Source organism: Puma concolor, chromosome A3 (assembly GCF_028749965.1).
Source record: "Puma concolor isolate L17-30 chromosome A3, mPumCon1.1.hap2, whole genome shotgun sequence".
NCBI classification, from domain to species: Eukaryota; Metazoa; Chordata; class Mammalia; order Carnivora; family Felidae; genus Puma; species Puma concolor.
Window position 1 is genome coordinate 35,603,164 of NC_141669.1, and position 116,954 is coordinate 35,720,117.

General features: G+C 47.3%; 5 protein-coding genes and 2 long non-coding RNA genes across 18 annotated transcripts; 4 read left to right on the forward strand and 3 right to left on the reverse strand.

The window, feature by feature from the left end:
- Window positions 1-14,362: 14,362 nt before the first annotated feature.
- Window positions 14,363-19,268, forward strand: ITPRIPL1 (ITPRIP like 1). Of its 8 annotated transcripts, none has more exons than XM_086700483.1 (3): window positions 14,363-14,379; window positions 15,054-15,166; window positions 15,727-19,268. In XM_086700483.1, the coding sequence occupies exon 3, from the start codon at window positions 16,020-16,022 to the stop codon at window positions 17,661-17,663; it is 1,644 nt and encodes a 547-aa protein (XP_086556609.1). In that variant the 5' UTR covers window positions 14,363-14,379; window positions 15,054-15,166; window positions 15,727-16,019; the 3' UTR covers window positions 17,664-19,268. The 8 variants fall into 8 exon arrangements, 7 of the variants coding, with proteins under 7 accessions (XP_086556609.1, XP_086556607.1, XP_086556608.1 ...); XR_015249022.1 differs by lacking the exon at window positions 14,363-14,379 and adding an exon at window positions 14,621-14,897 and having other exon boundaries at window positions 18,646-19,268; XM_086700481.1 differs by lacking the exon at window positions 14,363-14,379 and adding an exon at window positions 14,636-14,897.
- A 1,692-nt stretch (window positions 19,269-20,960) lies between these two features.
- Window positions 20,961-23,249, reverse strand: LOC147582362 (uncharacterized). Its single transcript, XR_015249023.1, has 2 exons — window positions 22,520-23,249; window positions 20,961-21,143 (listed from the first exon to the last, which is right to left on the reverse strand). It is a non-coding gene; the product is annotated as an uncharacterized LOC147582362 (long non-coding RNA).
- NCAPH (non-SMC condensin I complex subunit H) lies at window positions 22,936-57,194 on the forward strand. 4 transcript variants are annotated; one of them, XR_015249020.1, is made up of 19 exons: window positions 23,425-23,447; window positions 27,397-27,616; window positions 27,777-27,867; window positions 28,775-28,867; window positions 29,192-29,327; window positions 29,997-30,121; window positions 37,186-37,375; window positions 39,008-39,099; window positions 39,812-40,017; window positions 43,722-43,870; window positions 44,222-44,328; window positions 45,188-45,310; window positions 47,906-48,016; window positions 49,211-49,393; window positions 50,043-50,156; window positions 52,340-52,431; window positions 52,769-52,844; window positions 55,861-56,011; window positions 56,668-57,194. XR_015249020.1 is itself a non-coding variant. In XM_086700479.1 (18 exons), the coding sequence occupies exons 1-18, from the start codon at window positions 23,034-23,036 to the stop codon at window positions 56,725-56,727; spliced, it is 2,187 nt and encodes a 728-aa protein (XP_086556605.1). In that variant the 5' UTR covers window positions 22,936-23,033; the 3' UTR covers window positions 56,728-57,194. The 4 variants fall into 4 exon arrangements, 3 of the variants coding, with proteins under 3 accessions (XP_086556605.1, XP_025783064.1, XP_086556604.1); XM_086700479.1 differs by lacking the exons at window positions 23,425-23,447; window positions 55,861-56,011 and adding an exon at window positions 22,936-23,052; XM_025927279.2 differs by lacking the exons at window positions 23,425-23,447; window positions 55,861-56,011 and adding an exon at window positions 22,936-23,052 and having other exon boundaries at window positions 49,211-49,387.
- A 5,263-nt stretch (window positions 57,195-62,457) lies between these two features.
- Window positions 62,458-64,982, reverse strand: LOC147582363 (uncharacterized). Its single transcript, XR_015248700.1, has 2 exons — window positions 64,784-64,982; window positions 62,458-63,458 (listed from the first exon to the last, which is right to left on the reverse strand). It is a non-coding gene; the product is annotated as an uncharacterized LOC147582363 (long non-coding RNA).
- Window positions 64,983-67,664: 2,682 nt separating this feature from the next.
- SNRNP200 (small nuclear ribonucleoprotein U5 subunit 200) lies at window positions 67,665-96,754 on the forward strand. Its single transcript, XM_025927314.2, has 45 exons — window positions 67,665-67,841; window positions 68,357-68,520; window positions 70,407-70,578; window positions 71,298-71,490; window positions 71,883-71,938; window positions 73,545-73,643; window positions 74,014-74,166; window positions 74,276-74,375; window positions 74,561-74,697; window positions 75,284-75,367; window positions 75,471-75,644; window positions 75,943-76,080; window positions 76,289-76,444; window positions 76,978-77,148; window positions 78,887-79,080; window positions 79,283-79,406; window positions 80,635-80,784; window positions 81,027-81,137; window positions 81,683-81,814; window positions 81,996-82,184; window positions 82,983-83,180; window positions 83,584-83,736; window positions 83,850-83,930; window positions 84,203-84,286; window positions 85,157-85,263; window positions 85,600-85,718; window positions 86,011-86,165; window positions 86,278-86,467; window positions 86,675-86,848; window positions 88,492-88,652; window positions 88,966-89,193; window positions 89,548-89,739; window positions 89,829-90,007; window positions 90,194-90,345; window positions 91,199-91,307; window positions 92,350-92,458; window positions 92,958-93,147; window positions 93,242-93,406; window positions 93,631-93,752; window positions 93,974-94,117; window positions 94,216-94,392; window positions 94,701-94,861; window positions 94,977-95,058; window positions 96,122-96,214; window positions 96,318-96,754. The coding sequence occupies exons 1-45, from the start codon at window positions 67,797-67,799 to the stop codon at window positions 96,459-96,461; spliced, it is 6,411 nt and encodes a 2,136-aa protein (XP_025783099.1). The 5' UTR covers window positions 67,665-67,796; the 3' UTR covers window positions 96,462-96,754.
- A 1,833-nt stretch (window positions 96,755-98,587) lies between these two features.
- Window positions 98,588-103,563, reverse strand: CIAO1 (cytosolic iron-sulfur assembly component 1). The gene is made up of 7 exons (XM_025927301.2): window positions 103,281-103,563; window positions 102,552-102,700; window positions 102,286-102,397; window positions 102,095-102,183; window positions 101,647-101,848; window positions 100,930-101,017; window positions 98,588-100,052 (listed from the first exon to the last, which is right to left on the reverse strand). The coding sequence occupies exons 1-7, from the start codon at window positions 103,417-103,419 to the stop codon at window positions 99,812-99,814; spliced, it is 1,020 nt and encodes a 339-aa protein (XP_025783086.1). The 5' UTR covers window positions 103,420-103,563; the 3' UTR covers window positions 98,588-99,811.
- A 185-nt stretch (window positions 103,564-103,748) lies between these two features.
- TMEM127 (transmembrane protein 127) lies at window positions 103,749-115,153 on the forward strand. Of its 2 annotated transcripts, XM_025927133.2 has the most exons (4): window positions 103,749-103,905; window positions 104,313-104,630; window positions 113,101-113,265; window positions 114,046-115,153. In XM_025927133.2, exons 2-4 carry the CDS (start codon window positions 104,387-104,389, stop codon window positions 114,351-114,353), a joined length of 717 nt encoding a protein of 238 aa, XP_025782918.1. In that variant the 5' UTR covers window positions 103,749-103,905; window positions 104,313-104,386; the 3' UTR covers window positions 114,354-115,153. The 2 variants fall into 2 exon arrangements, with proteins under 2 accessions (XP_025782918.1, XP_086556613.1); XM_086700487.1 differs by lacking the exon at window positions 104,313-104,630 and having other exon boundaries at window positions 103,756-103,905.
- The last annotated feature ends 1,801 nt before the right edge of the window (window positions 115,154-116,954 follow it).

The window sequence follows — 116,954 nt, forward strand, 5'->3', positions numbered from 1 at the left end:
TGATGGCTCAGAGCCTGGAGCCTGTTTCCGATTCTGTGTCTCCCTCTCTCTCTGCCCCTCTCCCGTTCATGCTCTGTCTCTCTGTCCCAAAAATAAATAAACGTTGAAAGAAAAAAAAAATTAAAAAAAAAAAAAAAAGAGCGGAAAGATACAGGAGATACAGGGAGCCCCCAGGATGGAGGTTGTGGCCCTGATGCATACCCCCCCAACTTGTCCCTCTGTCCTTTTGTCTGTCCATCCATCCTTTTCCCCACATGAGCCAAGAAGCAGCTCTGCATCTGACAGGCAGGAAGCAGAATGCACTGGCCCAGGAAGCCAAGCAGAGTGTGCTGGATGCAACATACACAGATCAGCTCCCGGACCCTGCCTAGCCCCTCCTGCTCATCAGGTAGACCTCACTGCACGCTACTGGGCATGAGAGACGACCAGGTGTGGGCTGCCCTGGGTGAGAGAGGCCCTGGCCACCCACCTGCCCACCATCCATTCATTCAGCTCTAATTGGTGCCTGTTTTGTTAGGCAGCAGAGATGGACAGAAAGAGCTTCTCTCAGGGGGCAAGGGAGGGATGGCACATGATGGGGGCACCTAACCCAGTCCTGGGAGAGTCACAGAAGGCCCCCAGAGGCCACGTCCTTCCAGCTGCACCTGGTGGGTAAGCAGGATTTCACCACAGGGAACAGCCTGGTGCTCTCAAGGAACCAAAAGGAACTCAGAGTGGCCCAGGGGTCAGGATGGACTAGGATACATCGCCGGGGCCTGAGTCAGGGTGGGCACCTGGACTTTAGCCAAGAAGCAGTGGGAGCCAAGGTATTAGGCAGGGCTCCTGCCCAAGGTGTGACTGGCGGGTGTTTGCAGGGACAGGAATGTGACTGCCACTTGCTGTGCCGTGTCCTCTGCCCAGGTGTCAGAGCGAAGGCAGGTGTCTACTTATCTCCCTGAGAGGTAGCTCCCATACCTCTTCCCAGTCAGAAGCCATGTACTTTTGTGAGAATTAAACCTCATTTAGCTTCAAATGCTTTAAATGGTGTACAGCAGGAATTCAGAGGTGCAAAAATAAAATCCACTTTAAAAAAATGTCTCCACTTGCATTGAATTCCTGGCTTAAGTTTCCATCCCATTGTGTGGCAGAAATTACCCTGGTCAATTCAGGACAAGCCCAGGCAAGTGTCGGTTGGCTCAGTCAGGACCCCATAAGGCCAGACACAAATTACAAATAAGAGGCTTAATTTTCCTTGTTGATGAGAGACTTCTCCCACTCCCTTTCTTTTCAGAATGTCTTTTTCTGTCCTCTTCAGTGTACATAAATCTTTTTTTTTTTTAATGTTTATTTTTGAGAGAGAGAGCATGAGCAGGGGAGGGGCAGAGAGCAGGGTTGGGGGGGGGCGGACAGAGGATCTGAAGCGGGCTCTGTGCTGACAGCAGAGAGCCTGATGCTGGGCTTGAACTCATGAACCACAAGATCATGACCTGAGCCAAAGGTGGACACTTAACTGAATGAGCCACCCAGGCACCCCTGTACGTAAATCTTTATAATGACCAAGCCACTAGCACTCTGGCCAGTCTCACAGCTCAGGAATGTTTCATCAGGGGCCTGGGAGCTATCTTTATGAAATGCAAACATTGGGACACCTGACTGGCATTCTTGATTGGGGGGTGGGGGTGCGGGTCAGTTGTCTAGTTGAAGCCCTACCCTGGGCATGGAGCCTACTTTATTTATTTATTTTTTAACATTTATTTATTTTTGAGACAGAGAGAGACAGAGCATGAACGGGGGAGGGTCAGAGAGAGAGGGAGACACAGAATCTGAAATAGGCTCCAGGCTCTGAGCGGTCAGCACAGAGCCCGACGCGGGGCTCGAACTCACATACCGCGAGATTGTGACCTGAGCTGAAGTCGGACGCTTAACCGACTGAGCCACCCACGCGCCCCTGGAGCCTACTTAAAAAAAAAAATTCAAACGTCAAGGGAGGTAGCACACATTCTGGGGTAGGGCAGGCAAAATTTTACTTCTACCCATCTTGGAGTTTTCAAATGGGACTCTAACAAAACAAAAAATTTCTTAATTTGTATAGTTGAAGAAACCTACACAAAGAGTAACTCAAAGTGGCGGCTTAGAACTCTAGCTTATGAAGCACCTTCAATAAAGAACAATCAATTTGTGGAGAAATGACAGGACAAAGGAAAGCAGGTTTTTGTTTTGTTTTCAGAGACAGAGAGAAGCAGAGAGAGAGAGAATACCCAGCAGGATCTCCACTGTCAGTGCAGAGCCTGACATGGGGGCTTGATTTCATGAACTGTGAGATCATGACTTGAGCTGAAATCAAGAGTCAGATGCTTAACCAGCTAAGCCACCCAATCGCCCCCAAAGGAAAGCATTTTTAAGCTTCCAAGGGCAGCAAACTGTAGGAAGGTAAATGTACAGGAGGAAACTCATGAAGTGAGGTGTGCTTGCAGGTTCCTCTGGTGCTGTCTCTGGGCTGATAAGTCTGTCCTCAGTAAGGGGGGAGTTTATGTCCTGCCTTTAGTCAGAAAGGGGGAAGTGTAGAGAGAGACTTTCCTGCATTTTTTGCTTCTTAATTGCCTTCAGCTCAACATAATTTTTATGTTAAAAGTATGTTTTGGGGTGACATTCTGATTTCCTTCACTGATTTAATGCTTATTTAATAACAAAACTGGTTTGTTTGTTTTTTGTTTGTTTGTTTTTTTGTCCTAATACCTTTGTGGAGAGGTGTTCTGGGTTGGAGGAAGATTTTGTTTTTTATTATACTTCCCACAACCCCTTTCTCCAAGGCTGCACCCAAGTTCTTGGAAGAAACTCACTCCTTGGCCCTCTGCTCCCATCTGCTGGCTCATGCAGGTCCCGAGTACAGCTCTGGGCTCCAGAGGTCTACCTTTTTGCATGCCCTCTGCCACTTCCACTCCTTTGAGGGCCCGTGGAAGCTTGCTGGAGCAGTCCCCAGGTCTCTTTACACACAGCAGAGATCTTGTGCAGCCCCTCTCCAGCTCTCTTATGTTCAAACTATCAGGATCCCCTTCACTCCATAGAAGACCAGAAAGTACCACCCAAAAATATACGTTAGGATATTTTTGGCATTAGGAAAATTTTGAGCTGATAATTTTGAGAAGTAGCAGGCAAAGGAGAAGCTCTGAAAATAGAGAAGTTTCCCTTTTGTAAGAGAAATCTATATTTATAAAAGAAAACTCCACTTATAAAGGCATCTCCCTCTCTGAACCAGGAGGAGAAGAATGACTTTAAAATATACTTTTGAGGAGGCTGGGTGGCTCAATCAGTTAAGTGTCCGACTTCAGCTCAGGTCATGATCTCACGGTTCATGGGTTTGAGCCCCACGTTGGCCTCTGTGCTGACAGCTTGGAGCCCAGAGCCTGCTTCAGATTCTGTGTCCCCCCCCCTTTCTCTGCCCCTCTCCCCTCTCAAAAATGAATAAAAATTTTAAAAATTGCTTTTAATTAAAATAAACTCTTACTAATGAAGAAGGCACTTAAATGCAGAACAAACCTCACTCTTGTTTTCTGTACTTTTCCTGGTCATCTCTCATAACTGGCCTCCCCCACACCCTTCTTTCTTTTGTCTGATAAGTGGTATTTAAGCCTGAGTTGTTGTTCTTTTTTTAATGTTTATTTTTAAGAGAGTGAGTGAGTGGGGGAGGAGCAGAGAGTGAGAGAGAGAGAGCTTGCAGAGCCTGATGTGGGGCTCGATCCCATGAACTATAAGATCATGACCCGAACTGAAATTAAGAGTTGGATGCTCAACTGACTGAGCCACCCAGGTGCCCCTAAGCCTGAGTTCTAAGCCATCTTGGAGAGTTACTCATTTTTCCCTAAGTGTCTCCTAATGCATACATGATGTATGCATGTGAATACAATTATGTAATTCTTTCTCTTGTTAATCTTATTACAAGGTCCCGCACAGAGAACTTAGGAGGGTAGGGGGGAAATTATTTTTTTTCCCTTTGGCCCCCTCTGGGGGTTTTAGGCAGAGCAATGATGGGCCCCTCCATCAGGACTCACCCTAGCCTCTAACCTTTCTATGTCCCTCTTCCCCCTCTCCTCCTTCTTTCCCAACTCAGATAATTTGTGTCTCCTTCATAGCAAGGAGTGCTATAACAATGCACTTTGAGGACAGAAGCCAAAGGCCTCGCTGGAGTGGAGTGTCTGATGGGGTAAAAATGACAAGAAAGGGACACTGACTGGATTGGGGAGAGTGGTTGTCCAAAGCCATCGATTCATTCCCTAAAACGTGACACCTGCTTGTTTCAAGGGCTGGGTGCTGGGAGACACTCACCGAGGAGACACTTAGACCCAGAAGACAGGAGAGGGAGTTTTTGGGAAGTAAGTGAATAGGGGATGGGGCAAAGTCCAGGGTTTGGGGATCAGCAAGGAATTCCACTGTTGAGATCATAGTCCCGTTGACCATTCACCTGGATTTGCCAGGACAGCCCAACCTTAGTATTCACTTCCTGTGGTCCCATAAAGATTCATATAATTACTATAACATGTGTGTTACAATTTTAGAGTCTGAGAAAATGTCACCAACCAGATATATATTTTTTTTTCAAGGAAATAACCCAAGATGGGAAAAAAATTTTTTTTGCAGATACCTTTTGTAGAGAGAAATTAGAATCTAGCTAGTGCCTAGGTGTAAGGGAATGTCCTTGCAAATGCCATGTGTTAACATTCAGGACCAAGTCAGGCATCAGTCCACAGTCCAGGGCAGAATGGCAGATTGGGAACCAGGGAGAGGAGGGCTCTGATAAGCGGGGCCATCCTTGAGAACAAGAGAAGACAGAGCAGGAGGAGGCCATACTCTGGAAGGCCAAATTGAGGCCAGTTCCAGCCTAGCTAGGAACCTCAGGGACTCTGGGTTGGCTGAGTGAGGAGGAACGCATGTGCTCTGGGAGGCAGATGGGGTGAGGGCAAGGCCTGCTTGGTGGGTGCCAGGCACAAGGTTGATTGCATCATATGTAGGAAAGCAGAGAAGGGACCCTCATCTCAGCCTCTGGTGTCTTTTCAGGCAACCATTTGGTTACAACTTGAGAGAGACTGGGGGCATGGGTCCTTTTAGCCAGTGTGTGGTGCTGACATCACAGATCTGACATCAGTGTCCCCGACCCACCCTGGGGGAACTGGCCCCCGCAGTTCTTGAGGCTGAATGAGTCTGAGGCACGAAAGGCATGCTCTTGCCTGGCTGGTACACTGGGGCCATTGTTTTCAATAGATGAAAACTATGCCAGCTGGAAGAGGTCCATTCAGGCCCAGTGTTTACACATCAGGAGCCCAGGACCAGAGTGACAGGAAGTGACTTGCCCACGTTACAGAACAAGCAGGTGGCAGAGCCAGGGCTTGCCCATGGATCTCTCAGCCCTCCACTCTGGGTCAAGATAATTTTGTATGACTGTTCCAAATGGACACATAGGTTGCTTCTGCCCTTTGGCTATTGAGAACAATGCTATAATGAACATGGATATACAAATATCCCTTCAAGACCTTGCTTTCACTTCTTTGGGGTACCGACCCGGAAGTGGAATTGCTGGATCATCTGGTTGTTCTATTTTTAATTTTTTTGAGGAACTTCCACTGTTTTCCACGGTGGTTGCACCCTTTTACATTCTTGCCAACAGTGTAGAGGGGTTCCAGTTTCTCTACATCCTCACCAACACTTGTAATTCTCTCTCTCTCTCTCTCTCTCTCTCTCTCTCTTGCTACTTATGGTAGCCATCCTAAGGGTGTGAGGTGGTTCCCTTTTTATAAAGACACCAGTCATACTGGATTAGGACCTACCCTGATGACCTCATCTTAACATGATCGTCGATCTGCAAAGATCCTATTTCCAAATAGAGTTGCATTCTGAGATACTGAGGGTTAGGTCTTCAACACAGAGTTTTAGGGGGACACAATTCAGCCTCTCATACCACCCCCATCCAGGGTCTGCCTTTTAATCCATCTATCTGTGTAGACCTATACAGATAGTACATGTCTGTACTGAGTTAAATGGTGTCCCCACCGCCCAGAAGATTCACGTCCACCCGGAACCTAGAAATGAGACCTTATTTGAAAATAGGGTCTTTGCAGGTGTGATTAAGGTAAAGACAAAAATGAGACCATACTGCATTAGGTTGGTGCCTATATCCAAAGACAGCCTCCTTGTAGGAGACAGAGAAGGGCACACAGAAGGAGATATGAAGATGGAGTTGCAGATCAGAATGATCCCACTACAAAGTAAGAAACCCCGAGGCAAGGAAGGCTTCTTCTCTAGACCCTTCAGAGGAAGCATGGCCCTGCCAGTGCCTTCAGTTTGAACTTCTGGCCTCCAGAACTGTGAGTGGATAATTTTTTTTTTTTTCCCGATGTTCATTTATGTTTGAAAAAGAGTGAGAGCAAGAGGGATGGGCAGGGAGAGAGGGAGGCAGAATCCCAAGCACGCTCGGCTGGCTGTCAGGGCTGAGCCCAGTGTGGGGCTCAGACTCAGGAACGGTGAGATCATGACCTGAGCCGAAGTTGTAACCGATTGAGCCACCCCGGTGCCCCAGAGTGGATCATTTTTTTTTATTGTATTATTGTATTAAGCCACCAAAAATGTGTGGCAGCCCCAGGAAACTAAAATACCTTCTTTCCATTTATGGCATCTACCCGCTTATCACCCATCTGCAAGTGACGTGGAGCGAAGTGCTGGCCCAGATCCTCGTTCGTAGGCTCTCCAGGGTCTGGCAACCATGCGCCCGCGTCATTGTGACCCCCAACGTCGCTCGCTCTAACCGATGTGTCGCGGGGGATTGGATGGGGCAGGGGGTGGGGCTGAGAGCCTGGAGAGGGCGGAAAGGCGGCGGGAGCATGGCTGCGCCTAGGCGGCTGCGGGGACAGTTACAGTGGCTGCGGCGCTGTCCCGGTTTGGTGGAGGGCGCTCGTGGCGCCCAGTGAATTGACCGCGCGGAGGAAGCCCCTTGCCGGGTCTCCGGTACCGCGAGGACGCCGCCCGAGCACAAATCGGATCCTGGGTTAAACAAGTCAGCGTGGGAACGCCTGCTTCTTTAGAAACTGCAAGTTGAGCTCTATTCAACTAAGACACGCTAGATCTTTGAGCACAGATCCCATTCATTCATTAACTGGGCACTGTCTGAACGGTATTTTTACAATGTGAAAATACCACCTGTTCGTTGTTATATAGTTCAAAAAAGGCATAGAGAGAGGTAAAAGTCACTTGTAATCAATTTCTCCATCCTCAGAGGATCACTGTAAGTTATTTTGGAATCCACCCTTTGAAACTTTTTCTTAGGCATGTAATACACACGCAAGGGATTAAACCATAGCATGCTTTTGTAACCTGCTTTTTTGTTCACTTACCAGACAATGGTCTATTTCCCACTTTATAAAAAAAATTTTTTTTAATGTTTATTTTTAAGAGAGAGACAGAGAATGAGTAGGGGAAGGGCAGAGAGAGAGGGAGACACAGAATCTGAAGCAGGCTCTAGGCTCTGAGCTGTCAGCACAGAGCACGTTGCTGGGCTCAGACCCATGAACGTGAGATCATGACCTGGGCCAAAGTCAGATGCTCAACTGACTGAGCCACCCAGGCGCCCCTTGTCTATTTCCCACTTTAATGTGGACTTACACATTCTATTTTTTATACATACAGCATATTCCTAAATTTTTATAGGTTTATTGTGTAATGACCAAAACATGAGTCTAAGACTTATATAGTGATTTAATTTTGGTAAAAATATTGAAAACACATGGGTGCATCACAACAATCTTTTCCAAAAACTTTATATCACTTAAAAAGTGTTTTCCCAGATCCATGGCTCAAGTTATGCCAATGATTAACATTTTTTCATGTGTCATCTGCCATTTATACTAGCAGTGGGAGTTCTCTCTGTGTGGCCTCTTCACACCTTTTCTAACATCACCTGAGACAGGTCTGAATGGGCTTCTCAGTTTCTTTTTTTTTTTAATATTTATTTATTTCTGAGACAGAGACAGAGCATGAGCAGGGGAGGGACAGAGAGAGAGGGAGACACAGAATCAGAAGCAGGTTCCAGGCTCTGAGCTGTCAGCACAGAGCCCGACGCGGGGCTCGAACTCACAAACCGTGAGATCATGACCTGAGCCAAAGTCAGATGCTTAATCGACTGAGCCACCCAGGCGCCCCTGGGCTTCTCATTTTCTAACCTCAGCAAGATGTTATAGGCTCACCTGACTTTTTGGATGTCTTGACATGTTGTGTCATTCCCCCTCCAAGGAATTCTGTTTCTTTTTAGAGAACAGCACAGTGGATCTAAATGTGGGATTCAAATGTGTTTGTATGTAACTAAGGCAGCTTCATCTCTGAGTTTGAGCTCACAGACTGGTGCTCATTGGGTTTGGGTACCTTTGACTGTGACATTGTGTATATTCTCTCTTTGCTCCTGCAGACCCCCCTCTTTCTCATTCCTGCTCTGTGCCCCAGGGCATGCACTGACCCAGAAGGATTGAATCAAAAGGCTCCCTTGTTCCCTTGTTCAATTGGTTTTGGCCAACGGGAGGCATCAGCAGGAAATGAGTTTTGAGAGAACTCAGCTCTCTTCCTGTGGTGCCCCACAGGGTTGACTTCGTCCTCTCAACTGAAGACCACATTTTCTTATCAGACATCCTCTCCACATAGTTACCCTCTTAAGTTTTGGTAACAAATCACTCCCCCTCCGCGTCACCCTTACCCAGAGAGAGGCTCCCTGTTTGACTGGCTCCAGGAACCATAATCATCCTTTGCAGTTTTCCCCAAACCCTGAAACTCTTGTTCCCTGATTAAACCCCCCTCAATTACCCAGCATAAGTATGCAATCAAATCCTGCTGGGGATCCTAACTGATACCAAAGGACGAAGGGTGATTAAAAAAAAATTTTTTTTTAACATTTATTCATTTTTGAGAGCCAGAGAGAGCGCACAAGCGGGGATGGGGCAGAGACAGAGGGAGACAAAGAATCCGAAGCAGGCTCCAGGCTCTGAGCTGTCAGCACAGAACCCGATGCAGGGCTGGAACTCACTGACCTTGAGATCGTGACCTGAGCCAAAGTCAGATGCTTAACCGACTGAGCCACCCAGGCTCAGGGTGATTTTACTTTAATGTTTTTTTTTTTTAACTTTTCTGTATTTTCCAAATTTTTCACAATTTTTTTTGTGTTTATGAGTTTTTAAAATGATACTAAGAAACATCATACAAATCTTTTTGATGAGGGTCAACTTGAGCCACTAGTGTTTCAAGGGGCAAATTTTTGGAAATACTGGCACAAATTGTGCCTAGAAGGTACTCCCCAAATCTGTAACACTTACCTCTGAGTAGTGTGGGATGAGAGTAGCTTCTTTTCCTATTCCTCCTATAGAATATGCATGTTTACAATGAACATGTGTCATTTTTACAAAAAGACAAAACTTTAAAAATGAGTTTTTGGGGAAATGTGCACGTTTTGCTACTTAAAAGCAAAGGACAGGGGTACCTGGGTGGCTCAGTCGGTAGAGCATACGACTCTTGGTTTCAGCTCAGGTTATGATCTCAAGGTAGTGGGTTTGAGCCCCATATTAGGCTCTGTGCTGACAGCATGGAGCCTGCTTGGGATTCTCTCTCTCCCTCTCTGCCCCTTCCCTGCTTGCACTCTGCTTGCGCGCTCTCTCTCAAAATGAATCAATAAACATTAAAAAAAAGAGTAAAGGACACTTGACTTTTTCTGTAAAGGGCCATCTAGATAGTAAATGTTTTAGTGTTTACCAGCCAAGAGGCAGAATCATGGATGTTATGCAGGCGTTTACATAACAAGAGAGAAAATACATTTCCACAAAATTCTATTGACAAAATTCAAAGTACAATAATAATTGTTAAGTGCATTTTTTTTTTTTTTGTAATATGGGGCTACTAATGAAAAGAATGGAATTCCTTTATTTTTTGGAAATAACATGTCACTTAATTAGGGCTCAAAGTGTATGTTTCCTATCATCCACATTGATTGCAAATGTTCATCTGTTAATGCTGACATGTAATGAGATATTACATATTGCCTCTTTGAAAATGTTTTTCAATAGTTACTAACAAAAATTGATATATTAATCCACAACATATTAAATATTAATTTGAACATATTCATATTAAACATATTCATATTATGAATTAATATGAATGTATTCATATTAAATTGAAAGCATTCTTATATTAGATTCTTACTTGCCTTTTTATTTATTTATTTATTTTTTTCAACGTTTATTTTTTTTGGGACAGAGAGAGACAGAGCATGAACGGGGGATGGGCAGAGAGAGAGGGAGACACAGAATCGGAAACAGGCTCCAGGCTCCGAGCCATCAGCCCAGAGCCTGACGCGGGGCTCGAACTCACGGACCGCGAGATCGTGACGCGGCTGAAGTCGGACGCTTAACCGACTGCGCCACCCAGGCGCCCCATTACTTGCCTTTTTAGTATGTCATTACACTACAGATTAATCAATTCTTTTTCTTAAATGTTATTTATTTTGAGAGAGAGAGAGAGAGAGAGCATGAGTGGGGTAGGGAAGAGAGAAAGAGGGAAGGTGGGAGAGTGAGAATCCCAAGCAGTCTCCACACTGTTAGTGCAAAGCTGGATCCGGGGCCCAGTCTCATGAACTGTGAGATCATGACCTGAGCCAAGATCAAGAATCAGACACTTAACCAACTGAGCCACCCAGGCACCCCCCCAGTTAATCACTTCTTTAAAAAAATTTTTTTTAATGTTTACTTATTTTTGAGAGAGAGAGACAGTGTGTGATGTGAGTGGGTGAAGAGCAGAGAGAGAGGGAGACATAGAATCTGAAGCAGGCTCCAGGCTCTGAGCTGTCAGCACAGAGCCGGAGGCGGGGTTGAACTCACGAATGGCGAGATCATGACCTGAGCTGAAGTTGGAAGCTTAACCGACTAAGCCACCCAGGTGCCCCCCAGATTAATGACTTCTAATTGAAGATTGTGTGGAAGATCCTCAATTGCAAAGTTAAATGGATTTTGAAATATAGAAGTATTCTTTCCACTTGCACTGATGTCTGACTAACTCTGCTGGAACTGTAGTTTGAGCTCAGAAAATATATCTGCTACAAATTTAGGTAGGAATGGACATCTTGCTTCTTGTTTAATCTTTTGACAGCGCTGGAAGTGTAAAAAGCAGCTTGGTATTACTTGTGACTGTTTGTTAAAATGATTTGGTCCGAGAATAAATTTCATATGTAAATGCCATTTTGACTTGTAAATTTATGTTGACTTCATTAAGAAACAGTCTCAAATCTACAACAAAAAGCTGATTTCCAAAGTCGTTCAGTGTTTGATAAGACTAGCTGAGGGCAGTTCTTGTTTAGAAAAAAATGTGTTTTACATTTTTTTAAGTTTATTTTGAGAGAGAGAGAAAAAAAAAAAAAAAAACATGAGCAGGGGAGGGGCAGAGAGAGAGGGAGAAAGAGAATCCTAAGCAGGCTCTGCACTGTCAGCAGGGAGCCTGATGCAGGGCTTGAACCCACCAACTGTGAGATCATGACCTGAGCCAAAGTTGGATGCTTAAGCCGACTGAGCCACCCAGGTGCCCCTTGTTTAGAAAAATTTTAATCTCATCCCCAAGCTCGAAAAGATTGTAAACTGATAATGATGGTAGGGCAAGTCAAGATACTCAGTATCTATTTCTGATGGAACTTCCCAGAACTGACGATTTTTAAGTCCATGAGAATGAACAAAGTTTACCATTGACACTAGTGGTTCACAAATACATGACAGAGTCAAATATTTTCCACAAAGTACCTGCCAATGAATAATATGACGAATAACCATAGGCTTCAAACACCTGACATTTTCGCAAGCTTTGTAAATTTGCCTATCTAAGCCTTTTTCTGTTCCGTGTTTTTTTATTACCATCGGTTGTAACATATATTAACAGATTCCACGTCAGGTTGTACTGAATTAGTGTTTTCTCAGCTTTGAAATATTCTTGGGGCACCTGGGTGGCTCAGTTGGTTAAGCGTCCAACTTCAGCTCAGGTCATGATCTCACAGTTCATGAGTTTGAGCCAGGCATCGGGCTCTGTGCTGACAGCTCAGAGCCTGGAGCCTGCTTCAGATCCTGTGTCTCCCTCTTTCTCCATTCCTCCCCCAGTCGCACTCTGTCTCTCCTCTCTCTCTCTCAAAAATAAATAGCGATTAAAAAAAATTTTTTTTAAGAAATATTCCTGGTTGTCCCATGCAGACAATTCATAAAGTCTAATTCTTCAGTAATTGCAAACTCTGCATTGGCTTCCTGAATAAACAGCAGCAACTCAGGCGCCTGGGTGCCTCAGCTGTTGAGCATCTGACTTCCGTTCAAGTCATGATCTCATGGTTTGTGAGTTCAAGCCCCGCATCTGGTGAACACGAGTCTGCCTTCAGGTAAAACATGAGCCCCGTTTCAGCTAAGCTCCACTTCTCTCTCTGCCCATCTTGGGACTGCCCCTGCTGGGATTCTCTCTCTCTCTCTCTCAAAAACAAACAAACAACAACAACAACAAAAAACAGCAATAACTGAGCAGTATTAGTAACATTTGCCGATTCATCAAGCCAAAGAAAAATCACTCAGAATCATGTGACCTGTTTTTAAATTGATTTCTTTTTTTTTTAAGTAGGCTTCATGCCCAGCACCATAAATCACTCGGAATCATGTGACCTGTCTTTTAAATTGATTTCTTTTTTTTTTTTTTTTTAAAGTAGGCTTCATGCCCAGCACAGAGCCCAACACGGGGCTCAAACTCATGACCCTGGGATCAAGACCTGAGCTGAGATCACGAGTTGGACGCTTAACTGACTGAACCACCCAGGAGCCCCTAAATTGATTATTGATGTTTCTACCCACATTCTCAATTCTTTGAGCAACTCTTCTCACCAAAACACTAATAGTCTTTATTTTTTACTTTTGTTTATTTAAGTTATCCCTGCACCCAATGTGGGGCTCGAACTCATGACCCTGAGATCAAGAGTCACATACTTCTCCAACTGAGCCAGCCAGGTGCCCCCAAAAACACTAATAGTCTCAAACACATTTTAGGTTTTGCAGGCCAAGAGGCAGAATCGTACATAGGTTATGAAGGTACTTATGTTCTAGGTCTTATTTTCCAATGATAAAAATAAAACTATTTGGGGGGGAAACTACCATGTTTCCTTCCTTGACAAGGGTCAATCCCACCACAGTGGAATTCAATTGTTAAAATGAGTGGCCACTGCCAGTTTCCTCATGTCATTTGTGTACAATCACCAATTAGCATCAATGCCAAGGTGTCCAAGTGACTCGATTTTCTTTTAATCCCACTAAGCTAGCAATCACTTCACATTATGCTGAAGAAGAAAAATCACCAAAAACAGGCCAAGAAATGTTCACTGCTAGAGGGCTTCTTGCTGCTTTAAGTGTGATATTTACATGGATGAATATTTCTCCAGCTTGGAGTTTATCTGCTATAGCAACCAACTTCATGAGCACGAACGAGCAAATGTCTTCTGACATGACAATCACTTTTGAAACAAACCCTTATTTGATCATGACACATTTTTATTAAACATGTGGCTTTAAACACCATTGTTTCGCACACCCTGAAATGTATTTTTTTCATCCCAACGTTGTCATAAAAAAATAATAGAAAATTTCATTGTCACTGCCTGATAGCACTAATGCTTACTGGTAGTAGCCCTCAAGTTCATAAAAATTAACTTTGGAACTTCAGCCATGGTCAGCCAGAAGACAGTCTTTCCTCCTCCACAGGGAAATAAGTGTTTTTGGAAGCACTGTCCAAGTTGTTTGGGGCCACTTCTACATTGCCACTGGATAAGGAGGCCTGAAACTTGACTGACTTCCGGAAGAAGGACTTTGGTTAATAAGCATGGAAAGATATCACTTCCTTTTCTCCTTGGTTAGCTGACGCAGGACAGGAAGGCTGGGGGTTCTTCAGCCTCTCTGGGAAATCCCTTCTGTTGGGATATCTTAGTGTATTATAAATCTTGTCCAGTTTCCACACTTCATGAAGTTTTCCTTTATACGCCATCTCATCAACAGAGCTACCCCGGAGGTTTAGGATTCTTACTCCTACGTAGTGAGTGACAAGTAAGGCCTCAAGCCAGGTCTTTGCGTTCTGTCTGGTCCTTTAATGACAACCACCTCCATAGGAGAAAGCAGGTGGGGAAAGACACCTGAGCCTGGGCGTGGGCTGGGGGTGAGAGGCACCTTATGGACCTTGTCGACACACCTCAGCTCTTGTGCCGTTTTGCGCAGGACGAGCCCGAAGAGGGAATGAGGCGCACTGTCCCCCCCACCCGTCAATTCCTAGTCATGCCACGATCCTCTTCGCTGTACATGTACGGTGCGTTCTAAATTCCCAGTAAGTATATCCTCGGCGAACCGAGCTGCGTGAAGCCGGCAACCGGCACTGCAGTTGCCCCTGGCACCACCCCCAGGGGCGTGTGCGCCCCTTGGCTGTGAGTCCGAGACCGCAACCCCTCCGCTCTGCACACGACCCCGCCGGAGTCGGAGCGGCGGACGGAAGGCGAGCGTACGCGATCAGGGCCACCGGGGCCCCAGGGCGGCGCTCCCGCTGCGCGCTGGGCAGTGGGGTTGGGGTAGGAGGAGCTTGGGAGGGGCGGAGCCTGGACGGCGGGATCCGCGGTGCGGGGCCCGCGCCCACAGAGCGGCGCCCGGCGCTGTGGGGTCTCCCAGGCGGGCCGCGCACTGGCAATCGGGCCCTCGGACAAGATGGTGCGTTCCCCGGGAGAGGAGAGTGGGGCTACTCCCCCGGGCAGCCCCGGCGAGGCACACGGAGCTCCCACCCCGCCGGGAAAAAGGCGGGGGCGGTCAGGCCGCACTGTCTCTTTTAAGACCGTGTTCCCGCTAACACCGACGGTGAGTAACCTAGCCCCAAGTCCTGGGAGAAACCCCCAGAAGGGTGGGCGGATGGGAATAGAGATCTCTGGGCGTGGAATTTGGGGAAGTTATGAATGGGAGGGGGCACCCTGCTTTGAACCACAGCGCAGCCCCGTACCTTGTAAATTTTAACAGAGCTCCTGGAGCGGGCAGTGAGACTAAGCAAGGCCAAGTTCCAAAGGGAGGAGAGTCCCTCCACCTGGCTTCAGCGCCCACACGGCATAGTCCTTCGTAATCTCGTAATCTCGGTAAGCCCAGTAATTTGTGGGGGTGAATGCAAGAAGCTTCCGGCCTCGTGGTGGGTGGGGAGGCAGAGGATCCGATGACTGCTGACTGTCAAGTGGCTTTGGGCAGCTGGTTCTTCATGAACTTTCCTGGGCTGAGAGGTGGAGCCTTCCCTGCCTCTGCGTCTGGCCCATCGAAGAAGGGGCATACAGCATAATAAGCCTTAGGACCTCAGAGAGAGAGCACAGCAGGAATCAGTGGAGAGGAGGATGGCAGGACTGTGCCTCCCTGGTGCCCACTGGCAGTTGCCCCACTGGGCACGAGGGAGGAGAGGCTGAGTGGTCTGATGACACAGGGTGAGCAGAATGAGGATTGTGAAGTCACAGAGGTGGGATGCTACAGCTGGGGGCCTGGGGTTGGCTGCCTGGCAAGAGGAAAGGTGTTGCCCAGGAAGATCAGTACTTTCTGCCAGTGGAAGGCCCTCTGGGATCAGCAGGGCACGGTGCATTCCTGGTGCCCACGGTGGACTGATGAGTCGGGTGAGGCCACCCTACCACAGGGTCCCCCTCCGTATTCTACACAGGAATGAAAACAGTCCTGGGTCCATACTCTGGAAGCCTAAATACCACCCACACCATGTGGAAGGAAAGCAGAAAGACTGAGTGGCACATCTTGCTGACCCCATTTCTCCCACACCACCTCCTGGGCAGACCCTTGCTCTGTCCATGCCCAGCTCTGTGAGCTTTCTGTTTGTCCTGAGTACCTTCCAGGATTTGGGGTTCCAGGGCTCTGGGGAGTACGCACCGGAGAGCAGATGAATCCCGAAGATCACCACTGACTCCCACCCTCCTAACTTCTCCAGATGCAGAGGCCTCCATGGCTGTGATAAGCCTTCTGTTCCTGGCAGTGATGTATGTTGTTCACCACCCCTTGATGGTCAGCGACCGGATGGACCTGGACACACTAGCCAGAAGTCGGCAGCTGGAGAAGCGGATGAGCGAGGAGATGCGCCAGTTGGAGCTAGAGTTTGAAGAGAGAAAGCGGGCAGCTGAGCAGAAGCAGAAGGCAGAGAACTTCTGGAGAGGAGACACATCCAGTGACCAGTTAGTGTTGGGGAAGCAAGACATGGGGTGGCCATTCCAGGCTGATGGCCAGGAGGGGCCACTGGGCTGGCTGCTGGGAAACCTGTGGAATGCTGGCCTCTTCTGCCTTTTTCTCGTCTTTGAGCTCCTGCGACAGAACATGCAGCATGAGCCGGCCTTTGATTCCAGCAGCGATGAGGAGGAGGAGGAAGTCCGTGTTGTGCCCGTCACCTCCTATAACTGGCTTACTGACTTCCCCTCGAGGGAGGCCCTGGAATCCTTTTACAAACACTACGTCCAGAATGTCACCCGTGATCTGTCCTGCACCTGCGAATTCGTAGAGAGCTTTGTGGATGACCTCATTGAGGCCTGTCGGGTGCTCAGCCGCCGGGAGGCTCACCCACAGCTGGAGGACTGCCTGGGCATCGGGGCTGCCTTTGAGAAATGGGGAACCCTTCACGAGACTCAGAAATTTGATATCCTGGTGCCCATTGTCCCTCCGCAGGGCACTATGTTTGTGCTGGAGATGAGGGATCCGACCCTAGGCCGCCGCTGTGGCTCTGTGCTGGTGGAGTCGGAATGTGTGTGCAAGCGTGAGAAGATTCTGGGGGACGTGCTGTGCCTGGTGCACCACCACAGGGATCACTCGGCTCTCCTAAGCAAGTGTAGCAGCACCATCAAGGTGGCTCTCTGCACTGGCTCCCACCTGGACGTGTGCAAGACAGTACAGTGGTTCCGGAACATGATGGGCAATGCCTGGGCCCTTGTGGCCCACAAGTATGACTTTAAGCTCAGCCTCCCACCGTCTACCACCTCCTGCAAGCTCAGGCTGGACTACCGCTCAGGCCGCTTTCTCTCGATCCACTTGGTTCTGGGGGTGCAAAGGGAAGACACGTTGGTCTACTTGGTGAGTCAGGCTCCTGACCAGGAACAGCTCACCAGTGTGGACTGGCCTGAGTCCTTTGCAGCCTGTGAACACTTGTTCCTGAAGCTGGTAGGGCGTTTTGCTCCGGAGAACACCTGCCACCTCAAGTGCCTCCAGATCATTTTAAGTCTCCGGGACCTTCAGAGCTTACCCCAGGGAGCATCTCGTCCTATCCTCACCTCTTACCACTTCAAAACGGCCCTCATGCACCTGTTGCTGCGGCTGCCCCTAACAGACTGGCAGCACAGCATGCTCTCCCAGCGGCTCCAGGACATCCTCTGGTTCTTGGGCCGTGGCCTCCAGCAACGGTCCCTCCATCATTTCCTCATTGGTAACACCTTCCTGCCCCTGACCATCCCGATCCCTAAGACATTTCGGAATGCCGAGCCTGTCAATCTCTTCCAACACCTAGTGCTAAACCCCATGGCACACTCACAGGCAGTGGAAGAATTCCACAACCTTCTGACCCAAGTGAAAACGCTGCCCTGTGCCCCATTGGCTGGGGCACATTAATGTAAAGGCCATTAAAAAAGGGGAGAAGGTATTTCTGATTCCTCAGGCTGCCAAAGAGTTTATTTTTCAGGACACGTCAGTGGTATGTGTGATGTTTACCTTGCCAGTGGGGGGGCTATGATAGGTGAAGACACTTTACGGGGTACCCGAAGTGCTCATAAGGATGGGGTCCAGCCTGTAGGGTCTGATCTACAGTGTGTCTTCTGAGGTTTTCTTCTGCCTTTTAGGATGACCCAAAGAGGGCCCAGGGAAACAGGTGTTATAGGAGGATCTTGCAGCTAGAGTTGAAATCCAGAGGCGGCCTGTGAAGTTGTGTTTTGTATCAACACTGGAAGTGAAAGAGAACCAGAGAATACCTCCGTCGCAGCTTATTCCTTTTTGTGAATGACTCCCAGCAACATTCCTTGCAACCTGGTTTCCTGGTTGAACTGTTAGTTTAATTCACATCCAAGCTGACAGCGCATCATTTTATCCTAAATACCTGTGAAGGCAATTGCTCGTATGTTAGGATCTAATTTTTCAGACCTTCTCTATTTGAAGATATAACCAAGATGTTTGTTTTCCTTTTTCTTAATTTAGCCCTATTTTCATATAATATATGAAGTAGAATATAATACAGCTGTTTTTATGAATCTGAAAGAAAACTCCCACTACTAGCCAAAGAATTCATTAGCACTGATTCACAAATATTAAGTCAATGGTGATCTATTTCATAATTGTGTAAATTTAGTAAATTTAGTGTATTTACTAAAATTAATGACATAGCCAGCATCTAACAAGCCTCTCAAGCCTGGAACCAATGTTATAAAACCCTTACAGAGGACAGTCTTTTTTTTGGCGGGGTGGGGGGCGGGTGGCTCTGAGATGAACAATTAGTGTTTCTAAAGGGAGCCATTTGTTTTGTCAAATGAAAAGGTTTAACCCCCATGTGTAGCCGTGCTTTTTCTCAGTCTGTTAATGCCTTTGTATTCTCTTTTCAAAGATGACAAAGGGAGTTTTTTGAACTATGTTTGCGGTTTTGCAAAGCAGGATCATCACAATCCAGGCCCGTTGCCAGGGTCGGACAGGAAGGGACTGTGGAGCAGTCCAGCTCCAACAAAGTCGTGATTCTGAAGATACGATTGGTGGATTTTTCCCTTCTTTCAAAAACCTGGGCATCCTGATGAGGAGGCTTAAGAAAAGTGACTGTAGTTGTGGGTGTGGTTGTTTTGGAAATAACAATGCTGTTCCTTCCCTGCATGCCAGGAAGATCTGGGGAGAAGAACCTGGCCGCACGTTTAACTCGATCACAGGGGGGTTTAGATGCTGGCCTTGTGGGCTTTTGCTGTATCCACACCCCTCCCATGGCAAAATTAAATTACAAATTTATGTCCCAGAACCTGATGCGAGTCAATATTTGAGGCTCCTACCACACATTAATGGCTGTGCTCCCGTGTTATCTGCTGACACCTGCCAGGTACTGCTTTCAAGCTAAGATGCAGTGATGGTTGGTTCCATGCTCGTTGGGATTTTGATGTTTTAGAAACATCCATATTCTTTTTGTTTAGAAAACAATTTGTTGATGTTTTAGTTCTGAATCAATAAAGGAAGTTATTTTGTGTGTCAGTTGGAATCTACATAATAACACACACAGAAGACCAGTATTCTCACATGCCTGTTCCCAAGATGTTCATGTTCTCCTGATAGCTTCATCCAGTACATCCTGCTATTTCTCAATGCACCTTGAACCAGTCTGCCCTGAGGTTTCCCAGTGGCATGGCCAGTAGCCAGGAAAGAATAATTCAGAATGTGATTCATTTTCATGGTGCCCAGACCAAAATATCAGCCAATTTAAAAGACTACAAACAACATTGAGAAGCTGTAGGAGGCACAAATCTGTCAAGTTGAAAGGTAGTATGATGTTCTAGAGCTCTGTGGTTTCCAGTCTAGTAAGAGGTAAGAAAACAGGAGCGAACAGAAGACAACAAAGGGAACAGTCAGCGAAGCTTGGGTGGGGCAGAGGGTGTTAAGAACAAGTATAGAAAAAACAAGTAGTAATGGAAAGAACAGAGCTGTTGTGCTCTGGGAATACTCTTACAATGAAAGGGGAAACTTCTCTAGATAATTGAGGAAGCTGAGCTTTATTCTAAAACAATTCCTGGCCGGCACCCAGGATACAACAGGAGTTCTAGTAATGGTTATACTTCACGTTCATTGAGCATTGCCAATGGTCCAGGCACTGTTCTTAATGCTAAGTTACCTCTAAGTGAGGTAACTCATTTAGTCCTCACACTATAACACCATGAAGTGAGGGCTTTATCCCTTCCATTTTACCTATGAGGAAACTGAGGCACAGAAATGGTACACACTGGGGCGCCTGGGTGGCTCAGTCGGTTAAGCGTCCGACTCTTGGTTTCGGTTCAGGTCATGATCTCACAGTTCCTGGGTTTGAACTCTGCATTGGGCTCTGTGCTGAGAGTGGGGAGCTTGCTTGGGATTCTCTCTCTGTCCCTCCCCAACTCGCGCTGTCTCTGTCTCTCTCAAAATAAATTTAAAAAAGAAAAAGAAATGGTACACAACTTCCCCAAGGTCACATAGCTAGTAAAAGGCAGAGCCTGGAGGAAAGTGCATGTCCTAGCAACCTTCCAGCATGGTCTTGGGAATATCAAGATGTAGGAGTTAACATGCTTTGAAAAGCTAAAAGCACTACATTAAGATAAAGGGTGGTATGTTGTTTAGAAATTCTAGAAGACAGAAATTGTTGGTCCTTAGCCCAGTCTTTAGGTCAGGAGTTTCGTATCACATACAAAAATTAAAGGCATTTGCTCAGAGGCCAAAATGAATGTAAAGCCATTTGCACTACATGCCTGTTGAGCCCCAGTGACTTGTTTATATCATGAACTACATTATGATACAAGCCAGCTGCAGGATGGAAGGTCAGGGCCAATTTGAAGCCGAAAGATTGTTCAGGTCGCCAACCGATAACAGTATCGTTCCTCACCTAAAGGTTTTTGCCATTCATTTTGGGGAAGTAGATCTTGGTAAGGAGTGAAATGGGGAAGGGGAATGGCCCCAGTACTGCTTTTCTGGCAGACCAGGAGTGGGGGCGGGAGGCACTACTTGGGGTGTGTGCAGAGCAATTGAGTTTTGCATACCACTCAAACCACTGATAAATCATTCAATCTTTTGGCACCCTCCACCCAACTAACCCCTCGAGAAACAAAGACGGCATTCAGATCTGGAGGTGAATGACCCTCCAGGGGGTGGAGCTGGCTCTCCCTCCCAGCACAGGGAGCCCCAAGCAGTCCAGTGAAGGGGTATTATCTTCAATGTTTTATAAACAGAAGAAAATGAGGCCCAGAGAGGTTCACATGCCCAACCGAGGATTTAAGCTTGTCTTCCCACTTCACACATTCAATACATATTCAAGCACTTGCTGTGTCCGGGGCTAGCACCGGGCCCTGGGAAAACAATGGCTTCCATCCTCATGGAACTGACAACCTGTGGAGGAGATAGACATGAAATAGTCACACCAGCGGATGTGAAATTTCAAAGGTGACAAGTTCCACTAAAACTTCCAGTAAGGACACTTGAGCGTATCAAGGAAGGCTTCCCTGAGGAAGTGATGTGAGCTGAAACTTGACAGGTGCCAACTGGGTGAAGATGGGGTTGAGATCCTATGTGGAGGACATGTGCACATGGCACGTGCAGAGGCCTTATGGGAATGGGCATGATGAGGGAAGAGTCTGATGGAAGGCCCAAGTGTCTGGAGGGCAGGAAGTAAGCGGAGGCAAGGTGCAAGATGAAGCTGGAGAGGCTGCAGGGACCAGACCCTGTAGGGCCTTCTAGACCACTTTAGAAGTTCCCAGAGCAATGGAACTTTTGAATGGTTTGAGACTTTGGGAAGTGACAGGTCGGTACTTAGCAACAGGTACTTAGCAACAACCACCCTGGGTGCAATGAGGAGGGTGTCCGAGCAGGTGTGGAGCTGCTGCAGACCAGCAAGAAGGTAATATGGATGAAAAAGAGACGCAGAGTTGAAGAGCTTTTTAGGAAGTAAAAAGAGTTCAACAATAGATTGTGTATAGAGAGTAAGGCATCCAGGATGGCTCCTGGGTGCTGATTTGGGTCCCTGGGTGGCTGGTAGAATCATTCGCTAAAAGACACTGTAAACCTGCGTTCTTCTCTCTATTCCACACTGCCTTGCGCTAAAGATTTGAAGGTGGTCACTATTTGTGCAAAAGCAAATAGGCTTATGAAGAGGTTTTCAACAAAGGGTAGTACTTTTAATGACTGAGGGGCACTGACGGCATTCAGCGGACAAATGGTGTGGAGGTTGCTGAACAGTCCTACAGAGTCCCACGTGTCAAGAATTGTTTCACCCTGAATACCAACAACACCCTTGAGGGGAAACACTGCATAAAATGCCAGATGTGTGTTGTAAGAAATAATGGGGGCAGGGTGGTGCCTGAGTGGCTCGGCCAGTTAGGCTCTTGATTTTGGCTCAGGTCATGACCTCAGAGCTCATGGGATTAAGCCCCAGGTCTGGCTCCGTGTTGACAGTGCAGATCCTGCTTGGGATTCTCTTTCTCTCTCTCAAAATAAATAAAAAACAAAAAAGAAATTATAGGATATTCTAGAGATATTTGGGGAAATTGCCCTGGCCTTTCCTCCCATAATACGATTCTTGGGATCAGATGAAGAATGGATAGGTGCCAATTATACCCATCTCATTTCTGACCTTAACCTTTTCTTTAGTGTGGCAGGGGTAGGAGTGGGGGGGGGGGGGGAAGGTGTAGATATCCATTAAGCTTTTCACAAGAATGTGAGTAAAAATGATGGCCTTCATTCAAAACTGTGTATACAACATTTCGCACCTGTCCTTCGCCTGCCCGATCCGTCCATTGTGTTGTTGGCTCCTTCTCACCTCTGTCCCATAACCCATCCATCGCTTTCTACCTCCTTAGTGTTTTGCTGCCCTCATAAAACAGGTCACTATGAGAAATTAACCTTGTTTCCTAGTAATCTGCCCCCATCGTTAGAAAGTGAATTGCGTGAAAGCAGTGTCTTCGCCCGTCCTGCTCTGCGCTGGAGCCCAGCTAGTGGGCTAGTGCCCAGTTGGGCGTCTAAGCTCGAAAAGAGGGAGTTTTCATGCTATTTCAGGGAGTCCATGGACCCTCTACAGTGCGCTCACAGGAACCGAGCAGGAAACCAGCCATTCCAAGCAGCACACTAGTGCACAGCCCGGCACACCCCCTTTACAGGCGGAGGATGCGGCGGCCTGCGCAGGCCCGCTTCTGGCCCCGCCCACGGCAAACGTCACCGCGGCCGTTACGCCGTTAAAGCGTCTCGGCGCGCGATTTAAAACCAGCTCCAGACAGGGAGAGCGAGATGGGGCCTCCCTGCCCAGGTGAGGTTGAGCGGGTGCGGGGTGCCGCTGGAAGGGGTCGGCGTGAAGCGGTGCTCCGGGCGGGCAGGGTCGGCGGGCGGACTGAGCGGGAGGTGCGGATATTCTCGGCCTAGTTGTTGGTCTTGGGCTCTGCTGGTGGAGGGAGAGGCAGGCGCCGAGAGGAAGAGGCGGGAAGGAAGAGTGGGGGAGGGGTGTGCCCCGCCAATCAGGACACGGCTTCAGTCGGCGTCCGGAGCGCGTGGGCCGATCCCCACTCCTCCGTACGGTCGCTGGGTGTGGGGCGACCTTTCCTGTAGGCTTCTATGCCGTGCGCGGTGTCTCTCCGTTGAAACGGTGGTTTCCCTGGGCCTGCCGTATGCTTCGCGTACGCGTGCATGTATTTTTGCATTCATTCAGTAAGCGCTGAGCGCTCCCTTTGGGCCAAACCCTCTGTCAGGTGCAGAGATACAGTAAAGAACAAAACAGATAAGATCCCAACCTCTTGGAGCTTGTATTCTAGTTGGGGAGCCAGTTAACAAACGAATGAATTGCGCATGAGGCTGAGTGCTGTGATTGAGAATAGCAGAGTAAGGGGAGGGGCCCCTTTCATTTGAGGATGCAAGGAAGGTCTTAGAGCAGAGACTGGGGAACGGGTTCTAGGTAGAAGAAGCAGGTGCGATAAAAGGGCCAGGAGAAAAGAGCCTGGCCTCCACTAGGACTAGCAACATTGTGCCTGAACAGTGAGTGAGGCCCTTGAGGTAGGCAGGGCCTTTGCAGGTCTCGGTAAAAGGTTTGGAAATTTAGAGTTACATTTTGGACGTGGTAAATGACTCATGTGAGAGACTGTTGAACGGGTCAGTAAACATTGGGATAAGAGTTGGACACTCCGGGGAGTGATATGGGCCACTCAGGGAAGTGGCCCGCAGAATCAGGAACAAATTCGGACATCATCATCATATAGATCATAAAACCATGGGAACAGGTGAGAACGCTAGGAAGACCCTGTAAGAAAAGACACTCAGGACCAGCATTTAGAAGCTAGATAGAGAAGGGGGAGCTTGAAAAACCGTCAGAAGAGAGCGGTGACATAGAAACCAGGAGTGTTTCAAGAAGCACTTGAAGGGTTTTCATCTGTTTCACATGCTGCTGAAACCCTACAGAGAGATGAAGCCTGAAAAGTAGCCAGAAGTTGTAGGTGATAGTAACAAGATAGTTTTCATAAAGTGGTGGGGGTGGTAGCCAGACATAGAGGTTTGAAAAACGAATGGGAGGTAAGGAAGTAGATGTAGAAAGTGTCTTTGAGCTCAGTAATCATCTGAATGAGAGAAATCTGAGGAGTATTCCAAGAATTGAAGCGTGCCTCTGATCCCCATCTTGAGTTTCCCTCTTAGGTTCCTCCTTCAGTGCTTCCCTATTTCTGTTAAAGTCTTTTGTCTCAAGGTCCAACTCCCCTTCTTCTCTGGAAGCGCCCTCATCCAGATAGTAACAAGTCCTCTTGATTCATTCTCTAAATATGTCTCTTGCCTCCTTCCTTTTCTATTTTTTCTTTCTGTTCCTTTTGTTTGTTTTGACCTCACCTCAGAGTTAATGTTAAACATACTCTTCAGCTTGTGGGAAGCTATCAGGGGAACATGTGAAGTTCTTCTTGTATTTTATTTATTCCCTTTTATCCCTATACACCACTTTTGAAAAAAATTAATGTTTTTTTTTGAGAGAGAGAGGATGTGAAGGGGGTCGGCACTGACAGCAGAGAGCCCCATGTGGGGCTTGAACTCACGAACAGTTGAGATCATGACCTGAGCTGAAGTCAGACGCTTTAACTAACTGAGCCTACCCAGGCGCCCCAATTAATGTTTTTATTTTTAAGTTTATTTCTTTTGGGAGAGACAGAGTGTGAGCCGGGGAAGGGCAGAGAGAGGAAGAATCCCAAGCAGTCTCTGTGTTGTCAGCGCAGAGCCTTACTCAGGGCTGTAACTCACAGAACTGTGAGATCATGACCTGAGCTGAAATCAAGAGTGGGACGCTTAACTGACTGAGCCACCCAGCGCCGCACCCCCCCCCCTTTGCCACTTATGTTCCCTTCCCCTTACATGGGCAACACTTAGTGTTAATTGTGTATCACTTTTTTTTTTTAATGTTTGTGGTTTTTTTTGTTTTTTTTTTGTTTTTTTTTTTGAGAGAGAGAGAGACAGAGCATGAGCAGGGGAGGGGCAGAGAGAGAGAGAGAGGGAGACACAGAATCCAAAGCAGGCTCTAGGCTCCGAGCTGGCAGCACGGAGTCCGATGCGGGGCTCGAACCCACGAACCATGAGATCATGACCTGAGCTGAAGTTGGACGCTTAACTGACTAAGTCACCCAGGAGCCCCTATATTCTTTACTTTTCACTGTCTGTCCCTCATGTCTCTCATGTCCTTGTTCCCCTCCTTACTTAGCTTACATTCCCTGGTCAATCACTCTGTTTCATACGCTTCTAACCCCTTCTAGCCTTTTGCCCTCTTCTGGCCTCTGTATACTTTCTTGATAAAATCACAATCCTGATTAATTCCAACTCTGCCTACTCTCCCCTTGCCCCTGCTCACTTGATGGTCTCAAGGGGACCCTAAAGCTGCCCAGCAGTCATGCTGTATTCCCTTGTTCATCCACTCTCCTTCTCCTAGATGGCTATTCCATACCTTCCTTTCTCTCCTGAAATCTCCAGTACCTCCTCCCTGGCCCTCACCCTTAGCTACTGCGTTTTGGTTTTTATGTGCTTCTTATTTTACTAAGAAAATTAAAACAGTCCAAAAGGAACATCCACAAATGCACCGTTGTGCTTGCTCCCTTACCTTGTATCTCTGTGTTGTCTGGCTTCCTTTCTCTTGCTGTGGATGGGCTTTCTGTAAGGAAAAGCAATGCTCTTACTTCCTTGAATGCATTGTTCCTTGAATGCATTGTTCAGTGACTTTTACCCTTTATTCTGCATGATCGCTGTGAATAGTGCCCCCCACCACCACCAAAGATACCCGGAACCTTTTTTTTTTTCCCCCCAACGTTTATTTATTTTTGGGACAGAGAGAGACAGAGCATGAATGGGGGAGGGGCAGAGAGAGAGGGAGACACAGAATCAGAAACAGGCTCCAGGCTCTGAGCCATCGGCCCAGAGCCCGACGCGGGGCTCGAACTCACAGACCGTGAGATCGTGACCTGGCTGAAGTAGGACGCTTAACCGACTGTGCCACCCAGGCGCCCCAATACCCGGAACCTTTGAATATGGTATCCTTATGTGGTAAAACGGACTTTGCTGGGGCACCTGCCTGGCTCAGTTGGAAGAGCGTGCAACTCTTGAATTTGGGGCTGTGAGTTGGAGCCCCATGTTGGTTGTAGAGGCTACTATATATATATATATATATATATACACACACACACACACACACACACACACACACTAATACAAGATTATAATTTGAAAAGGACTTTGCAGATATGATTAGGTTAGGGGTCTTGAGATGGGGAGATTATCCCAGATAGTCTGGATGGGCCCAGTGCACTCTCAGTGGTCCTCATAAGAGGGATGCAGGAGGTTCACAGTCAGAAGGCAATGTGATGACAGAAACAAGAGGTTGGAGTGATGGGACGAATGTAGGCAGGCTCTAAAAGTTGAAAAAGATAGGGAAGGAGATTCTTCTCTGAAGCCTCCAGAAAGAACACAGCCCTGCTAACACCTTGATTTTAGACTCTGACTCCAGGACTGCAAGAGAATACGTTTGTATTGGTTTAAACCACTAAGTTTGTAGTAATTTGTTAATAGCAGCAATAGGAAACTAATACAATTTCTTTGCTTCATTCTCTCTACTAAGCTGGAGTTTTCCCATCTTAAAATTAATTTCTCAACCTCACTTCCCTTTCAACTGCTTCCCTCCCATTTTAGTCCTTCCTTATTACAACATAAGTCCTTGAAAACCTTGTCTCCATTTACTGTCTCCCAGTTTCTCTTCTCCTATCTTCCCTGGAATCTATGCCTGTTTGACTTTCTCCTCCCGCTGCTACCCTAGGAAAATGGCTATTGTCGAGGTCACCAATAAACCTCCAGGTAGTTAAATCCACTGATTGATTCTCAGCCCTTCTCGAATTTGACCTCCTTTCAGACCTCATTAATTTGTCAAGGAAGCATCAGAAGGCCGTCATGCCAAGAAAAACGTAAACTATAGAGGTTCTAGCCATGGAATATTCGAGTTGGAAAAGATCTTGGTGGCAAATGTGCAGTGAACTTCCACCCCAGGAGAGTCCCCAAGCCCACTTTAGAATAGGAAATGTGCCGTGGAAGGTTTGTTGAGCAAGTGTTTTGCTCCATCATCGTCAGCCACAATGAATACCTTTTTCTTCAGAAATCCGTGGGCACCCCCACAGTACCTCCTCACCTTCAGAACGCGTGTTCTCGATGCCCCTGCCTCGGAAGGCCCCTCTCAATACTCCTGGCACCCCCGTCCTTGAAGACTTTCCCCAGAATGACGACGAAAAGGAGCGACTGCAGCGGAGGCGCTCCCGAGTCCTGGACCTGCAGTTCAGTGCAGACTCGCCTCATTTGCTAGCCTCCCCATCGAGCAGGTGAGTGCATTCGGGGCTGCCTCCATTGGGTGGCTGTTCTGACGTGGGTTACGTGGGTCTGGCATCTCCACAATACCATGTGGGATTCTGGATCCAGATTTTGAAAAGTTAGGGTATCATGGATCCTTGCCAGAGTTTTTTGTTTTTGTTTTTCGTGTAGGAATATTGACGTTTCAGCCACGATTCCTAAATTTACAAATACACAGATTACAGAACATTACTCCACCTGTATCAAACTATCCACTGAAAATGTGAGTATCTGGGGCGCCTGCGTGGCTTAGTTGGTTGAGTGTCCGGCTCTTGGTTTCGGCTCAGGTCATGATCTTGCTGGTTCATGAATTCGAGCCCCATGTCAGACTCTGCTCTGGCAGCACGGAGCCTGCTTGGGATTCTCTCTCTCTCTCTCTCTCTCTCTCTCTCTCTCTCTCTCTGCCCTTCCCCCCCTTGTGCTGTCTCTTTGTCAAAATAAATTTTTAAAAAAGTATTAAAAAAAAAGAAAAATGTGAGTATCTGCTGGATTATCAGTGAAGATACTGCAACTTGATCACAAGGGAAATCTATCCTTGATTCTGTGGAGAACACGCAATTGATGATAATTACGTGCTTTCATTGTCCAGCGACTCTTCTTAATGCTAATATTTTTCTGTATGCTTTTACTGTTTCTTATGGGCCTTTTATGCTCTTTTTGATAAGGTTGCCTGCCACCTGCAGCGTATCTAGAGAGGCAGCATTGCTTAGGGGTTAATAGTGTGAGTTCTAGAGCTAGCCTCTGTTGGAATCCAGCCCCTGCCATTCACAAACTGTATAGTATCGGCAAGTCGCCTAAGCACTCTGCTGCATTGTCCGCTGTAAAATGAGAATGTGACTAGTACCTGCCTCCTAGAGTTGTTCTGAGGGTGACCGAGTCCCTTCGTGTGCAGTGCTTAGAACAGGGTCTGCGTACAGTGAAAACTCAGGAAGTGTGCTGTCACCCTCTGGGCCTTGAGAATGGGGAGATACATGTATGGATTTAGCCCTGTCATCAAGTGTTTGTGGGAATTGATACCTGTGGTGAGATGTGGGCTGTTACTTTGTAAAAGCGTAGCTTCCTCTATTAGGGTAGCATTATTTACATGAGCCTAGGCTATAAATAACAAACCTACGTTTTTCTGTTTTCAGAAAATTACTACCAAGAATGCTTTTGGTTTGCACTTGATTGATTTCATGTCAGAGATTCTTAAACAGAAAGACACCGAACCGACCAACTTTAAAGTAAGAAGGATGTTCACCTTCTCTTGGATGTGAATTAATGATGATTATTTCTGATATTTAGCACAACCCTGTACTTGAATTCTGCAAATACATGAGAACCTTCCTTGTATAAGACATTTTATTAGCTTCTTTACTTTCTTTCCTAAACTGATGAAATAGAGATCTCTTTCTGTTATATTTTGTTTATTCCCTGTCAGTCTTAGGGGAATCTTTGTCATTTTTTCTTAAGAGCAAGTAAATATTTTACAAAGCTTGCTGTGTTTTTGCTTGTTCAGCAGTTCCTTTTTATGCCTCCAGTGAGTATAGCTCTGCTTGTTTGACTAGGTGGCCGCTGGCACTCTGGATGCCAGCACCAAGATCTACGCTGTGCGGGTGGACGCTGTCCATGCCGATGTATACAGAGTCCTCGGGGGGCTGGGCAAAGATGCGCCATCTCCAGAGGTAGAGAACCATGATGCAGGTATGTGGGTTCGGATCTGGATTTAAGGGGCTTTCTTAAGGATGTAGCAGGTAGTGATTTGAGTAATATGTTGGAATGAAGTCGTAGGAAATCAATAATCTCATTCGACTGAAGACATGAACATTTTCAGAATTGTATATGAGAAGATCGTTAAGCCCTAGAGTTATTTTTCTTCAAAAAAGAGAAGAACCTTATTAAAACTTTTGGCTTTTATTTAGGCAAGATTGAGTAAACATCACCAAGTGGGGGAGCTTCTGATTTGGGGGGGGCTTTAGAAATTGGCTTGTATTAGAAGCCAAATACTTAAGGTTTCTCCCGAAGCTGTGGATTAGTTTTTGAGAGAGAGGCAGAGCATGAGCAGAGGAGGGGTAGAGAGAGAGGGAGACAGAATTTGAAGCGGGCTTCAGGCTCTGAGCTGTCAGCATGGAGCCTGACATGGGACTCAAACTCACGAGCCACGAGATCATGACCTGAGCCCAAGTCAGACGCTTAACTGACTGAACCACCCAGGCGTCCCTGAAGCTGCGGATTAGATGAGCCTGTTGCTTTGAGAGAATGGCACATTCCAATTATGATTGCTCTTTAGAGGTTTGAAGAACATGAGTTAATTAGTTAAGTTACGTGCTCCAGAGCAATCCTTGCAGTACCTAGTCTTATTTCTTCTTTCAGATGGAAGTGCTACTGAGACAGGAACAACCAAGAAGGCTCAAAAGCCAAAGAAGAAGCACTCCTGCAAAACCATCGAACAGAATATAAGCAACCTCAATGTCTCTGAAGCAGATCGGAAGTGTGAGGTGAGGAACTGTGTGCAGTGTGGTCTCTGACTAATTCAGAGCCTCAGTGGCTGAAACTCGGCAGAGCCAAGCCTGCCCGGTATGCGTTTGCTTAGGCCTCAAGGGAGTAAAACATATAAGTGGCATCTGCATTATCATCCCTTAGCTTTATAGTGAAGACTGACAGGTATAAGTCCCTGCTTTCCCCACAATACTTCAGAATGATTGAGTCGAAAGAGATGGCAAATTACCAAGGACTCTAATTGACCATACCATTAATTTTCTTTCCTAGTACATGCAGCAAAGATAATGATGGCTAACTTTTAGTGTGCATTTACTGGGCACCCTGTACTGCCCAAAGCCTGTGAGCTGAGCTGTGTTACCTCGCTTGAGGTACAGGGCGTTAAGTAACTTGCCCAAAATGATACAGCTAGTAAGCAAGCTGGGATTTGAAACTAAGTGGCCTCGCTCCAGAGTCCTTGCTGTAAACAGCCTTACGATCTGGCAAATCCTAAGGAATCTGCTTAAAGGCAGCCAGAGGCTTCATTTATCTTTAGCATAGTTAATTTAAAGCAAAGGTGTTGATACAAGCTTTTTTAAAATTTTGCTATTAAAAACAGTATCTCCGTGAACATCCTTGTACATATTTGTGCTCTTCTGAGGATGTATCTGTAAGAAAATTCTGAGTCATAGAATTTCCATCGGGTTGTACCAATCTACTATGCCACCAACAGTGGACTAGATTACATTCTCCTACTTCCATGACATTTGTAAATGGCAGTTAAGGTCAAGAGACTGGAATTGATCACCAGAATGAGCATATGTAGAAAAAGGACTGAGCCCTGGGATACCCCAATCTTAAGAATTCAAAGAGCCAAAGAAGAAACATTCAGTAGGTAGGAGGAAGACCAGGAGGGTGTGGCACCCAAATGAGAAGGTGTCAGGGAGGAGGGAGTGATCAGCTCTACCAAAGTGGCAACCTGGGGCCACTGGTATTCTTGGAGAAGGAAGGGCCTATGGAGCTGAAACTCAGACCAAGGAAGGGGTGCTGCTTGGCTCAGTGTCCCTGAGTTTGGAAGAGGGGCTTGTGGGACCCAGGACCCAGACCTCTGAGGAAGGCATTCTGGTTGGTGCTGGTGTCTGTGAGGGGCACACAGTGAGGCTGGTTCTGTGAGTGTGAGTAAAAGTGCAAATTGAACTCAGCTAGTGCATCTGGGGCGAAGAAGTCCTGCTGGGTGACAGCAATAGGAAGCCTACAGAAAGAAGAAAGTCCCTTCTTGTAGCCTTGCAAGCTCCCTCTAGTGTCCCCTACTGGTGGAGCCGAACAGGGAGCTGCTGGCAAAGCCCAAATGTGGTCCTAGAGCTAGCATCACAGAGCGGACAATACAAAGTTGGTTTGGGTCTGAGAAGCAATACCTTAATAACTGGCAGAGAGGTAAAGTGTCACAATATCTACTTCCGAAAAGGTTCGGTGGGAGTGGCAAGGAGAGAAAGCAGATATGCAAAATGTTACCCAATGGGGAATCTACATAAAAGTTACACAGAGGTTCTTATTACTATTTCAACATTCTTGTAGGCTTGAAATTTTTTTTAATAAATGGGGGCAAACAAATGGCAAGAGAGGAGTGAAGACACTATAAGCTGTTCTTTTGAAGAGTTTTGCTATAATTTGGAACAGAGTAATGGGTGGCAAGTGGAGAAGAAAGTAAGGTCTAGAGGGTTTTCTTGGTTTTTGCTTTTTTTAATGGGAGAATTAACAGCATGTTTACTTGTTGATGGGAACAGTCTAGTGGAGAATGGAGGAGACTTGCTCAAGTAGAGTCTTTGAGCTCATGAGAAGGGAAGGGAATGGACAGTGTCGACAGAATTTGGCTAAGGAGCACCCATGGCTGGTGAGAGATGGCATGCAAGTGTGCACGTGTGGGAGCATTCCAGGTAGTCCCTTCTGGTTGTGTCCCACCAGCACCCGCCCACCCCCCCCCCCCCACCCCCATTGAAAATAGGAAGCCAGACCATCAACTGACTGTGTGGAAGAGGAAAGGTAAAGGTTTGAGGAGAGAAAAAGGTAGGAGGGTGGGTGAGCAAGTGGACCGGGGAAGTAGAGTTTGCTTGCCAGACAATACTCATGGTTGACTTGAAGGCCGTGGCAGATGGATATAAAGTAAGTTCAGTCAACGTGACTTTGTGTGTTTCTCCGACAGTGGTTAGCTGTGTGGGTGCGAGCGTGAAGCGGGCAGAAAGCTGGATTTAATACAGGATTGTGTTCAGCTGAACCAGTGTGACACAGCTAGAAAGGAGCACTGGAGTGAAGATCATGTGTGAGGGGGTGGTTACGATCGGTGTTTATGGAACTTTGGTGGGGAAAAGAGGGACAGCATAAAGCCGTATGGTCAGTGGTTGTAGGGCCTGGTGGGTCAAAGACTTCTTGGTGTTAGAGACAAGAAGGTGGTGGCTGGAAAGATGTGAGGTGACTGTCAGGGGCACTTAGAGTTGAGCAACAGAGAGGCTGCAGTCATGGTTAGGATTCAATTCAGAGAAGAAGAAAGGGAGTAAAAGACAGGAGGTGTGGGGTTCATGCTGGGATCTCTGGAAGTCCTGGGATTTTCAGGATGAAGCTCAAGACCATTGAAGGAGAGGATATCAAGGAACTGAGAGGCCAGAGTGCTGGATGGATGGATAGATGGATATTGAAACCACCAAAAACTATGACAGCAGTAAAATTGGAGAATAGTAATGAGCCAAGAGTGCATATTAAGATCTCCCAAGAATTGGGTAGACCTGGAGATTAGAAGGCGATTGAAAAACATATGGGCATGGGGCGCCTGGGTGGCGCAGTCGGTTAAGCGTCCGACTTCAGCCAGGTCAGGATCTCGCGGTCCGTGAGTTCGAGCCCCGCGTCGGGCTCTGGGCTGATGGCTCAGAGCCTGGAGCCTGTTTCCGTTTCTGTGTCTCCCTCTCTCTCTGCCCCTCACCTGTTCATGCTCTCTCTCTGTCCCAAAAATAAATAAACATTGAAAAACATATGGGCAGAGGGTGGTGAGGTCTGACCTTATATTATGTTCAAAGCTGAGGGTTTTAGGACTTGGGAAGGAGAGTAATCTGGAAGCAGCGATGAGGAACAAGGAACTTCACCTATCCCACATCTAGGCCAGCGGTCGGTTGGAGAGCTGTGGAAGAGGAAGCAGCCGCACTGGTGAGCCTGCAGGGAAGCAGTGTCCTTGGGCAGACAGCAGGTTTCATTAGAGCAGTGCCCCTCAGCGTTTTGTCATTCTCTTCCTCCTCCAGAGCCTTTAAAAAAAATTTTTTTTTTTTTCAAACGTTTATTTATTTTTGGGACAGAGAGAGACAGAGCATGAACGGGGGAGGGGCAGAGAGAGAGGGAGACACAGAATCGGAAACAGGCTCCAGGCTCTGAGCCATCAGCCCAGAGCCCGACGCGGGGCTCGAACTCACGGACCGCGAGATCGTGACCTGGCTGAAGTAGGACGCTTAACCGACTGCGCCACCCAGGCGCCCCCCAGAGCCTTTTTAGATATTGTCTTCCTACCCCCTGCCCTGAAATGAATTATAAAGGAATAAGATTTTGTCAGGTAAGTTTGAGGCTTAGAACCACAAGTTATTATAACTTCTGAGATTTTTTTTCACCCTCTCCCAGAACCAGTTTTCACTTCCTTTAGAATGATATCACCCCCATTGAAAATGAATGAGTTACAGCTGGTAGGTGAAGAAAGAAGTGGGGGAATGTAGGGAATTTCGGTGATGACTGACCGAGTCTAGAGGGCCCTGGCAGAAATTATCAATTGTTAAGAGAGGAGGGTGGGGCCCAAAAAGGGGATGTCAGAGCTATATAGGGTTTAGAGCCTGGGAAATGTAGAATCCTGGGGGGTCCTGGGTCTTTTATACGTAACTAATAAATAAACTAAATAGAGGGTAATAATGAAATTAGTCCTGGTGGCCTCATGGCAGATGGTAGTGGTAGAGGCTGAGCATGCGGGGGGCTAGGAGAGAGGAGCCTTGCCAGTCTTATTCTGAGTGGTGGGGCAGTTCTTCTCTGGACTTGCCTGGAGGCTCTAGCCTGTGCTAGTGTGAGGACTGTGTGTGAATTGGCAGGATGGGGCCTGAGGAAGGTGGATCCACTGAGGCCAAGGCCAAAGAGGGAGGGGGAAAAACAAGGGTGGCGGGTGCTTTGGGGAGAGAGAGTTGTATTTATCAATGTGTCAGCATTGACCTTGGGTAGTGCCAGATTTCTAGGCAGGTGATGTAAAGTTCAGATCCTAGTTCCACTGTCTTAGCTGTGTGGTTTGGGAAAAGACTCTGAATCTCATTTTGTTAAATTGTGAGAACAGGTGACATTAGTCCCATCCACATATGGGTTTTGTGGTAGTGAATCTGTTCCTAGCAAACTGCTTTTTATCCGTAGTGGTATGTTGCATACATCTGAAGAGAAGCCATATAATTCTTTCCCACCTTCCTGTCCCCTCCCCAGTTCTCCATTTTCCCCCTTCTTACATCCAACTTCAGCTCTTACAGAAAATTCTGTTGCCAATCATCTTTTTTCTGACCAGGTAGACCCAGTTCCAGGGAGCCCGAGGAAGCTTGCACTAACTACCCTTTCCCGTTGTTCTAAAGAGAGAATGAGAGAGCAAGCAGTGCTGCTCCCTCTAAGCCTGTGGTGGTCAGCTACATCTAGGCCAAGTGAAATCATTCGTCTTTCGTTGTTGGGGTTTTTTTTTGTTTTTTTTTTAAGTTTATTTATTTTGAGGGTGGGGACAGGCAAAGAGAGGAGAGAGAAAGAATGTGAAGCTGGTTCTGTGCTGAGAGGAGAGAGCCCAATGCGGGGCTCGAACTCACAAACTGGGATTATGACCCAGGCTGAGTTGGATGACTAACCGACTGAGCCACTCAGGAGCCCCATCATTAGTCTTGAAGAAACACCAAGTACCCCATCCTAGAAAGTATTTTTTTGCTCTGTAATCTGCCGTAATGGCCCAAAGCCCAATTTGGAAGATAAACAAGAGGGAGAGGTTGTCACAAACCTAAAATTTGAAGTTTCAACTGTTTCTTGAACCCACATTCTCTTGGAGATGGCATGGAGATGAGAAAGCAAATGTTCTGTGGGTGTGTCTAGACCAGTTGAGAACTCTTATTTGTGTATGAGCTGATCTGTTTTGGACACAGCTCTCTGTGTGCAAAATGTTTGCTGTCATGAGAGATTCCAACCTGATTATGCTCCAGTTCTTTAAACCAGGAGAGCACAAATAGATACAATGAAAGGAAGTTCAAGGCACATAGTATAGGAAATCAGAGTGGGTGGAGGTCAGAATTGATGGAAGAGGTGAAATTTGAAACTGGGCCTTAAAGGAAAGGTAGGTATTTTCAGATGGAGATTGCCAGGAAGGTGATTCTAGGCAGCTAGGCAGCTGGGTGGTTTATAAGTTTGTCTGGAGCCAAACTAGAGTTTGTCTAGTATTTACTCACACAGCTGAAACCACCTAGGCTTTACCATGCAGTTTGTTGTCTACCAAGGTCTCTTTTTACTCTCTCTTTTCCTTGCTGTGGACCCTTGTTTCAAAAGGTTGATCTACCCAAGGTACCTGGCTATCTCAGTCTTTAGAGCATGTGACTCTTGATCTTGGGGCTGTGAGTTTCGGCCCCATGGTGGATGTAGGGATTACTTAAAAAATAAATAAATACATAAATAAAAGACAAAAGCTTTATCCAAACTATGCAGTTAGCAATAATTCATTTTCCCATCAAATTACTCAAAGATGTTAGTCAAGACCATTGTTCTTACACTAGCATGATGTAATTCTAGACAAAAGTGAGGAAAACTAGTGTTTTTCAGTTTTATTTTAGCATTTACAGTTTCTGCATTGACTCTTTGAAATGCTGAGTTTCATTAACTACCCACACAGGACCTCAAAGGGTGTGGGGCTCCAGGTGGGAAGCCAATGGTCTGGGTAGCATCTTAGGAAGGGAATGGGAATAGCAACACTAGTATTTTTGGAATGGGAAATGAGAAAGACCAGAGGCAAGGGTTAACTTAGGCGTGGGTTGTATTGGTGGCAATAGGGGTGAAGAAGGAAGGGATAGATGGTAGAGATGTGCGGGGAGGAAAACTTGCCAGGCTGTGTGACTGGGTGAGCGGTAGGGAGACAGGAAGAACGTGGAGGTGATATATGTGATACTCGGGCTAGGAGGATGGTGAGACAGGTTTATTGGGAAGGCGAGAGGAGAGTCTTGGTTCTGGTGGGGCCAGGCTCAGAGCTAAGGGGGCCAGGAAAGAGCCAGAGAGCCACATCTGTCATCCCACCTGAGGCCTCTTCTCTCCGTAGTAGCTACACCCTGAGACATAAAACCTGTGAATCCAGTACCCAACCTGTTTCCTGTCGCAGGGCCACCTGTACAATCAGGTGACTTCTAACCTCTTGCCACACGTGCGTGTGCCTTGCTCTGTCCTTGTTCTCGTGCTCTGTGCCCTGTTCTGCCTTTGGGACTGGTGTCATGTGGCCGTGCCACTCCTACTCCTTATCTCAACCTTGGGAGCCTTCTTACAGCCTCTTCCATGTTTTACCCATCCATCTAGTCCTGCTGACTCTGCCTGTCTTTCCCCTCAGTCTCTTTGTGTGTTCCTTCAAATCTGTGAAAATATTTCTGTTCAGAGTAATAATGGGATCTTGTGAACAGATCCCTCATATAGGTTTTCTAAGTCCACAGAATTTGTTGTGATAGCATTCTACTAGAGACAGCTATTTGAAAACAGTGACTTATGGAAAGAGACCAGCAGAGGGATACTGTCTGTGTAGATTATAAACAGATTGACACAGTAGAAGCTTGTTCCCATTTACCGTGTACTTGAGCACTATGCATTTATTCATCTGACCACACACAGGCTTCCTTTTCAATTGGTATCTGCTAGGATGAGATTCTACCTATCAGAAAGCCCTCGACCTGTTTGGATCATGTGCAGAGATACTTCAATCCAGCATATGCAGTTGTGTATAAGTAGGGTCCAGTGAATGAGATTTTATATTTGCTTTGGCTGCATTCCATAATTCTTCGGTTCCCTCTGTTTTTACGTTCAGATTGATCCCATGTTTCAGAAGACAGCAGCCTCGTTCGATGAGTGCAGCACAGCGGGGGTATTTCTCTCAACCCTTCACTGCCATGACTACAGAAGTGAGCTGCTGTTTCCTTCCGATGTCCAGACTCTCTCCACTGAAGAACCCCTGGAGTTGCCAGATTTAGGTTGGGTAGAAATGACAGATTTAAAGGGTGAGTACACATAGTGCGTCTCACCAGAGCATTTCAGTCATCAGAAAAGTTTCCGTACAGCCCTGGAGTGTAATAAGCCTGTCATTATGTTGCTTGGTTAAATTACCAGAAGGTGCCTCTGGAATGCCAAATTGGGCATCCTTTTGGGAGAAACTAACTTCTCTTCCTCTCTGCAGCATGGAGTCTAAGAGTAGTAAGTAGCTGATGCCCACCTGGTCTATATGTGTCGCATCCCTCGTGTGCCCCTGTCAGCAGCCAGCTTGCACAGTCACGTTTTAGAGCCCTGGGCTAAGCCTGGCCTGTCACAGTTTGGACTTGGGAAAGGAGCTTTAAAATAGGCTTTTGGTGAGTCAGGGAGGCCTTGTTCTTTTGTTACCAATTTAGGGGGTCCTGAGGAGAAGAGGGCATTGTGAATTATTTTCAGACTCCACTGTGGTGGTCTGAGAATGGACCTGTCCTTTTGTTAACTCCTTATACTGGCTTGGAAAGGGTTTTATCCCCCCTCCCATCCTACCGTCCATACCTCTCTGAATCATCTGAGAAATTGTGACAGCCGTGAGTGGGGGGATGGCAGGTGCGGGAATGTGGTAGCTACACTTGTGTGCAGTCTTTTTTATGTGTTGCATGAAATTGGTCCTCCCCCCCACCCCCCTGCCCCCAGGGCCACACAGATGTTACGGTGCCCATTTTCATCCTTTCTATTCTTGTATAAAGTTTTTTTTTCTTTTTTTTGTTTTTTGCTTTGAGAGAGAGTGCACACGTGCACATGTGTGAGCAGGGGAGGGGCAGAGGGAGAGAAACTTAAGCAGGCTGCGCGCCCAGCATGGAGCCTGATGCAGGGCTTGATCTCATGAACTGTGAGATCATGACCTGAGCCAAAATCAAGAGTCAGACACTTAACCGACTGAGCCACCCAGGCGCCCCGATTCTCATCTAAAATTTTCTAAGTACAGCTGTTTTGTGCTCATGATCTATTTCCAAGTTTATGCTCCCAACTGGGACTTTAATCTTGTGAGGTAACTAGTTTAGTTTGGGACTAAAATAAGTAGCATTGCATGATTGGTTGTGCAGTTAGTACACTTTTTTTTTTTTTTTTGAGAGAGAGAGAGAGTGAGCACAAGCAGGGGAGGGGCAGAGCGAGCGAGGGAGACAGAAGATCGGAAGTGGACTCTGTGCTGACAGCAAAGAGCCCAACGTAGAGCTCAAACTCCCGAGCTGCAAGGTCATGGCCTGTGCTGAAGTCGGACACTCAACTGACTGAGCCACCCAGGTACCCCCAGTTGGTATACTTTTTGGAAGGGTTTTTGATTTCCCAGCTATAGCATAGGGGCACAGAGTCCATTTCAGAGTCAAATGTCTGTGCTTCAGGTTTCTGCCCTAATGTTTCAGTAATTCTTGGAATGCCAATGTGGAGCCTGCTTCCAGTGTGGGTATGTCTTTGGAGCACCACCCTCTCCCTGGACAGAAGTCTGTGACCTGGAGCTTGGCCTCCAGCCAGCCTCTGCCACAGAACAAGAGGCAACTGAGCCTCCCATCTCCATCGTGCTGCTCTGGTCGTTCTGAGCAGGGAGGAGTGTGCTCCATCCACATTCTTTGCCATCGTCCCTCTTTGCCATCTTCTGTTCTCTCCAGCGCCCTTGCAACAGTGTGTGGAAGATTGCCAGATCTGCCCTTCCCTGGCCGGGTTCCAGTTCACTAAATGGGACAGCGAGGCACATAATGAGGTGAGTTCAATTTTTAGACTTGTAAGGGCTCTAGGCATTTGTCCAACTGCTCATGGTTTCAGTGAGATGGCCCAAGACAAGTCCTGCCCAGTGAGAACCAAAACTGTGGCATCATTTTTATTTGGCCAAGAGTATAGAAAATATTTCCCTTGGCCCTTCTGTAAGGACTAAAACCTGGGGGCTAGGAATGGAGGGTGAGGCAGCCCTGTCATTCCTGGGTGTGCATTTTTTTAATTAGCTTTACCCTCTAACATGGTTAATTCCAGTCCTCTGGTCTCAGGCTGCTGTCAGGCTCGAGGAATTTCCTGCTCTTCAGGGTTGAGTCCCTTGGCACAGAGTTTCCTGAGAAATTGTCATGTGTAGAGCTTTCCTCTGTATATTTTTAGTATGGCCCCCTTTAGCCTACATACTACCACTTCCAGAATAAATGGTCTCCATGGAAAACAGTTTTCTCTAAACATGTAGTTAATGGATACAGATTCCTGTTTCATGTTTTACAAAATGTGCCTGATGACAATACAGCTTCATCCTGTGCTGCACAATATAAACTTCCTCAGCGCTTTACTATCGTGAGAACGTTGGCTCTGGGGAGGTGGGAGGAGAGGCTGGAAACTCGAATTTTGGGATGAGAAAGGAGTCTGTTCCTCCAGCGGTGGCTGGGGTGGCCGTGGGAATGGGGAGTACTAGAGAACCCTCTCTTTGTCCTCTCCAGTCCGTGTCTGCCCTGGTAGACAAGTTCAAGAAAAACGAACAGGTGTTTGACATCAACGCCGAGGTAGAGGAGGATGACTGCGGGGATTTTCCTGATGGGCCCATGGAGGACGACTTTGATGCGAATGACGAGCCTGAGCACAGCATGGCTGGGGACAACGCTGAGTTCAGGAGCTGGAAGGAAACCTGCCACACTCACAGCTGCCCGTAAGGCTCTCAGGGCCACAGATGTTTCCAGCGGAGTTTTCCATTTGTTCTTTCCCTGCTGAGACAGTCGAATTTCATCTCTGAGACTGGCTAGGCTGGCGTGCTGGCCATGTAGTCCACACAGGCTGAGCCGTTCTGACTCACGGAATCACACCTGCCTGTGAATTTGGCTCAGCAACTTAGTGGTTATAAAACTGACACTGTGGGAGTTTGTAAGGATAGAACTAAAATATGTAAAGTGCTGGAAAAAAGTACCCGGGATACAGGAGCTACTTCAGTGGTGTCTCTTGTTACGTGTTTTGGTAGCGCAGAGTGTGCTTTCTTTCTACACATGATGCATAGTCTGGCTTTTGGCTACATCCCTGCATGTCACTTATAGACACAAACAGGCTTATGTGCTGCTTACAGAAACAGTGGCCCCTGCCTCTTCAGGGTCAAGCAAAGAAGGGGGGCTGGGCAGTGTTCAGTTACCAGATAGGCAGATAGGCAGACCAGGGATAAGCAAAGCAGGGGAAACTAAATAAGCAAATAAAACTGAGCATATTGGGCAGGAGGAATTAGCCTGTAGTAATTTAAATTTTTTATTACTCTAGTAGGCATAGGAGAAAATCAGAGCTTTCTGGGCCTTTTTATACGTACTGAAGAGATTAGTATTGTTTTAATTTTGAATATGGTTTGGAAGCATCATAATCACGTAGTACCAAGGGCCTCTAAAGGTCATGAATAGGCTTGGGTGTGGGAGATTCCATAAGACTACAAACGAACAGTCCCTGTGCCTACAGCAGTTTTGTGTGCCTGTGACTGGGGACAGCTAAGCTGGTTTGCTATGGGGTAAAACCTTAGAAGTTGTCCTGTATAATTTGTCTGCTTATGTGGGAAATGATTTTATTGATAATGTCTCTTCAAATCGGAGTAGATAGTGATGGGCTAAACATTTAGCACCTCAAGGCAAAACTACCATCTAAGACCTTTGGCACCGTCCTTTCTTCTCCTGATTTGTACTATTATTATACTTGCAGTCTTGTCCCCGTTCCCATCCTATCCTATCATCTACAAAGTGAGAAATGGTAGGCAGGTTGGTGGGATTAGCTCTTTTAATATCATTTTCAAATGTCAGAGAACAACTGTTACTTTTCCTGGCATCTGAGGAATTGATGGTAACAAAGGGCTTTAGTTACTTCCATTTTGGTATTTTGAATAAATGTCTCCGTTTCTCTCCAGTTTCAAACAGAACGAAATCGTAGAGTCCATCCTACTGAATGCATTGGGGCCAGGGGGCTTAGGTTCTAGCCTAAGGTTTTGTCCATCTTGAAATCCCTATCCTTGGCCTGGTGCTGTTCTTTCCCGAGAGCTCAGTCAATATTTAAACTGCACAGATTTGACTCTGTCATTGATAGATGTGAGATGTGGGGCAGAGGCAAGTGGCATCACCTTTTAGGGTCTTGTGTTCTCATCCAGAAAATGAAGGGTTTGGACTAGATAATAATAACGTCTGAGCTCATGAGTGCTGTATTATTTGGCTTTGTGCCAGACCCATGCCAGGTGCCTTACCTGCATTACCTCACATAATTTACGTAGTGCAGAAAATGTCATTTCTTAAGCCTTACAACAACCTTATCATTAAGTCCTGTTATCCCCACTTCACAGATGGGGGAACAGGCTCAGAGAAGTTAAATACTGGGATGGAGCTGGGTATCACTCAGCACCTTTGGCCAATTCTGGCTGCATGTAATGAACTTTGGATAGTAGGCTCCACCCCAGAGCATTTCACTGAGAGTCCCTGAAGCCAGGCTCTTTGTCACATTTCCCAAACTTTTCCTGGGTGATTGTACTGTGCACCCGTGATGACGACACTGTACTGGACTAAAAGGTCTTTAAGGGCTTCTCTAGCTCAAGGTGGGTTATGGCAGTGCTGAATTAGAAGTTCCAGTGTTCTGTAGGACGCCCCATGTTATTGGTCCCTGGATGGCAACACTTGGACAACTGTGCACATCATCTGTTAACGAGGCCAGGCCTGACAGAAGTGTTGTATGTCCAGCAGCATCTTGGGCACATTCCCTCTTCCTGCAGCAGTGGGCCACGTGTGCTCTAGCCAATCTCTCTGTACAGGTGCTTGCTGTGGTTACAGACTTAGTCTATAGTCCGGGGCCCACCACAGCCCGCTCCATGCATGTAAGAATGAAGCATTTTCCTGAGTGCCGGGTGATGTGCTAGAAGCCAACTGGGAGGAGACCTTTACCCTGCAGGTTAAAGTGTGATGTGCTGAACTGGTGCTGAATTGAAGGAGGAGCCCTGTGGTGGGGGAGCAGGTAAAGGAAGTAGTTCCCCCAGAGGGGATTAGAGAAGCTTGATGGGGGTGGGGGGTAGGCCTTGAAAACTGGATAGATCATGAAGTAGGTTGGTTGTTGAGTCAGGGACTTAGGACCAGTAGGGCGCCTGCCACATAGTATTGTGTATCATAAGATAAAATGGCTAGAGTTCAAGCCTCAAGGGCCTTAGCCCTGCCATGGCCCACAGATTCTCAGGAGATGGGGGCCAAGCTCTTTATAGCTTAGCCTATAAGTTCCCAATAAATTCCCAGCATGACTGCCGAAACAGAACAGTATCTGTGAGAATTGAGCAGAGATTCTACTGAAGGCATCGTCTTTCTCCCTCTGGAGCTCACAGTGTAGTACAGTTGTTATCAGTAACATGGGCGTTCTACAGACTGGAAATGTGAATTTTTTTGAGCATATTCTTATTTTTAAAATTAAGTTTTAATTGCACAATAATTATACAAATCCATTTCCTAGTTTTTAAATAAATATTCTGTAGATACAGGTGAAGTCCCCTGTTAAAACTTTTTAACCTTATTCCATAAGGTTTGATGTAAAGAGGATTTGTGTGTATATGGATCGCACAGTATGGATGAAAAACCCCTTGGTGCCTGAAGTTTCCTTGTTACCTTTACCTTTAGAGGGCAGTATAGCAGCGCTAACATACTTTCTGATGTGTCAGGGGCCTTTAGGAGAAAGCTACCTCGCACATACTAGTACCTTGTAGAAAGGTTGAAAAATCAACCCAAAACTGCCATTCTGGACTGGCCAGTTAGACTTCACACACAGCAAAGAATAAAGCTAAGATGGCTTAACGGATTACAAGTGCCCCTCCCCCACCCCGATCATTTTGGGGGACAAATTAGAATAACATCTTTTCACTCTTGGTAGACATTACACTAGTGTTATTGGAGCCCTCACTTTTGGAAGGATGGTGAAGAAAGAATGAGAGAGAGATTATCATCTTGTGTGGTGGGAAATCTTCCATATGGAAAGATCTTGAAGCTGATTCAGAGAATTGTGTCCAACTCCCAGCTCTGGCATTTTATTAACTGTGCAGTGCAACTTTCTCTCTGCCACTTTTCTTGTCTCTCAAGTGGGTAAACTTGCATTTTATGAAGCACTTTAAAACCTCCTTGTATAGCTATGACCGTATTGTTATAAAATTAAGAGAAGCAAAAGCACTTTGACTAAGTAAAAACTAAAGGATTTTTAACGATGAAGTATTTATATTGAACTAACTCTTAGAAATCCTGCCCATCTGTGAAAACTGAGTAGGTAGTCTTCAGTTGCCTCACATGCTGCTTTACATATAAATGCGTGATTGTGTTATATATATTGACATGTACATGGTTGTACATTAAAAATGTGATTTCATGTGTGTTACAGGGAAGAAATGATTCCCCTTGGGGATGGAGACATTAGGACCATGTGCCCCCTTCTGTCCATGAAACCTGGAGAATATTCCTATTTTAGTCCCCGTACCATGTCGATGTGGGCTGGCCCGGATCACTGGCGCTTTAGACCCCGACTCAAACGTATGTACTTCTAGATGGAACTTGAACACATAGTGTCAGTGACCATCCAGCATATGTGGGGATGACCACAAGCTTACAAGGCAGGACTCTAGAACTCTGAAGGGCTTGCCAGCGTTATATGTTTTGCATTCTATCTTTGAATGGAAGGGATTAATTAGCATATTTTTTATTGTGTTTTGTTAGCAAGACCACAAATTACCAGTTGATGAAATAGGTATGTGGTTTGCCTTTCCTAATGCCATTATGTTGTTCAGATAAAAATGGTATTTTGCCATTGATAAGGATCTTGCAGAATGGGTAAATATTGTCCACAGAGGTGAACGGTATTGATGTCTGTGTTCATTTCTGCAGATGATGCTGCCTCCAAATCAGAAAACAAGAAGAAGAATACAAAGAAAGATTTTGAAATTGACTTTGATGATGATATTGACTTTGACATATATTTTCGAAAAACAAAGGTTTGTGCTAGATTTATTAGCATATGTGCTTTCTTAAATTACTCTTTTTACTCTTCTTTCTTTTCAGATGTGATTTTTTTTTAATTTTTCTTTTTTTTTTTTTTTTTTTAGTATTTATTTATTTTGAGAGAGACAGAAACAGAATGCGAGTGGGTTAGGGGCAGAGAGAGAGGGAGACACAGAATCCAAAGCAGGCTCCAGCTCCAAGCTGTCAGCACAGAGCCCGATGCGGGGCTCAAACTCATGGGCTGTGAGATCATGGCCTGAGCCGAAGTCAGACGCTCAACCGACTGAGCCACCCAGGCACCCCTAGATGTGATTTTTGTTTTAAGTTTATTATTTTGAGAGAGAGAGAGCAAGAGTGTATGTGAGCAAGAGAAGGGCAGAGGGAGGGAGGGAGGGAGAGAGAGAGAGAGAGAGAGAGAGATTGAGAGAATCCCAAGCAGGCTCCGTGCTGTCAGCATGAAGCCCAATGCAGGACTCAAACTCACAAACGGCGACATCCTGCCTTGAGCCGAAATCAAGAGTTGGACGCTTAACCAACAGCCACCCAGATGCCCCACAGATGTGATTTTTTAAACAATTAATTACAAATACAAGTTTTAGAGTAAATAGATGGTTTCATTCTCCCTCAGTCTCTAGAGGAATTGAGAAAAAACCCCGAACTCAGTGGCAGATAGAATCAGGTTTAGAATATGAATAATGTCTAGCAAAATCACTCTTTCACATGGAACTGGGAATTCTGACAGTAGACTAGTGCTGCCCAAATCCTTTCCAAGCTCCTTAAAAAAATATATATATATGTTTTGAACATTCTTATTAAAGATGCCTAAAAACTTTTTTTTTTTTTTTTTAATAGGCTGCTACTATTCTGACCAAATCCACTTTGGAGAATCAGAATTGGAGAGCTACCACTCTTCCTACGGATTTCCTCTATGAGACTGATAATCTTGTCCAGCTGCATCTCAAACCAGGAACCAGGGTAAGACCAGGATAAGACTGTTCTTGGTTCGTTCAGGCTGCTGCTGTTGTCTAACCTGCTGATAGCATCAGAGGTATCGGATGATGGGTAGTGTGACTGTCAGACAGTGCCTTTAAGGAAAAGGAGAGAGCGAGAGGAGAGATGTGTGTTAGCCCAGGGCAGTTACTGGAAGACGCAGTAGGAATAGCAGAGCTAAAGGGAAAGCTTATGGGATAGATGCACACCAAAGATTTGAAATACATCAGTTGGTTAGACCTCTGGATGGACACTGAGCCCTACACGCTGAAATGCTAGGGCGATAAACAATCTTTTGTTGAGGTTCTTACAAGATGTTAGTTATTGCTTGATTCTCTACTTTCTCGTTGAGGTGGTGGATTCACTAGGCAGATGCTGTCCCCAGCCCACGTTGCCTTCCTCATGGTCAGGGTGTGGACGGGGTGTAGACTGTGACATGAGGGGTGATGTAGGTGCCAGTGTCTGACTGTGCAGTCCTCAGGGAGTTCTCCAGTGCTGCGCAACCTTCCTGGCTCCTCTGTTAAGATGAGCACTCCAGACCACTTGGTGCTGTACCTAGTCGCCGTTCGCTTCATCTGCCTGTGGTTCTTCTGGTGATGCTGGTAGCAAGCGCATGTCACTGTTGCCAGGGTAACCAGTCAGTGGTTCAAGCTAGGTTTCATTTATCTAGACCCCCGTTCATTTGCATTCCTGGTGGTTCTAGTCTTGTGGCATCATATACACAAACTGTCTTCAGTTTCCTCTTCCTTATTTTGCCTCTTTCTGTACAAGACCGTAATGATATGTATACAGTTCCCCCAAATCACTGATATCTCACATTGTGTTTTTATAAACCAACAGTAATTTATTTTCCTTTTTAATCAACACTGTTTACTTAATAGAAATACTCTTAAAAGTGCAGAAAGAGATAACAAAACCGCAGTACGAGAGAGTATGGCTATGGTCAGTATTGGTAAGATGCTAGCGCCCTCGTTCTGATCAGAAGTGGAACCCTGTGGCGGAAGAGCAGGATGGTAGGACACTTCTCAAACCTTGCCCAGCCTGGAGCTGCTCTCTGTGGCCACAAGCCACCCCCTTTTCCCTCAAGCCCTTATTGTGAGCATTTGAAGATTGTGGCCTTCGTGGGAATTTGCATATTCAGATGTTAAGGTGGTAGAACAAAGTCATTGAGACCTTGCATTCCAGGGGGTGGTTTTTTGTTTTTTGTTTTATGATTGTCTCTTATAGAAGAAAGAACTTTTGCTTCTGATTGTCCATGGGAACAAATTCACTGTGTGTGGTAGGGCAGCCAGGCAGCAGGAGCTGGAGATCCCTGACCTTCCCAGCAGAGTTACACTGGGAAAATGACTGTTAAGCTCTGGAAACCCTGGAAATTAGATGCTGGATTAATAAGCACTATTTGGTTAGAGACTATACAGATCAACCACCCATCCAGTTTAATATCTTGCAAGGGGATTCTAATAGCAACCGCTGTCATATTCCCTTCCTGAAACACTTTTTGTAGACTGTGGACAATTTAGAGTGTGCCTCGAGGAGAGTATCCTAAATGGAGAGAGATTTAGAAATAGTGTTATAGGAGGAACAGTGGAAGAAAGTAGACAATAAATGCCTATTGTTGAATATTATTTTTGGATTTGTATTATAAAAACATTGTGAAGGGTTTTTTTGGCTGCTTTTGGGTATAGAGTTGTATTAAAATACTCAGTATGCTTTGTAAACTACATACCTTCAGCCTCATGTCCTTCTCCCCAGAGAAACCCCTCAGGCAAAAATCACTGGTCTAATGATCAGCAAATATCTGAAGGGCTGTGGTCACAGGCATTCCCAAAGGAGGAGGCAGACTTGTTCTCTGAGGCTCTGGAAGGCAGAACAAGGACCCTGTGTGTAACAACAGGGAAAAAAGCTGGATGTTTCTTATGATTGTCCCAGAAATGAGACAGGCTGCCTGTGAATTAAAATTGTGAATGGGTTTTCTCAGAATTGCTCGAGCAGCAACCAAGTTGACTTCTTTTCAGATAGCTTTAGGCAGTTTTGTTTTTAATGAAGAAACCCTTTCCAATAAAGTTGTGCACAGACCTAATTGCACACCAGCTCTCTGGTTTATTTGGGTTGGATGGAGTCTCCAAGCCCTGCTACCCCAGGGCTTGCTCTAGAACGGAGCTGTGCAGTTGAAGTTGTCAGGATTAAGATGACTTTTCAGGGCCCTTAGAACTCTAAAATTCTATAATTCTATTTTTTTTTTAATTTTTTTTTTTTTTTTTTTTACATTTTTATTGTTGAGAGACAGAGAGAGACAGAGTATGAGCAGGGAAGGGGAAGAGAGAGAGGGAGACACAGAATCTGAAACAAGTTCCAGGCTCTGGGCTGTCAGCACAGAGCCCGACGTGGGGCTCAAACTCACGAACCGTGAGATCATGACCTGAGATGAAGTCAGACGCTTAACTGGCTAAGCCACCCAGGCACCCCTAAAATTCTATAATTCTAGGAGATTGATCATAAGAACTAAGGTTATTGTCCATCTTAGTTTAGAGATGCTTTCCTAGAAATTGCTTTCTACTGTTATTCTTTCCTTCATTCTAGTTACTTAAGATGGCCCAAGGCCAGAGGGCAGGAACTGAACATTATGAAGAAATTGGAGACTATGATTACAACAACCCTAACGACACCTCCAACTTTTGCCCTGGATTACAGGTAAAGGAGAGAAGGGCTCTGTCCTCTCTTCTAAGTGGAAGAGCCTTCTTTCCTATATGGTAGAAAGCTGCAGGAAATTCTAAATGAGGTGGGGAGTTTGTGGCTGCCTGCCCTGCCCCAGGCATCAGGGAATGAGCAAAGCTGAGGAAACAGCCAACACCTTGGCCTGCTTTGCCGCCAGTCCTACATGCGGAAACGAATGATCATACTCCAATAAACCAGTCAATATCTTTAGCCTGTGCAAAGCACTTATCTTGGCTATTTTGGGATTTCAAAGGAAAATACTCTTCCTGCTCTGAGGAGCTAGTATTTCGGCTAGGGAGACAGAGCACATAGACATGTGAAGATGGTGTGATCTGATAGGCAAAAAGTCTATAGGGTAGATTCAGGAGACCAGGCTTCTACCTCTGATTTTGGTTCTTACATTGCAAACTTATACAAGCTACTCCCCAAATTTAGATCTAGGTTTAGGCTAAATAATCTCAGTATTCCTATTGTGAGTCCACTAATGAGATAGCAAATGTAAATAACAGAAAGGGGGAAAATATTAAGCCTCATCTGTGTCCCTGTAGGGAGAGGGACAAGAACTGCAGAATAGTTTGTTCATCTTACCATCTTACGTGGAGAATTGCGTTGTTACATTTTAGTGAAAATCCAGACCTCTTGAGTGCTTCTCAAACTTTCCGAGTATTTAAGAATCACCCTAAAAAAGAATCACTGCTAAAAACAAGTCCTGGGTCCCAGCCCAGAGATCTGATCCATTCCTGCTGGCCTTGGTCCAAGAATGAATTTTTCATGGCTCCCGGACTGGAATCCTGTGGCCGGCTGGAGACCCCTGGCGACTCTTGTGCTCACATTGGGTGAGGGATGTGGGTCAGATCTCCAGTGTTTCAAGAATGCTTTCTATAAAATGAAATCTTAAGTTGGCCTGAAGCCAAAGGTGATACTGGCAGTTGTGATTATTGAATTCCTTTTAACTTGCTCTAGAGGTCTTAGTTAACAGAAGCTTTCCTCTTAGGGTTTATGTATAACAGGAAGATAAGTAGAGGCACCTAGAAGTCCATCATAGGCTTGACTCACACAATGAACTCTCAGGTGCTCTGCTCTTGATGTGTAAATACAGTCTTTTTCAAGGATACTTCTAAGCCTCTCAGACAGCTTCTGCCAAACTTGAAGAACTGTTTTCTTGCCCAGGCTGCTGACAGTGATTATGAAGAGTCGGATGATTTATTTGTGGGACCAGTTGGGACCTTTGACCTTACATCTTGCCATCCACCTAAAACAACACAAGAGAATGATGATATCCCTGAAGTCCAAGGATTGGACATCACCACTTATGGGGAGTCGAATCTGGTAGCTGAACCTCAGAAGGTAGAGGTGAAAGCTGAGAATTATATTGTTTGCCTGAGATCTATTTAATTTGCCTCCTATATGAGAGTCATATTGGTCTGGGCTTGATTTTTTTTTTTTTTTCCCCTCCATTTTAAGTCGTTGCTCTCTAAGTGGCTGACTCTTAAGTAGGGCTGTGTTGGGAATGAGCTGATGCTAATTAAGTATGTGTAGAACTAGTCATCTCTCCAGAGATTGTGATAAACCATATAACTAGGAGCAAAGTGGTAAAGTATGTGAATGAAGGCTGCAGGCGGGGAAAATCGGTTTCTGTGCTGATTGCGTGAGGCTAGCTATTTGTCTCTGGAAAATCTTGGCCAGATTCAATTTGTATTAAATTATCATGCATTAAGCATCTGTCCCATACCAAGTGACAGGCTTGGTGATTTCATATGTATTTGATTGACCTATGTCTCTTTCCAGGTTAGTCTTAATGTAGATTATACTTGATCAACAAGAAATTAGGTTAAAGGAAGGGACTCTATTTTGGTATATCCAAAGGAAGTTCTAGAACTCCTTGGATTAAACCAAACTAGATTCTTTATTTGAACTCCAGACTTTTGATTTTACAATGGGTTGATGGTAATTTTTTTTTTTTTATTTTACTTAGTTTTACTTGGTTATATATCTATTGCAGGTAAATAAAATTGAAATTCATTATGCCAAGACTGCCAAAAAGATGGACATGAAGAAGTTGAAGCAAAGCATGTGGAGTTTGCTGACAGAGTTCTCCAAGCACGCAGACGCGGAGGTAACATGTTCTGCTTACTCTCTAGGTGCCCGGCATGTGGGAGGGGAATAGCTCATGGTTAAGGCTCTAAGATCAATGGCGTGAATTCAGAAAGCATTCATTCAGAAATACAAAGAAACTTCACACCTTCTGAAAGAGAAATGAACCAAGTATATGAACATGCAAGTCACACGAAAGGCGATGCAGATGGTAAACTAGTGCATGTGACATTATTCAGCCTTGCTGGTAATCAAAAAATACAGATGAAAGCATTTTAGGCTCCTTTAAAATAGCAACTTTAGCAGTTCAACAATTTTTTCAGTACAGAGTTGAGGAAAAGCTTGGAGCACTTACTCACTGCTGGTGCAATTTAAGTTGATAAATGACCCTTTTGGAAAGCAAATTCTAACATCTCAGGTGCCATAAAATGTTTAAGCCCTTTGATCTAATACTTCTTGATTTGGGAAATATAATCAAAGTAGGAAAATAGTTAAAAACAATTTTGTCAAATTGTCTCTTTCTCCTTCAGAACAAGGTGAAACCTTGACTGACTCTTTCCAACTAAATGGAACTCTCAGTTGACCAGAATCCTTCCATCCTCTCTATTGGACCGCTAATGCTCAGACAATGTTCTGAGCTTTCCAAACCCAACCCGTTCTCCTATACCTTCTCCTGTTGGCTGAGAAGTGACAATCATGATTTGACTGAGGACCCTGAGTTGTGTAGTCCTACATATCAGCTAAGGCTTCAATCATATGCCTAAAACTGAATAGGATGCAAATGTAAGGGAAATGCGCTTTTTACAAAGTAGAAAAGGGGTGGGGTGCCTGGGTAGCTCAGTCGGTTAAGTGTCCGACTTTGGCTCAGGTTATGATCTCACAGCTTATGAGTTTGAGCCCCGCGTCAGGCTCTGTGATGACAGCTCAGTGACCGGAGCCTGCTTTGGATTCTGTGTCTCCCTCTTTCTCTGCCCCTCTCCCGCTCACACTCTGTCTCTCTCTCTCAAAAATAAATAATAAAACATCTTGAAAAATTAAAAATAAAAAAAAAAGTAACAAAGGGGTTCTACGTAAACTTTGAGTTTATTTATTTATATATTTATTTTGAAGATTTGTTTATTTTTTAAAGGGTTTTTTTTTTTTTTTTTTTTTTTTTAGCGTTTATTTTTGAAAGAGAGAGACAGAGCACAAGCTGGGAAGGGGCACAGAGAGAGACACACACAGAAGCAGGCTCCAGGCTGTGAACTGTCAGCACAGAGCCTGCTGCGGGGCTGGAACTCACAGAGATCATGACCTGAGCCAAAGTCGGATGCTTAACTGATTGAGCCACCCAGACGCCCCTAAAGATTTATTTTATTTTTAGAGAGACAGCACGCGACCAGGGACGGGGGGTGGGGGGAAGGAGGGAGAATGAGAGAGGGAGGGAGGGAGAGAGGGAGTATCTTAAGCAGGCTTCATGCTCAGCACAGAGCCCGATGTGGGGCTTGATCCCACAACCCTGGGATCATGACCTGAGCCAAAATTGAGTTGGACACTCAACTGACTGCGCCACTCAGGCACCCCAAACTTTGAATTTAAACAACTTAGAATACCCTCTACTCCAAGGATTATGGTTAACTAAGAATTTATTCTTTTTTAAAAAGTCTTTTATCACGAAAATACTCAAACATATTAGTAGAGAGAGAATAGTATAGTGAACACCTACTTCTGATAACTATCACTGTTTTATGTATACTGTCACCCATCCTGTCCTGCCTCCCCATCCCACCCACCATGTACACATTCTGAATTATTGTAACACAAATACGAGACATGATATCCTTTGATAACTGCTTGCCGTATGGATTATGGATTCTGTGCTGCCCTTGGCTGCGTTAGGCCAGTTGAAACTATAAATGATCATGGCTTTTGTTGGTTTGTATTTTTTTTCCTCAGAGAAAACTAGAAGACTTTTTGCAGTTTTTCCTTTACTGGGATTACATTGACATTGACATCAACATTTACCATCACTTGGTAGTCAGTGTCCTGGTGCAGGGCTAAGGAATGGAATCCCCTTATGGGTCCCTTTTCTTTAAGATGTAACTTAGAAAATGTGGTTTCATTCAGATGTAGACTTTTTGGGGATACAATCTTTAGGTTCATGTTGCTTTCTCGAAAGTGAACTGGTCCTACAGATCGGAGTTGTCAATATCCTTCTTCTGTTAGACAAACCACAGTGAAACTGGAAAAGAAGGGGACATGGGAAAGGTGGCTGATGAGAAGATGCTCAGCGGGCTCACAAAGGACCTGCAGAAGAGGTGCGTGCCAGTGACCGCAGGGCTGACAGACCCTTTGCACACGCTCTGCTCTTTTAATACTTGGGGCAGTTTTTCTGTGTCTTCTTTGCATTGTGAAATGAGTTAATATAGACCAACTTTTAAAAAGGCATTTTTCTGCACCATTGGCTGGAATGGGACAAGTGATATTTTATTTCCAAATGAGAAACTAGAAGAACCTGCTTATAAAATGCATCTGAAATATTTCTTTGTTTCTGCTTAGTTTGTTCACTGGACATGTGTATTCATACTTGATGAAAGAGCCTTTGTTCCTAGAACTGCAGTGACCCAGCTAAATACTTGCCTCTTTGTTTTATAGCTTGCCTCCCCTCATGGCTCAGAACCTCTCTATACCTCTGGCCTTTGCCTGTCTCCTACATTTAGCCAATGAAAAGGTAGGTAAATCTGGTAAGCATGGGAGTATTCTTTGTTCATAGCAACCTGTTTGAGCTCTTAATTAGATCTCTCACGGGCAACCTCATAAGACATCTTAAATACAGTGACTTATGCAGTACTTTCAACGCAGAGGATTAACCATGCACTTAGAAGTAACTTAGAAAAAGGCCACTGGGTGTGATTAGCAACGAAAATAATGAGGAGGACCCAACTGGGGAAATTTTTAGGTGCTGAATTGTGATCTGTCAGTTCCCAACTTTAAAACATAAAGTGCTTTTGTATTTTGGGGTGTCGGAGGCTTTAAAGGGCAAATCCTGCCGGTGCCAAAGTCAAGACACATGGAGATGTGGTGGAGGACGGAGGGCCAGGTGAGGATGAAAGGAAAATTGATGCAGGGAGAGGATAGTGAGACATGGAGGCCATGGCCAGCAGGGCTGCACCACCAACAATGCCAGGCTCCGCAGTGTGCCACGCCAGCCAGCAGAACTGAGCAGCTGTGGCACAGTCACCAGAAGAGCGGGCAGGGACCCATCTTCCCAAGAGTGTGGTGGCAGCTACCCAGGAGGCAGCCCGGTGAGGCAGCCAGCAACAAGCCCCAACAAGTGGCACTGCATGAGGCTTTGTACCCTTTGTATCCTTTCGTGTCCTTAGGCAGCTGGTCCCTCACGTAGACTTTGGCTCTTGAAGTAGAGCATCACTAGGGTTGGGCGTGTCTCGCTGCTATTGTGCACCACAGCTGTGGATTCTAACCTCCTCCAAGACCGGAACCCTGCCCCAGAGCCGAGAGTGTGGTGCCTGTCTGAACACTGAAGAGTGGTTTGAGAGGATTGATAAGATTGCACTGGAATGCCAGCAAAAATGGGGTGCTGCAGAAGCACCCAGGATTTCCTGTGTGCCAGTGCCTGACCTCTGGCCTCGTAATTAAAATGACGCGGGGCGCCTGGGTGGCGCAGTCGGTTGAGCGTCCGACTTCAGCCAGGTCACGATCTCGAGGTCCGTGAGTTCGAGCCCCGCGTCAGGCTCTGGGCTGATGGCTCAGAGCCTGGAGCCTGTTTCCGATTCTGTGTCTTCCTCTCTCTCTGCCCCTCCCCCGTTCATGCTCTGTCTCTCTCTGTCCCAAAAATAAAAATAAAAAAAAACGTTGAAAAAAAAAAAAATTAAAATGACGCAATGATGATCGGCTGTTTCGCGGCTCTGGGCTTGCTTGGACCGACTGCTGGGCCCGAAGGCGAGGGGTTCCCTTGCAGGATGACCCGTGTAGGATAGCCTTCAGCCTATCCACGTGGACCTCCCACTGGGAGTCAGGGACCACGTTTTCTCTTTCGGAGGTCATGACCTCACTGAAGAAGAAGAAAGTGTCCATTTGGCAGAAGCTAGTTTTGAGGCTGGGCGGGGAAGAGATGTGGAAGAGCCAGTGAGCCAGGACAGGTGCTGCCTGTGTGCACCTACGGTGCTGACTGTTGGGCCTGGGCGTTCACTACTGAGGCGTGAACAGAGCAACCCAGCTTAGCTTCTGACAGGAAGAGCTTATACATTAGAGCTACTGTGGTTGATTGTTGACCCAGGAACATTGAACTCACATGGCTGCTGGGTGAAAGGTAGTAAGTAGCAGTGGCTGACTGGAGGGGTCATGTGCCCTGTTCAGAACTCCTGAAGACAAGGCTAGGGGACACACAGCCCCATCCGTGGTTGTGGGAGATGGCGGTGAGAATGGCTCCGTGTGATTCTTTTTTTTTTTTTTTTAAATTTTTTTTTTTTTTTCAACGTTTATTTATTTTTGGGACAGAGAGAGACAGAGCATGAACGGGGGAGGGGTAGAGAGAGAGGGAGACACAGAATCGGAAACAGGCTCCAGGCTCTGAGCCATCAGCCCAGAGCCTGACGCGGGGCTCGAACTCACGGACCGCGAGATCGTGACCTGGCTGAAGTCGGACGCTTAACCGACTGCGCCACCCAGGCGCCCCTTTTTTTTTTTTTTTTAAATTTTTTTTTTTTTTTCAACGTTTATTTATTTTTGGGACAGAGAGAGACAGAGCATGAACGGGGGAGGGGTAGAGAGAGAGGGAGACACAGAATCGGAAACAGTACTCCGTGTGATTCTTGACATGTTCCAACTTATCCAATGTCAGAAGCAAACTACATGAAGAAAGAATAACTAGGAGGAAAAAAAAAAACAAAAAGATATTATCATCCTGACAAGAAATCCACAAATGGCTCTGAGGAGGATTCCCCATCTGAAGAGGAGGGCACACAAGCCATCCATCTGTCTGACATTCAGAAGTGTGACTGTAAAGCTGTTCTGGGGGAGGCCTGGAACCTCACACCATCTTTACGGACGTAGGTGCTGGTGAACTCTCCCTCTGGGTGTGTTCTCCTGGTACACACAGGCTCCTAAAGCACAGGGTGCCCCCAAAGCTCAGAAACCCTCATCTTGAGTCCAAATTGAGAATGTTACTGATTTCACTCAATTGCACCAGTCTGAGAATCGGTGGTGCCCTGGGCTGTGTGTCTCTGCAGAAGCCTGCCTCTTCCCTGTGAGAGAGCGGCTGTATGATCTACACTCGGTTCCCAAATAGACCAGGCCGAGGAAACCCTGCTAAAAAGCATCGGTGATTTTGTGGCCTCACTGAGGCACATAATGCTCTGGCTCCAGCACTGCGCTGCTTCCCCCAACAGCAGGGCCGGGATTGTTGTGCTGTGATCGAGTGTGTCTTTAGGGGCCCAGAGCGCTCAGCATTTAAAGGATGGGGAGATGGCACCAGACCAGAAACCCTTGGGCTAAGCGCTGAGGGAGGCCATTGCTGGGTCTTGGCTTTGGGCTGTTTGAGAAGATTTGACTGTGACATTGACCCTGTCAGTTACCATGATAGTCTGCAGGGGTCTGTGGTAACTCAGTTTAGAACCACCAAGAGAAATTTCACAATGCTTAATACCAGAACATGACTCCCTTGTGGCCTTCCTTCTCCCTGTCTTTCACTCCCATCTGGACTCTTCATCAGCCACTCTGGGAATGAGCTCCCCTGAGAAGTGCGACGGGGCTTGGGGTGCAGTGGTGGACGCTGGGTCTCCTCTACCTCTGTGGGCCTGAGTGTCAATATGGTGTGACTGATTAGCCAAACCTGAACCGCTTCTGGAACCTGAGTCGTAGAAGTCACACTTCAGGGGGGTATGATTTCAGCTTTCCATCGTTAGCAGTACAGGAAGGTGCACCAGAAAGGGTGGTGTGGTTGCTGAGTGCCAGCACATCGTGCCTGCCTCCAGTGCCAAGTGAGGGGAGGTATGCTTGTGGTGAGCTTAGGCAAGACAGGCCTCTGGCAATTGTTTGGTCCTAAAGGAAACAAGTGCCTGGGATTGGTGGGGAATTCATGGGGTGGGAGAGTGGGGGTGTTAGGTGGGGGAAGAGCTGAGAGGTAGGGAAAGGCCTGAGCAGATGGAGCGAGGGGGCTGTCACGGCCGTCCTCAAGGATGAGGTTATGGGGCAGGGAGGGGGAGGGCCTGGACAAGGCCACACATGGACAGGGTTAACAAGCATGTGTTGTGTCTCCTGGTGGCTTCCCCATCCGCTTTTCGTTCCTTCCAGAGCAAATAGCTTAGCTCTTGGGCCCGTTACAGAGAGAGGTTGTTGTAGGAACCAGCACCAGGAAGCCTTTCTTTTTGCCTTTTTTCCCCCTGCAGTTGGCAAGGATTTGCAATTAGCTTTATTATGCAAGTGATATTTGCTATAACATAATTTTCTTACAATCATGGGACTAAGTTCATTCTTTGTAGTCACCACCCTGTTACCTTGATTAGAATCTGTTCATGTGTTTGATCTTCCTTCAGAATCTAAAGCTGGAAGGAACTGAGGACCTTTCCGACATTCTTGTGAGGCAAGGGGATTGAGTTTGCCCGAGAAGAGTTGGCAGAAAGGGGCTCATCGCTTCTTCGGTGACCAGGACGTCCCCACTCTGGGTGCTGCGAGTGCGGCAGGCCTGTGGCAAGGCTGTAGCCCACTACCAAAGTGCCGGGTTTTTTATCTGTTGCTCTTCCCTTCTCTTCCTCACGGTCTGGGAACCAGCACCCTGAAGCTCTTTGATTAAAGTTTCCTGCCCTGTAGTGACCACAGGGAGGAGATGGTGAGGGCACTGTTCTTGATTATGAAAACCTATATCCATGTTTTGAATTCATGTCTAGTTTTTGCCTCCTCAGTTGATCTTTGTTTTTTTCCACACTTTTGTAAAAAATTATTTCCCAGTAGGCACTGGTTGTCTTTAAACAGCTGTCTAAGCCACGTACATAAGATACATCGTCTGTGCACTTACAAATGTATATATGTTATGTCTGCTTAAATAAAATCATTCTGAATCATATGCTTGACAAAATATTTGACTATCTTCTAGGTAAGTTTTAGAGCTGGTGCTTTCCCTTAAGGGGGTTGCAGTCTTGTTAGCTTGATGAGGTACCTGTGTGTCAGTAAAGGCAGGAAACACTTAAGGGCTGAGAAGATTGGTCTTGTAACAGTAGAGGAGAAAGAAACCACTGGCTGGAGGTTCAGATTTCCAGATTGGGTCCATTGGGCCTATGAATTCTGCTGGAGGGTGACGGTGGTAAAAATTGCTAACCTTTGTTAAGCAGCTACCTCCCGTGGATTACTTCACTCAGCCTTCTTAGCATCTCTGTGAGGAACATAGTTTCATCACTCACCTCTTACAGAGGAGAAATAGGTACCTGAAGGTAAAGGAACCTGCCTAAGGGCAGACAGCTGTCAGAGACTGATCTTGAACTAATGTGCTTCTTAGAGTCTGTTCTTAGCCACTGGTACTATATGCTGCTCAGATCACAGGCTCTGCCTGTAGACATTGATCCAAGTAATTCTCTCCTTGGCAGGTCCTCCGTCTATCAGAGCACCCTGTCACCACTCACTGGGTAAATAGAGATCTTGGATGTTAGATCAGAAGCAGTGAGGTATTTGATTGGCGATAGCTCTTGATAATAAAGAACTTATTTCTAAGCCAAAAACCACACAAAACACACCCCAGAACGTGCTTCCCAAATCGTGTCCAAAAAATGTTACCTGTTCTGCCACATTGAGAGGGTAGACTTGTGAACATGCATTAGAGGAAAAGGCGGTGATGCTGAGTGAGGATCCCTGTCCTGCTGGGGCTGAAGCCCCCCCATGCCTTTCCCCTGCCAGGTGAGCGCTGCCTCTCCTGCTCTGCTCTTACTTCTGGGAGTGCAACCAGCCAAGCCCGTACACTCCTCTCTAGTCCTGTTTCCCAGGGATGATTCTGTTCAGTAAAGCAAGGAAGAGCCTGTGTTTGTTCGTCTGCACATCAGGTGTACCACATGCACTGCTCAGAGCTGACGAGAGAAGCAAAGTGCTCCTCTGGGCTCCAGTCACCAAGCTGCCTCGGATTCTTCCAACAGTGCTGAGTTCATCACATTTTATTCTTTTTGATAAAAATGATTTATGACATGGGGTGCCTGGGTGGCTCAGCATCCTACTTTGGCTCAGGTCATGATCTTGCGGTTCGTGGGTTCGAGCCCCACATTGGGCTCTGTGCTGGCAGCTCGGAGCCTGGAGCTTGCTTTGGATTCTGTGTCTCCCTCTCTCCTTGCCCCTTCCTCACTCATAGGGCCTCTCTCTCAAAAAAAAAAAAAAAAAAATTCTGAAGGAAAAGGCGATTTCATTTGCATACCTTTGTAAGATTTCCATATGCACAAAGTCTCAAATCAGAGGGAAAAAAAACCTTTGTCAGGTTAAATGGGACGGTGCTGCATTTGTGTCTCTGTCATAGGCCACGTAGTACCTCTCTCAGTGGGTTGATATCTCAACACTGTTCATTCTGGATTAAGTGTCTCTTCTTGCTTATGATGTCCTTGCACCCTCTCTGCAATGATAATTCAGACTACGAGGAGCTGCGGTTGGGGGGGGGGGGTGGGGGTCGCATTTCCAATGAAGATAAACTTCCTCTGTCCTTTGGGGATGCCTGAACGGAAAGTTTCCTTCTGGAGCTCTGCTAAACAAGATATTTTTTTTTTTTTTACTTCCCCAGGAAGGAAATAGAACAGTTTCCCAATTTTCCCTGCTTGTCAGGAGGCTCTGGGAGCAAGCTGTTGCAGATCTTCTGAGTCCGAGTGCAGAGTACTTTTTCATAACAGAAATCATTTCCCTAACATTAGAGGTTGTTTTTCCTGGATAAGCATGAGTGGAGTTCATTTACAACTGGGTTTTCCAAAGTGAGATCTGGTCACAGTTCCTTAGGAATTAAAAATCCTGCAGAATCAGAGGAGGAGGAGGAGGCCATTCCCTGGAAGGAAACACTAAGGCATCAGAATGCCCTCCCTCTTCCTGCTGAAGGTGCGATCAGGACACAAAAACAATGGAGGAGAGTCCCCCTGTGGCAGGAGGAAATGCAGCCAGTGTGGAAAAGACAGATGAAGCCACCGAGGCTGAAATGCTCAGCCTCACCAGTGGGGGTGTCCTGGGCAAAAATACGCGAGAACTACTCCTTTGCCAAAATGGAAGCCCCGTTTGGGAAACCATCCCCTCTTCTTACAGATGAATAGGGGCACTGAATTCAGGATATTGCCTTAAAAGTGTCCCTCTGGGGGGCGCAGTCGGTTAAGCGTCCGACTTCAACCAGGTCACGATCTCACGGTCCGTGAGTTCGAGCCCCGCGTCGGGCTCTGGGCTGATGGCTCAGAGCCTGGAGCCTGTTTCCGATTCTGTGTCTCCCTCTCTCTCTGCCCCTCGCCCGTTCATGCTCTGTCTCTCTCTGTCCCAAAAATAAATAAACGTTGAAAAAAAAAATTAAGAAAAAAAAAAAAAGTGTCCCTCTGGGTTGCAGTTACCTCCTGTAAAATATAGTTCCTGTAAAATAAAGATGGGAGTTGTAACAGGATCTAGTCAGGAGACAGAAACCTAGAACATGAATAAAGAACTTACTATAAAGAACTGTTTGCTAGTATATAGGGCATCTAAAGTAGCAACTGCTAGAAGCAACCAGCGGCCCCAGGGCTGGGAAGACAAAAGGACCAAAGGAAAACTTCGAAGAGGGCTCTGCAGAGCAGAAACTGGCCCCTGAGGAAGGGTGCTGCCCGGCTAACGATGGTGTCTAAGGGGGACATGGCGAAGCTGGTGCTGGGTGCTGGAAGATCGGTGGGCCGCTACTGACGTGAGGAAGCACCGCTGGGTGATGCTCACAGGATCAGGAAGCGGACAGGAAGGAGCGAGTCCTTTTTTCTCCAGCCCTGCAGTCTCGTTCAAGTGCCTCCCGTTGGCATAACCTGGCTGGGAGTGGCTCGCAAAGCAGAAATGGAGCTTGCAGAGTGGCACAGAATAGAGGGTGGGTTGGAGCTGAGGGATTGATGAGGGAGCGTGGGGGGCAGGCTGAGGGCAAAATACAAGCTAACAGCACCCCCATCACAGGTGGAATGTGTGTGATAGTCCTCGGACACGCCCGGTTACCCAAGAACAAAGGAAAGGGGTTTAAGTGCTTGCCATGATGATGTGGGAAACTAAGGCAAATGTAAAATTAAATTCCCTTACTGCCTGTAGCCCATTGACAAGTCCTTAGGACCAGCAGAGTGACCTTCTCTAGGAACTCAGCTGCCTCAATGATGACACTATGCTAGGGGCAAAAGAGAACCTTGGCTTAACATTATCCCAACCTTGAGGATCCTGTTAAGTCTACTTCCTTTATCTCAACTGCCCCAAGATATATGCTGGCAATCATACTCCAAGCTTATGCCCCCCCCCCCATATACATCTGAAGGGTCTTATGCCTGAGGTTTTACTAAAAGGTAATAAATGGTGTTTCCCTAGCAACAGCGAGCCCCTCAAGGTCCTGGAAACCTTGCTTCCCAAATACCTTAGAGACTTACTCTATCCCTGACCCCCTCCCAACCTGAGGGTATATAATGAGTTATCCGTCACAACCCCATGCAGCTCTTCCTGCCCATAGGTCCTGTCCCTGTGCTTTAATAAAGTCACCTCTTTGCACCAAGGATGTCTTCGAGAATTCTTTCTTGGCCGTCGGCTCCGGATCACCCCACTGTCACCCCCAGACTTCATCAGGATGATTACCTCAGACCTGGCACAGGGTAGGTCTCATCTCTAAGGATTCTAGAATCCTTCCTTCATGCTTCTCTTTGAAATAGGCTTTGTTCACCTATTTGTTCACCTATTTCTGTGAGATACTGGTAAATGTTCAACTGACCCTGAAGGTGAAGCCCAGGGAGGCCTTGAGGAAGAGGTGGTGGCCATCTGCCTTGAAGGGTTGAGACCTGCCACAGGTGTTCCAGGCTGACAAGGGACGCAGGGATGTGGAGTGAGGGGTGTGCGGTGTGGCAGGTGCTACTGAGACTGAAGGATAAAACAGAAGCAATGTCCCCGAATTGGAGTAAAAATGTCAACGGCTGGAAAAGAATGGAGAGGACTTAGGAGGGTCGCCAGGTAGGTCCCACATATGACAATTTGGGGGCCCAGAAAGAACAGAGAAAATCTTTTTTTTTTTTTTATAGTTTATTTTTATTTTTTTTGAGCCAGAGAGACAGAGAATGAGCAGGGGAGGGGCAGAGAGAGAGGGAGACACAGAATCCGAAGTGGGCTCCAGGCTCTGAGCTGTCAGCACAGCGCCCGATGCGGGGCTCGAACTCACGAACGGTGAGATCATGACCTGAGCCAAAGTCGGTCGCCCAACCGACGGTGCCACCCAGGCGCCCCATGGGTCATGCGATGTTTAAAAGACAACAGAACAACCCTCACACGTACGCCTTTCCAAGAAGCTGTACTGGTCCACACCAAGACCCTGCTAGGTGCCCAAGTGCCCTGAACCCCATGCTTCCAGGCCTCCTTTGTGGCCTCGCCCACTCACTGCCTGGTGTGGCCCCATAGATGCTCAGGGGAGTCGAGGCCAGCCTCTGATGCAGACATTCTGCTTTGACCTTCTGATGCCTCCATCTATTGGGACCAGATTGCCCTTTCTTTGCACAGTGGGGTATGGTGTTTGCTACTCATTTTCTTAAAACTGAGCAATACGTTGTTTAGAGATCCTACGTAACTAGTAAGACTACGAAGAAAAGCAAGAGAATGGCTAATATAAAAGTCAGGGAAGGGGTTACCTCTGGTGGAGAGAGAGGGAGAGGAGCACGTGGAGAGGAGCCCCAAGCGGCTTCTGAGGTACCAGTGTGATGGGGCACACTGGTATGCTTTCGTTGCCCGTCTCCTCGGCACATGGGTCTCTGGCAGGAATCAGCATTCCAAGCCTTCTTCACTCAGCCTGCCCTCCGCTGCTGGTGTCTGTCCCTGGGAAGAGCTTGCACTTGGCGATCCTCCTCATCCTGGGCCCAGTCACAAACGCCTGGCAAGTACTGCGTCCGTGCTGAAGGCCACGGTGCTTCAGGAAAAAGTGACTGGGGCTTGGGATCTGGCTTTCGTCCCAACCAGCAGTCCGGGGCTTGGAGAGATGAATGGGCACGGACTTAGAGCTGCCAAGATGAAAGAAAATCAGGGCCCAGAGAGGAAGATGGGCAAGAATGCAGCAACATGCAGTGCAGGTATGTTCTGTGTCTCCCTTTATCCCTCTCATTCATTCATTCATTCATTTTTTTCATTCATTCATTTTTAAGTTTATGTAAGTAATCTCTACACCCAGCGTGGGGCTTGGATTCACAACCCTGAGATCAAGAGCTGCATGCTCTTCTGACTGAGCCAGCCAGGCCTCCCCGTGCTTTCTTTTAAAAGAAACTTCTGCTCTGCAATGGGAATTGGAGGGAATGGGATGGTAGGGAAGGGAAACCCTAGCCGAGGTACTGCCCAGTACAAGCAGGAGAGTCAACTTTGCTACACGAGTCTGTCCTCCATCTGTGGCAGAAGCCAGTCCTCAAAACTGCAGGCCACCAGCCGCCTTGTTAGGAATGGATCCATCACAGAACCAGTATGAGCCACGCCTTGACATATGACGACTGCCTATGTTTGTATATAGTTAGGACATCATTTCATTTCTGAACAAGCAACCTGCGCATCACATGAGTTCTCAGGAAGCCCTGCAAATAAGTCACCTGGTGAGGTCACACGCTTGGCCTGACAATGTGGCCCCAAACAGAACATTCTGGCACAGCCACCCAACCTACAACCATGATACTGGATGCACCTGATCCTGGCAAACTGTTATCTTCTTTGTGGGGGGGCTAGAGTCTAGGAAAGAGCCGACAGTCATTCGGAACCAAGTTTGCTGTGTGGCAGGGCCATCAGGTAAGACCATTTATAGTAAAGCAAAGATATGACAAAAAAAAAAAATGAGACCATTCGCCTGTGTTCGAGTCACAAACTGCCTCCAAACACAAAGTACTTCATAAATGCTTTTGAGAAATGCAGCTGTGTTGGACAACACTTGATCCTTTCTACTTCCTGGTGGAGTTCTAGGTGCCCAGCAAGCCTACGGTAGGTAAGACAATCTCTGTTCCACAAGTGATGCCTAAGATTGCACAGCTGGTAAGGGGGGATGCTGGGATTTGAACCCCAGCAGTCCGACACAAGAGTCCATGCTTTTAATCACCACATCAAACTGCCTCTTGGTTAATGAGAGGGCATTGCTTCCTAAGGTGAAGACCTGGAAAGGTAGCTGATCCTGTTGAGAAACATACACCAGATAAATTAATTAGAAAATAAATTATGTCACTACATGGTTAAATCTTACGTGCATCTGCATATAATATCTGTCTTGTTGCTGATACAGCCCTGGAACCTAGCGTGGTGAATGGCACATAGGACACAATAAAATTTTGCTGAATGAAGAAGTGAATGATTGGAGTAGTTCAAAAGTGTGCGTTACTGGGTTACTGTTCTAGGCACATGGGATTTACTGAATCCCTTCTCCACATAGGACACTGTGTTTACTGGAGTCGTTTAATTTAGCCTCACTCAAACCCTATAATGTGAATGTTCAATCCTGGGTCAGGAGGCATTTCACTACCTAATACGCAAGTTACCGGGAGCTTTTGGGCAACCCAGCACTCCTCTTTCCCAACCCAAGAGTTCAGGCAACCTAACAGCCTCCTGGATACACCAAAGACAATCACCAAGTGCCTTTGAATTTCACTCGCATTTCTAACATTTCATTTCCCCTGCTGGTGGAACCCCCATCAGGCACACCTAACCTCTTGCTCTGCCTTCTTCAATGGCCTCCCAGCTCTACTCCCTGTCTCTTGTCTCCCCTACATCCCACTCTCCCACCTACACATTGCCTAGTACTGTGAGAATGACCTTCCTCATACCCAGCTCTGTGAGGAAGCCCCTGTGCAGAGGGTCTGGAATGAGACAGGCTGGCTTTGAGGCAGGTGAGGCCAGGCAAGTCAGTTATCTTCCCTGGGCCTCGATTTCTTCATTGGTAAAATGGGGGAAATAAATATATCTAATAGGGCTGTATGGGGATTAAATGAGACCACGTATGCTAAAGTGGCACTTTATTTTTTATTTAAAAAAAAAATTTTTTTTTCAACGTTTATTTATTTTTGGGACAGAGAGAGACAGAGCATGAACGGGGGAGGGTCAGAGAGAGAGGGAGACACAGAATCGGAAACAGGCTCCAGGCTCTGAGCCATCAGCCCAGAGCCCGACGCGGGGCTTGAACTCACGGACCGCTGAAGTCGGACGCTTAACCGACTGCGCCACCCAGGCGCCCCTAAAGTGGCACTTTATAAGTGCTTACCACATGATACACGGTAGGGGTTTTTTTGCTTTTTTTTTTTTTTTTTTGCTTAATCTAAATGTTAGTCTCTCTAATCAAACACCTGCTATACAGATGCAAAAACAAACATAACCCTCCCAAACCGGAAATCTGTATGGCTTCCTATCGTCTCCAAGAATAAAGAAAAAGCTCTTTACAATGGCATTATTTTTTCAAGAGATTCTGAATTATATCTATCCAAATTATTACACTGTTTCATTCCTCACATTTGGACTTCATTCATCTGAATTGTTCTTAACAGTTCCTAGAATATGTCCCTGTCTTCCTACCTTCCTACTTTTGCTGCTTCTGTATGCCCTTGAAATCTCCCCCACTCCCTGCCGCTACTGAAATCCTAGCCGTCCTTTACAGCTGCAAATTCTTGCTCATTCTCTCCAATCAGAAGGGACTTCTCTGATTTCTCACAATGCCCCCTTGTGACACTGACTGCAGTCAGCTTTTTTTTTTTTTTTTTCTTTTTTTCTTCTGAGATGGAAGTTGATTGGATACACTGCAAGGGAGCAGTGGGCAGGAGAGCAAAGGAGAGACTGTCTGCCAGGAGGCAGTGTAGAGGGGGCTTTAGTTACAAGGGGGAAAGGTGAGGAGGTATGGGAGCATATGGACTTTTCCTTTTCTGGTACTTTACGCTAGGCTTTTTAATTGCAGTTATCGGTACATTTCATTTGTCCTGCAAGACTATGTAACTTCTCAAAGGTTCTAAGTGCATCATTTTTCTCTGAGTCCCTAAAAGTGCTCACAAAGTTTAGCGCACATGTAATATTTGAGAGGTTAACTAAATGAAATAACACATCTTAAGGTACAGAAATGCAGGGCCCAGGAGCCTGGGTAACCCCGTGTCCAGGCCTGGCGCTAGAGGTAGTGAATTCTGAATCTCTGCAGAGAGGCAGCACGGTGGGGCACATATAGACTGGAAGACAGTTAAAGCTGAGCCCAATTTGGTAACGAACATCCCCCACAAGGGTCTGTGCATGTCAGGGTGCTCCTGGGTCCTTCAGCTTCCTGGGGATAATCCTGTTAAAAAATTTTTTTAAAAAACACCTTCACTGAGGGGTGCCTGGGTGGCTCAATTGGTTGAGTGTCTGACTTTGGCTCAGGTCATGATCTCGCAGTAGGTGAGTTTGAGCCCTGCGTTGGGCTCTGTGCTGACAACTCAGAGCCTGGAGTTTGCTTCAGATTCTGTGTCTCTCTCTCTGCCCTTCCCTCCCTCACACACACACACAGACACACACAGACACACACACACACACACACACACTCAAATAAATGTTAAAACAAACAGACAGACACCTTCACTGAGGGGCACCTGGGTGGCTCAGTCCGTTAAGCGTCTAACTCTTGGTTTTGGCTCATGGTTCATGAGTTCAAGCCCCGCATCAGGCTTCTTGAGGATGGTGTGGAACCTGCTTGGGATTCTCTCTCTCCTTCTCTCTCTCTGCCTCTCCCCTGCTCACTCTGTCTCTCAAAATAAATAAAAACTTAAAAAAATGCAAAGCAGAATCCTTGAAATAGCAGCTTCTTTTGTGTCAGGTGGGTGACCCACAGGGTGGCCATAGAACAAAAGTCAGTCTTCAGGATTCAGATTTAAATAACCTTCAGTAAGCCCTCACCTTGATACATTCACTGGTGTTTTTAAACACACTACTTGATTTAATCACAACACTCATATGAGGAAAGTTTAATTGCCTCAATTTTAAGGATGACAAAATGAGGCTCACCCAGACAGACCAGGTAGCTACCTCAAAGTCACAATGCCACTGAGGAGCAGAGCTGCAAGGACTTGACTGTCCCCTGGAAGTTAGACAAACAAAAACGTGGGCAGGGCTGCAAGCTACATGCAGAGCAGGGGGGCGGGGGGCATGCGTACCCTCTAAGGACAGCAAGTTGCTGACTAACACTGGGCATGCAGGCCATGTAGGAATGTGGGTCTCATGTGGCCAGTATTCTGATTTCTCCATAGATGTTAAAAACCCAGATTTTTCATGAACTATCCCAATTTTTAAGTAAGGAGCCAACAGAGAGCCAAACAAAATACCCCTGCAGGGCAAATTTGGCCCAGGAGACTGCTATAGAGGATGAATGCCTTTTGCTTAATACCCATCTTCCCTTTCATTTCTCTTTCAAAAGCAAACAGACTCTAAGTGAGATAACCATTCAGTTATTAGTTGCCATTCCACAGGTGAGAATTGGTTCATTGTGGGTAAGAAGGCAGGAGTGCCTCCTGGCCCTGGAGCTTTGTCCTTGAGGAAGGAATTAAGTCACTGACTTCAAGGAGCTGTTCCTACCAAAAGGGCAGCTACCTTCACAATGTTCCTTGGGCTCTGCAAAAGAATGAGACAAGCATTTAGGAGCAAATAGAAGGCCCCAGCAGATCCAGAAGGAGGGTCTTGTAGGTAAGCATGGGTTTTAGGTGGGATGGGTGGGGGACAATTCTTCCAATCGTTAAAAACATAATTGAAACCCAAAGGGAAGATACCAGTAATGCACACGCGCGCGCACACACACAATTTTTTTTTAACGTTTATTATTGAGTGACAGAGCGTGAGTAGGGGAGGAGCAGAGAGAGAGGGAGACGCATAATGTGAAGCAGGCTCCAGGCTGAGCTGTCAGCACAGAGCCCGACGCGGGGCTTGAACTCAGGAGCTGTGAGATCATGACCTCAGCAGAAGTCAGACTCTTAACCGACTGAGCCACCTAGACGCCACACACACACTCTTAAACCGCTCGCTGGGTGCTTCAGTTTCCTCAACCAGAAAAGGAGCTAATTAGGCCTTTCTTGCCAGTACAGCTTCCAAGAGAGTGGCCAGAGTCAGGAAGAAGTGCGTAGAAAAGTTCTTGGGTTAGGCAGGCGTACGTTTCGCGGTGATGTGAGGAGGCCGAAGGCCGCAGCCCGAGGCGGGAAGCCTACGGTGGGTGGGTGGGGGGGTGCGGTCTTAAGTCCCAAGGGGTGGCTGGAACCGGAGTCTAGGGGTTCCGGGATTCGCCGCCCCGATTGCGCCGGCCACGCCAAGAAGGCCGCGCGGGTAAGCGACACACTCTCTCCGGAGACACGCCCCACCCATACTTCCGGCGCGCGACCCGGAAGCGGAAAGGAGCCCGTCTCCGTGCCTGTCCTGTGCGTCAGTCCTGCGTCGCTGGGGCCGGGCGGGAGACGAGAGCGACTGCGTTTGGCGAAGTGCGGTGAGGGGAGCTGAGCACTGAGACCCCCCGGCAGCCGCGGCCATGGCGGATGTGACCGCCCGTAGCCTGCAGTACGAGTACAAGGCGGTGCGTGTGGGCTCGGGGGAGGGCCCGGGCTAGGGAGCCCAGTGGGGAGCGGGAGGCAAGTCAGAAGGCCTGCAGTTGAACCACGAAAGCGGAGAGGAAATCAGACGCGGGCTGAGGTGGGGGGTACAGGATGACACGAATAGCCCCACTAGGGGGGTCTAGGGCGGGTGTTATGGGCTAAGAATTCTGCTAGGAGTGTTTGTTCCCTGTCCCCTCAGCGCTATACCCGCCCCCGTTTATTTCCCCCACCCAGCGAACCCAACGCTTTTCCCAGAGGTGGATTATTACGGGCAGTGTTAGGCACAAGGGTCGTTCCACTGATTTGATCGCTCTTTCCTCCCCCGCAGTCACATGGCGCTCTTTCATCTTAAGGAAAACCTCTTACTCCCGCTGTGCGTGTCGGCACTCAGTTGCTCCAGTTCTTACTAATTTTGATATCATCAAAATTGTATTCCTGTGATACAACAAGTGGCCTTACTGGTGGCAGAGCTTTGATAGTATTTTGATGTTTTCAGAACTCGAATCTTGTCCTCCAAGCTGACCGCTCTCTCATTGACCGGACCCGGCGGGATGAACCCACAGGAGAGGTGCTGTCCCTGGTTGGGAAGCTGGAGGGCACCCGGATGGGAGATAAAGCTCAACGGACCAAACCACAGATGCAGGAGGAAAGAAGAGCCAAGTGAGTACCAGGGAGAAAATGATTTCTCTTCAGATCCAGAGTCCATCTTTGCTTGAGCATTTGACCAACTTTTTTGCTGAAATGTTTGGTGCAAGATGAGACACGGGGGCAATCAAACAACTTAGTGAAGGTAAAAATGGAACGTGAGACTTAACAGGGTCTTTGGCCTCAATCAGCATACCTAAAGTGAGAAAACTTTTAGATCTTTTTCTAACGTATGTGTTTCTGGTCCATAGAGGGATCTTAATTTTCTCCACGATATTTTCAGGACCCTTGCTATTCTCTGTCTCAGTAACTCCTTTTCTTCCATTATGAACTTCCCACCCTTACTGCTTTCTTTTGCTGTTGACCACTTCCTACTTTTGTTGTTATAGATTAACGCTCAAGCATCCATAGTAAGAAAGACAGGTTTTTTGTTTCGTTTTGGGTTTAGTTGTGTGTGTGGTTTTTTTTTTTTTTTTTTAACTTTCGAGGGGATATATATATATAGAGAGAGAGAGAGAGAGAGAGACAGAGTGAGCATGTGCATGTGTGTGCGCAAGCGGGGGAGGAGCAGAGAGAATGGGAGACAGGATCTGAAGTGGGCTGTCCACTGATAGCATAGAGCCCGACGTGGGGCTCAAACTCACAAACTGCGAGATCATGGTCTGAGCCAAAGTCGGGTGATTAACCCACTGAGTCACCTGGGCACCCTGGGGGATATATTTCAAAACTTAAAAATCATTGAACTTTACCTCATCTTTATGTTTTTTTTGTTTATTTTTTTATTTTTGAGAGAGAGGGAGAGAGAGAGAGACAAAGTGAGCAGGTAAGGGGCAGAGAGAGAGAGGGAGACACAGAATCCGAGGCAGGTTCCAGGCTCTGAGCTGTCAGCACAGAGCCAGACACAAGGCTCGAACTCACAAACCGGAAGATCATGACCTGAGCTAAAATCAGACGCCCAACCACTGAGCTGCCCAGGCGCCCCTCATCCTTGTGTTTTGAAATCTCTGATCATCTCTGTCTCTTTTTCCTCTTCAGTGATGAAACCTCAGTAATTCAGAGGCCCAGTTTTGATTAGTTATGTTTGTTTGTTTGTTTGTTTGTTTTAAGATTTAATTTTTGGGGTGCTTGGGTGGCTCAGTCAGTTAAGCCTCTGACTCTTGATTTCGGCTCAGGTCATGACCTCAAGGTTTTGTGAGTTTGAGCCCCGCATTGGGCTCCATGCTGATGGCATGGAGTCTGCTTGGGATTCTCTCTCTGTCCCTCCCCTGCTCATGTGTGCTCTCTTGCTCTCTTTAAAAAAAAAAAAAAAAAAAAAAAAAAAAATTAAAAAAAATATTTTATTTTTAAGTAATCTTTACACCCAACATGGGGCTCTAACCCACAACCCCATGATCATGAGTTGCGTGCTCTCTACCGACTGAGCCAGCCAGGCACCCCTTGATTATTTACATTTGAAGTGAATAAATACATCATGGTTTCTTTACCTTGCAGAGTGTGGCTTCCTTTACAGATGTGTTATAATTTGTTGAGAATTAATGGTAGTAGATTCCTTTGGATCCTCAGTTTCTCTGGCCAGAGAAAGAAAATGTGTCTGAGGTGTGGCAAGTTGAAATTCGATTGTAGTGTTATGCCAACAACCCAAAAAGGGTTGTCCTTTTTCAAGTGAGTGAGGAGGCTGTCTCATTGCAACATTTAGTGTGTTTAGTGAGAGAATAACAGAGGATTCCCTTCTTGTTACTTTTTCTGCATAAACATGACCAAGTGGGAATCATTTGCTGAGGTATAGATTCATATTTTTAAACATTACCTGTGTGCCATGAAGCTGAGGAGAGGAGGATAGGCTTGATTTAGTTTTGTCTTTGTGGGGAGATTCTACCTTTTTAATATCATGTGTTCATTAGGCGAAGAAAGCGTGATGAGGACCGACATGACATTAACAAGATGAAGGGTTATACTCTGCTCTCGGAGGGCATCGATGAGATGGTGGGCATCATCTATAAACCCAAGACTAAAGAGACCCGGGAGACCTATGAGGTGCTACTCAGCTTCATCCAAGCTGCCCTTGGGGACCAGGTGAGGAAGCCAGAGGGTGAAACCATGTTTTTGGAGAGGGAGAGAATTGCAACTGGGAAGTATCAGAAGAACCTTGACTGTGGATTTTCCTTTGTGGACGATAGCAGTTTGTGGAAGTGGCTAATACTTACTGAGCACTTGGCTTTGTGTGGAATAGCACTTTACGTGTTTTCTCTTTTTCAGTCCTCTATGACATCAGCTCTATGACTAGGCCCTGTTAATATTTATTTTTCATTTTACAGGCGAGAGATAACGAGGCAAAGAATAGTTAAGTAATTTTCCTATGTGATAGAGGTAGTATTTTTGCAGGGCCACCGTAGGAGCCCGGATATTCTATATCTGAAATTTGTGCTCTTGAGCATTATATATGTGTGATTAGTTTAAGGGTCTTTATGCATCTCAGAGGCTCTGGTGAGGATAAAGAATTACCAAAAGTTTGGTGGGCTAGAGGAGCATTGAGGAGTGCCTCTGCCACCTGTAGAAATGTGCCAGACTTGTGGAATCTGGGTCCTACTTCTTAAGACCACCTGCCTAATCTTTTTAAAAACAGATGGGTCTTCCTTTGGTTGTGGCATTTTTTATCAGTAGTGATGAAAGTAGTCAGAATCTGGTAGGCAAGGTTTAAAGAGGCATGGCTGTTCACATCCTGTTGTCACATGAAGCTGGTCGGTGATGTTCTAGATCTTGTTCTAAATTTTTTTTTTTTTTTTTGCCTCTAGCCACGTGATATCCTTTGTGGGGCAGCTGATGAAGTTCTTGCTGTTCTAAAGAATGAAAAGCTTCGGGACAAGGAAAGGAGAAAGGAGATTGACCTGCTGTTGGGTCAGACAGATGATACCAGATACCATGTGCTAGTGAACTTGGGCAAAAAGATCACAGACTACGGTGGAGACAAGGAAATCCAGAATATGGGTAACTGAGTTCTTTATGTCCTTATCTTATTAAATGATTGCTTTTGACTTCTAAACTTGATTTTCTAGCCTTAGTCATTAAAACCTCTGCATATGTCAGTGAGTTCTCGTAACCTCTTTGGTGTTTGAAGAGTTGTGATGTTTGAAGAGTTGTGACTGGTGAATCAGAATCCCTAGATACAGCAGCCATTTCTTACTCTTAAGACCCTTTTGTATAGAACCTGGGGGAAAACTTGGGCAGAGCCTGTGTGGGGGCAGGAGTGGCACGTTTGGGTGGTTGAGCAGGCGATGCAGGGCCATATCCAGAACTAGCAGGCAGTTGGGGAGGAATTAGCTCCAAAGTGCCTCATTACACTAATTCATTATTCTTTTTCTTACTTCTTACCGTTGCAGATGACAACATTGATGAGACGTATGGTGTGAATGTTCAGTTTGAGTCTGATGAGGAGGTGAGTGATAAAGCAAATGGATGCAGTCTGTTTTTATTTTTTGAAATTGTTAAGGTGAGGGGACCACTTCTGGCATAAAGAAGCTTCCTAACTGAAGCCAGATAAATTTTACGGTGTTTGTTTTATGGGTGTCTAACTCAGGCATAAATATTATGTTGCTAAGAATTTGCTGCGGTCTTCTTTAGGGATTTATAAAGCACATTTGAACTTATAAATGTAAGCATATAATAATTTGTTTTTTTTTAATTTTTTATTTTTGTTTTATAAATTTTTTTTTTTAGCGTTTTATTTATTCTTGAGACAGAGACAGAGCATGAGCAGGAGAGGGATAGAGAGAGAGGGAGACACAGAATCTGAAGCAGGCTCCAGGCTCTGAGCTGTCAGCACAGAACCTGATGTGGGGCTCAACTCACAAACTGCGAGATCATGATCTGAACCGAAGTCAGATGCTTAACCGACCGAGCCACCCAGGCGCCCCTGTTTATTTATTTTTGAGAGAGAGAAATGGTGTGAATGGGAGAGGGACAGAGAGAGAGAGAGAGAGGGAGACACAGAATTCGAAGCAGGCTCCAGGCTCTGAGCTGTCGGCACAGAGCCTGATGCGGGGCTCAAACTCACAAACTGTGAGATCATGACCTGAGCCGAAATTGGACACTCAACTGACTGAGCCACCCAGGTGCCCCTAAACATATAATAATTTAAAATAAATTATGTGGATTAGCAAAAAGACAAAAAGTACAGCATGCACCTCCATTGAGGGCATACATCACCATGTTTTAATGCATTTTAATTTATTGTGATAATTTTCCAATTTTCAGTATTGTGTCCTGCCGTTTAAAAAAAAATTTTTTTTAATGCTTATTTATTTTTAAGAGAGAGAAAGAGACGAATGGGGGTGGGGGGCAGAGAAAGAGGGAGACACAGAATCTGAAGCAGGCTCCAGGCTTCGAGCCTCAGCACAGAGCTTGACATGGGGCCTGAATCCATGAGCTGTGAGATCATGACCTGAGCCGAAGTTGGACGCCCAACCGAGCCACCCTGGTGCTCCTGTGCCAATTTTAAAAGAATGCACTTTTGCCCAAGAGCACAGGCATATTTTGTATATGTTTGTTAAAGTAACAATTGCAGCAGCCACTGAGATTTACCACCTAATCAGAATTTCTTGGGGGCGCCTGGGTGGCTCAGTCATTTAAGCGTCCGACTTTGGTTCAGGTCATGATCTCATGGTTCGTGAGTTTGAGCCCTGCATTGGGCTTCTCACTGGTGGTGTGGAGCCTGCTTGGGATTCTCTTTTTTCCTCTCTCTGCCTCTCTGTCTCGCAAAAAATAAATTTAAGGGAGTTTAGTAAACTAAGAGGAGAAGCAGAAGAGAGAGTAGAAGCATCTAATGAATCCATGCCAAGTGGACTTAAGAGTAATGAGGTCATTCAGTTAAATGTACTGTGGAGTAAGACTGACCCTAGCTCCAGTAAGCTATTGGTTACCACCCCCCTCCCCCAACCATTGCTCTAACCATGGATCCAATTTTAAGTGATTGAGGGGAGAAGTTCTGTAGTGATGCCAGAGTCACTTCCAAATCATGAGTTGGGGTTGGGCTGTTTCTGTAGGAAGGTGATGAAGATGTGTATGGGGAAGTTCGAGAAGAGGCATCTGATGATGACATGGAAGGGGATGAGGCTGTGGTGCGCTGCACCCTTTCAGCTAATGTAAGTACGGTTTGTTTTTGCCTGTTCCTGCAAGGTCAGGGGATTTCTGGGTGTAGCATTTGTTTCTCATATGTAGGTCCTGTTATATATTACTTACCAAGCTACCCTTTTATAGGAGCCGTAATAAACATGCAGTGTCTTGATTTTCTTAAGACTTCAGTCACTCATTCTCCTTTCCAAAGGCATGTGTTGGTGAAATCTTAGTTTAGTATGCTCCTGAGCTCAATGTAGCAGAGTTTTTTTTTCCTTCTGGAAAGTCCTCAAAGGATCGTAGGCTATGGGTGGCAGGTAGAACTTTGTTGTAGGATGATGAGAAAGCCGTTGGTGCAGACAGACATGGTGTGAGCTAAGTGCCTGGTTACCTTTGTAGCTTGTAGCGTCGGGGGAACTGATGAGTTCTAAGAAGAAGGATTTGCATCCTCGGGATATTGATGCGTTTTGGCTACAGCGGCAGCTCAGTCGCTTCTATGATGATGCCATTGTGTCACAGAAGAAGGCAGATGAAGTGTTGGAGATTTTGAAGGTACAGCCAAGACGTTGTTTTGTGTTCATTGTATGTATCTTAGCAGGTGGGACGGTGGATGGAGGCAGATGGCTGTGTCCTTAATCGTGGTGTTACCTTCTCTCTGCAGACGGCCAGTGATGATCGGGAATGTGAGAACCAGCTGGTTCTGCTCCTTGGTTTCAACACTTTTGATTTTATTAAAGTGTTGCGACAGCACAGGATGATGAGTGAGTATATAGTGGTCTCTTCTGGAGCATATACACGGTGTGTGTGCATGTGTGATGGAGGCTTTGTTAATTTTCATAGCTTCAGTGCTTCTTTCATTTAGTTTGCTTTCTCCCCCAAGGTTGAAGGTTGATTTTACCTTACCCCTTTCTTCTCACCTTCCCTTTCTTCCTTTTGCTGTTGGCAGTTTTATACTGCACCTTACTGGCCAGTGCACAGAGTGAAGCGGAAAAGGAAAGGATCATGGGAAAGATGGAAGCTGATCCAGAGCTCTCCAAGTTCCTCTACCAGCTCCATGAGACCGAGAAGGAGGATCTGATCCGGGTAAGGGCTGGGTTGGTTTATCGGTCTGATTCCGGAGCTAGACTGTTTGATTTGGAAAGGAGACCTCACTTAGAAGATTGTAGCGTAGAGCTGAATTCCTATTAGAAAAGGGAATTGAAGAAGTAATTTCTCTGAATTCTTTGAGGTTTGTCACTGGTGTAGATTAAAATCTACACATTGACATTGGTGTGGTCAAGAGACTGTTGACTTCCTGTGGTCTTCACCAGCACCATGGACGGTTCACTTGTTTACACAATAAATCATGGTATCTACTGAAAATGCTGGGACAGAACACTTGTGTTGGCTGAACACAGAACCCACACTTCTACCTTTAGGGATAGCCCTTGATGCTGAATTGCTGAATGTCTACTTTCGGAATCCCTGCGCTGTGCATTGTCCCTTTAAAGCTGTTTGCTTTCATCATTCTGGTGGTCCCTGTGGCAAATGTCTGAACATAAAGGGCCATCTTTCTGTTTGGAGACTTACTGGTCAGCACCTGTGAGTCAGGCTTCACTAAGCAGGGGTTGGAAGGGACCAGAACCTACAACGGTGAATAATTGTTACTTTACATCTTTCCCCGTCACAGGAGGAAAGGTCTCGGAGAGAGCGAGTACGACAGTCCCGAATGGACACAGACTTGGAAACCATGGATCTGGACCAGGGTGGAGAGGTAAGTATCGGGTCATTTCTAAGGCTATGCCGGATGGAAAACTTGTTTGTTCACTTTGTTCACTGTGTGTTTTGTTTTTGTTTTTTTACCCCCATCTTCCCAGGCACTGGCTCCGCGTCAGGTTCTGGACTTGGAGGACCTGGTTTTTACCCAGGGGAGCCACTTCATGGCCAATAAACGTTGTCAGCTTCCTGATGGGTCCTTCCGTCGCCAGCGCAAGGGCTATGAAGAGGTGCATGTGCCTGCTCTGAAGCCCAAGCCCTTTGGTTCAGAAGAAGTGAGTGAATTATTTTTCTCAGTTTTCTGCTCAGTTCATCTCCCTTCCAGTTTGGATTTCAACCCATTGGCCAAAATGTGGCCTTGTGTCATAGATAGTTTGTCCCAGAAATGGAAGTTGCTTCAGAGTTTCCCGTTTTGATTTTGAGTCCAGGGGACAATATTGAATTTCTCATCTGGCCTTCAGTGCAGAGTTATTCAGGGAGGGCGCCAGGAAATACAATCCTGGCCATCCCGCAAAAACAGCCTGCTCAAGGGTGCTGCCAGTATGTGACATGCATGGCATTTCTTCCTTCTAGCAACTGCTTCCAGTGGAGAAGCTGCCGAAGTATGCCCAGGCTGGATTTGAGGGCTTCAAAACACTGAATCGGATCCAGAGTAAACTCTACCGTGCTGCTCTGGAAACAGATGAGAATCTGCTGCTCTGCGCCCCTACTGTAAGCACTGCCCTGGCTGCTTTGTTCCTGTGGGAAGTGGTGTATGTTTTTGGTGGCAAGATGGTTCATCTTCACCCAAATCCTCTCCCAGTTCTTTTCTCTTTGATGGAAGAGATGTCCTAGGAGGTGCTCTGGTATCTGTTTTGCTGATAAGCCTGTAGAAGTGAGGACAGGTAAACAGGCCTTCTCATCCTTGACTCTGTCTTAGGGTGCGGGTAAGACCAACGTGGCCCTGATGTGTATGCTCCGAGAGATAGGGAAACACATTAACATGGATGGCACTATCAACGTGGATGACTTCAAGATCATCTACATTGCTCCTATGAGATCTCTGGTGCAGGAGATGGTGGGCAGTTTCGGAAAGGTAAGGGGTAGAAAGGTATTGGGAACAGGTCTAGTGCATCACTACTTGTACTCGGGCATCTCTGGAATGTCTTGTATGGTGTTTTTCTTCCACTTCAAGGTGGAGCTTGACCCAGGGTACGAGTATTTCTGAAGCAAGAGCGTCCTGGGCCTGTCTTGGACTTTTGCGAGGATTTAGCATCTTTCTGTTACTGTCTCTGAGTCAGTTTTCTGCTGTTATCATTTACATTACTGAAGAATTTATGAAATGCTCATAGGATATGGTTGACATTAGACCTAGCGGTGTTATTCCAGGTCCTGTTGTCTACAAGTTTCCATTTCCTCCTCTTTGTGCAGACATCCCAGAAATTCTTTGCTTCATTTGCCTGAGTGTAAACTTGGGTTTATTTTAGAAATACGTGTTTGTGTTCATATGATATTTCCCTGTTGGGTCGATACCTCCTTCCAGTACCCTACATTCAGACTTCCCAGATAAAGTGTTGTGGCAAGGCCCCCTTCAAGCATTCTTGCCTGACATGCCTCTCCTCCACCTAGCGCTTGGCGACGTATGGCATCACTGTTGCAGAACTGACTGGCGACCACCAGCTGTGCAAGGAGGAGATCAGCGCCACTCAGATCATCGTCTGCACCCCCGAGAAGTGGGACATCATTACCCGCAAGGGTGGTGAGCGCACCTACACACAGCTCGTGCGGCTCATCATTCTGGTGAGCAGGGAGTACTTGAGCACGTAGAGACCAGGCCTGGTCGAGGAGGGTTTGCTGAATTTTAACGCTGTTTCTTCAGTACTTTCCTCTAGTCACTAGCCTTTATAATGACAGCTGTTGTCAGTATTGCTGTTACTGTTATTTATTATTTAAAAAAAAAATTTTTTTTTTTTCAACGTTTATTTATTTTTGGGACAGAGAGAGACAGAGCATGAACGGGGGAGGGGCAGAGAGAGAGGGAGACACAGAATCGGAAACAGGCTCCAGGCTCTGAGCCATCAGCCCAGAGCCTGACGCAGGGCTTGAACTCCCGGACCGCGAGATCGTGACCTGGCTGAAGTCGGACGCTTAACCGACTGCACCACCCAGGCGCCCCTGCTGTTACTGTTAAATGAGAATCTGCCCCTAAGTGAAAGATTTCTGAGGAGGTGCATGGTGTTTGCCATGTTGTTCTTTATGTGTTTTTTTGTGTCCGAAATGTTTTGGAATAAATGTAAACAGACAAACTGTGTCCTCCTCCCAGGAGGGCTTTATAAATAAATAATCCATTCTCAAGGGGAACGAGGAAGGAATCAGGATATTGTGTTCCAAATGTACAGAGAGCACCCAGAGAAGAATGACCTTGAGTCTGGTTGTAGTTTCTTTAAGTTGTCTGGGAAAGCAGAAAGGAGACCTCACATGTTGTTTTTCAGCATTCTAGAGCAGGGCTTGGCAGTCTGTGGCTACTGGATTTTGTTTTATCAGAGTACAGCCATACCCATTTATTTACATATTGTTACAGCTGCTTTTGTGCTTTAGTGACAGAATTGAGTACAATTGGCTCTTGAACAACACAGGCTTGAACTGCAGGTCCGCTTTTATGATGATTTTTTTCGGTAAATACTGGACTATAAATGTATTTTTTCTTTATGATTCTAATAACATTTTCTTAATTTAGAATATCGTAAGAATACAGTATAGAAAACATGTACAAGATATGTGTTAATCAACTGTTTATGTTATTGGTAAGGCTTCTGGTAAACAGTAGGCTCTCAGTAGTTAAGTTCTGGGGGAGTCAAAAGTTGTAAGTGGATTCTCGACTGTGTGGAGCATCCATAACCCCTGCACTGTACAAGGGTCAGCTCTGTTTGTAACAGAGACTGTATGGCCCACAAGCTTAAATCCTGATTGGCCCTTTATGAAGTTTGCCAGCCCCTGCTTTAGTGCTACTCAAAGTCTTGTTAGAAGTGCAGTCCCTGACCTCATCCCACATCTACTGAAACATAATCTACATTTTAGTAAGATTCTCTGCTACATGCTGACATTCAAGAGGCACTGCCTTAGGCTATGTGAACTCATCATTTGATGCATATCTTTTGCAAGCACAGAGTAGTAAGAATGACTGCCCAGGGGTGAAGCCTTATTTGATATAAATAAAGTTTGCTGAGAAGCTTCATTTTTAGTAAAGAAATTAATCTTTGAGTGAAGTTATAATGAACTCATTTACCTGAAGTATCAGATTTTCTTGCCATAAAGCATTAGGTTTCAGTAAACTAGCAAAGCAGCTTGGTGGTCAGAGCATGTTATTTTCTGGGGTATTTCGTAGTGAGTATTGTCTCACCCTTTGGGTTTCTCTTGCTTGGGATCCCTTTTCTTCTTTATTTGGCATGGTAGGTATGTACTACAGGATAGGTCTGTTAGGAAAGAGGACTACATTTTTCTAGCCCTAGAGGTAATTGGCCACCCCCTCATTCCTTAGGATGAGATCCATCTTCTCCATGATGACAGAGGTCCTGTCTTGGAAGCTTTGGTGGCCAGGGCCATCCGAAACATTGAGATGACCCAAGAGGATGTCCGACTCATCGGTCTTAGTGCTACCCTCCCCAACTATGAAGATGTGGCTACCTTTCTGCGTGTAGATCCTGCCAAGGGCCTCTTTTACTTTGACAACAGGTACAAGAAAGACTGGGAGAAGATTAGGGTGACCTTCCTGATGCCCTTCCCCTTTTTCAAGGAGCTCTTTTGGATTGGGTATTAGACGGATTTTGGGTTTTGATGTGGTGTGAATCCAGGAAAGAATGTCCTTTCCACTGAAAATAACTGTTTCCTCACTATTTTGTGCCAAAAACCTCATTTATCTAATTTGAATTTCTAGCTTCCGCCCAGTGCCTCTGGAACAGACTTATGTGGGTATCACAGAGAAGAAAGCTATCAAGCGTTTCCAGATCATGAATGAAATAGTCTATGAGAAAATCATGGAACATGCTGGAAAAAATCAGGTCTATCTATGGTTTCCTATTAAACTCTGTTCTTTTGCATTTTTGACTTCTATAAAGAGAAAAGACACAAGACAAATCACCAGTATTAGGAATGAAATTGGATATTAACATAGAACCTGTAGCCATTGAAAGGATAATAAAGGATTATTATGAATAACTTTACATGTACATTTGACAACCTAGAAAAAATAAGGGGCCTGTTCCTCAAAAATTACTAACTACCAAAACTCAGCCTTGATGAAGAAGATAACCTGAATAGTTTCATAGCCATTAAGGAAATTGAATTTGTAATTTAAAAACTCCGAAAAAAGAAATCCCCAGGTGTGGATAATCAGTCTGTCTCTCTACATTATCAAGGGTCCTTCCATAAAAGATTTGGCTGGCTTACAGTGAAAATAAAGTTGAAAACTAAAAACTAGTGAAAGAGGACATTTTATTAGAAAATACATATTTTTTTAATTAAACACCATTTGGTCACGTTAACCAAGACAAAAACCAAGGGAAAGTGGAAGGGTGTGTATATTTTTTTATCTGTTAAAAAAAGCCTATGAATCTAGATGAAGAGACCAATCTTTTCTTTCTTTTTAAGTGAGTTTATTTTAAGAGAGTGGAGAGAGAAAGGATCCCAAGCTGGCTCTGCGCTGCCAGTATGGGGCTTGAACTCACAAAATTGAGTTCATGACCGAGCTGAAATGAAACTGAGTTGGATGCTTAACCGACTAAGCCACTTAGGTGCCCCGAGACAAATCTTTGCTTGGCACTAAATACTTGGAGGACTTTATTTCCTACCAAATGGTACTAGTCTATACTGAGACTTCCTAAGTCCTTTTACAAAGGCTAGTGCCTATCATTGAATACAGTATATGAGCTGTTACTTTGCAGGCACATTCTTCAGGTGACTTAGAATCCTGTCAGGTGCCTGAACACAGATTTATTACTGGGAGTTCTGAATTTGCATCTATATTCTACTTAAATGTGGTTTTAAAGATAGGATGCTAAGAGTTAGCTTAGTTTCCCAGCTACAGGACTCTGCCACTGTACTTTGTACTTTATTCACACAGGGTCTGAGGTGCTTCTGAATCAGTATACCTTCCTGCCATTGCTCTTCTTGGGGTTTCTGGCCTCATAACAGTGTAGCCTCTGCTTCCTGGTGCCGGCGCCATGGGGCCAGAGGAGTGACAGTGGTAGCTGCGTCTCTTGACTGTGGCAAACTGTGGTTTCTCCTTAGGTGCTGGTGTTTGTCCACTCCCGGAAGGAGACTGGGAAGACGGCCAGGGCCATCCGGGACATGTGCCTAGAGAAGGACACTCTGGGTCTGTTTCTGAGAGAGGGCTCAGCCTCCACAGAAGTCCTTCGGACGGAAGCTGAGCAGTGCAAGGTGAGGAGAGACAGGCCCGGTTCTCTTGTTTCCTACCTGGTAACTGGTTCAATCCGAGGTTGTCCAGACAGTCCTCAACTGCATCATGGTGCTGTTGTTTCACACAGGTGAAGGTTGATTGTCTGGGTCTGGTTCTGTGGAATAGGTAAGGGGCAGGGTCTCGAGGGAAGAGATCTACTTAGTCTCTGTGGAGTTCCCACAGTGAGGCTCACCTCCTCACCTGTTTTTTTTCTGTTCCACAGAACCTGGAGCTGAAGGATCTTCTGCCATATGGCTTTGCTATTCATCATGCAGGCATGACCAGAGTTGACCGGACACTTGTAGAGGATCTTTTTGCTGATAAACACATTCAGGTGAGTGCGGGCAAAGTGTAGGCATCAGAAGACCTCAGGTGTCAGATGCCATGTTTGCACCCAGTACCTTATGGTAAACCAGGTTAGAGGGTTGTGGGAGGTACAGTAGATAGAACTTTGGCCACCTCTCCCAGCTCTTCACCTACTGCATCAGGGAAGATGAGTGATTTTAGGAAAGCGTTTGAGAAGCATAACAAAGGAAGCGTGTCAGTGACTCCAGATGTCACCAATCAGGGCCTCGTAAGGTTAGGACCTCGTATGTTCTCTCTCTCAGGGTGTATTGTTAATTGTCTGGTAACTTTAAGTTGATTAATATTAGTCTACAGTTCTACCTCTTAAGTATCTCGAGAACTGTGGAATGTTAATTATTGAATAGACGAGGAACCAAGGGACTCCTTTCCTCTTTATTCCAGTGTTACCTTGACAAGTGTGGGACCCACCTCACTCCTGCTAGAAGCTCTAAGGCCAGTTTCTAAGAGAACTTGGGGATACTAACCCTGTGGTGGTAACGTCTTTTCTTTATTACCTTGGCTTTGCTTCTATAGGTTTTAGTTTCCACAGCAACTCTGGCTTGGGGTGTGAATCTCCCCGCACATACAGTCATCATCAAAGGCACCCAGGTGTACAGTCCAGAGAAGGGGCGTTGGACAGAACTGGGGGCACTGGACATTCTGCAGGTATAGAGCCTTTGAGGTTATTTTCAGTGGGGAAAGGTATCCTGTGTATAAAATTTATGCAAAGAGGCCAAAAAAGTGGCAGATGGAAGGTGGGGTTCTGTAAAGTAGAAGTCTGGGAACAAAACCGTAGGCTCTGTGGCCATAACTCTTTTAAAAGGTTTGCAACCTGTTTCTGACCTAGATGCTGGGACGTGCTGGAAGACCCCAGTATGACACCAAGGGTGAAGGCATACTCATCACGTCTCATGGGGAGCTACAGTACTACCTGTCCCTCCTCAATCAGCAACTTCCTATTGAGAGCCAGATGGTATCAAAGTTGCCTGACATGCTCAATGCGGAAATCGTGCTGGGGAATGTCCAGAATGCCAAGGTAGGGAAGGGCTCTGCCCGTCACGCGTCTTGCCTTCTCCAGAGAAGCCAAGATACCACGGTGGGATGGTCTCCATTGTGGTGTTGTGGACCACCAGTGCGTAGGGACTTCCAACCCTGTGCCCCACATCTTCAATGTAAGCAGTCTCTCTGAAGCTTGGCAACTCTGTGGCTGACAATTCCCCTTGTTACCAAGATCTCAGAAAGAACTCTGTCGTTCTAATAAGATACTAGAAACCTTCAGAAGACAACATACATTCTTCTAGTTGGGAATTAATTTCTCTGTTTTTTTAAAAAATATTTTGAGGGGCGCCTGGGTGTCTCAGTCGGTTGAGCGTCCGACTTCGGCTCGGGTCATGATCTAGTGGTCCATGAGTTCAAGCCCCGCGTCAGGCTCTGTGCTGACCGCTCAGAGCCTGGAGCCTGTTTCAGATTCTGTGTCTCCCTCTCTCTCTGACCTTCCCCCGTTCATGCTCTGTCTCTCTCTGTCTCAAAAATAAATAAACGTTAAAAAAAATTAAAAAAAAAATATTTTGAGAGAGAGTATGTGCATGCGAGCAGGGGAGGGGCCAAGAGAGAGGGAGAGAGAGAATCTGCACTGCGTGGAGACAGCGTGGAGCCCATCTTGGGGCTCCTTCCCACAAACTGTAAGATCATGACCTGAGCCAAAATCAAGAGTCAGACACTTAACCGACTGAGTCGCTCAGGCGTCCTTGGAATTAATTTCTAAGTGATCTCTGGGAGCTTTTCATTTGGACATAATTTCTCCATGCTCAGACCAGCGGGTTTTCTCTTGTAGGATGCGGTGAACTGGCTTGGATATGCCTATCTGTATATCCGAATGCTCCGATCCCCAACCCTCTATGGCATCTCTCATGATGACCTCAAGGGAGATCCCCTGCTGGACCAGCGCCGACTGGATCTGGTTCATACCGCTGCCTTGATGCTGGATAAGAACAATCTGGTCAAGTATGACAAGAAGACAGGCAACTTCCAGGTGAGTGGGTTGAGGGATTGAGCCACAGGTCTCAGTAAAAGTGGTGATCTCAGGCAATTTTTTAAATTGTTTTCTTGATTTGAGCACTGCCTGTGTAATTGCCCATTGTGTAGAAAAACAGGTGGGATTAGACTGTGCCCTTTGAATCTAGGAACCTCTAAGATGGTATAGTAGAACCTGAGGGTGCCTGCTTTCTGTCACTTGAGTCAAAGCAGCTCATTCACCTGTCTTTTCTGTGTGGGCATCAGTTCACCATAGGTCAGTTTGTTGTGCCATCTTTCTTCATGTGCTCGGGCCAGAAACTCTTGTTGCTGTGAGTTCCTCCAGTGGGCACCTGTTGTCTACAGTGAGAGGTTGCCACTTGTTAACGATCACCGTTGGATTGAGTCTTCCTCCTTCATAGGTGACAGAACTGGGCCGTATAGCCAGCCACTACTACATCACCAATGACACAGTACAGACCTACAACCAGCTGCTGAAGCCCACCCTAAGTGAAATTGAGCTTTTCAGAGTCTTCTCGTTGTCTTCAGAGTTCAAGAACATCACTGTGAGAGAGGTGAGTCCACACAGCGTGTTGGGACAGATGGTTGGTACTCACTGCTGAGTCGCTGGGTGGGTTCTCTCCTTAGTCACCTGGCTTTTCCTTGACCAGTTCCCTTCTTGTGGCAGGAGGAGAAGCTGGAGCTGCAGAAGTTGTTGGAGAGGGTGCCCATCCCGGTAAAGGAGAGCATTGAGGAACCCAGTGCAAAGGTGAGCTCACTCCTCTGCTTGGCATAAGGATTGGATGGTTTTGTAAAAAGTGAACCTTGAATCTACGTTCATGTTCGATGACTTGCTCAGTTTTCCTGGGTTTGGCATCCTTTGCACATGTTCTTTATGTGGAGTAGCAGTTATTTAATGCCTATAAAGCGGGAGCTGTGGATCCGATTCGGCATGATCCATGGATCCCAGAGCAGAAGTGTGATTCACTTCTTGCACCATCAATGACTGGCCATCTTCTTGCTGACCTTGCTTTTTTCCAGATCAATGTGCTTCTCCAAGCCTTCATCTCACAGCTGAAATTGGAGGGCTTTGCGCTGATGGCAGACATGGTGTATGTCACGCAGGTGAGAGCGCAGTTGTGCTGCCAGGAGAAGAGGCCTAAACAGTTCCAGTCCCTTGTGCTCTTGTGTGTCTTGGAAAAAACAGGCTGACGCTAGTGAGGAGGGGAGAAGGCCAAGTTTTGTTCTAGTTGGCTCATTGATTATGTGCATATGGCATAGCCACTCTGTGTCACTGATCTTGAGCGTGAGGAGAGGTAGGGCCTTAAGAGAGAGTGCTGGGCAGGTTCCATAGGGAGAGCCACAAGACATAATGTCTGCTTCCCTACAGAGAGTGACTTTCCACTACGGCTAGGCTTATCTGTAAGTCCAGAAATGGCAAAAGGTTCTATTAGCTACAGTTCGTCTTTACCTTTGAGGGCAAGTCATTAGCATCCTTGGCTTTTGCTAGAACCCTGAGTGCTAAATGAGCCGAACCTTAAAATCGCAATGGATATTAGGTTAAGATGCTGTACAGTAAGCTCGAGCTGCCCTTCTCTAACTATTCTGCATTCAGCAAACATCAGCTACCTAAAAGGGGAAAGGCAGGGGCGCCTGGGTGGCCCAGTCAGTTAAGCATCTCAGTCTTGATTTTGGCTTAGGTCATGATCTCATGAGTTCGTGAGTTTGAGCCCTGTGTTGGGCTCTGTGCTGACAGTACAGATGGGGATTCTTTCTCTCTCTCTGCCCCTCCCCTGCTCTCCCTCTTTCTCAAAATAAATAAATAAACTTTAAAAAAGTCTTTAAAAAGGGTGGGGGAGTAATTACAGAGGACTTTATTTTTGAGAAGTGTGACCGATTGCATCAGAGCTTGAGGTAATTAAGCCATGTGTCGAGTGGCTTCATTAGGTTGGGGGTGGTGGGGACTTAACAGAGGGAATGCTTTATCTTTCCCAGTCGGCTGGCAGGTTGATGCGTGCCATCTTTGAAATTGTCCTGAATCGAGGTTGGGCGCAGCTTACAGACAAGACACTGAACCTCTGCAAGATGATTGACAAGCGCATGTAAGGACCTACTGGGCTGGGAGCCGGTCACCATGAGTTAAGGTCCCCAGGCTGAGGATGTCGTGGGGAAGCCTGGGAGTGCTCTTATCTCTGGTCCTCACTCATGAAATGGGACTTGAACTTGGCTAAAAGTTGACAAGAGGGAGGGCCCTTTGAGGTGGAGCCTGGGGGTGGGAGGAGAGTGGTGATGAGTGATGGCTTTCAAGTCTCACTGCTGGTACAGTTCCAGATGCCTTCCTTTAATGACTGTTTTGTGTGGTCACAGCTAATTGAAAGCCATGACAAAGGCAGTTTGTTTCACAGGGCACTGACAGTTAATGTTTCCTTCCTGGCTAGGTGGCAGTCCATGTGTCCTCTGCGCCAGTTCCGGAAACTCCCTGAGGAGGTAGTGAAGAAGATTGAGAAGAAAAACTTCCCCTTCGAGCGTCTGTATGACCTGAATCATAATGAGATTGGTATGTGGGGAGCTATCCTCCTTGTCCTTACTGCTCAGAAATCTTTCTAAGCCTTTTTGCTTTCCATCTCCGGGGCCCGGTGCCCTACTGTCCTGTGTTCACTTCTCCTATTCTGCTGAAGTAACGTGGCTAGCTCTTGGTCCTGGGACTTTGACTCCTCTGGACTGCACTGAGAGTGGAGGGAGGAGGAGTCTGCCCGCCAGAGCGAACTCTGCCACTTGCCCACAAGGCCCGGTTTGCAGCTGTGCTTGGAAGGCTGGGCTGCAGCCCCCGTACCCTCCTGTCCTTCTAGGGGAGCTTATCCGCATGCCGAAGATGGGGAAGACCATCCACAAGTACGTCCACCTCTTCCCTAAGTTGGAGTTGTCGGTGCACCTGCAACCTATCACACGCTCCACCCTAAAAGTGGAGCTGACCATTACACCGGATTTCCAGTGGGATGAAAAGGTAAGGCTTTGCTTGGCGGAGGGACTAATCGCAAATGCCCCTGAGGAGAGCTGGATTGGAGGTGCAAGTCCACGCTGGCTCGTGTTCCTTTTACTTGTGCTTGTGTTGACAGGTCCATGGTTCGTCAGAGGCATTCTGGATTCTGGTGGAGGATGTAGACAGTGAGGTGATACTCCACCACGAGTATTTTCTACTCAAGGCCAAGTATGCTCAGGATGAGCACCTCATTACGTTTTTCGTTCCTGTCTTTGAACCGCTGCCCCCTCAGTACTTCATCCGAGTGGTGTCTGACCGCTGGCTTTGTGAGTGTGTCTCTGTATGGTCCCATAGGGACAGGTCTTCTGGGGGAATCAAGAGTGTCTTTCACTTTGTGCTGGACTGGACTTTGTGGGGTCAGAGTGATACTATCTGCTGCTGCTTTGGGGTTTTCAGTGTGCATGGAGGGGCTCTGAGGGGTCATTAGGTAAAGAGAGGAGTGCTTATGACCTCTCCCGTTTCTGTTCTGGCAGCTTGTGAGACCCAGCTGCCTGTCTCCTTCCGGCACCTGATCCTACCGGAGAAGTACCCACCTCCAACCGAGCTTCTGGACCTTCAGCCTTTGCCCGTGTCTGCCCTGAGAAACAGTGCTTTTGAGAGCCTTTACCAGGATAAATTTCCTTTCTTCAACCCCATCCAGACCCAAGGTAGGTGTTTCCATCCCCACACAGTTTATTCCTCTGGAGGACCTTAAAGGTTCTGTAGAGACAGATATGTTCAGTGGCAAGAAGGGACGTAGGGCGCTCGGGTAGGTGTGGGAGCTCATCAGTGGCAACTGTTGGAGCACACTAGGACTTCTTCCTTTCTCAGTCCTTGGTTACTCTTAGATTTCCTTTGCTTATTTGCCTGGCTCATTGAGGAGGGTCAGAACAAGGTGCATTATGATGCATTGCTGTTTCTCAGACTCAGGAGGCTGGATCTGTGCTCCTGTTGCTCGTGTGTGCAACATGTGCAGTGTTGACTGAAGCCTCCTTTCCCTTCATTTTTTTTTAATGCATTATTTTAAGTTTATTTTTATTTTGAGAGAGCGCACACAGGGGGAGGGGCAGAGAGGGAGAGAGAGAGAGAGTCCTAACTAGGCTCTGCACTGTCAGCGCAGACCCTGACACGGAGCTCGGACCCACAGACTGAGAGATCATGACCTGAGATAAAGCAGAGTCGAATGAATGCTCAACTGACTGAGCCACCCAGGCACTCCCCTGTCTGTCGTTTTAAATAACAGGCATGTTCACAGGGCATGTCCTGTTTCCTAAGTACTTTGGCTGAGTACATCTGGTTATTTTCTCTTTTATTCCTCTCACTGATCCTATGGGGGATTTACTACTTGTGGTACTATTATTAGTGTCTTGCTTTACAGATGAGGAAGCTAGGCAGAGAGGCACCTCAACTGAATCATTTAATAAACAGAACTTGGACTTTAACCAATCTTTTTTTTTTTTTTTTAATGTTTATTTTTTTTTATTTTTATTTTTTTTATGTTTATTTATTTTTCAGACAGAGAGAGACAGAGCATGAATGGGGGAGGGGCAGAGAGAGAGGGAGACACAGAATTAGAAGCAGGCTCCAGGCTCTGAGCCATCAGCCCAGAGCCCGATGCGGGGCTCAAACTCACGGACTGCGAGATCGTGACCTGAGCTGAAGTCGGACCCTTAACCAACTGGGCCACCCAGGCGCCCCCTTAATGTTTATTTTTAAGAGACAGCGTGAGCGGGGGAGGGACAGAGAGAGAGGGAGACACAGAATCCGAAGCAGACTCCAGGCTCTGAGCTGTCAGCACAGAGCCTGATGCAGGGGCCTGAACTCACGAACCGTGAGATCATGACCTGAGCCGAAGTTGGACACTTAACCGACTGAACAACCCAGGTGCCCCCCCAACTGACTTTAACCAGTCTTGATGCCAGGACTGAGGCTTTACCTTCTTTCAAGGAGAGTGTCGGAGGGTAGCCAGATGATGGTAGCCAGTTCCTTTTTGTTCCGTATCCTGGTCCCTGAGAAGACTGGCAGAGAAGCACCGGATACTTGGTCTACTTTCTCTGCCATCTTGCAGGTCTCCCTGCTACTGGACTTCTTGGTCTTGGGCTCTTCGCCTGTTGCTTGTGTGTGAGAGGAAGAGCATGAGGGGAGAGGTGTAGTGTAGTAGGCTGGCTGCAGTTAGAGGCCCTAATGCCTCCCCCTTCGTTGTCGGCACTTGGCAGTCGACTGGCTGAGTTTCTCCGGGTGTCCTGTTCTGAGGAGTGGTCTGAGTGTCTTTTCTCTTTGATGTTCCCACTGCTGCTCTGCCGGCTTCCAGTGTTCAACACCGTCTACAACAGTGATGACAATGTGTTCGTGGGGGCCCCCACGGGCAGCGGCAAGACCATCTGTGCGGAATTTGCCATCCTGCGGATGCTGCTGCAGAACTCAGAGGGACGCTGTGTCTATATCACTCCCATGGAGGCTCTGGCAGAGCAGGTATGTGGCGTGCTGCTGTGTCACGTGTGAATTTTCCCGGAAGCTATTTTTATCTGAGTCCTGATCAAGATTTTCTAAGCCCTTGAAATTTGCAGGGTTAATTGGGGCGAGACCCTTTGCTTTCTTTTGTTCACGTCCCCAGTTTGTGTCCTAAAGAAAAATACTCTTAAAGGTCAGTGTGGGATTATAAGGTAGCTTGAAATCTACAGACCATCAGGTCTCTCTATTTGGCTTCTCAGGCAGTTCTCATTACAAATGAAACGATGCCTGTCATGGCCTGATGTTTGCTGCCCTTCCTCTCCCTGCGTGCCAGGTTTACATGGACTGGTATGAGAAGTTCCAGGACAGGCTCAACAAGAAGGTGGTGCTCCTGACGGGGGAGACTAGCACGGACCTGAAGCTTCTGGGCAAGGGCAATATCATCATCAGCACCCCTGAGAAGTGGGACATTCTTTCTCGGCGGTGGAAGCAGCGCAAGAATGTCCAGAACATCAACCTCTTCGTGGTGGATGAAGTCCACCTTATCGGGGGCGAGAATGGGGTATGGCTTAACCTTGCACACTGGAGGGGCTGCGATTGGCTGAGTGTCCTTAGCTTTGGGGAGTTAGGTTTGGGTCTGAGGCCATAGACTAGGTGCTTCTCCCAGGAGGATTCTGCTTGTCACCCTATTCCAAAAGGACGTTGTGAGCCTTTTTTGTAGTACTCTTGGAAAATAGCATTGCTTAGTGAAGATTGGCTGCTATGGAGGAGGTAACCAAAGATTGGAGAGCCCTTAATTAGAAGGAAGAGTTAGGTGATGGTTTTGAGGTGGTTGAACTAGACAGAAAGCCTAAGTCAGGGTGGAGGATGGGGAAAGAGAGCCTGAGCCCCTAGTGACTCCCCGCCTCTGTCCCAGCCTGTCTTAGAAGTGATCTGCTCCCGGATGCGCTACATCTCCTCCCAGATTGAGCGACCCATTCGCATTGTGGCACTTAGCTCTTCGCTTTCAAATGCCAAGGATGTGGCCCACTGGCTGGGGTGCAGTGCCACCTCGACTTTCAACTTCCACCCTAACGTGCGCCCTGTGCCCTTGGAGCTGCACATCCAGGTAGGGCCCGCTCTCCCCGTTCCTGCGTGGCCTCTTGTTGAAGTACCAGGTATTGTAACTTCTGTCTTTTCGTTTTCCTCGGTCTCCAGGGCTTCAACATTAGCCATACACAAACTCGCCTGCTCTCCATGGCCAAGCCCGTGTACCATGCTATCACCAAACACTCTCCCAAGAAGCCTGTCATTGTTTTTGTTCCGTCTCGAAAGCAGACCCGCCTCACTGCAATTGACATTCTCACCACATGTGCAGCAGATATCCAGCGGCAGAGGTGGGATGGCGGGGCGGGGGAGGGGGGGAAGTTGGGTCAGTGAGGTTGGCTGATCCTGAAGAGTGTTCTGTTTATAAGGGTGAGGGTTAGCCCCATTGGGGCCAGGGGCTGGGCAACCGCACAGTTAGAAGGGTCTTGCAAGGGATTGGAACTGCTCTGAGCTAAATCAGTGCCCGTGCTGCCTAGGTTTTTGCACTGCACGGAGAAGGATCTGATCCCGTACCTGGAGAAACTAAGTGACAGCACGCTTAAGGAAACACTGTTAAATGGAGTGGGCTACCTGCACGAGGGGCTCAGCCCCATGGAGCGACGCTTGGTAGAACAGCTCTTCAGCTCAGGTGAAAAAAAGTGCTGTGGCCTAGAGGGAGATTGTATCTGGGAGTGTCACAGGTGGTAGGAACGGAACTTTAGGATGTGGGTGATACTTCCCTACTGCACACTTAACCACCTTCAAAATACTTTTCTGATTGTTTTACGTATTATCTCATTTGATTTTCCCAGTAACCTTGTGGTATAGGTAGGATATTATCCCTACTGGCTAGCTGAGAAAACAGGCACATACGGTTGTATTACTTCAGAACCTGGTTTTCTAGACCTTTGACCAGTAGACCTGGTTTTCTATGGATACCAGATTCGCCAAGGTTGTTAGACCTTAGAGATGTAGTAAACGGTAGAGTCTCCCTTGGGTGGCCTGTGTGCCACTGTCCCTCGTTGACGTCTGGCATTTCACATAGAGTATTGTCACTCTGACATTCTTTGTTGGGGCTGCAATGGAGTTGCTCCTGCCAGAACCACTTACTGGCACTCTTTGGCCCTTGAATCTATTTGGTTTGATGTACACTCAGCTCAGTTTTGCTGCCGTGTACTGAGCCAGCCTATTAATGAGTTGGTGTTAGCATTTTCTAGTCAACAAGGCCAGTGTGTCAGGCAGATGGCTAAGCCTGGCTTTCTCTGGGCTTCGGATTCGGTTCCAAGATTACCTTGTTTCCTCTAGGATAGGCCCCCAAGCAGGGCAACAGCAGCATAGAGCTCCCTTTTCTAGTACTGTGTTAACCCATCGCCATTATTAGGGCTCATTTCCCAGCACACTTTGCTCTGAGTTCTGAAACTTAGCACAGGATAAGCCCCTATCTGCACAGAAGGAGGCTCCCAGTGAGCCCTGCACTCAGTCTTCTTCTCTCTACTATCTAGGGGCTATCCAGGTGGTGGTAGCTTCCCGGAGTCTCTGCTGGGGCATGAATGTGGCTGCCCACCTGGTGATCATCATGGACACCCAGTACTACAATGGCAAGATTCATGCGTGAGTCTAGCTGTGCTGTGCATTAACGGGAACCTTCCTCCTAAAATGAACATAACATCTGAAGATCTGGAAATTAGCTATTACGAAAAAGAAGTGTTAGGGAACTAAACAGCAGCTGAGGTTCCCCCACAGCCAGGTGTCAGAGAGTTTTTTTAGTCTTAGGACCTAGGTTCACATTTGCTTTTATGATCTTCCTCTCATTTCAGCAAGTTAGAGAACCAGGAAGTTTGAGCTGGAGATTAGGTAGTTAACTCGTGTATTTTATAGACTGGGAAGGTGATATGGTCCAAGTCACATACCTTTGTGGTGACGAGATGTAGAAGGATCCATTTTTCTCCGAAAAAAATTGAATGATTTAACTCTTAATTTTTTTTCTCAAAATGTAGACTTTTTAAAAAAAATTTTTTTTTTTCAACGTTTATTTATTTTTGGGACAGAGAGAGACAGAGCATGAACGGGGGAGGGGCAGAGAGAGAGGGAGACACAGAATCAGAAACAGGCTCCAGGCTCTGAGCCATCAGCCCAGAGCCTGACGTGGGGCTTGAACTCACGGACCGCGAGATCGTGACCTGGCTGAAGTCGGACGCTTAACCGACTGCGCCACCCAGGCGCCCCAAGACTTTTTTTTTTAAGTGACTGTTATTTACGGGCTTATTTTTAATGCCTAAAACTGCGTCTAGGTATGGATTTAAGTCTGGTGACTTGAGAATTCTTGAAGTATACACCTCTTTGGGGAGCTTGACTTACATATTTGATCCTTTAACAGGGAGTCACTTGCTTTTGGCACTCGATGGCTTGGTAGCTTTGGTTCAAGGACCCTGAGCAGCAGAGTCCCAGCTCTTAAACTTGAAAACTGTAATGGTCTCTAAACAAGTGAAGCTAGTACCTGAGCACAAGAAGCCGTAAATACAGAAGTCTGCTGTAATTTGCCACTGTGTCCCATATTTACATTTTATTCTTTGACATTGAGGTAGTCTTAGCCTCCTGAGTATGGCCTCTGTGTTGATGGACCTTTTACCTGACTTCTTCTCTCTGTCACCAGGTATGTGGATTACCCTATCTACGACGTGCTTCAGATGGTGGGCCATGCCAACCGCCCTTTGCAGGATGATGAGGGGCGCTGTGTTATCATGTGCCAGGGCTCCAAAAAGGTCAGTCCTGGCCTTGTGCACCCTCTTGAGATCCTGGGCCTCAGAGTAGATTCTTTAATAGATGCCTTTCATTGTTTACAGTTTTTCTGTCAACTTCTGTTTTTTATTTGTTTTTTTTTTTTAATTTTCCACATTGCTTTGGTAATAAACCTCTTAGCCATGTGGAATTTTGTAGCCCTTTGTTTTTGCTACTGCTGTGAACTCCCATGTGTCAAGGTTTTCACCTTCTGGGTGATTTCTCATGTACTGTTAGGCCTGTGTGACTTGCTGTATCCCTGTTCCCACCATAAAAATACCCAGTGATGCCAGTGGGAACGGACACACACATCCAGCATTCCAGGTCCAGACCTAGTTCACCTTGTCTCTGCAGCTGATTTCTTCCATTATTGTATTAGCTATGTCTGTCACACAAGGGCCGTTCCCTGTTGATTTGCCTTTGGCCCTTCATTGTAACCGTGTTGTCATTGAGTATTACTGTCTGTCCTTTTCCAACCTGTAGGATTTCTTCAAAAAGTTCTTATATGAGCCCTTGCCAGTAGAGTCCCACCTGGACCACTGTATGCATGACCATTTCAATGCTGAAATTGTCACCAAGACCATTGAGAACAAGCAGGATGCTGTGGACTACCTCACCTGGACCTTTCTGTACCGTCGCATGACACAGAACCCCAATTATTACAACCTGCAGGGTCAGTGGACTTTGGAGCACGGTATCCTTTTGTGGCTCATAGACTTTGCCGGCCAGTCTCCCTGTGACTCCCCACTTCTCTCTCACCTTTGCAGGGATCTCCCATCGTCACCTGTCTGACCACTTGTCCGAGCTTGTGGAGCAGACCCTGAGTGACTTAGAGCAGTCCAAGTGCATCAGCATTGAGGATGAAATGGATGTGGCACCTCTGAACCTGGGCATGATTGCTGCTTACTATTACATCAACTACACCACCATTGGTGAGGGGCCGGCAGGGGCTGTGTCTGGGGAGCCCAAGCTAAAGAAGCCTTATGCAGGGGTCTGCAGCCCACTGGGATGAGAGAGCACAGGGCTTCCAGTGCCCTGGAAGCACATTCCAGGGATGTATCATAGGGTCGGGAGGAGTAACCCAGTTAACTCTCCTGCCTGCTCCTTTTCTACCTGCGTTTGACTCCTCCCGTTTCTCCTTCTCTTTGGCTGTCAGAGCTCTTCAGCATGTCCCTGAATGCCAAGACCAAGGTGCGAGGGCTTATTGAAATCATCTCCAATGCGGCGGAGTACGAGAACATTCCCATCCGGCACCATGAAGATAACCTCCTGCGGCAGGTGAGGGCATCTTGGATTCAGGAGGACATCTTTAGAGTTGAAACTTGGCCTGTGTGCCCAGAGCACATGTTGTCCTTGTCACCACAGGAAGATCCTAACACATCACCCACACTTCTGTTTTGAAGGGTTGTGAGCTTGGGGCAGGTGGTACTTTGGGCCTGAGAGCTGTTCTCAGGCAGGGTCACCTGTTCATCACCAGCTATTTTTCTTCCACTCTCCAGTTGGCTCAGAAGGTCCCCCATAAGCTGAATAATCCTAAGTTCAATGACCCACATGTCAAGACCAACCTGCTTCTGCAAGCTCACCTGTCCCGCATGCAGCTGAGTGCCGAGCTGCAGTCGGATACTGAGGAAATTCTTAGCAAGGTATAGTGCAGGTGCGGGTGTGGAGTGGAGGGGCCAGTGGTGGCCTGTGAAGTAGTGATTCCAACCCTACCTTGTCCTGCACTCCTGTCTCGGTTCAGGCAATCCGGCTCATCCAGGCCTGTGTGGATGTCCTTTCCAGCAATGGGTGGCTTAGCCCTGCTCTGGCAGCTATGGAGCTGGCCCAGATGGTCACCCAAGCCATGTGGTCCAAGGACTCATACCTGAAACAGCTGCCACACTTCACCTCAGAGCATATTAAACGTTGTACAGACAAGGTGAGCTGAATCTGGACCCGGATTATTGGGTGGCTGAGCCAAGTTTCTAGGGGAAGGAGGGGACTTGTGGCGGTTGTGGGAGGGGAGTCACAGTACAGGGGGGGTTCTAGTTCTGGTTCCCCTGAGGTTGTTACGTATTGAGGTACTAGGGAGCCTGATGATTGGACAATTGTGGGCTGTGTTCTTTCTGAAATCGTGTATTTAGATGATCTGATAGCATAGGAGTTGAACCAGCAGTTGTTTGGAGCCAGGTTTCATTTGCCATTAGTATGCGTTCTCCTTCCTTGACCTCTGAATACGCACTGCAGGGAGTGGAGAGTGTTTTTGACATCATGGAGATGGAAGATGAAGAACGAAATGCGTTGCTTCAGCTGTCTGATAGCCAGATCGCGGACGTGGCCCGTTTCTGCAACCGCTACCCTAATATTGAGCTGTCTTATGAAGTGGTGGATAAGGACAGCATCCGCAGGTGAGCCATGGTCAGCCAGGTGCCCTGCCCCAGGGTTCCTGCTGGGCACAACATGACAGTGCGCTCTGACCCCACTGCCACGTTGCTGATGTGCTGCCCTGCTCTTCTCCCACAGTGGCGGGCCAGTTGTGGTGCTGGTGCAGCTGGAGCGAGAGGAGGAGGTCACGGGCCCTGTGATAGCACCTCTCTTTCCACAGGTGTGTTTTCATAGCTGGACAAAAACAAAAACCCAATAGAAAGCTTTTTGAAATGTCCCTGTGAAAGACAGTTTGATATAACTAAGATTTTTAAATGGTCAAAAGGAATCTCCAACTCCGTTTTTAAGTAGTGGTATGAGGTGTCTTCTGGAGGCCTTAGCCATTGGCTAGAGTACAGAGTTCAAGGGTGCATTGTCACTGGGGAAGGGAAATTTAGAGTCATGACAAGACACAAAGCTGAGAATTAATCTTGGGGCCATGGGTGGTTTTGTTGATTGTTTTTTGCTTTAAAACAATTTAGTAGGTGACTGATCATTGTTAAAGACATCACTTCTATAATATTGTCATTCTCTATGACTGTTAAGATGCATTTGTTTTTAAAGGCCCTGGGATACTTGGGTTTTTCCAGTCCGTGTTTCTTCTCTCTCCTCTCTCACTACCCCCCACTCTGCTTCCAGTTACTTGGTTCTTTACCACCAGAAAAAAAAGTCTGATTCCTTATATGAGAGAGTAATTGAAGACTGAAAGCAGAAACCAGATACGTTGTATTATTTTACAAACTAGTTGTTTAATAGGCTCTGGGGAAAGTGCTTTAAACGAACACCTGGGCTTTCTGACAGGAATGGCCAGCAGAGAGGCTTTCGATAGAGGCAAGGCCTGCTTTGGATCCTCTCAGTCGGCAGCTTATCTCCATGTTAACATGTTTTGCTTATCTGGCATATGTGTTTACTTAAAAAGGATCTCTGAGAACTCAGCTGCCTGGCCACAAAGGCTAGATCTCTAATAGTGGAATCTTGGATTCAGTGACAAGGACTGAATGGGAGAAGACATTCTGGAACAAATAAGGAAATGAGCCAGAACCCACAATGAGTTCATTTGCTACTTAAAAGTGGAGTTCATTTGAGATACCTTTCGATAGTTTTGAAATCTTAGTTATAACAAATTGAGGAAATTTTAGAAAGCTTTCTGTCTGGGCTTTTTTTTCCTGCTTTTATAATCATTCCTATGGTCTCATGGCCGTCAAGTTTTACATGCCGAAATTCTTGGCTTTTGGTCCCTGCAGAAACGTGAAGAGGGCTGGTGGGTGGTGATCGGCGATGCCAAGTCCAATAGCCTCATCTCCATCAAGAGGCTGACCTTGCAGCAGAAGGCCAAGGTGAGTGTGTGCTGGCCCTGGCATTTGTTCTGAGCTGGGGTCAGGGTGAGAATTCTTCCCCCACTGCATTCATGCTCACCTGGATTTCTTCTGCTCTCTGTAGGTGAAGCTTGACTTTGTGGCCCCAGCCACTGGCGCCCACAACTACACTCTGTATTTCATGAGTGACGCTTACATGGGATGTGACCAGGAATACAAATTCAGCGTGGATGTGAAAGAAGCGGAGACAGACAGTGATTCAGACTGAGTCCAGAGGCACTTAACTCTTGCAAAGAGGAGAGAAGAGTTGCACCTGAATCAGGAAGATGTACAGTCCTGTGGGGACCGGATCTGTTCGTGTGAGGTCTGGCCAGTCAGTGCAGGTACTGTCATGGCCCCCCTCCGCTACTTTGCCCTCTTGTTACCTTGCCATCTAGACTTGGGATCCAGTGTCTGCAGGTGTCCCGTAACTGTCAAGCATAAACTGTGTACAGCATTTTTAGCCATGTTCTGTGTAGTTCCTTTTGTCAAACATTCTAATAAAATAACTTGGAGAAACCACTTGTCTTTGCAGTGTTTCCAAAGAAATGTTTCTTTTGTCTACCTAAGGCCCTGGGCCAAAAAGATGTTTTTTTTTTTTTTAGCCATTGAACTTGCTTATAATGAATACCTCTAGAGGATAAGGCTACTGCTTAGGTGGGCTGTCACCCACAGCCATTTTAGTCAGTGTGAGGGAGGGATCAATGTGAGATAGCTTCTCTTTGGTCAGATTTATGCCCTTGTCTACTACCTCAGTTGTTACCCAGATATCAGCACTACTGTGGGAACTAACGCTGAATGTTAGTCTCTCACAATCTGCAGTTTTCCCTCCCTTAAGGAGGCAGTAGCAGAAAAAGGGGATTAAAATGCACCAGCTCGGTAGGGCCCAGTCTTGGTAAAGCAATTTTGTGATCTTAGATTTACAAATTTTCCTCTTCAAATTCTTGCCTTCCGTTCTTTAGGAATAAATGTGCATAAAATTAGAGATAATTTTCAGTTTCTCTAAACCAGTAGTTTTCAAATAATAGGACTTTAGGACCCCTTTCACACTACAAAAAATTAAGAACCCCAAAGAAATTTTATCATCTGTTGACCTTTACTAAAGATTAAAACAAAACTTAATGCATTTAAAAATAATTTTTTATGAAAAATACCTTCCAAAACAAATCCAGGGAGAAGACTGCATTTTACACTTCTACAATTATTTTTATTTTTTTTTATTTTGAGAGAATGCAAGTGGGAGAGGGACAGAGAGGAAGAGAGGGAATCTCAAGCTGGCTCTGTGTCTGTGCAGAGCGCAATGTGTGTGGGGGGTGGGGGGTGCTCAATCCCACGAACTGTGAAATCATGACCTGAACCAAAATCAAGAGTTGGACAGATGCTTAACTGACAGCCACCGAGGCGCCCCTACAGATCTTTAATGGAAGACATTCTCATAGCTGTTTCTACAATTTTGTATATTGTTTTGAGTTGAAGCGAAATGACGTAAAGCTGATTTTATACAGACATAAAGTCAGAAAAGGGAGGGGCTTTTCAAGCCTTTCAGGCGATCGGCTACTAGATACTACAGCGAGACTCTGCAAGTGATAGTTTTTTTTTTTAACCTTTATTTATTTTTGAGACAGAGGGAGACAGAGCATGAACAGGGGAGGGTCAGAGAGAGGGAGACACAGAATCTGAAACAGGCTCCAGGCTCTGAGCTGTCAGCACAGAGCCCGACACGGGGCTCGAACTCACGGACCATGAGATCATGACCTGAGCCGAAGTCGGATGCTTAACCAACTGAGCCACCCAGGCGCCCCTGCAAGTGATAGTTTTTTAAAGGCAATGTGGAATCTGAAACCTCATCGGTAATAAACTTTTTGTCCTCTATTGTCAAAACCCGCTTCGAATGAATCTCTTACCCACGAATGATTTCATGACATCGCGCCTTACTCATTTGAAAAATGTTGGTTCATGGATTTAGGCAAATCTTCCAAATGACCCGTTTCATCATACAAATCACATCTGTTAGTACCACCAATCTCATCAGAAAAGTCTTAAGTGTTGGGAAGATGTCAAGTTCATGGTGGCAATAAAAGTCTAATTTTTGCTTGAGAGCTCTATTTTTTCACTGGCAACACTGTCAGTTTCCCTTGAAGTGAAAGTCTCATTCCATCTGTTTCCCAGCAAATGTCTGCCAAATAGCCAATTCTAAATAACAGTTTGCTAGTTGAAGTAAAAATGGTATGCCATGAAGATCTAATTCAGCTTGTAACTCAACTGTACAACTTTTTGTCGAGACCACCTTACTTCAGTGTACAGAATGGCTTTATCATGCTTTCCACTGTCAGAATATTAGCTCATTCTTAGGGGTCAAGATTTAACAAACTTTTTATTGGTTCTATCCAGGATATTTCTAAGTGAGGTTACCAGTCAGTATTTTTTTTTACCAGGAGAGCAAGGCGACTGAAGACCATGACCACTGGTATTGGCTGCCACTGCCTTGATTCCTGCCAAGGTGCCAACAGCTGACCTCTCAGATCTCCTGAAAGGCTCTTGGGACCACACTCTGAGAGCTGTTGTGCTAGGTGTTGCCTCAGGTGTGTTTTCAAAGTCTAAGGTCATAATTTTCATGGTGTAAAAAATCAGGCGAAGGCTGTAGCTCTGAGGATGGTCCGCAAGTCAAAACCCATTTGGAAGTGACTTGCAGAAGACAACTTGGGTGACACTGAAGAACTGATTGCCTATGGAGTGATTCTCTACCTTTTTTCATTATGCCTCTAATGAGCCTTATTAGCCAGCTTTTTCCTACTTGCCCCCACCATGAAAATTTAATAACTGGTGGCCCTTTAGAGGGTCACAAACGGTCTCTTAGATTTTTTTTGCTAAAATTTTCAGAAACTAATTTTTAGCCCCACTGAGAATGTACAGCCTAGCCAATAATAACTTTTAGTGTTCATGTCTTCATTTATTTTTCAGCATTTTCAGTTGCCACCACAGCATATGGCACAGAAGATACACGAGGGTTTCTAAGGGAAAGCAGAAGTGTATCTTACTCTAAACCAGCCTACGTTAAAAAGTTTCCTTCAACCTTGATTTGAACGTCTTATCTGTAAGGATTACCCAGAAATCAGGAAGGCAGGACCAATTTCAGAAAAGGACTCACCATGGAATTCTTTTAAATTGTGAATGTCCTTATAAAATTGGACTTGGGACTCAGATGACCTATTTCTACAAAGCTTCCAATTTCTGAAAGGCCTAAGAGGCATCCTTTCTACATAGAGATAAGATGATTATAAATACTATATTCATCCCCCAAAACTTAACACTGCCCTCAAGCAAGCAAGATCTGTGGCATGACCACAATGCACCGGATGTTCTGTAGCTCTTTACCAAGGGTCCCATGTCAAAGGATGGGGAGAGTGAGCAGTTCTGTGACTCTGTACTTCTACCCAAGTGTGAATGGAAGAGAGCCAAGTTAAGCGAAGGTCAAGGATGCTTTTCTAGGTCCTCTGGGGGCTGGGAAAGTCTTATGGCATTTTCTGGGAAGCCATGATTCTGTCCAAGGTCAAGGTAGCTCTCCAAGGTCAAGGTAGCTCAGATGCCTTCTGGTCGCTGATACTTCCAGAAGGCCACCTCCCCGTCGTCACTGCAGGAGGCCAGGAGCCCCTGCTCCTTAGGGTTCCAGGCCACACAATTGACATCCTGGGAGTGGGCCTGAGGCAAGTGGGCTGTCAGGGAGAAGGTGGGCTGCTGTGGATCTGAGCTGGGATCCTCCTCAAACACACGGATGGCATCATCCCCACAAGCTGTGGCCAGGGCCCCTGTCAGCTGACACCTGGGAGGAATATGTGCATCAGTGAGTATGCAAGTGGCTCCTCCATCCCCACCCTGGCAAATTAGGCACAAGAGATTGGTTCTACAGTCCTTGGCCAGCTCTTCCCAAACTGCAGGCCTCAGCTAAACGCCTATTATTGAAAAGCTTCCCTAACTAACCACAGCCACAAATCTGTCCCCCCTGAATTCAAGTGCTGCCATCTAGGTTGGGTTTCCCCGGTCAACCCCAAAACTCCACGATTCTGAGCTGCATTTTCTTCACTTAGCCTAAGCAGTTTCCCTTGTCGTGAGCTATTCTTAACCATTTTTTTTGAACAGTACTAGGCCACTGAACTTCACCATACTTTATTTAAGGTCACGTTCGTTATTCCCAAATGTTTGCTAATATAAATAAAGCTTAGATGCACATCAACTATTTTCATTGCTTAGGATTTTTTCCTACAGACAGATAGTTATGGCCAGAACTGCCCTCTGACGAACTCTCCTAGATGAATGGTATGGCTTTTCTAGACTCCATAAGGGTAGAGTCAGTGTTAACCAACCATAAAAACCCCAGCCATGAGTCCCAATTTCAAGAATAAATATTTCTGGATGGTATGATGCCGTGACCACCCCCCATACCCACCCCTACCACAAGGCTGGTGCTGCCCTCACAGCCTAGATGTTAACATAGGTACAGGCCTGGGTCTGTAAGTCTGTTCCCCGCTCCTGTGAACCTCAGGCCAGCCAGCTCTGAGCTAGACAGTCTGCCCGATTTGAATAAATGAAAGTGGCTGCTCTCCGTTTCCATGTACTCTCAAAGGTGGTAGAGAGACGCACGGGGTCTTGACTTCTCTAAAATCTCTCCAAATGGGCGGACGTGGGGATGGAGGTCTTACCAAGCAACGTCGTAAATGGTCCTGGAGTGGAAGCCTGACAAAGTGCAGATACATTTCCAGCTGGGGTCAGAGCCGCTGCATGCCACCCCTGCACAACAGACTTCTCTTGAGCCTAAGACATGTCTGTGTCCCGGGCATCTCAGGGGAGGAGATCCTAGTCTGCCCTCCCTTACCCCCACCTTCAATCTGAGACCTCATTTTCATTCCTCTGTCCCCATCCTTACTGATCTGCCTTACATACCGTGGCCAGATGGGTTTTTCCAGAATGCTGAGAAGGAAATGTCCTGTTTTTTAAAAACTTTTTGCTACGGACTATGTCTGACTAGTTGGCCTGTCTTTTAAGGCCACCAACCAGCCACCCAACCCGCCTTATTTCTCCCAGAATCCTTTACACCCTATCCTCCAATTAAAGGAATCAGGGTTCCTGACATAAATCTAGGCTTTTACGACTTCGATGCCTTTGCTCATGTTGTTCTGTATTCACCCAGAATTCTCATGCTAAATTCCTCGTGTTAAAATCCTATACACTTTCAAATTCGGATGAAATGGCTCCTCTTCCACAGTCTTCCCTGATTCTGCCCGTACTCACTTGGGAGCCCTCTCGTGGCACATGCCCTTTCTACCCCAATTTGCTGTGACTCATCTGTATGTCTCAGACCCTTAGTAGACTATAAACCGCACAAAAGAGGAGTCTCCTTTAGCTCTCTGGCCCCTCACCTTGCTCATTGTTTGGTAGATACTGGCGCCAGATACGCACAGTACGGTCATCACTGCAAGACGCCAGGCGCTGGCCACTGGGGTCAAAGGCTAAGCTCCACACCGTGGATTCATGGCCTTCAAGGGTGGCATAGCATACCCAATCATCCTCTTCCTCCCGGTAGAGCTTCACTGTGTCATCATAGCTGGCAGAGGCTAACAGCTGGGGGTGTGGGGTAGAGAGGGAACACAGCACTTGTCTCTGTGGCTCAGGAAGTGCCTATTTCAAAGATCTCTCCCAGCTAGGACAGTCCCAGGGATCTGTCTCTATAAAGGGATTAAAAATACTTTTAGCCACAGATAGAGATCCCCCATAAAAGCCAGGTTGAGGCTGAAGAGGAAAGGAAGGCTGGGCATAACACTCCACACCAAAATTTCTTCCCAACAAGATAGCTCATCTCACACTTACCTCTTGGCTTGGGTGCCAAACCACATGCTTGACATCCTGTGTATGAGAGTTGAGGACACTGACACATTCATACTCATCTTCTTCATCAACTGTGGGAGGGGGAAAAAAAAAGGAGCCCACCATCTGACCCTGTCAGGGATATAGAGTCTGTTTACTGGCTTGCAACTGCGTCTGGAAGGACCTAGACTCACCTTCCCAGACCCACACACTCTTATCTCGGCTGCAGGTGGCAAGGAGATTGCCAGAAGGAGCCCAGGCCACTGACTTGACCTCATTTTCATGGCCCTCCAGAGTCGTTACACACTGTGATAAAGGGAAGAGAGACAAGAATCAAACAGCTGAGACCCCTGGGGTTCTTCACATGGGTATAGCCCAGCTAGTCCAGGTTGGCTCAGGTTCCCGAAACAGCCCTAGGGAGCAAAAAGGCAACAATCCTGCTCCCATCCAGCCTGGTTACCTCAAAGTCATCCTGGTTCTTTTTCCAAATGCACGTGGTAGCATCGAAACTGGCAGAGGCTAGGTAATTGCCACAGGGAGACCAGGCCACCTTCCGCACAGTGCGCTGGTGGCCTTCGGAAAGGACAGATTTGCAGATCCAGCTGTCACCTAAAAGCAGAGGACAGGCCAGTCTCTGGAGCTGGGTGCACTAGAACGTGCAGAAGCACTATCAATGCCGTTAGATAATAGGGGCTAGTGCGGGAGCCATGCTGGGCTCAACAGGCATATTTAACAACATGCTTTCAGAAAGCTGTAACTTCCTCTACTTCCTTTGGAGGCATCCTTATAAAACAAATCTGGGGAGTCACCTTCCTGATTTAAAACTGTCAATGGCTCCCAAATGCTCTCAGAATAAAATTTAAACTTCACCCCTGTGTCGCAAATTACTCTGCACGATACATTCCTACCACCCTTCTCTTCTCCCTTTCTGGCCTCAGCAATTATCACAATCCCCTCGACAGTTCCAGCCTACTGACGTTTTTCTTCCAATACTTGCCGACTCCTTTGCCCAAAAAGTCTTTCCCAGAGTGGCCAACTTGAAGGCGGCCTCTCCCTCCTCCCCTTTAGCCTGTAACCCCATTCAGGGTCGGCTTGCCCCCAAGGCTGCGCACTCCCTAAGCCCGGCACCCACACTACGCGCACGCGGAAGCCACGGCAGCAAGGGTCGCGCAGCGAGGCCGGGACAGACCTTCTGTTCCCCAGATGCGGACTCTACGGTCACCACCGCACGACGCCAGCAAGGTTCCCGCGGGGTTCCAGGCCAAGAACCAGCAGCGGGAGTCCGGGTGTGCCGGGACGCGGGCCAGCAGCACCAGCGAGTCCTTCATGACGACCCGGAGCAGGGTGCCGAGGAGGTGGGCAGATGCAGGAGCGCCGATTACGAGTCAGTTGGTGCAAACCCCCGCGACGCCCACTCCGGCCTTCCAAGGCCTTCGGGTCCCGCCACTTCCGCCCGAAGGCCCGGGTCTTCCTGGGAACTGAAGTGCCCGCTGCTGCGGCCGTGCTGCCCTCTGGGAGTTGTAGTCAATTTCCCCCCCACCCCAGGAGGAAAGCACCGCGGGACAGTCTCGAACTACCAGTCCCGTGAGGCCCTGCGCAGGGAGCCGGCGGCGCGCCCGGGCTGTGACGCGCGCGGGGGACGGGGCGGGGAGCCGGAGGAGGCGGAGGCAGAGGTGGAGGAAGCCGGAAGTGGATCGGGCCCGGGTCGGTCCGGGCGTTGCGGGTTTGGGGCCTGAGATCGCTCGGCCCCCGGCAGCTGCGGAGCCCCTGACAGAACTGAGCGGCGCCATACCGGCCCTGAGGCCTGCTGACCGGTGAGGAACAGGAGTCGGTGTAGGGGAGGCTCCTTTCTGGCCACAGGTCGCACCCCGAGAGGACTGTTTCCAGATCCCGGGTCCCCGATCCCCGCGGCCCAGCCCGGTCCTCTACCACTCGGCACTCTCTGGCCGAGACCCCGGATCTTTCTCTCATCAGTAGCAGATACTAGCGCCTCTACTCTGGCCTGCCCAGACCTGGCCGGCCCTCATCCCTCTCCGGGTCCCTATTCCTCACCTCCGCAGCCCAATTCCAGAGACCCTGTCCCCGCCCCCCGACTCCCTGCAGCCCTCCTGTCTATGCTTGGCCCCAGGTCCCACCCCCTATTCTCGAGTGTGGGCCCTGACAGCGCTGCGCCAGCCCCCCCTTCTGTGAACCCAGTGCCTTGCTCTCCTCCCCGGGACAGGCAGGCTCAGCGCGCCCTGCGGAGGTCCGCGGCGAACAGCAGCGACCGCGGAGCGACGGCGGGCGGCCCCGGGCATGTACGCCCCCGGAGGCGCAGGGCTGCCCGGCGGGCGCCGGCGGAGGAGCCCTGGAGGCAGCGCTCTGCCCAAGCAGCCGGAGCGTAGTCTGGCCTCGGCTCTGCCGGGTGCCCTGTCCATCACGGCGCTGTGCACTGCCCTCGCGGAGCCTGCCTGGCTGCACATCCACGGTGGCACCTGTTCTCGTCAGGAGCTGGGGGTCTCCGACGTGCTGGGCTACGTGCACCCGGACCTGCTGAAAGGTGAGGGCGCTGCGCGCCGGCCCTCTTCTTTCTGAGCGATAGGGACCTCCTTGGTGGAGAACAGAATGCGGTGCGGGCTGGAGCAGAGATAGCCAGGGGCAGGCACTTGGCTTTAAGAAAACACCCCCATTCTTGCCTGGTGTACATGCCCACCAGGTGGCTCTGTTTGGGGTCTGGCCCCTCATTAATTCTGATGTTATTCAGCCAGGCACCTACTTCACACGCCGTGCTAATCTGGACTGCTGTTATTTTAGGATTCTGCCTAAGGAAGGGCGCTGTATATCGAGAACTGATAAGGGTGCTAGGCATCACAATTAGCTGCCCCTTTATGAGGAACCTACGGAATATAGGAAGGTTTCTTTGGGGGCAGCCAGATGGAGGGAGGAAGAGGAACTTTTAGTGTGGCCAGATTTCAATAGATATTTTAGAGTTCTATCATAACTGGGTTTTTGCTAGAGAAAAAGGGAGTTTATGGCATTTTCGATAACCAGAAGTCAGTTCTATTGCCCCCTCGGTAAAACGATCGGAATTTGTCTCTTGGAACCTTGACAAGCGGGTGGGCTCGAGTGAAGTAAGATTGCTTTGTTCTTCATCATGCTTCCTAGCCCGGTGGCCAGGAGAGGAGAAAGGGACTGTTCTCTTTACTTGGGCACAGGGGAGACCAAAATTTCCGGAGGTGGGTGTGGGCGTGGGGGGGGGGGGGGGCTGTCCCAGGGAACCTCATAGGTTATCCTGCCCAGCCCTGTCTCCCAGTAATGAAAGTAAAGGCTGTGTGGTGGGAAGCAGGACTGCACTTGCCTGACTTCTACCCCCAAAATGGTCAGAGAATCCCCCAAAGCCCTTAGTAACAGCACAGTTCATTACCTCCAAGGTCTTTTGAACCGTTTATGAAGGTCTTCATATTTTCTCCCTGGGCCACCCCCATCTGTGATGCATTCCAGATGTTTACTTCCCTATGTATCAGAAGCATTAGCTATCTCCACTTTGCCTCTTTAAGGATTCCGGCACTGGGATTTAGTGAAAAGGTCAAATTCTCTCCTGTGCTTTGGATTATATGCCACTTCTGCAGGCCCAGTCTGAAAAACCCTATCCTTAGAGCCTAATGTTGTCTTTCTCTAAGAGTTCTCTTGCAGTTTTGAATCTCTCTGGAGTTTTCGATGTTTTAGGATAGTTTTGTAGAGAACAGGATGGGGGTTTCTTGTTTACTTCTACATTTCACCGTGATGAAATTTGCTGGTTGGGCTCACTGAGACCCAAGTTATACACATGATGGAGGCCTCGTGACGTGCAGCTTTTTCTCTGGCGTGTAGCTGGTGGCAGAAAAGCCATCCAGCTTGAGTAGAGCCTGGATGGTTTTACCCTCAGCACACTACCTACCTTGGAGCACAGCTGCTGCCTTTCCATTACTTCATCTAGATCTTTGCCACTGATCATCTGCTGTTCCAGTGTAACCTGTCCCCTGCAAACTGGGAGAGAGTTCATGGTGCTTCCCCCCTTTCAAATCATTCCTGGAGAGGCTCACAGAATCTGTGTGATGGAGGGAGAGGCACTCTGGTCCCATGTCCTTATTTCAGAGGCCCAGTAAGCTGTGTCTGAGAGAAGTGAAGTGATCTCTCCAGGGTCACACAACTGGGGGCAGAGCTCAGCCTGCTGACATCTGTCGAGTCCAGTATAAAATGATGCTGTCTCCTATGTTTCTTCACCTTTGTTTTACTTGCGTGTCATAGAGAATGATCTCATGAGTGTTCCACGTTGGTGTGCATCCTTGTCAAAGGCATTTAAAAAATAAAAACGAATTCTTGATGCAGGTTCTCTTTTGTTGACGTATATATTTACCCTTTCTAAGTAGTTTTCAAGCCAGATTTGGTCTTTTATAAAGCATGTTGCCTTAATCTTTACATTACATTTATTCATGCATTTAGCGATCTTACCCCATCTACTTTTCCGTGGCCACCTTGTTGGCCATTGCAAGCTAGGAACATGTGGGCGTCCATTAATAAGGAAGGTGCCAGTGGTGCCTCATGAACTCTCAGAGAACAAGGCAAGGAATCAGGAGGTCCCTGATGGCTTCTCTTCTTCCTTTTCTCTGTACCTGTTGGGTTTTTGGTACCCCATGGGCCTTTAGGCATGGGCTTTCCTGTGCAATTATGTTGATCCTTAGGGCCTAACCCACGTCCTAGCATGAAAGCCTGGGATATTCCGTATCTCAGGAGGGAGCAGAGCTGTGGGGCACAGATCTGATGCCTATAGTTGCTACCAGAGGGAGAACAGACCCTACCAGGTCTCTGCAGGTGAAGGGGAGTAGATGGGGCCGGCAGGCTTTGGAGCAGTGCCTTCCTGTTTCTCAGCCCCCTGCTTGAGTGCCAGGCGTTGTGCTAAGCACACTCCATGTCTGGCTTTAGTTTCTTCCGAATATCTTTCTTTGGTAAGTACTGTCCTAACGTCCTAACCTCACTTCACAAAGGTCTCAGGCTCAGGTGGTGGTGGACCTCCACTCTTAGCACCGTACTTTGCGCACTCTAGGTTTCTTTTTCCTTCTATTGGAGCTGTCCAAGGCTTATTATCTCCCCATTCTAGTAGAGTTTTTCTCACAAGCCCAGCCAAAGCTGTGCTGCTTATCCCTCGTGGCCTCAGCATTCCAGCTCAAGTTGGTGATCCTGAGGCAAAGCCACTCACCCTCTTGCTGTCACTTGCAGAGCCCCAGAAGGCTTTGGCAAATGCTGGCTGGCTCAAAAGATTTGGTCCTGAATTCTTCCACTCTCCAGGGGGTGCCTGCTTCTCACACAGCTCTTCACCCTGGGCCCAGGTCCATAGATATGCTCAGACTGCTAGTGGCCCCAGGCAGCAGAGCCCCAGATAATTGTTCCTTCTGAGCCCCAGTCCCTGCTATCAAGTGTGGCCAGCAAAGGGCAGCTCACAGCTTCAGGAAGCATCTTTGGAGAATGAGGAAGTTTGGGATTTGAAGTCAATGAATCACAGTTGACAACAAGCCACGAAGATCAAGGCCCTTCCAGGGAGGGCCAGTGTGCCTGCTGAGTGGTGACTAATGCAGCTGGCACTTTCAATGCCTGCCGGGCCTGTCCCCAGGGGCAGCTCAGCTAGAACCTTTAGTATCTGTGGTAATACCCAGCCAGGCACTAGAGGGCCCTGTTGGAGTCCTGTGTCAGAAGCCTGTCTGGAAGCTAAAAAGTCACAGTGAGCTGTGCAGGTGGGATAGATGAACTCTGAGAAGGATTGGGGCAATGGGGAAGTGCCTCTGACTCGCTGGGACTCCAGTGAGGGGCGAAGGGATGGAGGATGAGACAGAAGAAGGGAACTGTCCAGAAGCCACTTTAACCCTCCTGCCTGCAGGAGGAGGGGGTGAGAGCAATGGGCAGGTAGACAGGAAGAGCCAGGGCCTTCAAAACAAATCCAGCCCAGTGACTCACCAGTGACCTTGGGCAAAGTCAGTTCCTTGGGATCCTATTACACAGCAGCTGCCTTCTTCCCTGGTGACTGGAGGGGACAGTCAGCAATAATTACCAAAATAAACAGCACAACTGGAGAAGAGGATGTGTTCTCTGACTTACTAGAGTGTAGTAGACTGTACCACTGGTTTGAATTTAAAATTAGGACCCTGCCCCATATACCATTTCTCTCCACAAATAAAATAATACTTGGGGCGCCTGGGTGGCTCAGTCGGTTAAGCGTCTGACTTCAGCTCAGGTCACGATCTCACGTTCTGTGAGTTTGAGCCCCGCGTCGGGCTCTGGGCTGATGGCTCAGAGCCTGGAGCCTGCTTCCGGTTCTGTGTCTCCCTCTCTCTCTGACCCTCCCCCGTTCATGCTCTGTCTCTCTCTCTCTCAAAAATAAATAAACGTTAAAAAAAATAATAATAATAATACATACATAACATTTGGGGATTTTTTTTTTTTTTCCCTTTAGCAACCCTCAAAGGAGTGGATATTCGTTGCCCTTCCTGCCATACTGATGTCTGGCAGGGGAGGAGAGAAACAGACATTGAGATCCTGACCCTGGGAGAGTCTGAGCTGAGTTCTAAGCATGTCTGCAATAACTCTGCCTGGCTTTTCTGTGTGCTCGGAGACTCTCTGATGAAAGACTTCTTGGGATATGAGGCAGACTCCTGGGGTATCTGTAAACATCACTCCAAGGGAAGTTTATTTTATTTTTTAAAACACTTTTTAATGTTTATTTACTTCTTTCTTTATTTATTTTTGAGAGAGAGACACACACACAGAGTGCAAGCCGGGGAGGGGCAGAGAACGAGGGAGATACACAAATCCAAAGCAGGCTCCAGGCTCTGAGCTGTCAGCACAGAGCCCAACGCAGGGCTCGAACCCACAAACCATGAGATCATGACCTGAGCCAAAGTCGGACGCCCAACCGACTAAGCCACCCAGGCGCCCCTACAAGGGAAGTTTATATTTCGCTTCCCCACCACGCCTGAGGGTTTACTCACAGGCAGTCATGTTGAAACAAAACTCATTTGAATTTTGGGTCAAAAGCTCTTTCTCTGTACCACATTATCACTCTTGTGGGCAGATTCTCAGTCTGGCTTTAGTCGGCTCTTTCCCTGGCCCACACTGGCTGACGTGTGCAGAGGAGGAAGTACCAGTGGAAGGAGGAAAGGCACGCCGGGGATGACCCAGCTGTGGCCCAGCCATAACAGCCCCAGTGCCGAGAGAGTGGGCCAGTGGCAGTCCGTACAGGCCCATTCCTGGCATGGTGTGAGTTGACTCTTTCAGCACACCCCTTCATAGAGGGAGCAGGTGTTACTGCTTTCATTTGCTAGATGAGAAAGCAGGGCAGTTAAGTGACTTGCTCAAGGTAATACAGAGTCTGTGGTCGGTCTAGGATTCGGTGCCTTTCTGGCGTCCCCACTGCTTTCAAGAGCCAGACCGATGGCTGCAGAAGCCCAGACCACACCGAGCAGGTTTTGCCCAGTAATTCCCACTTCTCATGGCTCAATGACCCAAACCTTTCTTGCCTAGAAGAGCTTTCATGCTTCCAGCTGTTCCGTTAGTGAGCTCAGCAGCCACTGGCTCTGAGGATGGCTCTGACAGCATTCGTATTAACTTCTGACCCTTCGTTCAAATACCGCTCTTTAGGATTTGATTGATTACTTCCATTAGGAAAGAATGAAACGGCCAAGTCTGGTGCTTGGTGATTCCAAGCCTCATGATGCAAGGGAGGCTGATGCGGGTTTGGAGTCTTAACTCTGCTGTGTGACCTGGAGGAAGTCCCTTGACCTCCTGGAGCCTCCGATTCCTCATCTGAGCTGTGTGATGAATCCCCCAGTGTGGAGTGAGGCTTACCTAAAGTAACACTTTTTTTTTTTTTTTTAAAGTAGGCTCTACACCCAATGTGGGGCTTGCATTCACAACCCCAAGATCAAGAGTAACATGCTCTACTGATCAAGCCAGCCAGGTGCCCCAACTAAAATAATATATGACCCATCTGTGCACACAGGCTATTCCTGGAGGGGTACACAAGAACCACCAATAATATTTGTCTCTTGGGTGGGGCAGTTGGGCATTTGGGAGGGGAGGGACATCCTCTCTGAAGCTTTTTATCATGTGCAAGTCTTCGTTATTATTGAAATAAGTGTATTATGAAACATAAGACATATAGGAGTATATATAATAAATGTACATTTTTAAGGATGGTAATAAAACGGACATCCTGTACTCCCTATGCAGCCAAAGAAAGTGTCTGAAGCACTGATGCATTACTTTTTTCAGTTAAAACTAATTGTTAAAATTTAGTTGATTTTTTTTTAAGTTTATTTTTGAGAGAGAGAGAGCACGCGTGCACATGTGCGTGCATGTGTGTGAGTAGGGGAGGGGCAGAGAGAGAGGGAGACAGAATCTCAGGCAGGCTCAGTGCTTTTCGCACAGAGCCTGATGTGGGGCCTGAACTCAGAAACCTCAAGACCTTGACCTGAGCCTAGATCAAGAGTCAGATGTTCAACCAACTGAGCCACCCAGGCACTCCGAAATTTGGTTTGTTTGTTTGTTTGTTTGTTTGTTTATTTATTTATTTATTTATTTATTTTGATAGAAAGTGCAAGTGGGGGGGGGGAGAGAGAGAGAGAGAGAGAAAGAACCCCAAGCAGGCTCCATACTCTCCGTGTGGAGCCCCATGTGGGGCTCAAACACAGGAACCATGAGATCGTGACCTGAGCAGAAGTCAGATGCTTAATCAACCGAGCCACCCAGGTGCCCCTAGTTGATTTTTAAGAACCACAATTAAAGCACCACTCAGAGTGTCTGGCAACATTAAGTAATGCTGCTGAAATCAGAACACAGCCTGCTGCAGCGCCGAGTGTGATGTAAGCCCTTACACCCTGCCGCTCTCAGGTTATTCTTGGAAGCACTAGAAGAACACTTTTGTCCCATCCTGTCCCGTCCCTGCTATGTGCCATGTGGAGCCCAAGAAGAACTGTCTCAGAGAGCTTTTAACAATATTCAAGCAAAGGCAGGAGACAGCCTCCTGCCTCCAGGAGCTTTTCTTTCAGTGAGGCCTGTGGGTTTCTAGACTCCTTCAGGCCATAGCGCTGTCTTAGGTGATGCAGGGCTGGGTTAAGCGAAGGCTGGTCCTGGTTGCTGGCAGAGCTCACTCATAGGCAAGCCTCTTAGCAGCAGACGGTTTCCCAGGCTGGATGATTGGATCCAAAACAGATGGTCAGCTGACAAGAGAGTGGCAGATAGCTCTGGGGCGGCTTAATGAATGATCTGCAGCCAGATGGAGGCATAGGAGTCCTGTGTGAGCTCAGCCAACATCTGCCGGGTGAATTCTGAGCCTGAGGCAGGGAATGCATGCTGTCACAAAGGCCCAGAGCCTCTTGGTCTGGTTCTTCAGGGTGGGAGGCCAGACCCTCTGCCCAAGATCCAGTGATGCCAGTGTCTGTTGGTTTGAGCCTGCCTTGTGGGGTTCAGGTCATCTCTCCAGGTTCCTGGACTATTCTTCAGCAGTCCACTTTCCGTCATAGGTCTGGGGTCAGTGTTTCTTGGAATGTAAGGCCTGGCCCACCTGCCTGGGAATTACCTGGGCTGCTTGCTAAAATCCAGATCCCTAGGCCCTGCTTCAGGCTGAGAGCTCAGAATCTCTGGGGCCTGGGAACATGCTCTCAGCCAGCACCCTTGCGATTTTCATGTGAACTAGATTGATGACCATCATCCCACAGCCTGTCAGCCTCAGCGTCAGATCAAGACTCAGGAAAGAAGCCTATAGTCTAAGTCCTGCCGGCCCTTTCCAAATTGCCCTAAATCAGTTGGTGACCCATGGCCTAAATGAAAGAAGAATTTGCCCATGGTTAGAATAGAAGGGGGAGAGTTAGTGAAGGCCCATTTCTTTCTACCAAAGCCTAAAATGGTTTCTTCTTGGATGGGCCTTTATTCTATGTGATTCTGGGAGCTCTAGTAGTTTGCATAGATATACAATGGAACAGTGTTGTCTAGATGATTTTTTTTTTTTTTTTAAAGAAGTTTCTAAAGCCCTAGAAGTTTGCTGTTTGTGTCTGGTGATGGTTGTCATCCTGGGACCTCCCTTCTCCATGACCCTGGGGACTCTGAGTGTTGGGGCTCTTGTTTCAGCATCTTCCTTTTTCTTGGTTCACTCCCTCGTTTGGGTAGAGCATGCACCCCTCCATGGCTTTGCCCTCATTTTAGAAGGTGTCGGGGGCTGTCAATTTCTGAGTCTGTTAGGCTTTTGTGGCGTAAACGAATTGCTTCTTAGCTTTTCCCCCATCTGGGAAAAGCTTATCTAGTGGGCTACCTGGGCCTACCTGGTGCGTTAAGTCCATTCTGGGTAGTTCTAACTCCCTTTAATTTCCAGAATTTTGTTTTGCCCCTCTCCTCTTTGTGTGGGTTTATGCCTTACATTTTTTTTCTTTTGTTTTAGTAGCGTGCAAGGAGGGAGCAAAAATAAATGTGACATACTAGTCTGCCATCTTTCCTGGTTTATTTAGCACTCTTTTAATTCTCTGTTTTTCTAAACTGCTTCAACTTCTTTTTGAACAAGGGAATGAATGAGTGGCTAGATAGACAACCAACATTAATCGGCCTCTGGCCTTAGCCTCTTTGGCCGTCCCAGCTCAGAAGTCAGTGGGCTTTTCCTGCCAGCCCAAAGCACGCTTTTAGCAGAGTGGGTTACCATGTCAGGCTAATCGTCAAGGTCTTTACAAATGGTTAGCAGAGGGTGGCAAGCACGAGGAAGTGGAGCCCTTCACTCAGGCTGATTTTGTTGGAAAGGGAAGAAGGACCTGAGGCTCATGGGAGCAGTGACCAGGGTTCCTGTCTGCTGTTCCATCTCCTGTGGAGGCCAGCTGGAGCAGGAGCCAGGACTGCTCGGTCCAGTACTCCCCTGGTTCCCCAGGACTGTGGTAGAGGGGGACAAACGCCTCCCAGCGGGAGGCTTTCTGCACCAGGGTGTTGCTTGGGGCCCTGAAGATCTGGTTCTTCCCCTACAGACTTCTGCATGAATCCCCAGACAGTACTGCTCCTGCGGGTCATTGCCGCCTTCTGCTTCCTGGGCATCCTGTGTAGTCTCTCTGCGTTCCTCCTAGATGTCTTTGGGCCCAAGCATCCAGCTCTGAAGATCACCCGTCGCTATGCCTTCGCCCACATCCTTACAGGTAAGCTTGGGCCTGCTCACGGTGGGGAAGGAACTGCCACAGGGCGGAGGCACCCCGTCTGGAGTTGCAGTTGGGGTCCTAGGGGCTTCTGTGAGCAGACACCATTCCAGATTCTTATTTCAGCTTTAGCCTTTCACAAAGCATGGAGTTGTAATAGCAGCTTGTTTCTTTCGTTCGCATTTATGCCTGCCAGGGCCACAAAGCCACTCGGCCCAGCTGTGGAGAGGGAATATTGTTCGTATTCCACAAGAAATCTCTGTGCTCTCTAAGAACTGGAGTCGAAGCTCAGCTGGGGTTCATGGGGCCTGGCACAAGCAGGGAAGGAGACCGGGGTGTCTCACTGTATCTCCCCTGGAGTACCTGGTCTCATCGCATTCTCCTCTTCCTGCTTCCCTGCATGCCACCTTTCTCTATTAGGTGCAGCCTCTGTCCTCCCTCATGACTGGGCTGCTGTGTTGATTTGACTTGTGGTGGTGCCTATTCCACCCCCAAACTGCATGAGCTGGTCTATCCCTTTCAAACACACAGTGACTTATAGCAGCCTGATATCCCAATTCCAAATTCTTGAGACGCAGGGACTGACTGGCCAAGAAGGGGTCGGGCATCTGGGCCCAGCCCCAGCCCGAGAATTTTCCTGGCCAAGAGAGCTCCCCATGGCAGTGTCTGGAGCCGGGCAGGTTCTCTGAGAATGAGGTTTGGGCGGAGAGGCTGCAGTTGGTTCTTTGAGCATCCTGGCTGCAGGGTGCCTACTAATTCCCATGCTGTCGCTCTGTCCCCCAGTCCTGCAGTGTGCCACCGTCATCGGCTTTTCCTACTGGGCTTCTGAACTCATCCTGGCCCAGCAGCAGCAACATAAGAAGTACCATGGCTCCCAGGTCTATGTCACCTTTGCTGTTAGTTTCTACCTGGTGGCAGGAGCCGGTGGAGCCTCGATCCTGGCCACAGCAGCCAACCTCCTGCGCCACTACCCCACAGAGGAGGAGGAGCAGGCCCTAGAGCTGCTCTCCGAGATGGAGGAGAACGAGCCCTACCCAGCAGAGTATGAGGTTATCAACCAATTCCAGCCGCCCCCGGCCTACACACCCTAATGCCGGCCGAGGGCTTTCTGCCACAGCAGCCCCTCCCCACTCTGCGGCGCTTCTCACCCCCAGAGGAGCTCCTGTCCCCAGCAGGCCTCACTGGTAGGATCCTGACCATTTCACCAAACCTTCCCAGGAGAGACTCTGCCTTTAAGGTTGTTCATGTATCCCTGCTCTCGAAACCTGGGATTCGCAGATTTTATATAATGCACTGTTTCCCCTTTTGTCACCTTCCTGTCCCTTCGCGGTCACTAGTCATTACCAACCAGGGATGGTCATACAACTTTTCTCCCCTCATGGGCCGTATCTTCGAAACTGGGACTTTCCTTGGGATGCTGCTGACAGTGGACAGTCCCAGATAGAAGTGTCAGCAGGTGCAAAGGGAAAGGGGGCTATGCCCTGCAGGCTTACTTCATAACAGTCCGTGTTTGTCCCACAGTTGTAACCCTGGACTGACCCCACCCCCCCATTCCTTCTTGGAGGGCCCCAGTACCGGGCCGTCCACTCCACGGAATTCTCTGCACTTTAGTCTTTGGACTTCCCATTACGTGTGTTCTGGTTTTATGGGAAGAAGGAATTGCTGTCGGGAAGCAGAGCCAGTGCTCTCCCCGCCCTGCCCTTGCTTGGGTGACTGGAGCCCAGGCAAAGAGAGCAGCAGCTGGCGTGGGCCTGAGGCCCCCCTGGTGCCCATAAAGGATCAGAGTGAGGGGGGCCAAGTCTCCCTAGCCCCTTCACCTTTTAAAACGTGAGTGGTTTTAGAAGGATCAAGCAAAACCAACCAACAGCAACAATATTGTTTTTAAACTAGCGACCAGACTGTTGTCGTTTTTTCAGACACGTATCCCATTCCTTTTGGCTCCGCAGTGTTTGGGGCCACCACTCCTCCCAGGTAGTTCCTCCCTGAACCTCTCCCAGCAGAATGCAGCCTCTTCCCTTGCTCCCTCCCCTGCAGTGACCCGGCTCCCTGGGCCCTTCCTGTGGAACCCAGAGCCCTGGCAGCCCCCGAGGGGCTGAGGACTGTGGCCTGGCTGGCCGGCCAGCGTGGTGCTCCTCAGGACTGTGGCACTGAGATGTAACCTGGCCTCCGTGCAGGAACAGGGGCCACAGTAGGGCAGGAAACCCGCCACTCTCCACATAGGAACCGCCACCAGTGGGGTCCCATCGCGTGAGGTGTCAACACCACCCTGTCAGACTAACGGACCTGGCTGTGTCCTTCAGGCTCAGTGTGTCCCCTGGACTGTGACTTGGGGCAACGGCTTGCTGAATGCCCCTCTTCTCTTCTCGAATGTACTCTGTCTGGTCTAGGAGTGTGCCGCTGGCTCTTCCTTGCCCAGCCATCACTCTGGCTATCCTGTTTGCCACACACAGCTTTGGGTCTGGCTGGAAACTCTGCCCTGAGATCTGGGGCACAAGTGGGAGAAACGTGAGAGATCTTCAGCGTGGATCCAGATGGCCGGGCTTCTTTGGAATCAGTGTCCAATGCCGAGCTGAAAAGCAGATTGGATCCCAATTTCCTTTCACGGGCAACAGACCAAACAAGACCGGAGAATGGATACCACTGTTGAGTGGGGGCTAGAAAGGGACTGTCTTGTGTCTCGTCCTCCTTCAGCCTGTCGTCCTGGGGACATCTGGACAGATGCCTGCGTGGGAGGTGAAGACCATGTCTGTGCACGAGTGAGCGGCTGCCTGGAGTTCACTGTGGTGCCAACGTGTGTCCCATGGTGACTCTCACACTCTTCCAGACTTTTCGGCAAGAAAGACCGCAGTATGATACCTGAGCACAAAGCCAAGGAGCTAAATTAAGTCTTACGTCTGTCTGTAAAGTCCGAGTTTGCCTTTGGCAGATCTCCAGGGTGTGGCCAGCTCTCTCAGACCGTGGGTGTCCAAGCAGGCAGACCAAGAGACCGGGCACCAAACACGCATGCCAAAGTGACCAGTCATCTCATGAGGACCCAGACATGACCCTGTGGACCGTTCCATGTGATTTGGAACCCACTTTTTATTAGTTCCCCATACCTCTGGCCTTTCTCTTTTTCCCTGCCATCCTGACACTGATAGTTTGTCATATATATCCCCCTGGTTGTGTTTTTTTTTTTTTTTTCTAGAAAAAAAAAATTAAAAAGCAAAACAAAACAAACTACAAATAAGAATGTAAATGCCAGTGGCTCCCTGTCATTTTTCTGTTGCAGTTTCCCTGATTTGGTTTGTTCCCTTCCTCTTAGAGAAGCAGGAGAAATTGATGAAGTGTGTAATCAAATAAAAAGAAAAGAAGGGACTTGCATGTGCTTACTCCATGCAAGGCATTTTCACCCCTAAGAGCCCCCCCTAATCCTGAGACCTTCCACACCAGGGTCCCAAGGGTAGGAGCAATAGACACCTCCAGCCCGGTCCCTGTCTTCAGACCCTGAGCTCTTCTCTGCAGCTGCTGGTTAGCTGCAGAAGAGAAAGCTGCTTCTGAACCCCAGCCATGATGCGGAAAGGAATAGACTTCTTTAGAGCTAGGACTTGGAGAAGTTGCTGCACTTCCTTTTGAAACCACAGGGAATGATTACTTACTTACAGGGAGAGGCATGCGAGTGGAGACAGTTCCAGGAGTGTAACTTGTAGAAG

What these genes read in the sequence shown, in the direction of transcription:
- SNRNP200 (XM_025927314.2), top strand. Translation starts at nt 67,797, where the DNA reads ATGGCGGATGTGACCGCCCGTAGCCTGCAGTACGAGTACAAGGCG. An exon ending in TTGCTGATAAACACATTCAG is followed by an intron (nt 81,138 to 81,682) that starts GTGAGTGCGGGC and finishes TTGCTTCTATAG; the next exon opens with GTTTTAGTTTCCACAGCAAC. An exon ending in AGAAGACAGGCAACTTCCAG is followed by an intron (nt 83,181 to 83,583) that starts GTGAGTGGGTTG and finishes CCTCCTTCATAG; the next exon opens with GTGACAGAACTGGGCCGTAT.
- CIAO1 (XM_025927301.2), bottom strand. Translation starts at nt 103,419, where the DNA reads ATGAAGGACTCGCTGGTGCTGCTGGCCCGCGTCCCGGCACACCCGGAC. An exon ending in CCGCATCTGGGGAACAGAAG is followed by an intron (nt 102,701 to 103,280) that starts GTCTGTCCCGGC and finishes CTCTGCTTTTAG; the next exon opens with GTGACAGCTGGATCTGCAAA. An exon ending in TCTACCAAACAATGAGCAAG is followed by an intron (nt 101,018 to 101,646) that starts GTGAGGGGCCAG and finishes TCTGTTGTGCAG; the next exon opens with GGGTGGCATGCAGCGGCTCT.
- ITPRIPL1 (XM_086700480.1), top strand. Translation starts at nt 15,490, where the DNA reads ATGACACAGGGTGAGCAGAATGAGGATTGTGAAGTCACAGAGGTGGGA. An exon ending in ACGGTGGACTGATGAGTCGG is followed by an intron (nt 15,683 to 16,005) that starts GTGAGGCCACCC and finishes TAACTTCTCCAG; the next exon opens with ATGCAGAGGCCTCCATGGCT.
- NCAPH (XM_086700479.1), top strand. An exon ending in GGTAGAGAACCATGATGCAG is followed by an intron (nt 29,328 to 29,996) that starts GTATGTGGGTTC and finishes TTCTTCTTTCAG; the next exon opens with ATGGAAGTGCTACTGAGACA. An exon ending in ATCTCAAACCAGGAACCAGG is followed by an intron (nt 45,311 to 47,905) that starts GTAAGACCAGGA and finishes CCTTCATTCTAG; the next exon opens with TTACTTAAGATGGCCCAAGG.
- TMEM127 (XM_025927133.2), top strand. Translation starts at nt 104,387, where the DNA reads ATGTACGCCCCCGGAGGCGCAGGGCTGCCCGGCGGGCGCCGGCGGAGG. An exon ending in GCACCCGGACCTGCTGAAAG is followed by an intron (nt 104,631 to 113,100) that starts GTGAGGGCGCTG and finishes CTTCCCCTACAG; the next exon opens with ACTTCTGCATGAATCCCCAG. An exon ending in CTTCGCCCACATCCTTACAG is followed by an intron (nt 113,266 to 114,045) that starts GTAAGCTTGGGC and finishes TCTGTCCCCCAG; the next exon opens with TCCTGCAGTGTGCCACCGTC.